This window comes from Amblyraja radiata, chromosome 2 (assembly GCF_010909765.2).
Source record: "Amblyraja radiata isolate CabotCenter1 chromosome 2, sAmbRad1.1.pri, whole genome shotgun sequence".
Classification (NCBI taxonomy): domain Eukaryota; kingdom Metazoa; phylum Chordata; class Chondrichthyes; order Rajiformes; family Rajidae; genus Amblyraja; species Amblyraja radiata.
In genome coordinates, this window is record NC_045957.1 from 116,209,425 (window position 1) to 116,348,249 (window position 138,825).

General features: G+C 46.9%; 1 protein-coding gene across 1 annotated transcript; it reads right to left on the bottom strand.

The window, feature by feature from the left end:
- Positions 1 to 18,027: 18,027 nt before the first annotated feature.
- On the bottom strand, positions 18,028 to 93,176 carry LOC116967416 (N-acetyllactosaminide beta-1,6-N-acetylglucosaminyl-transferase-like). Its single transcript, XM_033013970.1, has 3 exons — positions 92,116 to 93,176; positions 80,610 to 80,699; positions 18,028 to 18,455 (listed from the first exon to the last, which is right to left on the bottom strand). Exons 1-3 carry the CDS (start codon positions 93,098 to 93,100, stop codon positions 18,280 to 18,282), a joined length of 1,251 nt encoding a protein of 416 aa, XP_032869861.1. The 5' UTR covers positions 93,101 to 93,176; the 3' UTR covers positions 18,028 to 18,279.
- Positions 93,177 to 138,825: the final 45,649 nt, after the last annotated feature.

Sequence of the window (138,825 nt, forward strand, 5' to 3'; positions counted from 1 at the left end):
TTTCAGAACAGACAATAGATAATAGTTGCAGGAGTAGGCCATTCGGCACTTCGAGCCAGCACCGCCATTCAATGTGATCATGGCTGATCATCCCCAATCAGTACCCCATTCCTGCCTTCTCCCATATCCCCTGACTCCGCTATCATTAAGAGCCCTATCCAGCTCTCTCTTGAAAGTATCCAGAAAATCGGCCTCCACCGCCCTCTGAGGCAGAGAATTCCACACTCACAACGCTCCGTGTAAAAAAGTGTTTCCTCGTCTCCGTTCTAAATGGCTTACTCGTTATTCTTAAACTGTGGCCCCTGGTTCTGCACTCCCCCAACATCGGGAACATGTTTCCTGCTTTAATAATCTTATATGTTTTCCCTCTCATCCTTTTAAACTCCCAGCCCAGCTGCTCCATTCCCTCAGCATATGATAGTCCCGCCATCCTGGGAATTAACCTTGTAAACCTACGCTGCACTCCCTCAATAGCAAGAATGTCCTTCCTCAAATTAGGGGTCTAAAACTGCACACAATACTCCAGTTGTGGTCTCACTAGGGCCCGAGACAACTGCAGAAGGACCTCTTTGCTCCTATACTCCTCTTGTTATGAAGGCTAAATATAAACAGCAGGAATGGCAGGCAGTGACTAGTGGGGCACCGCAAGGCTTGGTGCTGGGACCGCAGCTATTTACAATATACATCAATGATTTAGTTGCAGGGATTCAAAGTAACATTAGCAAATTTGCAGATGATGCAAAGCTGGGTGGCAGTGTGAATTGTGAGGAGGACGCTATGAGAATGCAGGGTGACTTGGACAGGTTGGGTCAGTGGGCAGATGCATGGCAGTTGCAGTTCAATGTGGATAAATGCAAGGTTATCCACTTTGGTAGCAAAAACAGGAAAGCAGATTATTATCTAAATGGTGTCAAGTTGGGAAAAGGGGAAGTACAATGGGATCTGGGGGTCCTTGTTCATCGGACAATGAAAGTAAGCATGCAGGTACAGCAGGCAGTGAAGAAAGCGAATGGCATGTTGGCCATCATAACAAGAGGTGTTGAGTATAGGAGCAAATAATTCCTTCAGCAGTTGTACAGGACCCTCGTGAGACCACACCTGGACTATTGTGTGCAGTTTTGGTCTCCAAATTTGAGGAAGGTCATTCTTGCTATTGAGGTAGTGCAGCGTAGGTTCACAAGGTTAATTCCCGGGATGGCGGGACTGTCATATGCTGAGAGAATGGAGCGGCTGGGCTTGTATACTCTGGAATTTAGAAGGGATCTTATTGAAATATAAGATTATTATGGGTTTGGAAACATATAAAATTATTAAGGGGTTGGCAGGAAAAATGTTCCCGATGTTGGGGGAGTCCTGAACCAGGGGCCACAGTTTATGAATATGGGGCAAGCCATTTAGAACGGAGATGAAGAAACACTTTTTCACACAGAGAGTTGTGAGTCTGTTGAATTCTCTGCCTCAAAGGGCGGCGGAGGCCGGTTCTGTAGATACTTTCAAGAGAGAGCTGGATAGGGCTCTTAAAGATAGCGGAGTCAGGGGATATGGGGAGAAGGCAGGAACAGGGTACTGATTGTGGATGATCAGCCATGATCACATTGAATGGTGGTGCTGCCTCGAAGGGCCGAATAGCCTACTCCTGCACCTATTGTCTATTGTCTATTGTTTATTTTATCCGGCAAGCTCTTAACACGTTCCGTGCGGCGGGCTATTTAGCGGGTTCTGTGGTAGCACGGGAACTTACACGTCAGTTTGCCGTAGGCTATCAAGTTGAGAGTTTGTGTGCAGCTGCTGACAGGTTACCGTTGATGGCCCCGGGAAGAAAGTGAAGATCAGCGACAGCGGCGGCGGTGGCTCCAGTAAGTGAGTGGGTGAGTGCGTCTGTGTGTGTGAGTGGGTGTGTGAGTGGGTGAGCGTCTGAGTGTGTGAGTGGGTGTGTGAGTGTGTGAGTGGGTGTGTGAATAAGTGTGTGAGTGGGTGTGTGAGTGAGTGTGTGAGTGGGTGTGTGAGTGGGTTGGTGTGTGAGTGAGTGCATCTGAGTGTGTGAGTGGGTGTGTGGGTGGGTATGTGTGTGAGTGTTTTATGGGTGGGTGTGTGTGTGTCTGAGTGAGTGTGTGTGTGTGAGTGTGCGTGTCTGAGTGAGTGTGTGTGTCTGAGTGAGTGTGTGTGTGTGAGTGTGTGTGTCTGAGTGAGTGTGTGTGAGTGAGTGTGTGTCTGAGTGAGTGTGTGTCTGAGTGAGTGTGTGTCTGAGTGAGTGTGTGTGTGTGAGTGTGTGTGGCAGTGAGTGTGTGTGTGTGTGAGTGTGTGTCTGAGTGAGTGTGTGTGTGAATGTGTGTGGCTGAGTGAGTGTGAGTGTGTGTGTGTGCGTGTGTGTGTGGCTGAGTGAGTGTGTGTGTGTGAGTGTGTGTGGCTGAGTGAGTGTGAGTGTGTGTGTGGCTGAGTGAGTGTGTGTGTGTGAGTGTGTGTGGCTGAGTGAGTGTGAGTGTGTGTGTGTGTGTGGCTGAGTGAGTGTGTGTGTGTGTGTCTGAGAGAGTGAGTGTGTGAGTGTGTTTCTGTGTGAGTGTGAGTGTGTGCGTGAGTGTGAGTGTGTGTGTGTGAGTGAGTGTGAGTGTGTGAGTGAGTGTGAGTGTGAGTGTGTGTGTGTGTGAGTGTGTGTGCGTGAGTGTGCGTGTAAGGCCTGCAAAAATGTGCCAAATATATAATGTGGCCCTCATGTTGAAAAGTTTGAAGCCCCTGCTCCAGTCGGTTCTTCAACATATTGGTTTAAAAACCCATCCCATACACATTCCAGGAAATCCTCCTCCTCAGTGCTGCTACCAATTTGGTTGGCCCAATCTATATGTAGATTAAAGTCACCCTAAATGTTCCTAACATCCACTCAGTTAAGATAAATACTGCTACCAGAATTAGCCAGTAGGTGGCACTAAGAAACACATATGATGTGATCCCATTCATTAGCTTATTACCTTGAGGGTTGAAGACACAAACTGCTGGAGTTAAGGCCCTGTCCCACTTACTTGTCCGTGGCACGCAAATTACACGACCTCGTGGTCGCGTTGAGGCGCACGGGCATCTTGGCTGTAGCGAACGAAATCTTTGCGCGCCAACGGCCTGTCGCGTAACTGACGGCCAAAGTGGGACAGGCCCGAGACCCTGGCGCGACGCAACGTCTCACCTTCAACAGCAGCAGAAGCAGGCAAATGATCACCGAGCCCGGCCTGGGGCTCACGGCCGTTGCGGTCCGGATCCGCCCCCATTTCTACTCCCAGAGCGGGGCCAAGAAAATTGAAGATGGACACAAAATGCAGGAGTAACTCAGCGGGACCGGCAGCATCACTGGAGAGAAGCAATGGGTGACGTTTCGGGTCAAGACCCTTCTTTTCAGACTGAAGAAGAGTCTTGACACGAAACGTCACCCATTCCTTCTCTCCAGAGATGCTGCCGGTACCGCTGAGTTACTCCAGCTTTGTGTCCATCTGCAAATGACGTCACACGCTCCAGACGGCTGTGCGTACGCATGAAATCGCGCGCGACCTTCGCAGGACCGTCAAGCCTCAACGCGACCACGAGGTCACGTAACTTGCGTGCCAAGGACACGTAAGTGGGACAGGCCCTTAACTCAGCGGGTCAGGCAGTTTCGGTGGAGAACACGGAGAGGTGACGTTTCGGGTCGGGACCCTTCTTCAGACTGACCGTTCAGGAGGATGAGGGGTGATGTTATAGAGGTGTACAAAATCATGAGAGGAATAGATCGGGTATATGCACAGAGTCTCTTGCCCAGAGTAGGGGAATCGAGGACCAGAGCACATGAGTTTAAGGTGAAGGATGGAAAGATTTAATAGGAACCTGAGGGGTAATTTTTTTCACACAAAGGAAGGTGGGTGCATGGAACGAGCTGGCGGAGGAGGTAGTTGAGACAGTTACTGTCACAATGTTTAAGAAACATTTAGACAGGTACATGGAAGGGACTGGTTTAGGAGGATATGAGCCAAACGCAGGCAGGTGGGACTAGTGTAGATGGGGCATGTTGGCCAGTGTGGGCCGAAGGGCCTGTTTCCACACTGTTTCACTTGATTAACTGCTACCTTACCATATGGCTGAGCAAGTCCACATCCATATCTGTGTGTGGGGGGCGGAAATGGATTCATGGGAAGTAGTCTTGGAGGGGAGGATGCTCCTCAAACTGCAGAGCATCCTGGACAATACAGCTCACCACCCTCCATGACACACTGGTCAACCTGAGGAGCACCTTCAGCATGGTTCCACTGGTTCCACCAAGATGCAGCACAGAACGCCACAGGAGATCCTTCTTCCCTATCAAACTGCTATCAAACTGTACAATCCCTCCCCCTCCTGTCATGGGGCAGACTAACTCAATTCCCCTACTCTGGGCAAGAGACTCTGTGCATCTACCCGATCTATTCCTCTCATGATTTTGTATATCTCTATAAGATCACCCCTTATCCTCCTACACTCCATGGAATAGACCTCTCCCTATAGCTCACACCCTCTAGTCCCGGCAACATCCTCGTAAATCTTTTCTGAACCCTTTCAAGTTTGACAATATCTTTCCTATAACATGGTGCCCAGAACTGGACACAATATTCTAAATGCAGTCTCACCAACATCTTATACAACTGCAACATGACCTCCCAACTTCTATACTCAATACTCTGACTGATGATGGACAAAGTGCCAAAAGTCTTTTTGACCACCTTATCTACCTGTAACTCAACCTTCAAGGAACCATGCACCTGTACTCCTAGATCCCTCTGCTCTACAACACTACACAGAGGCCTACCATTCACTGTGTAGGTCCTGCCCTTGTTCGACGTCCCAAAATGCAACACCTCACACTTCTCTGTATTAAATTCCATCAACCATTCCTCCGCCCACCAGGCCAATCGATCCAGATCCTGCTGCAATCGTTCACAACCATCTTCACTATCTGCAAAACCATTAACTTTTGTATCATCAGCAAACTAGCTAATCTTGCCCTGTATGTTCTCATCCAAATCATTGATGTAGATGACAAACAGTTACGGGCCCAGCACCGAACCCTGAGGCACACCACTAGTCACAGGCCTCCAGTCTGAGAAGCAACCTTCCACCATCACCCTCTGCTTCCTTCCATGGAGCCAATTTGCTATCCATTCAGCTATCTCTCCTTGGATCCCATGTGATCTAACATTCCAGAGCAGCCTACCATGCTATCAAACCTTGTCGAATGCCTTACTGAAGTCCATGTACACAACATGTACAGCTCTGCCCTCATCAACCTTTTTGGTCACGTCTTCAAAAAAATCAATCAGATTTGTGAGACACGACCTCCCAGGTATAAAACCATGCTGACTATCCCCAACCAGCCCTTGCCCATCCAAATGCCTGTATATCCTATCCCTCAGTAACTTACCAACTACAGATGTTCAGTTCACCGGCCTATAGTTCCCAGCATTTTCCCTGCAGCCCTTCTTGAAAAGAGGCACAACATTTGCCACCCTCCAGTCTTCCGGCACCTCTCCTGTATCTAAGGACGGCGTGTAAATTTCAACCAGGGCCCCCGCAATTTCCTCTCTAGTTTCCCACAATGTCCTCGGATATATTTGTCTACCTTCAAACACCTTGTACCTTCAGTACTTCCTCGACAGTAACCCTGACTGCTCTCTGGTGCCTTCCCACACAATGGGGAATTTTGATTCTGCCGTGTGGGGATGTTTTATGTTAAATTCTATAGTGTGTTGTGTCCTTTATTTTTATTGTATGGCTGTATGGGAATTTCATTTCACTGTGCCATCTGGCACATGTGACAATTAAATCTATCTTGAATCTTGAATCTTGAATCTCAAGACACTTCCAGTGACTGCTCAAATTTCCTCCGTCCTACTGTCTTTCTCCTCGGTAAATACAGAGGAGAAATACTAATTGAGGACCTTGCCCATCTCCTGTGGCTCCACACAGAGGTGACCGCTTTGATTCCTGAGAGGTCCCACTCTTTCTCTGGTTATCTTTTTCCCCCGTATTTATAAAATCTTTGGGGATTGTCCTTAATGCTACCCGCCAGAGCTATCCCCTGGCCCCTTTTTGCTCTTCTGATCTTTTTTAGTTTACTTCTTAGTTCCCGAAACTCCTCCAGGGCTGCACTTGATCCCAGCTGCCTGTACCTGTCCCATGCATCCTTCTTGTTTTTGACTAACGTCTCAATTTCCCTCGTCAGCCAAGCTTCCATACGTTTGCCTGCTTTGCCCTTCACTCGAACGGGGACGTACACAACCTGAGCTTTCATCAGTAGACTTCTAAAACCATCCCACTTGGCCGATGTTCCTTTCCCCTCAAATAACCTGCTCCAGTCAACTTGAGCGAGACCTTCTCTCATACGCTCAAAGTTGGCCTTACCCCAGTTGGGCATTTTAACACGTGGACCCTCTCCGTCCCTATCCATAACTGTCTTAAACCTAATCGAACTGTGGTCACTGGTCCCACAAGGCTCCTCCACACACACTTCATTAACTTGCCCTTCCTAATTTCCCAACACTAGATCCAGCTTTGCCCTCTCACGTGTGGGAGCCTCCACATACTGCTTGAGAAAACTCTCCAGAACACTTTTAAGGAATTGCACCCCATCTAAACCCTTCACACTATGATTTTCCCAGTCTATATTGGGAAAGTTAAAATCCCCGACTACAACAACCTTATTTGACCTGCAGCTGTCTGCAATCTCCCGGCACATTTGTTCTTCAAATTCTCGTTGACTATTCGGATGTCTGTAGTACACCCCCAACAAGTACTGGATAGAGTGGATGTGGAGAGGATGATAGGTTATTGATCAATAGATTCTTGATTAGTGCGGGTGTCGGGGTTATGGGGAGAGGACAGGAGAATGGGGTTGAGAGGGAAAGGTAGATCAGCCATGATTGAATGGCGGAGTAGAATTAATGGGCCGAATGGCCTAATTCAGCTCCTACAACTACTGAACTTAGAAGCATGCATGTACGTTCTCCCCGTGACCGCCTGGGTTACCTCCGAGATCTTAGGTTTCCTTCCACACTCCAAAGACGTACAGGTTTGCAGCTTGGTACAAGAATAATCTCTAGTGTGTGTAAATTTTAGTTTAGTTTAGTTTGGAGATGGAGCACAGAAACATGCCCTTCGGCCCACCGAGTCCGCACTGACCAGCGATCACCGCACATTAGCATTCCCCTGCACACACTGGGGACAATTTACACTTACACCAGGCCAATTTACCTACATCTATCTACATACATGTAAGTCTTTGGATTGTGGGAGGAAACCGAAGATGGCGGAGAAAACCCACGCGGTCTCAGGGAGAACGTGCAACCTTGAATGAATGATATCTTTATTTCGAACGATTAAAAAAAGAAGAAAAGAAAAGATGAAAATGAATAAATAAAAGGAAAATTATATATATATATATATATATATATACATAAATACATACACACATACATACATATACATGTACATATATACATACATACATATACACATATACACACATACACATATACATAACATATATGTACATACATAAATTAAAAAATCAAAAGCCAATTTCAACATAATACACATTAGACTCGTTCGAAAAGGGATAGAAGCCTATGCTTGTCAAGTCCTACCCCCATTCTTCACCATTAACAAATGCAAAATTCAATAAAATAAACTAAACAGACAATTCAAATAAACTTAAATAAACCTTAATATGCGCAATCGCTGTACGGTGCGAACGTGGTGGGCCGAAGGGCCTGTTTCCGCGCTGTATCTCTAAAGTAAATTAAACTAAACTAATAACTTCACATTTGCATCATTATTCCTGCTGATCACTAAATCACAAGACTCATGACTTGGGACTTAGATATTACTCTTATGGATGAAATGGCCAGATTCACTCCGTTGGTAAGGGGTAGTCTTGTCTGAGCCTCAAATGCAGGTCCATCCTTCTTGCGAAGATAGACACATAATGTTGGAGTAACTCAGCGGGACAGGCAGCATCTCTGGAGACAAGGAATAGGTGACTTTTGGGGTCGAGACCCCTTCTTCTGCTCCATCCTTCTCTCGTTGGTTGTCTCCGCTCCCGACGTCTCGGCCTCCTCTTTTTTATATCTTTTTTTAAACTAAATAGTGGGGGGGGGGGGGGGGAGGAGACAAATTGGAAATATAAAGATGGAGTTAAAGGGAAAGAGAGTATAGGAAAAGTTAAGAAATACACCAGAATTAACGGGGCAGAAAGCTCACAAAGGGATAGGAGAGTATGGCCAAGTGAAATAGGAATCAATGTGAAAGGTGAGGTGAGTAACGGATTAAAAGTATTATACATGAATGCTCAAAGTTTAAGAGGTAAAGTGGATGAGCTTGAGGCTCAGTTAGAGGTTGGTAGATATGACATTGTGGGGATTACTGAGACATGGCTGCAGGAGGATTGGGACTGGAAACAGAATATTTAGGGTTTTACGTCCTATGGAAAGGACAGGAGGTGGGCAGAGGAGGGGGGGGTAGCTCCTGAGGGGGGGGGGGGGTGGGGGTGGTGAGGGATTAAATTCAGTCCTTTGAGGGATGACATAGGGACTGATGATGATGATGTTGTGATTCAATGTTTCTATGATGTCGAGGAATTGTAAAGGTAAAAAGACATTAATTGGATTTATCTACAGGCCCCCAAACAATAGCTAGGATATAGGGTGCAAGTTGCAGCAGGAGTTAAAATTGGCATGTATCAAAGATAATGCCACTGTGGTTATGGGAGATTTCAATATGCAGGTAGACTGGGAAAATCAGGTTAGTTCTGGACCCCAAGAAAGGGAGTTTGTAGAGTGTCTCCGAGATGAATTCTTAGAGCAGCTTGTAATGGAGCCGACCAGAGAGAAGGCAATTCTGGATTTAGTGTTGTCCAATGAACCAGATATGATAAGAGAACTTGAGGTAAAGGAACCGCTTGGAGGTAGTGATCATAATATGATTAGTTTCAATCTGCAATTTGAGAGGGAGAAGGTTCAGAAGTGTCAGTGTTGCAGTTGAACAAAACGGGACTATGAAGGCATGAGAGGGGAGCTGGCCAAGGCAGACTGGAAAAGGTTCCTAGCAGGAACGACGGTGGAATAGCAATTGCAGGAATTTCTTGGCATAATCCAGAAGATGCAGGATCATTTCATTCCAAAGAGGAAGAAAGATTCAAAGAGGAGTAAGAGGCAACTGTGGCTGACAAGGGAAGTTAGGGATGGAATAAAACTAAAATAAAAGGTGTATAACATAGCAAAGAGTAGCGGGAAGCCAGAGGATTGGGAAACTTTCAAACGACAACAGAAGGTAGCAAAGAGGGCAATACGGGTTGAAAAGATGAAGTACGAGGGTAAGCTGGCCAAGAATATAAAGAAGGATGGTAAAAGCTTCTTTAGGTATGTTAAAGAAAAAGATAAGTAAAGCCAAATGTGGGTCCCTTGAAGGCAGAAACAGGTGAAATTATTATGGGAAACAAGGAAATGGCAGAAGAGTTGAACAGGTACTTTGGTTCTGCCTTCACTAAGGAAGACACAAACAATCTCCCAGATGTACTAGAGGACAGAGGATCTAGGGAGACAGAGGAACTGAATTAGGCGATAAATAGTATTGGGTTGGCCGATTGGACTGAAGGCTGATAAATCCCCTGGGCCTGATGGTCTGCATCCCAGGATACTCAAGGAGGTGGCTCTAGAAATCGTGGATGCATTGGTGATAATTTTCCAATGTTCTATAGTTTCAGGATCAGTTCCTGTGGATTGGAGGATAGCTGATGTTATCCCACTTTTCAAGGGAGCGAGAGAGAAAATGGCGAATTATAGACCAGTTAACTGACATTGGTGGTGGGAAAGTTGCTGGAGTCAATTATTAAATGTAATAACGGTGCATTTGCATAGCAGTAAAAGGATTGGTCCAAGTTAGCATGGATTTATGAAGGGGAATCATGTTTGACTAATTGTCTGGAATTTATTGAGGAATTTATCACTAGATTTTAGAAGATTGAGGGGGATCTTATAGAAACGTACAAAATTCTTAAGGGGTTGGACAGGCTAGATGCAGGAAGATTGTTCCCAATGTTGGGGAAGTCCAGAACAAGGGGTCACAGTTTAAGGATAAGGGGGAAATCTTTTAGGACCGAGATGAGAAAAACATTTTTCACACAGAGAGTGGTGAATCTCTGGAATTCTCTGCCACAGAAGGTAGTTGAGGCCAGTTCATTGGCTATATTTAAGAAGGAGTTAGATGTGGCCCTTGTGGCTAAAGGGATCAGGGGGTATGGAGAGAAGGCAGGTACAGGATACTGAGTTGGATGATCAGCCATGATCATATTGAATGGCGGTGCAGGCTCGAAGGGCCGAATGGCCTACTCCTGCACCTATTTTCTATGTTTCCATGTTTCTATGTGACAAGTAAAATGGATGAAGGAGACCCAGTGGATGTAGTGTATCTAGACTTTTAGAAAGCCTTTGAGATTAGTGGGTAAAATTAGAGCACATGGTATTAGAGGTAGGGTATTGACATGGATAGAGAATTGGTTGGAAGACAGGAAGCAAAGAGTAGGAATAAATGGGCCCCTGTCAGAATGGCAGGCAGTGACGAGTGGAGTGCTGCATGGCTCGGTGTTGGAGCCGCAACTATTTACAATATATATTAATGATTTAGATGATGGGATTAAAAGTAACACTAACAAATTTACTGATGACACAAAGCTGGGTGGCAGTGTGAACTGCAAAGAGGATGCTAGGAGGTTGCAGGGTGACTTGGACAGGTTGAGTGAGTGGGCAGGTGCATGGCAGTGCAGTATAACTTACATAAATGTGAGGTTATCCACTTTGGCGGCAAAAACAAGGGGGCAGATTATTATCTCAATGGTGTCAGATTAGGAAAAAGGGAAGTGCAACGAGACCTGGGTGTCCTTGTACACCAGTCACTGAAAGTAAACATGCAGGTACAGCAGACAGTGAACAAAGCTAATGGCTTTGCTAATGGCATGTTGGCCTTCCTAACGAGAGAATTTGAGTAAAGGAGCAAAGAGGTCCTTCTGCAGTTTTACAGGGCCCTGGTGAGAACACATCTGGAGTATTGTGTGCAGTTTTGGTCTCCTAATTGGAGGAAGGATATTCTTGCTATTGAGACAGTGCAGCGTAGGTTCACAAGGTTTATCCCTGGGTTGGCGGGACTGTCATATGAGGAAAGATTGGAAAGACTGGGCTTTTATTCACTGGAATTTCGAAGGACGAGAGAGGATCTTGTAGAAACGTATAAAATTATAAAAGGACTGGACAAGCTAGATGCAGAAATATTTTTCCCAATGTTGGGGGAGTCTTGAACCAGGGGCCACAGTCTAAGAATAAAGGGGAGACCATTTAAAACTGAGATGAGAAAAAACTTTTTCACCCAGAGAATTGTGAATTTGTGGAATTCTCTGCCACAGAAGGCAGTGGAGGCCAATTCACTGGATGAATTTAAAAGACAGTTAGATAGAGCTCTTTGGGCTAGCGGAATCAAGGGGTATGGGGAGAATGCCAAATGTGGCAGGTGGGACTAATGTAGATGGGACATGTTGGTCGGTGTGGGCAAGTGGGCTGTAGGGCCTGTTTCTATGCTGTATGTCTCTATGGCTGTTTCTTTATTACTTATCAGGCTGGAGAGTTCTTAATTATGTCGCTTGCTCGTCTTTTCATCCTTATCACACAATCCCTTTGCAAATTGGCTGTTCTCCCCAAACACCTTATCTTCTCAAGGCCACACTGCTCCTAATCTGACACCATTGAGATAATAAACACTGCTCTGCCCTCACAAGATGCCAATTACGAGACTTCTCATAAGAAACAAAGTGCTTATTTCCTTTCATGAGGCTATTAAACCCAATTAGAGTCACAGAGTCATACAGTGTGAAAACAAGCCCTTCAGCCCAACGTATCCACGCCGACCAACATGTCCCATCGACACTAGTCCCACCTACTTGTTTCCACACTGTAATGGCCCTGTCCCACTGTACGAGTTCATTCAAGAGCTCTCCCGAGTTTTAAAAAAAATTAAACTCGTGGTAAGCACGTAGAATGAACGTAGCGGGTACGTCGGAGCTCGGGGACATCTCTTAGCGGCTCGTAACGCTAACGGCAGGTACTCGGGAAACGCGGTAAGCTCGGGAAGACTCGTGAAGATTTTTCAACATGTTGAAAAATGTCCACGAGAGCCCCGAGTACCTGCGAGTGGCCATTACCGTACATCTCCGAGTTCGGATCAGGGCAAACTCGGAAGAACCCTTTGAATGAACTCGTACCGTGGGACAGGGCTTTAAGACCCTATGACTTTAATGGCTCGAGAAGCACTTTGATAACGGTCTCACAACTCACATCTGGTGAGTGCACAGCTGGCATTATCCTCGTGGCATTGCAGTGTGACCTTGAGACGATAAGGTGTTTGGGAACAGGCGATTTGCAAAGGGACTGTGAGAAGAATGAAAAGATGAACGAGCAACATAGTTAAGAACTCCCCGGCATGATAAGTAACAAAGATAAGAGTCATAGTCATACAGTGTGGAAATAGGCCCGACCTGCCCACAACGACCAACTTGTCCCACCTGCACTAGTCCCACCTGCCTGCATTGGTTTGGCCCATATCCCTCTAAACCTGCCCTGTTGATGTACCTGTCTAAATGCTTCTTAAATGATGCAGCATTAACTGTCTGAACTATCTCCTCCGGCAGCTTGTTCCGTGCATTCCTGTCGTCAGGATCTCTGACGCTGTAAGGCAACAATTCTACCATTGCACCACCTTGCCACCCTGTATCTAGAGCCAGCTCTGAGAGCAAGAATATCACTGTACTCAAAGTTTCCCTTTTGCGTCGTTTCTTAGGGAATATTGACTGGAATCGGTGTTTTGCAAGCTGTCCTCCAAGTACCTAGTAGTCTTCATTCAATCAAAACTCGAATAACATAATCATGGTCAAACCTTTGACCTTGCCCCTTGACCTTGGCCCCCCCCCCCCCCTCCCCCCCTCGGCCTTGGCCCTTGACATGACCTCTTTACACACCTGATACTTTACTCATCAATACTGGACCGTTTCCCTTGTATCCCAAATCACCCTGCACTTCATGCTTCTTATCTCCCCCACCACTTTGCCTGGAATAAAATCTTCGCCCGGCCACTTACAATGTGATACTTTCAGCACCAAGCTGATTCTACGACCATCGATCAGCTCAATCTTCAATGCTCTATTTCATAAGTTTATGAGTCACAGGAGCAGAAGCGGTTCCATTTGGACATCAAGTCTACTCCGCCATCCAATCATGGCTGATCTATCATTCCCTCTCAACCCCATTCTCCTGCCTTCTCCCCATAACCCCTGACACCCCTACTAAACAATCTCTGCCTTAAAAATATCCATTGACTTGGCCTCCACAGCCATTGAAACATAGAAAATAGGTGCAGGAGGAGGCCATTCGGCCCTTCGAGCCACCGCCATTCAATGTGATCATGGCTGATCATCCCCAATTAGTACGTCGTACCTGCCTTCTCCCCATATCCCCTGGCTATCTTTAAGAGCCCTATCTAGCTCTCTCTTGAAAGTATCCAGAGAGATGGCCTCCACCGGCCTCTGAGGCAGAGAATTCCACAGACTCACAACCCTCTGTGTGAAGAAGTGTTTCCTCGTCTCCGTTCTAAATGGCTTACCACTTATTCTTAAACTGTGGCCCCTGGTTCTGGACTCCCCCAACATCGGGAACATGTTTCCTACCTCTAGTGTGTCCAAACCCTTAATAATCTTATATGTTTCAATAAGATTGCCTCTCATCCTTCTAAACTCCAGAGTGTACAAGCCCAGCTGCTCCATTCTCTCAGCATATGACAGTCCCGCCATCCCGGGAATTAACCTTGTAATTCCAGGGAATTAACCTTGTAAACCTACGCTGCACACCCTCAATAGCAAGAATGTCCTTCCTCAAATTAGATGGCCAAAAGTGCACACAATACTCCAGGTGTGGTCTTTTAAATATTGTAAATGTTATCTCTGAACTGGTCTGACCCGTTGAGCATTTTGTGCTCTTTGTTTTAGATTTGTGACATTTTTCTGCTTATTTCCTGCTTGTCTGATGTCAAGATTCTCTGTTCTCTCTGCTGCTTCTATCAGATTTGGCACAGCAGTGAACCAAAGCCAATGCTTCAAGTCTCGCACACAAGGAAGTAAACACTTTATGAAGGCTGATGTTTCACAGAAGCTTTGAGGGAGTTTTTGGATCAGATGTTTTTATTGCCAGGTCGGTTGGCTGTCCAAACACTCAGCAATTGGGACCATTTGGATAAATTTAGTTTAGTTTAGTGATACAGCGTGGAAACAGGCCCGCTGAGTCTGCACCGCCCAGCGACCACCCCGTACACTAGCACTCTTCCGAGCACTAGGGACAATTTACAATTCACCATTTTTCACCGCAGCCAATTAACCTTCAAACCAGTACGTCTTAGGAGTGTGGGAGGAAACCGGAGCACCCGGAGAAAACCCAAGCGGTCGCAGGGAGAAGGTACAAACTCCGTACAGACAGGACCAGTAGTCGGGATGGAACCCGGGTCTCTGGGGCTGTAAGGCAGCAACTCTACAGCTGAGTCACTGTGCCTCCCATCTGCGTATATGCGGTCTATGCACCTGAATTCTCCGCATATCCACATGCCTGTCTAAAAGCCTCTTAAACCCTACACCAGGAACATCTGCCTCCACCTCCATCTCTGGCAGCTCCCCACTGCCCTCTGTGGGGAACAACATTTAACTTGTCGCCGCACATCCCTTTAAACTTGGCAATGAGATCATATGTTAAGGATACTTAATTGAATTTCTCAACTTCTTTAAAATCTTAATTACATGGAAACATAGAAACATAGAAAACATAGAAAATAGGTGCAGGAGGAGGCCATTCGGCCCTTCGAGCCAGCACCGCCATTCATTGTGATCATGGCTGATCGTCCCCGATCAATAACCCGTGCCTGCCTTCTCCCCATATCCCTTGATTGCACTAGCCCCTAGAGCTCTATCTAACTCTCTCTTAAATCCATCCAGTGATTTGACCTCCACTACCCTCTGTGGCAAGGAATTCCACAAATTCACAATTCTCTGGGTGAAAAAGTTTTTTCTCACCTCAGTCTTAAATGGCCTCACCTTTATTCTAAGACTGTGGCCCCTGGTTCTGGACTCGCCCAACATTGGGAACATTTTTCCTACACCTAGCTTGTCCAGTCCTTTTATAATTTTTTATGTTTCTATAAGATCCCCCTCATCCTTCTAAATTCTAATAAACTGATTCACCACCCTCTGATGAAAGAAATTCCTCCTCATCTCCATCCTAAAGGTACGTCCTTTTATTCGAAGGCTATGGCCTCTGGTCCTAGACTCTCCCATGAATGGAAGAAGCAACTCTACTGCTGCACCACCGTGCCACCCCCCTCCAAGCGAAAAGATAAATTAATAGTCAGCTCACATGTTTTTAATAAAAACAGTTCTGATTAAAATTATCAAGACGTTGTTGGTCCCATGTAAACCAAATGTTGTGTTTAACTTTGCCAAAAAAAAGGTTGAGCCCAGATAGGAAGAAGAAATGTTGGGTACACATATGCACACTGACTTTTTTTAAATTCACGAGATCATTCTTTATTCCCGAGATTATGATGAACAATGCAGCCAAATGCATTATGAAAAAATCAACAGGAAAAAGCATTTAGAATCGACAGGTGTCGTCAGTAAGATTTTGTATTATTATTATTATTATTATTATTATTATTATTTATAAAATTATTACTAAGATTTTCTCACTTAGTTAAATCATCACAACATCTCAGAATATGAAACACATAAAATATATATATTGCAATTCCTTTATACACTTTATTGGTCTTCCATTCTTTGTCATGTAATGGCTAAACAAATCTCTCTCCGAGAAATTGGAATCATCTTATTTTTGTTACACACGTTACTAATTCTTCTGGTCTTTGTGCAATAGGTTTTGAAGATTCTTACAGCATTCAAATTGCAGTAGCATGTTTAAGATATTAAAAAAATAAAATCATTTGCTTCCATAATATAAGAGTCCCACAAATCACATCGGATCAACATAGAATCTTAAAGAGGAAGTTAATAGATATCGCTGCCGGCGGGAATCTTTCATTCCGCTGTCATTGAAAAGTCTCCCCAATAGTCATAGAGTTATAGAGTGATACAGCGTGGAAACAGGCCCCTCGGCCCAACTTGCCCACACCGGCCAACATATCCCATCTACACTAGTCCTACCTGTACATGTTTTGTCCATATCCCTCCAAACCTGTCCTATCCATGCACCTGTCAAACTGCTTCTTAAATGTTGGGATAGTCCCAGCCTCACCTACCTCCTCTGGCAGCTTGTTCCATACACCCACCACCCTTTGCGTGAAAAAAGTTACCCCCCAGATTCCTATTAAATCTTTTCCCCTTCACCTTAAACCTATGTCCTCTGCCCCTCGATTCCCCTACTCTGGGCAAGGGACTCTGTGCATCCACCCAATCTATTCCTCTCATGATTTTATACACCTCTATAGGATCACTCCTCATCCTCCTGCGCTCCAAGGAATGGAGACCCAGCCTGCTCAACCTCTCCATTTGGCAATGTATAGACGGCTTCATTATTCAACCGTTCACTCACTTGAAAATACTCACATCCCCACGGTTACTTCTTACTGTTGATGAAAATGCTTTCTGGAAAATCAGAAACTTTAAGAATCCTACAAGCCTTCTTTTTCCAAAAATATATTGAATAGTTCACATCACTTTATTTTTTACACAATCGTTAACAGAACAGACATTTCTTTGGTGAATTATTTTGCTCCTCAGGCAGTTTTGTTGTTTTATTTCTTATTTGACGCCTGATATTTCAAGTTTATTTTTGATATCTCATTTTCAGATATAGTCACAATACTTCGAGTCGCTGTGAAGTTATTCGACACACAAGAAGTTCAGCTGTCGTGTTGTTGCTTTCTACAGGTGGCTACTGTTACTAGAGAGTGAAGGGGGTCCACATGAAGAGATTTGTTGGAGAAATGCTGGAGTAACTCAGCGGGACAGGCAGCATCTCTGGAGAGAAGGAATGGGTGGCACTTCGGGTCGAGACCCTTCTTCAGAAGAAATCTAACGAAAAATCCCTTCTCCAAAGATGATGCCTGTCCCGCTGAGTTACTCAGGCATTTTTTATGTCTATCTTTGTCGTAAAGCAGCATCTGCAGTTCCTTCCGACAGCATTCGATGATTGTTGGCGCCTTTCAGATGAAACGTCAGGAACAATGGGGAAAGGATATCTCCTGTCATTTCCGCACTCTGTTCAACAAGGTCAGTCTACTACAACTGGCAGGCGCTAGAGTTGCTGCCTTACAGCGCCAGAGAGCCCGGGTTCGATCCTGACCCTGGGTGCTTGTCTGTGCGGAGTTTGTATGTTCTTGAAGATAGACATATAAAGCTGGAGTAACTCAGCGGGGCGGGCAGAATCTCTGGAGAGAAGGAATGGGTGACGTTTCGAGTCGCGACCCTTCTTCAGTCTGTTCTCCCCGTGACCAGTGAGGGTTTTCTCCAGGAGCTCCGGTTTCCTCCAGCCCTCCTAAGACCTACAGGTTTGTAGGCCAAATGTGTTGGTAAAATTGAAAATTCCTCCTAGTGTGTGAAGGATAGTGTTCGTGTGCGGGGCTCGCTGGTCAGCACCGACTCGATGGGCCGAAGGGTCTGTTTCCGCTCTGTATCTCTAAGCTACACTAAACCAAACTTACTGTAAACTCTTCCAGTGCATAAAGTGAATACGTTTAACTTCCACGTTAACACCTTGACCTATTCCCCACTATTAAAACGAATCGGGAATGTAAATGTAAGTATGTTTTGCCCCAAAGGTAGACACAAATGCTGGAGAAACTCAGCGGGTGAGGCAGCATCTATGGAGCGAAGGAATAGGTGACGTTTCGGGTCGAGACCCTTCTTCAGACTCACATATGCCCACTATATTCCTTTTTTTTTAATTAAACAAAGCACTCGTGTTTTTGACCCCATTCCTGTGCAGGATTTTTGTTTTTCTCGCTTCAAAGACGTGTACAAAATTAATGTGGCTCCAAGGAAAGGAACCGATGACAGTGTAAGTGGAGACAGGCGGTGAAGCAGAAAATAAAAGCAAAGAATCAAGTATATCCCAGTCCGTGGCTCATTTTAAGATCATTCGCTTGCTCCCAAGTTTTCTTCCGCTTCCTTTGAAATGGCAGCAACATTACGCTGTCTCATCGTAGGTCAATGGCGTTCTGGCTGAGCGTGCGGTTCAGCATCCGATACTCCAGGCACTCCAGAGTTGGCGGGTAAGAGTTCAGTTCAAATTTGTTGGCAAACAACGCTTTATTTTCATTTAACCATTTCAAATCCACAGGTCCATAGATGCAAATATTTCTGGAATAATGACCTGCAAGACAAAAAACAAGGAGCTATATATCTTTAACACAGTCATAGGTTGCCATTGGTACACAGAAATGCTGGAGAAACTCAGCGGCTGCAGCAGCCATTGTTCAATTCAGCCACACTAAAAGACGATGACACGATATCGTCACTTGTACCCAAGTGCTGTGAGATTCTTTATTTCTACGTACACAAAGTACACAAAGGAGTCGCCATGAAGGCGCCAACAAAGTTACAAAAAGTACTCTCACTTCCTTCATTTGCAGCTGATAGCAGTGCCAGATTGCCACAGATAACAAAGCTCCACAGCCTTCCCTCTCTAACCCCCCTCCATCTCTACCCCCCTCCCTCTCTACCCCCCTCCCTCTCTACCCCCCTGCCTCCCGACCCCTCCCCCTCTACCCCCTCCCTCTCTACCCCCCTCCCTCTCTACCCCCCTCCCTCTCTACCCCCCTCCCTCTCTAACCCCCCTCCCTCTCTACCCCCCTCCATCTCTACCCCCTCCCCTCTCTACCCCCCTCCCCGTCTACCCCCTTGCCTCCCGACCCCCCTCCCCTCTACCCCCTCCCTCTCTACCCCCTCTCCCCCTCCCTCTCTACCCCCCTCCCTCTCTAACCCCCCTCCTCTCTACTACCCCCCCTCCTCTACCCCCCTCCCTCTCTACCCCCCTCCCTCTACCCCCTCCCTCTCTAACCCCCCTCCCTCTACCCCCCTCCCTCTCTACCCCCCTCCCTCTCTACCCCCTCTCTACCCCCCCCCTCCCTCTCTACCCCCCCCCTCTACCCCCCTCCCTCTCTAACCCCCCTCCCTCTCTACCCCCCTCCCTCCCTCTACCCCCCCCTCCCCCTACTACCCCCTCCCTCTCTACCCCCCCCCTCCCCCACCCTCTCTACCCCTCCCTCTCTACCCCCCCTCCCTCTCTACCCCCTCCCTCTCTACTACCCCCTCCCTCTCTACCCCCCTCCCTCTCTAAACCCCCCCTCCCTCTCTACCCCCCTCCCTCTCTACCCCTCCCTCTCTACCCCCTCCCTCTCTACCCCCTCCCTCTCTACCCCCTCCCTCTCTACCCCCTCTCTACCCCCTCCCTCTCTAACCCCCCGCTGCGCCACCGTGCCTCCTTTTGCTATGATGTTGCTGAGAGGAATACAGTTCTTTCCCACTCTGAGGTCAACTGGTACAATTGACCACTTTTACACAAATTATACATCATATCAGAAAACCATTGCCCTGCTATGAACTGGGGCAGCTTCCTGGCATACTGTAACTCTGCTTAGACAATAGACAATAGGTGCAGGAGTAGGCCATTTGGCCCTTCGCGCCAGCACCGCCATTCAATGTGATCATGGCTGATCATCCACAATCAGTACCCCGTTCCTGCCTTCTCCCCATATCCCCTGACTCCGCTACCTTTAAGAGCCCTATCTAGCTCTCTCTTGAAAGTATCCAGAGAACCGGCCTCCACCTCCCTCTGAGGCAGAGAATTCCACAGACTCACAACTCTCTGTGAGAAGAAGTGTTTCCTCGTCTCCGTTGTAAATGGCTTGCCCCTTATTCTTAAACTGTGGCCCCAGGTCCAGGCTCCCCCAACATCGGGAACATTTTTCCTGCCTCTAGCGTGCCCTTCAGGCCAATTGGTGCCAATATCTCAGCATGGACTTTGCTGGCATTGGAGAGGGTCCAGAGAAGATTTACGAGAATGATCCTGGGGATGATTGCGTTACCGGATGAGGAGTGTTTGACGGCACTGGGCCTGCACTCGCTGGAGTTTAGAAGGATGGGGGGAAAGACCTCATTGAAACCTGCCGAATAATGAAAGGCCTGGATAAAGCGGATGTGGTGAGAATATTTCCACTAGTGGGAGAGTCTAAAAACAGAAGCCATAGCTTCAGAATTAAAGGACGTACCATTAGAATGGTGATGAGGAGAAATGTCTTTAGCCAGAGGGTGGTGAATCTGTAGAACTCATTGGCCAAGGCAGTGGGTATTTTTAAAGTAGAGATTGATAGGTTCTTGATTAGTAAGGCCATCAAACATTACAGGGAGAAGGCAGGAGAATGGGTCAAATAGGTCAGGCATGATCAAATGGCAGAGCAGACTCGATGGGCCGAATGGCCTGATTCTGCTCCTTGTGTCTTATACTTGGAAAATCTTCTTGTTCTCATCGAGTGCACACTAAAGATTAGAAGTTGTTCAGCCAGAGCTGTACACACTTCTCGGCATCTGCGTACAATGGTGTGCGTGGTGGTGGGAAGATTGGTGGAAACAGGGCCGCGACGTGAACGCTCTCTCCTTGACCCCAACTTGGAAAATCAAGAACTGCAATTGCCAATATATGGAGCAGGAACACAGGCGGCACGGTGGCGCAGCGGTAGAGTAGCTGCCTCACAGCTCCAGAGACCCGGGTTCGATCCCGACTACGGGTGCTGTCAGTACGGAGTTTGTACTTTCTCCCTGTGTCCGCTGGGTTTTACCCGGGTGCTCCGGATTCCTCCCACACTCCAAAGATGTGCAGGTTTGTAGGTTAAATGGCTTTGGTAAAAAATTGTAAATTGTCCCTAGTGCGTGTGGGATGCTGCCAGTGTAAGGGATGATCGTTGGTTAATTGGCTTGGTATAAATGTTAAAATTGTCCCTAGTGCGAGTAGGATAGTGTTAACATGCGAGTAGGCGCGGACTCGGTGGGCCCAAGGGCCTGTGTCCGTTCTGTATCTCGAAACTAAAAACACACCCAATGCCTGATTGTGCTCCAGTGACTTATGAACTTTCCATATTCCATATAAACATTCCACGTTCACTGGAAAGATAAACAAACAACTGTGGTTACTCCCAGTCACCATTCTGAGTAAGGTCCCTCGACACATTCAGTCAGTCACATTGTGCCTGAGCAAATTCCCTAAACAGAGACTATTCTCAACTTTGCCATGGAAACAGACTCGCAGTCAGACAAAGGAAAGTAGTAAAGAAAGCAAACACTAGTGGGAGAGTCTAGGACCAGAGGTCACAGCCTCAGAATTAAAGAACGTTTCTTTTGGAAGATGAGGAAGAATTTCTTTAGTCAGAGGGTGGTGAATCTGTGGAATTCTTTGCCACAGAAGACGGCGGAGGCCAAGTCAGTGGATATTTTTAAGTCCGAGTTAGATAGATTCTTGATTAGTATGGGTGTCAGAGGTTATGATCTTATGACCTGCGACCCTAAAAGCTTCACAGGTGTGAGAAGATTCAACACCTTCAAGTGGAACATTAACTGTGTTTCCATCCACAGATGCTGACTGACCTCCAGCATTTCATTTCAATTTTCCAACATCTGCGGTTTCTTTTTGATTTTCTACGCAGCACCCTCTGACAGCTTGGAGCAATCGGCTCCTTAAGGGCCTGTCCCACTTGGTCGTCATTTGCGCCTCATTTACGCGTCATATGTAAAATAGGTCGACGCGACGTTGCGCGCAAATCACGCGTCATCATGCCGTCTGGTGCGCGTGACGTCATTACAATACCCTGTGGCACGCGGCGACGCATGGTTACGCACGGTGACGTAACCATGCGTCACTACGCGATACACGTGAGATGTCGGGACGCCAGCGTGCGACGCCAATGCGTAAGCATGCGTACGCTATACGTCATGCAGGTGGCGCGCGAGGGTTTCGTGCATCACGAAATCCTGGAGCGCCGCGCGATAATGCGCGCAACTCTACACTCTTCCACGCCTCTCCATACGCCCGTCCCGCGCTACCCACACGCTACCCGTGCGTCACAACGCGACAACCACAATTTTGGAGGCCGCGTAAATGGCGCGCAAATGACGGCCAAGTGGGACAGGCCCTTTAGTTCGACATTCAAATGCATTTGTGGCGTGGCACGGTAAAGTTGCAGCTTTACAGCGCCAGAGACTCGGGTTCGATCCTGACTACGGTTGTTTTCTGTACGGAGTTTGTACGTTCTCCCTGAAACTCCGTGGTTTCCTCCGGGTGCTCCGGTTTCCTCCCATACTCCAAATACGCGCAGGCTTGTAGGTTAATTGACCGGTATAATTGCATAAAGTCCCTAGTGTGTGTCGGAAAGTGCAAGTGTGCGGGGATCGCTGGTCGGTACGGAATCGGGACTGTTTCCACGCTGTATCTCTAAACTAAACTAAAGGTGCTGCCTGACCTGATGAGTTACTCCAGCATTCTATGACCTCTTTACGATCTGAAGAAGGGTCTCGACCCGAAACGTCACCCATTCCTTCCCTCCAGAGATGCTGCCTGTCCCGCTGAGTTACTCCAGCTTTATGTGCCTACCTAAACTAAAGTAAACTAAAATACCTGTCCCATGGTACGAGCTCATTCCAAGAGTTTCCCGAGTTTGCCCTGATTCAAACTCGGAGATTTACGGTAATGGCCACTCGTCGGTACTCGAGGCTCTCGTGCACATTTTTCAACATGTTGAAAAATCTTCTTCACGAGTCTTCCCGTGCTTACCTGCCGTTAGCGAGTCTTCCCGGGCACCTGCCGTTAGCGTTACGAGCCGCTCAGAGACGTCCCCGAGCTCCGACGTACCCGCTACGATCATTCTCCGTGCTGACCACGAGTTTGATTTTTTTTAAACTTGGGAGAGCTCTTGGAATGAACTCGTACCGTGGGACAGGGCATTAAAGCGTTTCTTGCGGTCCTCTGAGGGAGCGCTGTACAGTATGTATGTATTGTTAGATCTATGTACCACTGTTTGTACAACGTTAGTACCTGCACTGATGTAAAGCACTTTGGTCAACGAGAGTTGTTTTTAAATGCGCTATGGAAATAAAAGTGACTTGGCTAAACATTTCAATATCCTAATCTTCAAATCAATCATGTATGCTCTTCCAAGATCTGGAGTAACAACGCAGTACGAGTTGTGATTGTGTAAACACGCATCATAACTCAACCCTTTCTAGCAAATATACAGTTCCCATGGTTAATGCATCATTGTTATGTTGTGGTGACCAGAACCGCAGAGAGATCTCCAGGTGTGGTCTCCGTATTCAGTATTCAGTATTTACTGTAATGGCATTTTAACTGAGTACTTACATACACAGATGAAACGAAAAATTGTTTCTCAATCAGTTCCCGTCAGTGCAGTTAATAAAAACAGAATAAATATATATAGCTTTAAAAATTAAAATTACCATATCTAAAATAGGCCTAATAATTGAAATAATAACAGACATTCAGACCGAACAGTGGCTTTACTTTGACAGGTGCCTAGCTGTCAAAGTATGGGCGAGGTTAGATGTGTTGGTGTATGATATATGGGGAGGGGACACAGTCCGTTAACCAGTCTTATTGCCTGTGTAGCATCCTGCTGGTTTTGCAGCTGATGCTCCTGTACCTCTTCCCAGATGGCAGAATGGAGAAGATGTGGTGTGATGGATGATAGGGGTCCTTGATAATGGAGATGGCTCTGCTGATGCTCCGCTTCTGATAGATCTCCAACAGGAAAGGGAGTGGGGCACCAATGATCCTGCTGGCGGTCTTCACTATCCTGTTGAGTTGGTTTTGCTCATAAGCCTTGCAGCTCCCAAACCAGGAAGTGATGCCGTAGGTCAACATACTCACGATGGTGCCCCTGCAGAAAGTCCTTAGATGAACAGTAGGGAGACCTGCTTTCCTTAGTCTCCGGAGAGGGTGGAGCTGCTGCTGAGCTCTTTTGATCACTGCTGTGGTGTTGGTCGTAGAGGTCAGGTCATCCGCCAGGTGGAGTCCCATGAACTTCACACTGCTGACCCTCTCCACAGCAGCTCCATCAATATGCAGCGGAGTGTGATGGTGTTTTCCAGCCCTCCTGAAATCGATCACCATTTCCTTTGTCTTTTCCACATTGAGGGTGAGATTGTGGGATCTACACCACTCCGTAAGCAGCTCCACCTCCATCCTGTACGCCGACTCATTGTTGTCACTGGTGAGACCCACCACTGTTGTGTCATCAGCGAACCTATTGATATAATTATTGCTGAGTCTGGCAGTACAGTCATGAGTAAGCAGACTGAACAGCAGGGGGCTTAGGACACAGCCTTGGGGTGAGCCAGTGCTCACAGCGATGGTTCTTGATGTCCGACTGCCCACCCTGACTGTCTGCTGCCGCTGTGTCAAAAGGTTAAAGACCCAGTTGCAAGTGTCAGTGTCCACCTTCAACAGCTTCAGCTTCTCCACCAGCTGCTGTGGGATGATTGTATTAAAAGCGGAGCTGAAGTCTATGAAGAGGATCCTGGCATAGGTATTCTTCCGGTCGAGATGTGACAGTGCGAGGTTGAGTGTTGTAGAGACTGCGTCCTCTGTGGACCGGGTTGGCTCTGTAAGCGAACTGCAGTTGGTCCAGGTTGGCAGGGAGACAGTTTTTGATGTGCTGCATGACCAGCCGCTCAAAACACTTCATTAGTATGGGTGTGAGAACCACTGGACGAAAGTCATTGAGACCGGCTGGGTTGGGTTTCTTCGGGACGGGGACGATGGTGGCACTTTTGAGACAGTTGGGCACTACTGCCTGGCTGAGTGAGATGTTAAAAATGTCTGTAAAGACATCTTTTAGTTGCTCAGCACAGTCCCTTAAAACACATCCAGGGATGTTATCCGGCCCTGCAGCTTTGCGTGGATTGACGCTGGCAAAGGCCTTTTTAACTACAGCTGTGGACAGCCTGAGTGACTGGTCGCTGGGTGATGGCAGGAGTGCTTGTATCTGGGTGGTACTTTTAGCCTCAAAACGTGCATAAAACGCGTTCAGTTCATCTGGTAGAGAGGGATCTGACCATGATGCTGCAGCACACGTGATCCCACACATCGACTCACTACAGGCCAGCATTCATTTCTGAAAGAATCATTCTGGACTAATAAGATTAAATTAATAAGGTGCTGCAACAAAATTGTGCAAAAATACGGGATGCATATCAATAGACAATAGGTGCAGGAGTAGGCCATTCGGCCCTTCGAGCCAGCACCGCCATTCAATGTGATCATGGCTGATCATCCACAATCAGTATCCCGTTCCTGCCTTCTCCCCATATCCCCTGACTCCGCTATCTTTAAGAGCCCTATCTAGCTCTCTCTTGAAAGCATCCAGAGGACCGGCCTCCACCGCCCTCTGAGGCAGAGAATTCCACAGACTCACCACTTTCTGCGTGAAGACGTTCAATAAACTGAACTAAATAAAAAACTGTTTCCCACTTACTAGTTGTTGAATAAGGAGTAGGCCGTTCTAAATGGCCTACTCCTTATTCTTAAACTGAGACCCCTGGTTCTGGACCCCCCCAACATCGGGAACATGTTTCCTGCCTCTAGTGTGTCCAAACCCTTAATAATCTTATATGTTTCAATAAGATCCCATCTCAACCTTCTAAACTCCAGAGTATACAAGCCCAGACGCTCCCTTTTCTCAGCGTATGACAGTCCCGCCATCCTGGGAATTAACCTTGTGAACATACGCTGCATTCCCTCATATCAATCTTATTTGCATGTTAGGTCATAAAGAGGAACTAATGAAGGTGGACAAAATATATTTTTTACAGAAGATAGACCCAAAGTGTTGGAGTAACTCAGCGGGGCAGGCAGCATCTCTGGAGAAAAGGGATGGGCGACGTTTTGGGTCGAGACCCTCGCAATACAGGTCCAGAGATTAATTAGAGTTCGTTTAGTTGTTCTTGGAGCAGAATTAGGCCATTTGGCCCATCATGTCTCCTCCGCCATTCCATCATGGCTGATCTGTCTTTTCATCTCAACCCCATTCTCCTGCTTTCTCCCCGTAACCCCTGACAACCATACTAATCAAGAATCTGTCAATCTCCGCCTTAAATATATCCACTGACTTGGCCTTCACAGCCTTCTGTGGCAAAGAATTCCACAGATTCACCACCCTCTGACTAAAAAAGATTCCACTTCATCTCCATTCTAAAAGGTACGTCCTTTTATTCTGAGGCCGTGACCTCCAGTCCTAGACTCTCCCACTGGTGGAAACATCCTCTCCACATCCACTCTATCCAGGCCTTGTACAAGAATATTACTTTACGGACTGGAGCACTTGAAGGCTGGGAGAAATGTAAGTGGAATAAAGCCAACCAGATTTGTAATCATTGTGAAACGCAGGCAGTTGGAGAGGATGCAAATGTTAGTCAAAATATGTCATAATTTTCTCTTGAAAATTAACCATCAGTTTTAGAAATTGCACGATTGTTATATTTTCTCTGAGTCTTAATCTTTTGCTTACTTTATGAAAACTATAACATGTAGGTTCAGGAACAGCTTCTTCCCTACAGCCATCAGCTATTAAACACAACAACGAATAAGCTCTGAGCTCTGAACTGCAAAAGACTATATTATTATTGCACTATATTTGTTAATTATTGTATTTTTTCTTCCCCCGTTATGTATGATGTTTACATAATATAATATTCACATATTCTGTTTTGCTGCAGCATGTACGAATTTCAATGTCCCATCTGGGAGTCTGTGGAATTCTCTACCTCAGAGGGCGGTGGAGGCCGGTTCTCTGGATGCTTTCAAGACAGAGCTAGATAGGGCTCTTAAAGATTGCGGAGTCAGGGGATATGGGGAGAAGGCAGGAACGGGGTACTGATTGGGGATGATCAGCCATGATCACATTGAATGGCGGTTGCTGGCTCGAAGGCCTACTCCTGCACCTATTGTCTATTGTCTATTGTCTATATGACAATAAAACACTCTTGACTCTTGACTATTGATGACATGATTTGAGAAAAACTACATAGATGGTTCTGAGAACCCCTAGAACGTAGGTCCAGGGTTTAAATGGAGTTAGTTTAGTGGTACAAAGGCATTACTGGAGCCAACATCATTTTTCTCCTCCATTTCAATGCTCTTTTCATCTATAGATGTCCGAGTACCTTTGTTTTGCTCCAACTTTAGTTCTTTCTGGCGTAGAAAAATTGTTATTCATGACGTTAAACCTATCAAGACACATTAAGCTTAACTTAACTTGCCGCTGTCATGCTCTATGGCAGGCCTCAGGGTCATAGAACTAGGGTTATAGGGTGTGAAGAAGGGACTCGACCCGAAACGTCACCCATTCCTTCTCTCCGGAGATGCTGCCTGTCCCGCTGAGTTACTCCAGCTTTTTGTGTCTATCTCAGGGTCACAGCATGGAATCAGGCCCTTCGGCCCAACTTGCCAATGACAAACAAGGCGCCCCATCTGCACTAGCTCCCAACCATGGTAAAAGTGTTAGGTACACAAAAAAGCTGGAGAAACTCAGCGGGTGCAGCAGCATCTATGGAGCGAAGGAAATAGGCAACGTTTCGGGCCAAAACCCTTCTTCAGACTCATAGGGGGGGGCGGGGTGTTGTTTTGGCAACAGAAGCTTTTCACTTTTGAGGGGGAAATTTTTCACACAAAGGGTGGTGGGTGTATGGAACAAGCTGCCAGTAAAGGTAGTTGAGGCTGGGACTATCCCAATGTTTAGGAAACAGTTAGACAGGTACATGGAGGGATATGGACCAAACGCAGGGAGGTAGGACTGGTGTAGCTGGGACATGTTGGCTGGTGTGGGCAAGTTGGGCCGAAGGGCCTGTTTCCACACTGTATCACTCGAAGCATCGGTGACAATGTACCTCGGTACACGTGACAATAAATTCAACTGAAACTATCGATCCCTTCTAAATCCCTCACAATTTTATAAACCTCCACAAGGTCACTCATCAGCCTCCATCCTACCATGGAAAATAGTACCACCCCATCAAATTTCTCCCTATAACTCAAAGCCACTAATCTAGACAACATTCCTGATTTTTGTGTGCACCCATTTTAGCTGTTCAGGTGGATGTTCAGGTGGAATTCATTGCCACAGAAAGTTTAGTTTAGTTTAGTTTAGAGATACAGCGCGGAAACAGGCCCTTCAGCCCACCGGGTCCGCGCCGACCAGCGATCCCCGCACATTAAACACTATCCTACACCCACTAAGGACAATATTTACATTTACCAAGCCAATTAACCTACAAACCTGCACGTCTTTGGAGTGTGGGAGGAAATCGAAGATCTTGGAGAAAACCCACGCAGGTCACGGAGAGAACGTACGAACGTACAGACAAGCACCCGTAGTCGGGATTGAACCGGGGTCTCCGGCGCTGCTTTTGCTGTAAGGCAGCAACTCTACCGCTGCGCCACCGCGACTGCCCTGGAGGCTAAGCCAATGGATATTTTTAAGGCAGAGATAGATAGATTCTTGATTAGTACGGGTGTCAGAGGTTATGGAGAGAAGTAACTGGAGACTCAGACTCAGTCTGAAGAAGGGTGCCAACCCGAAACGTCACCCATTCCTTCCCTCCAGAGATGCTGCCTGTCCCGCTGAGTTACTCCAGCTTTTAGTGTCCATCTTCGGTTCTGCAGTTCCTTCTTACACGCTTTATATTTTGAGATCTTTGTACTTTTGTTTCGCTTGACAGACTATATCGAATAGAGCTGCATTTAAATTCCTGAGTCTTGCAGTAAATTCTGAACAAGACCAAAGTCTACAAGGCATATGGGGGCGGATGGGGGAGAGAGACGTGGAAAGCTAAAGAATCAGCTCTCCATACTGGTAGTATATTTGTGAACGTTAAGTACTCCGTTGTCATGGAGGGGCCAACTAAGCGATTACACCCTCATTAAAAGCACAATGACCGAATCTGGGCCCGAAGCCAGATCTGGATAACTTGCACTTTGAAGGGTGCTTGGTGTTTAGACAATAGACAATAGGTGTAGGAGTAGGCCATTCGGCCCTTCGAGCCAGCACCGCCATTCAATGTGATCATGGCTGATCATCCACAATCAGTACCCCGTTCCTGCCTTCTCCCCATATCCCCTGACTCCGTTATCTTTATGAGCTCTATCTAACTCTCTCTTGAAAGTATCCAGAGAACCGGCCTCCACCGCCCTCTGAGGCAGAGAATTCCACATACTCACAACTCTCTGAGTGAAATATTTTTTTTCTCATCTCCATTCTAAATGGCCAACCCCTTATTCTTAAACTATGGCCCCTGGTTCTGGACTCCCCCAACATCGGGAACATGGTTCCTGCCTCTAGTGTGTCCAATCCCTTAATAATCTTATATGTTTCAATAAGAACCCCTCTTATCCTTCTAAATTCCAGTGTATACAAGCCCAGTCGCTCCATTCTATCAACATATGAAAGTCCCGCCATCCCGGGAATTAACTTTGTGAACCTACGCTGCACTCCCTCAATAGCAAGAATGTCCTTCCTTAAATTTGGAGACCAAAACTGCACACAATATTCCAGGTGTGGTCTTACTAGGCCCCTGTACAACTGTAGAAGGACCTCTTTGCTCCTATACTCAACTCCTCTTGTTATGAAGGCCAACATGCCATTTGCTTTCTGCACTGCCTGCTGTACCTGCATGCTTACTTTCAGTGACTCTTGAACAAGGACACCCAGATCTCGTAGTACCGCCCCTTTTATTAACCTGACACCATTCAGATAATAATCTGCCTCCTTGTTCTCAGGTGTATGAAATCAGTGACTGTTGGACACCCTGATCCCGTTGTACTTCCCCTTTTCCCAACTTGCCACCCAAGTGTATAACCTCACATTTATCTACATTAAACTGCATCTGCCATGCATCTGCCCACTCACCCAACCTGTCCAAGTCACTCTGCATTGTCATAGAATCCTCCTGACTTTGTAGCATAAATCCAACTTCTGACTATGAAAGTCATGAGGTCATTAGGGATAGGAACAGAATTAGGCCATTCAGCCCATCAAGTGTACTCCGCCATTCAATCATGGCTAATCTATCTCTCCCAACCCCATTCTTCTGCCTTCTCTCCATAACCCCTGGCACCCGCACTGATCAAGAATCTGTCAATCTCCGCCTTAAAAATATCCACTGACTTGGCCTCCACAGCCTTCTGTGGCAATGAATTCCACAGATTCACCACCCTCTGACGAAAGAAATTCCTCCTCATCACCTTCCTAAAGGTCCGTTCTTTAATTCTGAGGCTGTGGCCTCTGGTCCTAGACTCTCCCACTCGTGGAGCCCTTCACTATTCGTTTCAATGAGGTCCAGAGAAGTAAAATTTCATTTTATTTTGCCCACCGTTTTATTATTTAACATTCAGGGCACCATTGGGGTGATCTTGATCAGATGACAAGTAGAAAGATGAGGAGGGGGGGGGAACCTCATTGAAACTTACGGAATAGTGAAAGACCTGGAAAGAGAGGATGTGGAGAAGACGTTTCCACTAGTGGGAGAGTCTAGATGCTGGTGTACACTGAAGAAAGACACAATGTGCTGGAGTAACTCAGCGGGTCAGGGAACATCTCTGGAGAAAAAGGATTGGTAACGTTTTGGGTTTGGACTGAAAGTAGAAGGGGAGAGGGGGATGAGGAGCTAGAGGATAGAAAAGGTCAGGACTAATCAGGGCTGGCCACAAATGTCCTCAGGCTGGTAGTAACAAACAGGCTGGTGCCTGGTAGGTCCATTGTTGGCTGGGGATGCTGTGATCTCAAGAGCGAAATAGTGTGGAGACTATGGAACTGGTAAAAAAGACTAGGGTGGAGGAAAGGGATAGGGGAGGGGAGTGTAAGTAGAAGTTGCTGAACATTCGAGAATTCAATGTCCACACCACTGGTGATCGGAAGAAGGCCCCCGACCCATAACATCACCCATCCTTTCTTTCCAGAGATGCTGCCTGACCCGTTGAGTTACTCCAGCACGTTGTGTCTGTCCCCATCTGTAACTTGCCTGGCTTTGTCCTGCCTCACCTCTCTTGAAGAAGGGTCCCGGCCCGAAATGTCGCCTTTCCTGTTCCCCAGAGATGCTGCCTGACCCGCCGAGTTACTCCAGCACTTTGTGTCTGGTTTTGTAAACCAGCATCTGCTTTTCCTTGTGTGAAATCACTGGTCTGCAATGGATTGATGGACTTGCAGTGGGTCAGATAAGTGTCAATTTTTTAGAAAGGTTATAGACAATAGACAATAGGTGCAGGAGTAGGCCATTCGGCCCTTCGAGCTAGCACCGCCATTCAATGTGATCATGGCTGATCATCCCCAATCAGTACCCCGTTCCTGCCTTCTCCCCATATCTCCTGGCTCCGCAATTTTTAAGAGTCCTATCTAGCGCTCTCTTGAAAGCATCCAGAGAACCTGCCTCCACCGCCCTCTGAGGCAGAGAATTCCACACTCACCACTCTCTGTGAGAAAAAGTGTTTCCTCGTCTCCGTTCTAAATGGCTTACTCCTTATTCTTAAACTGTGGCCCCTGGTTCTGGTCTCCCCCAACATCAGGAACATGTTTCCTGCCTCTAGCGTGTCCAAACCCTTAACAATCTTATATGTTTCAATGAGATCTCCTCTCATCCTTCTAAACTCCAGAGTGTACAAGCCCAGCTGTTCCATTCTCTCAGCATATGACAGTTCCGCCATCCCGGGAATTAACCTTGTAAACCTTCGCTGCACTCCCTCAATAGCAAGAATACAGTTATCAACTGTAAGACACTGGTCAGAGGTCATAGCCTCAGAATGAAAGGACGTTCCTTTAGAAAGGAGTGAGGGGGAATTTCTTTAGTCAGAGGGTGGTGAATCTGTGGAATTCATTGCCACGGACGGCTGTGGAGGCCAAGTCAATGGATATTTTTAAGGTAGAGATTGAAAGATTATCATTAGCAAGGTCATCAGGGTTTTGGGGCGAAGGCAGGAGAATGGGGTTGAGAGGGAAAGATAGATCAGCCATGATTGAACGGTGGAGCAGACACGATGGGCCGAATGGCCTAATTCCGTTCCTACCACTTATGACCTCATTTTCCCCAGTGTATTGCTGCCCTAAAGAAATACTTTAATGTAGCTTTAGAAAAACAACTTACATTTGAATGCTAAAGCTGGGGAATTCTTGAAACGTGATCTTGGATCACTCATTCAAACCTTCCATTGAAAATTGGCAAGCATAAACATTTTAAACAGAGGGTGACGAATGTGCGACTGGGTGTGGTGGTTGATGCACATACATTACTGGCACAAAAGATTTTTAGATAAAGCATGTGGATATTTAGGGCGGCACGGTGGTGCACGGTATAGTTGCTGCCTGACAGCGCCAGAGACCCGGGTTCGATCCTAACCACGGGTGCTGTCTTGTACGTTCTCACCGTGACCACGTGGGTTTTCTCCGGGTGCTCCGGTTTCCTCCCACACTCCAAAGATGTGCAGGTTTAGTAGGTTAATTGGCTTCTGTATTTTGTCCCTGGTGTGCATGACAGAACTAGTGCACGGGTGATCGCTGGTCAGTTCGGACATGGTGGGCGGAAGGGGTCGTTGCCACGTTGTATCTCCAAAACTAAAACCAAAAACTAAAACTGCAGGGAAGGGAGGGATATGGCGTTGGGGTTTACAGAGATTGGATTTACAGCGGGGAAACAGGCCCTTCGGCCCACCAAGTCCGCACCCACCAGCGATCCCCGCACACTAGCACTATCCTACACACTAGGGACAATTTACATTTTTTACTGAAGCCAATTAACCTACAAACTGGTGCGTCTTTGGAGTGTGGGAGGAATCCAGAGTACCTGGAGAAAACACAAGAGAAAACGGGGAGAACGTACAAACTCCGCACAGACAGCACCCGTAATCTGGATCGAACCTGGGTCACCTGGTGCTGTAAAGGGTCTGCCCCACTTGGGCGTCATTTGCGCGTCACGCAGATGGCGCGCGAAGATTTTGAACATCCCAAAATCCTGGGGCGCCGCGCGCCACGGCCTACGTCACCAAGCACCATGTGCGCGTAATGCGCACCATGCGCGCATCACGTGCGCGCCACGATGTGCGCGTCATGCGTCGTGACGCGTAAATTACACGCAAATGACGCCCAAGTGGGACAGGCCCTTACAGCAAGGCAGCAACTCTGACGCTGGCCCATCGTTCCGCCCTAGTGTACTGCCGATTGTTGGTCAGCGCGGACTGGTTGGGCCGAAGGACCTTTCGCCATGCTGTATCTCTAAAACTACACAGCAACTGCAGGGAATGGAGGGATATGGGTTATGGGTTATGCAGGTTGATAAGCGATGGTCTTGGCAACATGTTCGGCAAAAACATTGAACCGGCTGATGTTCCTGTGTTTTACTCTTCCGTGTATTAAACAATGAAACTCCTCTAATCAGCTAATGATATTTCTAACACACATTTACCTGGGACTTCTGAAGAACCATTGCAATAACTATGTGCAACATGCTCAGGATACAGGCTGTCTTAGTTCCACAGTTGTTACACAGGCGAGGGCATTACAGGTAATGGGGAGAAGACAGGAGAATGGGTTTGAGAGGGGAATATAGATCAGTCAAGATTAAATGGCAGAATAGGCTTGATGGGCCGAATGGCCTAATTCTGCCCCGATATCTGATGATCTTCATAAGTTCATTGAAGGAACGGAAGACCCACACTAATCAAGAATCTATCAATCTGTGCCTTAAATATATCCATTGATGTTTGTGGCAATTAATTCCACAGATTCACCATAAAGAAGTTCCTCCTCACCTCCTTTCTAAAAGAGCGCCCTTTTATTCTGAGGCTGTGGCCTCTGGTCCTCGACTCTTCCACGTGGAAACATCCTCTCCACATTCACTCTATCCAGATCTTTCACTATTCAGTTTCAATGAGGTCCTCCTCAAGTTTCAAAACTCCAGTGCCGACAAACACTCATCATTTGTTAACCTACTAATTCCTGTGATCATTCTTGAAAACCTCCTCTGGACCCTCTCCAGAGCCAGCACATCCTTCCTCAGTTATGGGTCTCAAAACTGCTCACAAATACTCCAAATGCGATCTGACCAGTGCCATATAAGTGCATATGTGATCGGTGCAGCATTTGGCCATTCGGCCCATCAAGCCTATTCCAACAAGTCTACTCCGCCATTCAATCAATGCTGGCCTATCTCTCCCTCCTAAACCCCATTTGCCTGCCTTCTCCCCATGAACTCTGACACCTGCACTAATTAAGTATTTATCGACTGTATCTGTGCCTTAAAAATATTAATTGGCTTGGCTTTCTTCGCATTTTTTTCACGAGTAGTAGCTCTACTCAATATCCAAAAATCTGTAGCCTCCTTTTGCTCTGGTATATTATTTAACTCACATGTTTAATCGACAATGTTTTATTATGTTTAATGTTTGATGTGTCATTCCTAACCTTCACTGTATGTCATGTTGTCACTTGCGGGTGGAGCACCAAGGCAAATTCCTTGTATGTGAACACTTGACCAATAAACTTCTACATTCATTCATTCATTGGCAATGAATTCCACAAATTCACCACCCTCTGATTAAAGCGATATAAAGCCTCAGCATTGCATCCCGGGTTTTTGTGTTCTATAGTTTTAGTTTCAGTGATGCAGAATGGATACAGTCCTTACAGTCGACTGAGTCGATGCCAACGGATGTTGGGTCCGAACCATTTTTTTTAAATGGGAGTTGTTGAGGGTAAGGACCACTAGGCGGAGGAGAGTATCTGCGGCCGAGGAACAAACAGAGGGCTTTAAGACCCTCGTGGTGGTAGTTGGGTGATGGAGGTGTAGAGTGACTGGACATCCATGGTGAAGATGAGGGAGTGGGGGCCTGGAAAACGGAAGTCATGAAGGAGACGAAGAGCGTGTGAGGTGCTTGGACATAGGTGGGGAGGGATTGGACCAGGGGGGATAGGACGGAGACGAGGTATGTTTTTTCTAAAATGGGAGGAGTATTTTGTGTCTACCTATGCCAATTGTTGATCACTTAGTCACACCAGTTCCATGTTATCCCACTTTTCCATCCACACCTTACACACTGGGGGCAATTTCCAGAGGGCCAATTAATCTCCATACCTGCACGTCATTGGGATGTGGGGGGGGGGGAACCGGAGCACCCAGAGGAAACCCACGGTCACAGGGAGAACGTGCAGACTCTACGCACACAGCACCTGAATTAGTACCACACAGCTTTCGAAACAAGTGCACTGGTCAAATATCAGCTGCAAAATCTATCCGTCATACTTTTCAGCTTTAGTTTAGAGATGCAGCACGGAAACAGGCCCTTCTGTCCCATCAAGTCCACACCAACCATCGATCACCCATTCACACTAGTTCTATGTTCTAGGGCGGCACGGTGGCACAGTGGTAGAGTTGCTGCCTTACAGCGCCAGAGACCCGGGTTCGATCCTGACTGCGGGTGCTGACTGTCCGGAGTTTGTACGTTCTCCCCGTGACCTGCCTGGGTTTTCTCCGGTTTCCTCCCACACTCCAAAGACGTACAGGTTTGTAGGTTGATTGGCTTGGTGTAATTGTAACTTGTCCCTAGTGTGAGTAAGGGAGTGTTAAGGTGCGGACTCGGTGGGCCGAATGGCCTGTTTCCGCGCTGTGTCTCCAAAGTAAACTAAACTAAACTAAACTATGTTGTCCCACTTTCTCATCCACTCCGGAGGGAGGGGTGCAACTTACAGAGGGCCAATTAACCTACAAACCCGCATGTTTTGGGGGGGAAACTGGAGCAGCCGGGGGGAAACCCACAATGTACAGGGAGAACATGCAAACTCCACTCAGACAGCACCTATAGTCAGGATCGAACCCTAACGCTGTGAGGCTGTAGCTCTCCCAGGGAGCCACTGTATGGCCCCATCAAACAAGCAATAAAATCATGCAGTCTTCTGCATGCAACTTCTGCAGTTGTGTAGGGCTCTGGTGAGACCACATCTGGAGTATTGTGTACAGTTTTGGTCTCCTAAAATGAGGAAGGACATCCTTGAGATTGAGGCAGTGCAGCGTAGGTTCACGAGATTGATCCCTGGGATGGCAGAACCCCAGGAGCAGTGACAGAGGGAGGAGCGACCTTCGTGTGGTGAGATAAAAACCCAGGGCAGTTTACTGTTCTGGATGTCAGATGTGGGAGGTCATGGAGTCTGAGTGCCCTCCAGACGTCCACATCTGCGCCAGGTGCGTCGAGATGGGGCTCCTAAGGGACCATGTTAGGAACCTGGAACAGCAACTTGATGACCTCTGTCTGCTCAGGGAGAGTGAGGAGGTCATAGATAGGAGTTACAGGGAGGTGGTCACTCCAAGACCACGGGAGACAGAAAACTGGGTCACAGTTAGGAAGGGCAACGGGCAGAGGCAGGGACTGGTGAGTACCCCGGTGGCTGTACACCTTGAAAATAAGTGCTCATGTTTGAGTAAAGGTGGGGGAGACAGCCTACCTGGGGGCAGCGACAGTGGCCAGGCCTCTGGCATAAAGACAGGTCTTGTTGCTCAGAAGGGTAAGGAAAAGAAGAGGAGGGCAATTGTAATAGGGGACTCTATAGTCAGGGGGTCGGATAGGCGATTCTGTGGACGCAGACAGGAGACCCGGATGGTAGTTTGCCTCCCTGGTGCCAGGGTCAGGGATGTGTCTGAACGTGTCCAAGAAATCCTGAAATGGGAGGGAGAGGAGCCTGAGGTTGTGGTACATATAGGTACCAACGACATAGGTAAAAAAAGGGAAGAGGTCCTGAAAGAAGAATTTAGGGAGTTAGGTAGAGAGTTAAGGAGAAGGACTGCAAAGGTAACAATCTCAGGATTACTGCCTGTGCCACGCGACAGTGAGAGTAGGAATGGAGCGAGGTGGAGGATAAATGAGTGGATGAGGGACTGGTGCAGTGGGTATGGATTCAAGTTTCTGGATCATTGGGACCTCTTTTGGGGAAGGTGTGACCTGTACAGAAAGGACGGGTTGCACTTGAACTCGAGGGGGACCAATATCCTGGCGGGGAGATTTGCAAAGGCTACTGGGGAGACTTTAAACTAGTATGGTTGGGGGGAGGGACTCAAATTGGGAAAGCTAACAGTGTGTGAGGCAGAAGGCAGAGAATGGTAGCACTCTGACCCAAAATGTAGGGGAGAGAGAAGAAAAAGACAATAAACAGAGAATAACAGAGGGTGGGTTTCTTAAATGTGTATATTTTAATGCTAGGAGCATTGTAAGAAAGGTGGATGAACTTAGAGCCTGGATTGACACCTGGAAGTATGATGTTGTGGCGATTAGTGAAACATGATTGCAGGAGGGCTGTGAGTGGAAACTAAATATTCCAGGATTTCGTTGCTTCAGGTGTGATAGAATTGGAGGGACAAGAGGTGGAGGTGTTGCATTGCTTATCAGGGAAGATATTACAGCAGTGCTTTGGCAGGATAGATTAGAGGGCTCGTCTAGGGAGGCTATTTGGGTGGAACTGAGAAATGGGAAAGGGGTAGCAACACTTATAGGGGTGTATTATAGACCGCCAAATGGGGAGCGAGAATTGGAAGAGCAAATATGTAAGGAGATCGCAGATATTAGTAGTAAGCACAAGGTAGTGATTGTGGGAGATTTCAATTTTCCACACATAGACTGGGAAACACATTCTGTAAATGGGCTGGATGGGTTGGAGTTTGTAAAATGTGTGCAGGATAGTTTTTTGCAGCAATACATAGAAGTACCTACTAGAGAAGGAGCGGTGCTGGACCTCCTGTTAGGAAATGAGTCGGGTCAGGTGGCAGAGGTATGCGTTGGGGAACAGTTCGGGACCAGTGATCACAATACCATTAGGTTCAATATAATTATGGAGAGGGTCAGAACCGGACCTAGGGTTGTGATTTTTGATTGGAGAAAGGCTAACTTTGAGGAGATGCGAAAGGATTTAAAAGGAGTAAATTGGGACATTTTGTTTTATGGGAAAGATGTGGAAGAGAAATGGAGTACATTTAAAGGTGAAATTTTAAGAGTACAGAATCTTTATGTCCCTGTTCGGTTGAAAGGAAATAGTAAAAATCGGAAAGAGCCATGGTTTTCAAGGGAAATTGGACACGGTTCGGAAAAAGAGGGAGATCTACAATAATTATAGGCAGCATGGAGTAAATGAGGTGCTTGAGGAGTATAAAGAATGTAAAAAGAATCTTAAGAAAGAAATTAGAAAAGCTAAAAGAAGATATGAGGTTGCTTTGGCAAGTAAGGTGAAAGTAAACCCAAAGGGTTTCTACAGCTATATTAATAGCAAAAGGATAATGAGGGATAAAATTGGTCCATTAGAGAGTCAGAGTGGACAGCTATCTGCAGAGCCAAAAGAGATGGGGGAGATATTGAACAATTTCTTTTCTTCGGTATTCACCAAGGAGAAGGATATTGAATTATGTGAGGTAAGGGAAACAAGCAGAGTAGCTATGGAAACTATGATATTCAAAGAAGAGGAAGTACTGACACTTTTGAGAAATATAAAAGTGGATAAGTCTCCAGGTCCGGACAGGATATTCCCTAGTACATTGAGGGAAGTTAGTGTAGAAATAGCAGGGGCTATGACAGAAATATTTCAAATGTCATTAGAAACGGGAATAGTGCCGGAGGATTGGCGTGCTGCGCATGTTGTTCCATTGTTTAAAAAGGGGTCTAAGAGTAAACCTAGTAATTATAGACCTGTTAGTTTGACGTCAGTGGTGGGCAAATTAATGGAAAGGATACTTAGAGATAATATATATAAGCATCTGGATAAACAGGGTCTGATTAGGAACAGTCAACATGGATTTGTGCCTGGAAGGTCATGTTTGACTAATCTTCTTGAATTTTTTGAAGAGGTTACTCGGGAAATTGATGAGGGTAAAGCAGTGGATGTTGTATATATGGACTTCAGTAAGGCCTTTGACAAGGTTCCTCATGGAAGGTTTGTTAAGAAGGTTCAATGGTTGGGTATTAATGGTGGAGTAGCAAGATGGATTCAACAGTGGCTGAATGGGAGATGCCAGAGAGTAATGGTGGATGGTTGTTTGTCAGGTTGGAGGCCAGTGACTAGTGGGGTGCCACAGGGATCTGTGTTGGGTCCACTGTTGTTTGTCATGTACATCAATGATCTGGATGATGGTGTGGTAAATTGGATTAGTAAGTATGCAGATGATACTAAGATAGGTGGGGTTATGGATAATGAAGTAGATTTTCAAAGTCTACAGAGAGATTTATGCCAGTTGGAAGAGTGGGCTGAAAGATGGCAGATGGAGTTTAATGCTGATAAGTGTGAGGTGCTACATCTTGGCAGGACAAATCAAAATAGGACGTACATGGTAAATGGTAGGGAATTGATGAATGCAGGTGAACAGAGGGATCTGGGAATAACTGTGCACAGTTCCCTGAAAGTGGAATCTCATGTAGATAGGGTGGTAAAGAAAGCTTTTGGTGTGCTGGCCTTTATAAATCAGAGCATTGAGTATAGAAGTTGGGATGTAATGTTAAAATTGTACAAGGCATTGGTGAGGCCAATTCTGGTGTATGGGGTACAATTTTGGTCGCCTAATTATAGGAAGGATGTCAACAAAATAGAGAGAGTACAGAGGAGATTTACTAGAATGTTGCCTGGGTTTCAGCAACTAAGTTACAGAGAAAGGTTGAACAAGTTAGGGCTTTATTCTTTGGAGCGCAGAAGGTTAAGGGGGGACTTGATAGAGGTCTTTAAAATGATGAGAGGGATAGACAGAGTTGACGTGGATAAGCTTTTCCCACTGAGAGTAGGGAAGATTCAAACAAGGGGACATAACTTGAGAATTAAGGGACAGAAGTTTAGGGGTAACATGAGGGGGAACTTCTTTACTCAGAGAGTGGTGGCTGTGTGGAATGAGCTTCCAGGGAAGGTGGTGGAGGCAGGTTCGATTTTATCATTTAAAAATAAATTGGATAGTTATATGGACGGGAAAGGAATGGAGGGTTATTGTCTGAGCGCAGGTATATGGGACTAGGGGAGAATACGTGTTCGGCACGGACTAGAAGGGTCGAGATGGCCTGTTTCCGTGCTGTAATTGTTATATGGTTATATGGTTATATGGCGGGACTGTCATATGAGGAAAGATTAAAAAGACTAGGCTTGTATTCACTGGTGTTGAGAAGGATGAGGGGATCTTATAGAAACATATTAAATGATAAAAGGACTAGACAAGCTAGATGCATGAAAAATGTTCCCAATGTTGAGCGAGTCCAGAACCAGGGGCCACAGTCTTAGAGTAAAGGGGGGGCCATTTAAGACTGAGGTGAGAAAAAACTTTTTCACCCAGATAGTGTTGAATTTGTGGAATTCCCTGCCACAGAGGGCAGTGGAGGCCAAATCACTGGATGGATTTAAGAGAGAGTTAGATAGAGCTTTAGGGGCTAGTGGAATCAAGGGATATGGGGTTATTGAAGGCAGGCACGGGTTATTGATTGGGGACGATCAGCCATGATCACAATGAATGGCGGTGCTGGCTCGAAGGGCCGAATGGCCTCCTCCTGCACCTATTTTCTATGTTTTCTATGTTTCTACGTTTCTATGTAATTAAGATTTTAAAGAAGTTGAGAAATAAATTAAATAGCCTTAACATATGATCTCATTGCCAAGTTTAAAGGGATGTGCGGCAACAAGTTAAATGTTGTTCCCCACAGAGGGCAGTGGGGAGCTGCCAGAGATGGAGGTGGAGGCAGATGTTCCTGGTGTAGGGTTTAAGAGGCTTTTAGACAGGCATGTGGATATGCGGAGAATTCAGGTGCATAGACCGCATACACGCAGATGGGAGGCACGGTGAATCAGCGGCAGAGTTGCTGCCTTACAGCCCCAGAGACCCGGGTTCCATCCCGACTACTGGTCCTGTCTGTACGGAGTTTGTACGTTCTCCCTGCGACCGCTTGGGTTTTCTCCGGGTGCTCCGGTTTCCTCCCACATTCCTAAGACGTACTGGTTTGAAGGTTAATTGGCTGCGGTGAAAAATGGTGAATTGTAAATTGTCCCTAGTGCTCGGAAGAGTGCTAGTGTACGGGGTGGTCGCTGGGCGGTGCAGACTCGGCGGGCCTGTTTCCATGCTGTATCACTAAACTAAACTAAATTTATCCAAATGGTCCCAATTGCTGAGTGTTTGGACAGCCAACCGACATGGCAATAAAAACATCTGATCCAAAAACTCCCTCAAAGCTTCTGTGAAACATCAGCCTTCATAAAGTGTTTACTTCCTTGTGTGCGAGACTTGAAGCATTGGCTTTGGTTCACTGCTGTGCCAAATCTGATAGAAGCAGCAGAGAGAACAGAGAATCTTGACATCAGACAAGCAGGAAATAAGCAGAAAAATGTCACAAATCTAAAACAAAGAGCACAAAATGATAAAAGTGCTCAACAGGTCAGACCAGTTCAGTGAAACGGGCAACATAGATAACATTTACAATATTTAAAAGACCACACCTGGAGTATTGTGTGCACTTTTGGCCATCTAATTTGAGGAAGGACATTCTTGCTATTGAGGGTGTGCAGCGTAGGTTTACAAGGTTAATTCCCGGGATGGCGGGACTGTCATATGCTGAGAGAATGGAGCAGCTGGGCTTGTACCCTCTGGAGTTTAGAAGGATGAGAGGTTATCTTATTGAAACATATAAGATTATTAAGGGTTTGGACACGCTAGAGGTAGGAAACATGTTCCCGATGTTGGGGGAGTCCAGAAGCAGGGGACACAGTTTAAGAATAAGGGGTAAGCCATTTAGAACGGAGACGAGGAAACACTTCTTCACACAGAGAGATGTGAGTCTGTGGAATTCTCTGCATCAGAGGGCGGTGGAGGCCATCTCTCTGGATACTTTCAAGAGAGAGCTAGATAGGGCTCTTAAAGATAGCCAGGGGATACGGGGAGAAGGCAGGTACGGGGTACTAATTGGGGATGATCAGCCATGATCACATTGAATGGCGGTGCTGGCTCGAAGGGCCGAATGGCCGACTCCTGCACCTATTGTCTATTTCAACACAAGGACATTTTGCCGGAACTGAGAAGGAAACAAAAAAAGTTCTTTAAGTTGTAGGGAGGGTGACAGAGAATAACCAAGACGACCATGGAGATAAGGTGTAAGCAAGGTTACATGGTCAATGGGTGAGTGGAATTCTTTAGAGAGTGAGCATATAGAGCATGACCAGGCAATAAGTACTCCTGTTTGAGTACTGTTGGGGGGGACAGCCTACCTGAGGTAGCGACAGCGGCCGGGCCTCCGGTACAGAGACTGGTTCTGTTGCTCAGAAGGGTAGGGAAAAGAAGAGGAGGGCAATAGTAACAGGGGACTCTATAGTTAGGGGGTCAGATAGGCGATTCTGTGGACGCAGTCAGGAGACCCGGATGGTAGTTTGCCTCCCTGGTGCCAGGGTCTGGGATGTGTCTGAACGTGTCCAAGATATCCTGAAATGGGAGGGAGAGGAGCCAGAGGTCGTGGTACATAGTGACATAGGTAGAAAAAGAGAAGAGGTCCTGAAAGGAGAATTTAGGGAGTTAGGAAGAGAGTCAAGGAGAAGGAGCGCAAAAGTAACAATCTCGGGATTACTGCCTGTGCCACGCGACAGTGAGAGTAGGAATGGAGCGAGGTGGAGGATAAATGCGTGGCTGAAGGACTGGTGCAGAGGTGCAGGGATTCAAGTTTCTGGATCATTGGGACCTCTTTTGGGGAAGGTGTGACCTGTACAAAAAGGACGGGTTGCACTTGAACCCGAGGGGAACCAATATCCTGGCGGGGAAATTTGCAAAGGCTACTGGGGAGACTTTAAACTAGAACGGTTGGGGGGAGGGACTCAAATAGAGAAAGCTAGTAGACAGTGTGTGAGGCAGGAGGCAGAGAATGGAAGCACTCAGACCCAACATGTAGGGGAGAAAGAAGAAAAAGATAATAAACAGAGAATAAGAGGTGGTGGGTTTCTTAAATGTGTATATTTTAATGCTAGGAGCATTGTAAGAAAGGTGGATGAGCTTGGAAGTATGATGTTGTGGCGATTAGTGAAACATGGTTGCAGGATGGCTGTGATTGGAAACTAAATATTCCAGGATTTCGTTGCTTCAGGTGTGATAGAATTGGAGGGGCAAGAGGTGGAGGTGTTGCATTGCTTGTCAGGGAAGATATTACAGCAGTGCTTTGGCAGGATAGATTAGAGGGCTTGTCTAGGGAGGCTATTTGGGTGGAACTGAGAAATGGAAAAGGTGTAGCAACACTTATAGGGGTGTATTATAGACCGCCAAATGGGGAGCGAGAATTGGATGAGCAAATATGTAAAGAGATAGCAGATATTAGTAGTAAGCACAAGGTAGTGTTTGTGGGAGATTTCAATTTTCCACACATAGACTGGGAAACACATTCTGTAAAAGGGCAGGATGGTTTGGAGTTTGAAAATGTGTGCAGGATAGTTTTTTGCAGCAATACATAGAGGCACCTATTAGAGAAGGGGCAGTGCTAGGAAAGGAGACAGGTCAGGTGACGGAGGTATGTGTTGGGGAACAGTTCGGGTCCAGTGATCACAATACCATTAGTTTCAATATAATTATGGAGAAGGTCAGAACTGGACTAAGGGTTGAGATTTTTGATTGGAGAAAGACTAACTTTGAGGAGATGTGAAAGGATTTAAAAGGAGTGAATTGAGACATTTTGTTTTATGGGAAGAATGTAGCAGAGAAATGGAGGACATTTAAAGGTGACATTTTAAGAGTATGAATGAATGAATGAATGAATGAATGAATGATATCTTTATTTCGAACGATTAAAAAAAAAGAAGAAAAGAAAAGATGAAAATGAATAAATATAAGGAAAATTATATATACATACATATATACATAAACATATACACACATACATACATATACATGTACATATATACATACATACATATACACATAAACACACATACACATATACATAACATATATGTACATACATAAATTAAAAAATCAAAAGCCAATTTCAACATAATCTTTATGTCCCTGTTCGGTTGAAAGGAAAGAGTAATAATTGGAAAGAGCCATGGTTTTCAAGGGAAATTGGACACATGGTTCGGAAAAAGAGAGAGATCTACAATAATTATAGGCAACATGGAGTAAATGAGGTGCTTGAGGAGTATAAAGAATGTAAAAAAATCTTAAAAAAGAAATTAGTAAAGCTAAAAGAAGATATGAGGTTGCTTAAGGTGAAAGTAAATCCAAAGGGTTTCTACAGCTATATTAATAGCAAAAGGATAATGAGGGATAAAATTGGTCCATTAGAGAGTCAGAGTGGACATCTATCTGCAGAGCCAAAAGAGATGGGGGAGATATTGAACAATTTCTTTTCTTCGGTAGTCACCAAGGAGAAGGATATTGAATTATGTGAGGTAAGGGAAACAAGTAGGGTAGCTATGGAAACTATGAGGATCAAAGAAGAGGAAGTACTAACACTTTTGAAAAATATAAAAGTGGATAAATCTCCAGGTCCTGACAGGATATTCCCTAGAACATTGAGGGAAGTTAGTGTAGAAATAGCAGGGGCCGTGGTAGTCTGGCGCGCCGATCTCTACAAAGCTGAGGCCACGCGCCAACTCTCGGACACCTCCTCCTACTTACCCTAGACCATGACCCCACTGAGGAGCAGCAGGCCACCATCTCCAGCACCATCACCGACTTCATCAACATCCAATGCCCTACCCGACCGAGCCTCCAACCTCATCGTTCCCCAGCCCCGCACGGCCCGATTTTACCTTCTCCCCAAAATCCACAAACCTGACTGTCCCGGAAGACCCATTGTTTCTGCTGGTTCATGCCCCACCGAACTCATCTCCACATACCTTGACTCCATCCTATCCCCCTTGGTTAAGTCCCTCCCTACCTATGTTCAAGACACCTCAGACATTCTCCGTCGTCTCCGTGCATTCCATTCTCTAGGCCCTCACCCCCTCATCTTCACCATGGACGTCCAGTCACTCTACACCTCCATCCCCCACCAGGATGGTCTCAAAGCCCTCCGGTTCTTCCTCGACCAGAGAAGCAACCTATACCCAGCCACTGACACTCTCCTCCGCCTAGCGGAGCTGGTCCTTACCCACAATAACTTCACGTTCGACTCCTCCCATTTCCTCCAAATACAAGGCGTAGCTATGGACACACGCATGGGCCCCAGCTATGCCTGCCTATTTGTCGGTTACGTCGAGCAATCCTTGTTCAATACGTACCAGGGCCCCATCCCCGACCTCTACCTCCACTACATCGACGACTGCTTTGGCGCCACCTCCTGCACCCGCACACAACTGACTGACTTCATCCACTTCACCACTAACTTCCATCCGGCACTCAAATACACCTGGACCATTTCCGACACTTCCCTACCATTCCTTGACCTCACTATCTCCATTGCAGGTGATAGACTTCTGACCGTCATCCACTATAAACCCACTGACTCCGAAGGCTATCTGGACTACACTTCTTCCCACCCTGCTTCCTGTAAGGACTCCATCCCCTACTCCCAATTCCTCCGTCTATGCCGCATCTGCTCCATGGATGAGGCGTTTCACACCAGGACATCTGAAATGTCCTCATTATTCAGGGAACGGGGGTTCCCCTCCTCCACCATAGATGAGGCTCGCACCAGGGTCTCTTTCATACCCCGCAACACTGCTCTCTCTCCCCATCCCCCCACTCGCAACAAGGGCAGAGTCCCCCTAGTCCTCACCTTTCACCCCACCAGCCGTCATATACAACAAGTAATCCTCCATCAGTTTCGCTACCTCCAACGTGACCCCACCACTCGCCACATCTTCCCATCTCCCCCCCATATCTGCCTTCCGCAAAGACTGCTCCCTCCATAACTCCCTTGTCAATTCTTCCCTTCCCTCCCGTACCACCCCCTCCCCGGCAACCGCAAGAGATGCAACACTTGTCCCTTTACCTCCCCCCTAGACTCCGTTCAAGGACCCAAGCAGTCGTTCCAGGTGCGACAGAGGTTTACCTGCATTTCCTCCAACCTCATCTATTGCATCCGCTGCTCTAGATGTCAGCAGATCTATATCGGTGAGTCCAAGCAGAGGTTGGGCATTCGTTTCGCCGAACACCTCCGCTCGGTCCGCAATAACCAAGCTGACCTCCCGGTGGCTCAGCACTTCAACTCCCCCTCCCACTCCATCTCTGACCTCTCTGTCCTGGGTCTCCTCCATGGCCACAGCGAGCAACACCGGAAATTGGAGGAACAGCACCTCATATTCCGCTTGGGGAGACTGCATCCTGGGGGCATGAACATCGAATTCTCCCAATTTTGTTAGTCCTTGCTGTCTCCTCCCCTTCCTCAGTCCCCCTGCTGTCTCCTCCCATCCCCCAGCCTTCGGGCTCCTCCTCCTTTTTCCTTTCTTGTCCCCGCCCCCCCCCCACCCCCGATCAGTCTGAAGAAGGGTTTTGGCCCGAAACTTTGCCTATGTCCTTCGCTCCATAGATGCTGCTGCACCCGCTGAGTTTCTCCAGCTTTTATGTGTACCTTCGATTTTCCAGCATCTGCAGTTCCTTCTTAAACACTAAGATAGGTGGTGTTGTGGATAATGAAGTACAGAGAGATTTAGGCCATTTGGAACAGTGGGCTGAAAGATGGCAGATGGAGTTTAATGCTGATAAGTGTGAGGTGCTACATCTCGGCAGGACAAATCAAAATAGGACGTACATGGTAAATGGTAGCGAATTGAATGCAGTTGAACAGAGGGATCTAGGAATAACTGTGCATAGTTCCCTGAAGGTGGAATCTCATGTAGATAGGGTGGTAAAGAAAGCTTTTGGTGTGCTGGCCTTTATAAATCAGAGTATTGAGTATAGAAGTTGGGATGTAATGTTAAAATTGTACAAGGCATTGGTGAGGCCAATTCTGGAATATGGTGTACAATTTTGGTCGCCAAATTATAGGAAAGATGTCAACAAAATAGAGAGAGTACAGAGGAGATTTACTAGAATGTTGCCTGGGTTTCAGCAACTAAGTTACAGAGAAAGGTTGAACAAGATAGGTCTTTATTCTTTGGAGCGCAGAGGTTTAAGGGGGGACTTGATAGAGGTCTTTAAAATTATGAGAGGGATAGACAGAGTTGACATGGATAAGCTTTTTCCATTGAGAGTAGGGAAGATTCAAACAAGAGGACATGATTTGAGAATTAAGGGACAAAAGTTTAGGGGTAACATGAGGGGGAACTTCTTTACTCAGAGAGTGGTAGCTGTGTGGAATGAGCTTCCAGTGGAAGTGGAGGAGGCTGGTTCGATTTTATCATTTAAAAATAAATTGGATAGGTATATGGACGGGAAAGGAATGAAGGGTTATGGTCTGAGTGCAGGTAGATGGGACTAGGGGAGAGTAAGTGTTCGGCACAGACTAGAAGGGCTGAGATGGCCTGTTTCCGTGCTGTAATTGTTATATGGTTATATGGTTATATGATGACAATTCCCAGATGGCGGAACTGACCAGGGGGTCACACAGTTTAAGAATAAGGGGTAGGCCATTTAGGATTGATGGGCCTGTCCCACTAGGCAGTGCAGAGAAAATTTGAGGATATTGCCAGGACTTGAGGACCGAGGTATAGGGAGACATTGAGCATGCTAGGACTACTTCTTGGAGTGCATGGTGCTGAGGGCCAAAGTAGAAACATGGAAAATAGATGCAGGAGTAGGCCATTCGGCCCTTCGAGCCAGCACTGTCATGCAATATGATCATGGCTGATCATCCACAATCTATCTGTTCCTGCTTTCTCCCCATATCCCTTGATTCCGTTAGCCCGAAGAGCTAAATCTAACTCTAACTTGAAAACATCCAGTGAAATGGCCTCCACTGCCTTCAGTGGCAGAGAATTCCACAGATTCACAACTCTCTAGGTGAAAATGTTTTTTCCGCATCTCAGTCCTAAATGGCCAACCCTTCATTCTTAAACTGTGACCCCTGGTTCTGCACTCCCCCAACATCGGGAACATTTTTCCTGCATCTCGCTTGTCCAATCCCTTAAGAATTTTATATGTTTTTATAAGATCCCCCTCATCCTTCTAAATTCCAGTGACTATAAGCCCAGTCGATCCATTCTTTCGTTATATATCAGTCCCGCCATCCCGGTGAACCTACGCTGCACTCCCTCAATAGCACGAATGTCCTTCGGCAAATTTGGAGACCAAAACTGCACACAATACTCCAGGTGTGGTCTTACTAGGGCCCTGTACAACTGTAGAAGGACCTCTTTGCTCCTATACTCAACTCCTCTTGTTGTGAAGGCCAGCATGTAATTATCTTTCTTCACTGCCTGCTGTACCTGCATGCTTAATTTCAGTGACTGTTGAACAAGGACACCCAGATCTCGTAGTACCTCCTCTTTTATTAACCTGACACCATTCAGATAATAATCTGCCTCCTTGTTCTCAGGTGTATGAAATCCCGAGGGGAATAGATAGGGTGAATTCACAGTCTATTTCCAAGGTTAGGGGAATCGAGCACCAGAGGACACAGGATTAAGATGAGAGGGGAAGGATTTAATAGGAATCCGAGGGGCACCGTTTTTCACCACAGTGCATGGTGGGTGTATGAATGAATTGTCAGAGGAGGTAGACAAGGCATGTACAATAACAACATTAAAAAAAGACATTTGCACAGGTGCATGGATAGGAAAAGTTTAGATAGGGGCCAAATGAGACTACCTGAAATAGTATAGTAGGCAGTGAAGAAAGCGAATGACATGTTGGCCTTTATAACAAGAGGAGTTGAGTACAGGAGCAATTAGGTCATTCTGCAGTTGTACAGAGCCCTAGTGAGACCACATCCGGAGTATTGTGTGCAGTTTTGGTCTCCAAATTTGAGGAAGGACATTCTTGCTATTGAGGGAGTGCAGCGTAGGTTCCCAAGGTTAATTCCTGGGATGGCGGGACTGTCATATGTTGATAGAATGGAGCAGCTGGGCTTGTATACTCTGGAATTTAGAAGGATAAGAGGGGATCTCATTGAAACATATAAGATTATTAAGGGTTTGGACATGCTAGAGGCAGGAAACATGTTCCCGATGTTGGGGGAGTCCAGAACCAGGGGCCACAGTTTAAGAATAAGGGGTAAGCCATTTAGAACGGAGATGAGGAAACACTTTTTCACCCAGAGAGTTGTGAGTCTGTGGAATTCTCTGCCGCAGAAGGCAGTGGAGACCGATTCTCTGGATGCTTTCAAGAGAGAGTTAGATAGAGCTCTTACAGATAGTGGAGTCAGGGGATATGGAGAGAAGGCAGGAACAGGGTACTGATTGTGGATGATCAGCTATGATCACATTGAATGGTGGTGCTGGCTCGAAGGGCCAAATGACCTGCTCCTGCATCTATTTTCCATGTTTCTATAGAGAGTCATAGAGTCATACAATGTGGAACCAGGCCACTTTGGTCCAATTGCCCACACCGACCAACATGTCCCATCTACACTAGTCCCACTTGTCTACATCACACAGAGTGGTGAATCTCTGGAATTCTCTGCCACAGAATGTAGTTGAGGCCAGTTCATTGGCTATATTTAAGAGGGAGTTAAGTCAAGTCAAGTTTATTCGTCACATACACATACGAGATGTGCAGTGAAATGAAAAGTGGCAATGCTCGCAGACTTTGTGCAAAAAGACAAACAAACAAACAACCAAACAAACTACAAATAGAATCACATATTCTTTTACATGTTAAATATTGTGGGCAGAGGTTAGATGTGGCCCTTGTGGCTAAAGGGAACAGGGGGTATGGAGAGAAGGCAGGTACAGGATACTGAGTTGGATGATCAGCCATGATCACATTGAATGGTGGTGCAAGCTCGAAGGGCCGAATGGCCTACTCCTGCACCTATTTTCTATGTTTCTATGTTTCTATCCCTCTAAACCTGTTCTATTCATGTATCCAAGTCTAATTGCCTCTTAAACATTGCGATAGCCCCTGCCTCAACTACCTCCTCTGGCAACTCATTCCATACACCCACCCCACCTTCATGTGAAAAAGTTACCCCCTCAGATTCTTATAAAATGCACCCCCCCCTCACCTTAAACCTTTGTCGTTTCTCGATTCCCCAACTCTGGGCAAAAGACACGGTGCTTTTACCCGATCTATTCCTCTTGTGATTTTGTACACCTCTATAAGATCACCCCCTTATGCTTCTGCGCTCCAAGGAATAGAGACCCAGCCTACTCAACTTCCAACTGTAGCTCAGGCCCTCCGGTCCTGGCAACATCCTTGTAAATCTCCTTTGCACCCTTTCCAACTTGCCAACTTCTTTCCTGTAACATGGTGCCCAGAACGGGACATTTTGGTTGGCTTGGACAAGCCGGCTTTCCGTGCCGTACGACTCCACGACTCGAGACACATCAAGCTTTCAGGACCCTTTGAAGAAAAGGGTTAAGGGCCTGTCCCTCTGTACGAGGTAATTCAAGAGTTCTCCCGAGTTTTCCCCTGATTCGAACTCGGAGAATGTCCGTAGCGGGTCCGTAGGAGTTCGTGGATGTCTCGTAGCGGCTCGTACGAGTAACGGTAGGTACTCGGGAAATCCGGTAAACTCGTGACGTTTTTTCAACACTGCGAAAAATGTCCACGAGTAAAAAAATACTCGTGATGAAAAAAATGGTTACTTTTTACTCATACGAGCCTCTACGAGACATCCACAAACTCCTACAGACCCACTACGGACATTCTCCTAGTTCGAATCAGGTGAGAACTCTTGAATTACCTCGTACAGTGGGACAGGCCCTTTACTGCTAGAAATCCGTCTCTCCCATAAGGTCACAACTGACTTGCAAAGCTTTTTAAATTGCAAAACAAAGCCAAGAGGAACAATGCCCGTTCTCAAGGAAATGACTGGCTTACAACAAACTGAAATTATTGACCCAATGACAAAGAGAGCCGTGTTGCAAGCTCATGCAACCCGATAAGGGGACAAAACATTCAAAAGATGATTTACGTTTATTGTGCATTTCAACTTGAATGTATATTTTGGCTGGGAACAAACATGATGACTCAGCATTCCACGGCTAGCGTGAGCAACATCCTGGGTTACTAAGCTCTCCCCCAACATCGGGAACTTCCAACATTCTCTGAGATCTTCTGTTTCTTCCCACACTCCAAAAGACATGCAGGTTTACAGGTTAATTGGCTTGGTATGAATGTAAATTGTCCCGTGTGCGTAGGGTAGTGTAAATGTGCAGGGATTGTTGGCCGGTGTGGACTTGTGGCCTGTTTCCATGTCTTTATCTCTAAACTAAGCTAAAAACCCTTGGCACTTTTTAAATTCTGACATGCCAATGACATTTCAAACCCTCTTTTGGCCCATCTAATTGCCTGCTCGAGTTTAGTTTAGAGATACAGCATGGAAACAGGCCCTTCGGCCCACCGGGTCCGTGCCGACCAGCGATCTATGAACATTAACACTATCCTACACCCACTAGGGACAAATTTTTTTTTTAACATTTACCAAGCCAGTTAACCTACAAACCTTTGGAATGTGGGAGGAAACCAAAGATCTCGGAGAAAACCCACGCAGGTCACGGGGAGAACGTACAAACTCCGTACATAGAAACATAGAAAATAGGTGCAGGAGGAGGCCATTCGGCCCTTCGAGCCATTCATTGTCATCTTGGCTGATCGTCCCCAATCAATAACCCGTGCCTGCCTTCTTCCCATATCCCTTGATTCCACTAGCCCCTAGAGCTCTATCTAACTCTCTCTTAAATTCATCCAGTGATTTGGCCTCCACTGCCCTCTGTGGCAGGGAATTCCACAAATTCACAACTCCCTGGGTGAAAACGGTTTTTCTCACCTCAGTCTTAAATGGCCTCCCCTTTATTCTAAGACTGTGGCCCCTGGTTCTGGACTCGTCCAACATTGGGAACATTTTTCCTGCATCTAGCTCTTCCAGTCCTTTTATAATTTTATATGTTTCTATAAAACACCCCTCATCCTTCTAAACTCCAGTGAATACATGCCTAGTCTTTTCAATCTTTCCTCATATGACAGTCCCGCCATCCCAGGGATCAATCTCGTGAACCTACGCTGCACTGCCTCAATCACAAGGATGTCCTTCCTCAAATTAGGAGACCAAAACTGAACGCAATACTCCAGATGTGGTCTTACCAGAGCCTTATACAACTGCAGAAGAACCTGTCTACTCCTATACTGAAATCCTCTTGTTATGAAGCCAAGCACCCGTAGTCGGGATCGAACCTAGGTCTCCAACGCTGCATTCGCTGTAAGGCAACTCTACCACTGCCCCACCGTGCCGCCCAATGTTCTTTCCTGCTTACTTTACATTCCTCACAATCTCTATCTGATTTCATCTTTCTGATCCTTACATCCTGTATGCTTCACAAAGAAAGAGCCACAAATGCAATTGTCATATTTACTGAAACGGAACAATGACATTCTTACTTGCAGCAGCATAACAGGTATGTAAACGCTATCCTCAATAGGTAACATAATAGACAAACAAAAATGGTTAATAAAAACCCCCCAGTATTAGTTGATAACACATTTATGCAAGAAATTACAGAGAATACTAGACTAAGTGGGACCCGTTGGGTCCCAGCATCACACAGGAGGCTGGTCATCCAACGCAATATTCCACCTCTCCACCAATTCTAATATTGGTGACCAGTTGGGGGGGGGGGGGGGGGCTTTCTGGAGCACTAGTATGGGTGTTGTGGGCTGAAGGGACTGGTTTCCAGAGGGCTAGTATGCAAATTGTGCGCCAAATGGATTCTTGGGCTGGCGTCTCAGTCAATCAAGCCTGTTGTGCTGGCAACTCACTCATGGCTGGTGGGCTGGTAGTTGACTCATGGCTAATCCTTGAAATTCTATTTCAAGCAGGGTATAAGGCCACCAAATTCAAGTGCAGTTTCTTACCACTTCTAGCAGGGTGCAAGGCCACCAAATTCAAGTGCAGTTTCATACCATTTGAAGTAGGGTGCAAAGCCTCTAAAGACAGCGAGTCGTGACCTCTCCCTCCTCCATCTTGCAGAGACTGAGCCACACCCACATTTCCGGGTTTTATATCCCCTCCCCCCCCCACCGGAAAAGGTGTGGCTTTCATGGAGTGATTGACAGGAGAGAGATTCTCAACATTTAAAAAAAAACTAATAACACTTTTATTTTTCATTCATGGGAAGAATTCTCTGCACCTGCTCAGCGGAGGGGGACTGAGTAAGATGGCCAAAAATCACAGCCGTAAGTGGGAGCGTTTTATCTAAAATCAATATACAGTGCAAACAGGAAGTAAGTGCATTTACAGTAGTGCCTTTTAACTTCAAGCCAAAGCACCCAAGCCACCATTTGCAGTAAGTAGTGCATTTCAAATTCATGCCACCATTTGCAGTAAGTGGTGCCTTTCAACTTCAAGCCAATGCACCCACGCCACCATTTGCAGTAAGTAATGCCTTTTAACTTCAAGCCAAAGCACCCAAGCCACCATTTGCAGTAAGTGGTGTCTTTCAACTTCAAGCCAAAGCAACCAATCCACCATTTGCAGTAAGTAGTGCCTTTCAACTCATGCCACCATTTGCAGTAAGTAGTGCCTTTCAACTTCAAGCCAATGCACCCACGCCCCCATTTGCAGTAATAGTGCCTTTCAACTTCAAGCCAAAGCTCCCAAGCCTCCATTTGCAGTAAGTAGTGCCTTTCAACTTCATGCCACTATTTGCAGTAAGTGGTGTCTTTCAACTTCAAGCCACACCCAAGCCATCATTTGCAGTAAGTGGTGTCTTTCAACTTCAAGCCACACCCAAGCCATCATTTGCAGTAAGTAGTGCCTTTCAACTTCAAGTCAAAGCACCCAAGCCACCATTTGCAGTAAGTAGTGCCTTTCAACTTCAAGCCAAAGCAACCAATCCACCATTTGCAGTAAGTAGTGCCTTTCAACTTCATGCCACCATTTGCAGTAAGTGGTGTCTTTAAACTTCAAAGCTCCCAAGCCACCATTTGCAGTAATAGTGCCTTTCAACTTCAAGCCAAAGCAACCAAGCCACCATTTGCAGTAATAGTGCCTTTCAACTTCAAACCAAAGCTCCCAAGCCAAAATTTGCAGTAAGTAGTGCCTTTCAACTTCAAGCCAATGCACCCACGCTCCCCATTTGCAGTAAGTAGTGCCTTTCAACTTCATGCCACCATTTGCAGTAAGTAGTGCCTTTCAACTTCAAGCCAATGCACCCACGCGCCCCGTACGTAGTGCCTTTCAACTTCATGCCACACACAAGCCATAATTTGCAGTAAGTAGTGCCTTTCAACTTCAAGCCACACCCAAGCCATCATTTGCAGGAAGTAGTGCCTTTCAACTTCAAGTCAAAGTACCCAAGCCACCATTTGCAGTAAGTAGTGCCTTTCAACTTCAAGCCAAAGCAACCAATCCACCATTTGCAGTAAGTAGTGCCTTTCAGCTTCATGCCACCATTTGCAGTAAGTGGTGTCTTTCAACTTCAAGCCACACCCAAGCCACCATTTGTAGTAAGTAGTGCCTTTCAACTTCAAGCCAAAGCAACCAAGCCACCATTTGCAGTAAGCAGTGCCTTTCAACTTCAAGCCAAAGCTCCCAAGCCACCATTCGCAGTAATAGTGCCTTTCAACTTCAAGCCAAAGCTCCCAAGCCACCATTTGCAGTAAGTAATGCCTTTCAACTTCAAGCCAAAGCAACCAATCCACCATTTGCAGTAAGTAGTGCCTTTCAACTTCATGCCGCCATTTGCAGTAAGTGGTGTCTTTCAACTTCAAGCCACATCCAAGCCACACCCAAGCCACCATTTGCAGTAAGTAGTGCCTTTCAACTTCAAGCCAAAGCAACCAAGCCACCATCTGGAGCGCTAGTATGAACCATTTTAGAACCAATAGACATTTTTTTTGCCAGCGTTAGAACCAATAGACATAATTTTGCAAGCTTAGAACCAATAGAGACATTTTTTTGCAAGCTTTAGAACCAATAGACACTTTTTGCAAGCTTTAGAACCAATAGACATATTTTTGCAAGCTTAGAACCAATAGAGACATATTTTTGCAAGCTTTAGAACCAATAGAGACATTTTTTGCAAGCTTTAGAACCAATAGAGACACGCTTTGCAAGCTATAGAACCAATAGAGACACTTTTTGCAAGGTTTAGAACCAATAGACATTTTTTTGCAAGCTTTAGAACCAATAGACATTTTTTGCAAGCTTTAAAACCAATAGACATTTTTTTGCAAGCTTTAGAACCAATAGACATATTTTTGCCAGCTTAGAACCAATAGACATATTTTGCCAGCCTTAGAACCAATAGAGACATATTTTTGCAAGCTTTAGAACCAATAGAGACACTTTTTGCAAGGTTTAGAACCAATAGACTTTTTTTTGCAAGCTTTAGAACCAATAGACATTTTTTGCAAGCTTTAAAGCCAATAGACATTTTTTTTGCAAGCTTTAGAACCAATAGACATTTTTTTGCAAGCTTTAGAACCAATAGACATTTTTTGCAAGCTTTAGAACCAATAGAGACACATTTTGCAAGCTTTAGAACCAATAGACATTTTTGCAAGCTTTAGAACCAATAGACATTTTTTTGCAAGCTTTAGAACCAATAGACACTTTTTGCAAGCTTTAGAACCAATAGACACTTTTTGCTAGCTTTAGAACCAATAGACATTTTTTTGCAAGCTTTAAAACCAATAGACATTTTTTGCAAGCTTTAGAACCAATAGACATTTTTTGCAAGCTTTAGAACCAATAGTGACACTTTTTGCAAGCTTTAGAACCACTAAGGGCACTTACATTTGAGTAGACATGTGTTCAGTGTTATTCACAGCTCAGAGAAACGTGACCCTCTGCCTTCCTCCATCTTGAAGAGACTGTGTGGCACACCACTTCCTGGTTTTATAGTCCCCCAAACATTAATATCTCTGTCATTTTTAATCAACGGGAAAAATCCTCGGCACACATGCGGCGGAGGGGGGCTCTGAGCAAGATGGCCAAAAATGACAGCGGTAGGTGGCGGCGTTCTCTCGGAAATCGCAGCACAGATGGCCAAAACCGGTCAAGAACAGACTTTTAGTAATATATAGATTGGAAGCAGCCCAGACTGTCAAACAAACCAACCTCCCTTCCATTGACTCCATCTACACCTCACACTGCTTCGGCAAGGCCAGCAGCATAATCAAGGACCAGTCTCACCCCGGGCACTCCCTCGTCTCCCCTCTCCCCTCTCCCAGCAGTGAAAACGCACACCTCCCGATTCAGGAACAGTTTCTCCCCAGGTGTTATCATGCAACTATTATCAACTAGAGAATAGTACTGAGCTACTATCTACCTCATTGGAGATCCCTGGATTGTTTTTAATTGAACAAATTGCTGGAGAAACTCAGCGGGTGCGGCAGCATCTATGGTGCGAAGGAAATAGGCAACGTTTCTTCAGTAGAAGGGTTTTCGGCCCGAAACGTTGCCTATTTCCTTCGCTCCATAGATGCTGCCGCACCCGCTGAGTTTCTCCAGCACTTTTGTCTACCTTCGATTTTCCAGCATCTGCAGTTCCTTCTTGAATATTTTTAATTGGACTTCACTGGCTTTACCGCACACTAATTGTTATTCCCTTTATAGACATAGAAACATAGAAAATAGCTGCAGGAGTAGGCCATTCGGCCCTTCGAGCCTGCACCGCCATTCTATATGATCATGGCTGATCATCCAACTCAGTATCCCATCCCTGCCTTCTCTCCATACCCCCTGATCCCTATAGCCACAAGGGCCACATCTAACTCCCTCTTAAATATAGCCAATGAACTGGCCTCAACTACCTTCTGTGGCAGAGAATTCCACAGATTCACCACTCTCTGTGTAAAAAATGATTTTCTCATCTCGGTCCTAAAAGACTTCCCTCTTATCCTTAAACTGTGACCCCTAGTTCTGGACTTCCCCAACATCGGGAATAATCTTCCTGCATCTAGCCTGTCCAACCCCTTAAGAATTTTGTAAGTTTCTATAAGATCCCTCCTCAATCTTCTAAATTCTAGCGAGTTCAAGCCGAGTCTATCCAGTCTTTCTTCATATGAAAGTCCTGACATCCCAGGAATCAGTCTGGTGAACCTTCTCTGTACTCCCTCTAAGGCAAGAATGTCTTTCCTCAGATTAGGAGACCAAAACTGTACGCAATACTCCAGGTGTGGTCTCACCAAGACCCTGTACAACTGCAGTAGAACCTCCCTGCTCTTATACTCAAATCCTTTTGCTATGAATGCCAACATACCATTTGCTTTCTTCACTGCCTGCTGCACATGTGTACACTGTGTACACAGGTATATCATGTGTACACTGTGAGTGGCTCAATTGTAATCATGTATTGTCTTTCCGCTGACTGGTTAGCACACCACAAAAGCTTTTCACTGTACCTCCGTACACGTGACAATAAACTCAACTAAACAAACGCCTACAGTCCCTGGTGCAACAAAGACAGTTCTTAGTTTGAAGTTTATTTGGTGTTTGTAGTGTTCAATAGACTCATGGCTGTAGGGAAGAACCTGTTCCTGAAGTTGGACGTTACAGTTTCCAGGCCTTACCGACGGTGGGAGTGAAATACGTGTGTGGCCACTGGGTTGTGTGGGTCTCTGATGATACTACCTGTGTGCTTGGGAACGTCTAGGGCTAGAGGCCATAGTCCGGGAGTTAAAGGACGTTCTTTTAGGAAAGAGATGAGGAGAAATGTCTTTAGTCAGAGAGTGGTGAATCTGTGGAATTATTTGCCACAGAAGGCTGTAGAGGCCAAGTGAGTGGATATTTTTAAGGCAGAGATAGATAGGTTTTTGATTAGTACGGGTGTCAGACGTTATGGGGAGAAGGCAGGAGAATGGGGTTAGGAGGGAGAGATAGGTCAGCCATGATTGAATGGCAGAGTTGACTTGATAGGCCGAATGGCCTAATTCTACTCCTATCACTTATGACTCCTGTAGATCCCTCCGATGGTGGGGAGGCTAGTACCCACGATGGATCGGACTTCTCTTTTTGACCAAGTTTGGAGCCTCTGTGTTCATCTAGGTTCTCACCTTGCTTTCCTTATCGTTCCTCCTCACTGGAACATGTCAGTGCTGAACTCTAGTCAGCTGATTGTTAAACAATTCCCACATGAATAGTGAGGACTTGCTCAACAACAACTGCTTCCAATTTACTCTTCCCAGCCTCTACCTAACAATGTGATCATCTGCTTTACCCCCAATTTAGTACTTTTCTAAACCAACCTCCCTTCCATTGACTGCATCTACAACTCATGCTGCCTCGGCAAGGCCAGCAGCATCATCAAGGACCAGTCTCACCCCGGCCACTCCCTCTTCTCCCCTCCCCCATCAGGCAAGAGGTACAGAAGTTTGAAAACGCACACCTCCAGATTCGGGGGGGGGGGGCGGGGGAAGCGGGGGCGGAGAGGGGAGAAGGGGGAGGGGAGAAGGGGGAGGGGAGAAGAGGGGGGAGATGAGCAAAATCCGATAATACATAGTACTATCCGTATCTCGAAACAGCTGAAATTCAGTCTTAAATTGAGAAATATGTCTCTCCTTCTTCCTATTGCAAACAATCCCTCGTTTAAACCGTCTACTTTAGATTTGGTGTTTGTTCAATGGAGTCCCCTTCTTATACTGTGGGAGACCTCTATAAGAAGGGGACTCTCTCTTCTTTTCAAGAACTACAGGAGAAATATCACTTGAATGCCAATAATTGTTTTAGATACCTTCAAATCCGAGATTATGTGAAACCATATACACAAGACTGTCCTCTTATGGGTCCAGATATATTAGACGATTATTTGAATAGACATGCCGATACAAGTAAGTTGATATCTTACATTTATAACACTCTTCTAAATATTGACACCCCACCCTCTGAGATTTATAGGTGAGCATGGGAGGACGAGCTGGGTTTACCCATTCCGAAAGATATATGGGAGGAAAGCCTACTATACATACATTACTGTTCTTTAAATGCCAGGCATTGCCTGATACAATTTAAAGTATTGCATAGGTTCTACTACTCAAAGATCAAATTGAACAAGATCTTCCCAACTGTCTCTCCTCTCTGTGATAAATGTCACTTCCAAGAAGCCACCCTAACTCATTCTTTTGTATCCTGTATAAAAATACAAAACTTCTGGAGGGGAATATTCAATATCATTTCTAAAACACTTAAAATTCAATTGGAGGTACACAAAATTGCTGGAGGAACTCAGCGGGTGCAGCAGCATCTATGGAGCGAAGGAAATAGGCGACGTTTCGGGCCGAAACCCTTCTTCAGACTGATGGGGGGTGGGGAAAGAAAGAAGGAAAAAGGGGAGGAGGAGGAGCCCGAGGGCGGGCGGATGGGAGGGTGGGAGGAGACAGCTAGAGGGTGAAGGAAGGGGAGGGGACAGCACAGGCTAGCCAAATTGGGGGAATTCAATGTTGATGCCATAAGGGCGCAAGGACCCCAGACGGAATATGAGGTGCTGTTCCTCCAATTTCCGCTGTTGCTCACTCTGGCAATGGAGGAGACCCAGGACAGAGAGGTCGGATTGGGAATGGGAGGGGGAGTTGAAGTGCTGAGCCACCGGGAGGTCAGGTAGGTTAAGGCGGACTGAGCGGAGGTGTTCGGCGAAACGGTCGCCCAACCTACGCTTGGTCTCACCGATGTAAATTAGCTGACATCTAGAGCAGATTCAAAATTAATAATATTAGGAATGTCAGAGGGCTGCACTAACTTAACGATATCTCAAAGACGCTTCCTTGACTATGGTTTAATAACTGCGAAAAAACTTATACTTAAATTCTGGAAAAAAATAACAGTCCCCACAGTGAAGATGTGGATTACAGAAATGACCAAGACACTACATTTAGAAAAAATAAGGCTTGTCTTGACTGACAAGCCAGATCAATTTTCCAAAATATGGTCTCCTTTCATTGAATTTCTTTAACAACATAATGGCTGAACACAAACTCAAAACCGACGCTAGGGTGTGAGCGGACGTAGGGAAGGGTAGTGGGATATATCTCCGCTTCTTTCACTTCTTCGTTAGTTCAGGGATTTCTCTTTTTTCTTTCTTTTCTTTTTCTTTTCTTCTTTCTTTCCATTTTTTCATTTTTCCTTTTTTCCGATTTAGTTATTAGTTTATAAAATGTTAAAATCGAAGCTGTACGAATATTGTATAATTGTTATGTCGATTACTTTCTCCTTTTACGATTGCATCTAATAAAATAAATATTAAAAAAAAAAAAAGAAGCCAGACAACTTATAATAAAGTTTAGCGAGCATTTATAGTTACCGGTCGGTTTTCCTTGGTCCTGAAAACTCCAATGAACCAATTAAAATGCCCGGTCAGCGAAGGAGATTACCTACGGCTGCCCTCGACTGCCTGTAACTAAATAGTGACCCTTCTCCACTGCACTACGAGTTCAAAAGAACCATGCCGACCAATTTTTACTAATGGAAAAAATTTCAATATGCTGAAACATTTTCCTCGACCAAACTGAGGCCGCAAGTATGCGGGAACTTCCTTCGAGCATGAAGGAGAGTTCCAGTGACCTCATGGGACCTCCTAGGACCACGTGTCGACCATGCTGCGGATTTGAGTCGAGGGCAAACTCTTCTAAACTTGCAGATTAGGTCGCCGCAGTGGGACAGCCCCTTTAAGGGAATAACGTTTAGTGCATTAGCCCCTTTATCCTGCATAGGAAGGACTTGTGTTTATTGCTTCCAAATTTGCAAACTTCCCACGTTATCGCTTGCCTTGCGAAACATGGCAAAACATCAGTGAATAACTTGCAGGTTTTCAACAAAATAATATTCGTAAAATTCCTGGCGATGTAGGTAAAGATATACAAGGAAAATGGGAGAGAACGATTTTAGCTAACAAAGATCTTGAAGAAATACAAAACATAGCTAAGGTTCTCAAAGGTAGTTGTAATGCACAAGATATCGACATGAATATAGAGTCTGTAGCTTGTTTCAGATATGCACCAGCTGAGGTAGAAATAAGTTTTTCACAACTGAAGCATATTCTGTCTGACAGACGGCATAGTTTAACACCAAATAATTTGAAAGAAAAATGCTAGTAATTATGTGTAACCAGGCAACTTTGGTCATTTAATGCAGTTTACCTTTACATTATCATTTTAACCATATTTTGGTGGTGGAAATACATGCCTTTTTATGCCTTTTTGTCAATAAATGCCTTTTTCGTGCCTTTTTTGTAATTTTATTATGCCTTTTTGCCTGCCTATTTCAGAGTTTTTAGTGCCTAAACATCCTTACTCTAATGATTACAATCCAGTCATCCACAGTGTACAGATACAGGATAGAGGGTGTAATACGCTAAACGTTATTCCCTTTATCCTGTATCTGTACACTGTAAATGGATCGATTGTAAAGGCGTATTGTCTTTCCGCTGACTGGTTAGCAGGTAACAAAAGCTTTTCACTGTACCTCGGTACACGTGACAATAAACTAAACGAAATGTGTACTGCAAGGTAAAGTCTGATTAAAGATAGTCCGAGAGTCTCCAATGGGGAAGATAGTAGCTCAGGCCTGCTCGCTAATTATTCGTAGCATGGTTCAGTTGTCTGATAACAGCTAGGAATAGCTATCCATATTCTCCAGAGACACTGAATTACTCCAGCACTTTGCTTTTTTTTGGTATACCAGCATCTGCAGTTCCTTATTTCTACAATGTTAACTAGATGGAAGTAATGTATTCATAAGTAAATAAGTGATAAGAGCAGAATTAGGCCATTCAGCCCATCAAGTCTACTCCGCCATTCAATCATGGCTGATCTATCTTTCTCTTTCAACCGCAATCTCCTGCCTTCTCCCCGTAACCTTTGACACCCGTACTAATCAAGAATCTGTCAATACTGACAACCCAACAACTTGGCCTCCAGAGCCAATATTGCATTGAAAAGGTCAATAAACACAATTGTTTTTGATACAGTTGTATTCCTTGGAGCGCAGGGGTACAAGATCATGAGGGGATGAGATGGGCTTAGGTTCGAGTTTGGAGGGGAAAGGTACCAGAGGGGCAACGATTTCACACAAGGCTGAGGCAGGAATATTACAATAACAACATTTCATAGACATGTGGGCAGGTACGTGGTACATGGAAAGGAGAGTTTCAGAAGGCTATGGGGCAAATGCAGGCAGGTGGAACTAGCGTGGATGGGGCATCTTGGTCAACATGGGTAAGTTGGGCCGAAGGGCCTGTTTCCATGCCGTATGACTATTATATTGGCACTGTTGACAATCCCAATTGAGAGGAAAATGGGATGAATCATGGACAGCAATTGTAAAGGTCACAAGTGATAGATCGGAGCAGAATTAGGCCATTCGGCCCATCGAGTCTACTCCGCTATTCAATCGTGGTTGGTCTCTTTCCCTCTCAACCCGATTCTCCTACCTTCTCCCCATAACTCCCGACACCCATACTAATCAAGAATCTGTCAATCTCCGCCATAAAAATATCCATTGACTTGGCCTCCACAACCTTCTGTGGCAATGAATTCCACAGATTCACCACCCTCTGAATAAAGAAATTCCTCCTCATGTTTCTAAAGGTACATCCTTTTATTCTGAGGCTGTGCCCTCTGGTCCTAGACTCTCCCACTAGTGGAAACATCCTCTCCACATCCACTCGTTCCAGGCCTTTCACTATTCGGTAAGTTTCAATGAGGTGCCCCCTCATCCTTGTAAACTCCTTGTACAGATGAGCAAAGCAATTTACTCTGGGGAATAATCTGATGTGTCTTGTTACACCCAGCCTTTTGTGCAAGCAGGCAGTGAAGAAAGCGAATGGCATGTTGACCTTCATAACAAGAAAAGTTGAGTATAGGAGCAAAGAGGTCCTTCTGCAGTTGTACAGGGCACTAGTGAGACCACACCTGGAGTATTGTGTGCAGTTTTGGTCTCCAAATTTGAGGAAGGACATTCTTGCTATTGAGGGAGTACAGCGTAGGTTCACAAGGTTAATTCTCGGGATGGCGGGACTGTCATTTGCTGAGAGAATGGAGCGGCTGTGCTTGAAAACTATGGAATTTAGAAGGATGAGAGGGTATCTTATTGAAATAGAAAGATTATTAAGGGTTTGGACACGCTAGAGGCAGGAAACATGTGCCCGATGTTGGGGGAGTCCAGAACCAGGGGCTACAGTTTAAGAATAAGGGGTAAGCCATTTAGAACGGAGATGAGGAAACACTTTTTCACACAGAGAGTTGTGAGTCTGTGGAATTCTCTGCCCCAGGGGGCAGTGGAGGCCGGTTCTCTGGATGCTTTCAAGAGAGAGCTGGATAGGGCTCTTAAAGATAGTGGAGTCAGGGGATATGGGGAGAAGGCAGGCAAGGGGTACTGATTGTGGATGATCAGCCATGATCACATTGAATGGCGGTGCTGGTTTGAAGGGCTGAATGGTCTACTCCAGCACCTATTGTCTATTGTCTATTGCACTCATCAAGTACAACTAAATCTTACAACCCTGACAACAAGAGAAAGAAATGTTGAAGCGGCTGATCGAGGTCCGAATTCCAAACGAGTCATACAGCATGGACACAGGCCCTTCGGCCAACTTGCCCACACCGACCATTATGCCCGCCTACACTCGTCCCACCTGCCGTTTGGTCCATATCCCTCCAAACCTATCTGACCCATTCACCTGTCCAAATATCTCTTAAACATTATGATAGTACCAGCCTTAACTGTGGAGTGGCACGGTGGCAGAGTTGCTCCCTTACGGCGCCAGAGACCTGGGTTCGATCCTGACTACGGGTGCTGTCTGTACGGAGCTTGTACGTTCTCCCCGTGATCTTTGTGGGGTTTTTTCCGGGATCTTTGCGGGTTTCCTCCCACACTCCAAAGACGCGCAGATTTGTTGGCTATTTTGCTTGGTGTCATTGTAAATTGTCCCCAGTGTGTGTAGAACAATAGACAATAGGTGCAGGAGTAGGCCATTCGGCCCCTCGAGCCAGCACCACCATTCAATGTGATCATGGCTGATCATCCACAATCAGTACCCCGTTCCAGCCTTCTCCCCATATCCCCTGACTTTGCTATCTTTATGAGCCCTCTCTAGCTCTCTCTTGAAAGTATCCAGAGAACCGGCCTCCACTGCCCTCTGGGGCAGAGAATTCCACAGACTCACAACTCTCTGTGAGAAAAAGTGTTTCCTCATCTCCTCATAGTGTTAGTGTGCGGGGACCGCGGGTCGGCGTGGACTCGATGGGCCAAAGGGCTCTAATCCAAAAACGGAACTACCTCCTCCGGCATTTCGTAACATACACCTACCACCCTTTGTGTAAAAAAAAAAGTTATCCTTCAGATTCCTATTAAATCTTTTCCCCCTTCACCTTGAACCTATTGTTCTCGATTCCTCCGCTCTGGGTAAGAGACTCTGCATTTACCCTATCTATTCCTGGTAGAATTTGTTTAAAAATGCAGAGGTAAATTTCAATTTCCTTGAACTCCAGACCAAGAGAACTAAAAGTTTAGATTGTATTGATATAGAAACATAGAAACATAGAAACTAGGTGCAGGAGTAGGCCATCCGGCCCTTCGAGCCTGCACCGCCATTCAATATGATCATGGCTGATCATCCAACTCAGTATCCTGTACCTGCCTTCTCTCCATACCCCCTGATCCCTTTAGCCACAAGGGCCACATCTAACTCCCTCTTAAATATAGCCAATGAACTGGCCTCAACTACCTTCTGTGGCAGAGAATTCCAGAGATTCACCACTCTCTGTGTGAAAAATGTTTTTCTCATCTCGGTCCTAAAAGATTTCCCCTTTATCCTTAAACTGTGACACCTTGTCCTGGACTTCCCCAACATCGGGAACAATCTTCCTGCATCTAGCCTGTCCAACCCCTTAAGAATTTTGTAAGTTTCTATAAGATCCCCCTCAATCTTCTAAATTCTAGCGAGTACAAGCCGAGTCTATCCAGTCTTTCTTCATATGAAAGTCCTGACATCCCAGCAATCAGTCTGGTGAACCTTCTCTGTACTCCCTCTATGGCAAGAATGTCTTTCCTCAGATTAGGAGACCAAAACTGTATGCAATACTCCAGGTGTGGTCTCACCAAGACCCTGTACAACTGCAGTAGAACCTCCCTGCTCTTATACTCAAATCCTTTTGCTATGAATGCCAACATACCATTTGCTTTCTTCACTGCCTGCTGCACATGTGTACACTGTGTACACAGGTATATCATGTGTACACTGTGAGTGGCTCAATTGTAATCATGTATTGTCTTTCCGCTGACTGGTTAGCACACCACAAAATCTTGCATAAATGTAAACAAAAACTAAATGAAGAGGAAGTATATGTGCAAAAAATATTATTGTCATGGTGGCTACAAATACAAAAGAGATGATAGCATTTAATCTCTTGTCATAACATTGACAAGAATTGCAAGTCATGTACTGATTGCGATCCAGCCAAACACCATAAACTGTTTCCACACACTGACATTGAAGGGCTCTCTCTATTCCTCTGAGCGCAGGTGGATGAGGGGTGATCATATGGAGGTGGACAAAATCATGAGGGGAATAGATCAGGTAGACGCACAGAGTCTCTTGCCCGGAGTAGGTGAAATCAAGAACTAGAGGACACGGGTTTAAAGATGAGGGGGAAAAGATTTAATAAGTAACATTTTCGCACAAAGGGTGGTCCAGGAGTTAATCTTAAAGCTCTGTCCCACGGTACGAGTTCATTCCAAGAGCTCTCCCGAGTTTAAAAAAAAATCAAACTCGTGGTAAGCACGGAGAATGAATGTAGCGGGTACGTCGGAGCTCGGGGACGTCTCGTAGCGCTAACGGGAAGACTCGCTAACGGCAGGTAAGCTCGGGAAGACTCGGGAAGATTTTTCAACATGATGAAAAATGTCCACGAGAGCCCCGAGTACCGACGAGTGGCCATTACCGTAAATCTCCGAGTTCGAATCAGGGGAAACTCGGGAGAACTCTTGGAATGAACTCGTACCGTGGGGCAGGGCTTTTAAACGTTAAGAGCTGCGTGGGTTTTCTCCGATATCATCGGTTTCCTCCGACACACCAAAGGTGTACAGGAGAAAACCAAAGATCTCAGAGAAAACCCAGGATGTCACGGGGGGAACGTACAAACTCCATACAGACAGCAACCGTAGTCAGGATCGAACCCGGGTCTCCGGCGCTGCAAACGCTGTCAGGCAGCAACTCTACCGCTGCGCCACCATGCCGCCCATTTTATCCTTTATCCTTCAGTCTGAATATTTGTTTTGCAAAATGTGGTGGAAATTAATATTGTTACGTTTTATAGTGACACGCAAAGGTTCTTCGGGAACGAAAAAAGGCCTGGAGTTTTGTTTCCTTCGTAGATCAGTGAACATGAACTAAACCTCTTAAATTTGCAAAGCAAATGACTTCCGCACCCAACACTAAATCCCCGTCAAGAGAGGAAATAAAATTGTACAGGAGGCAAATAAAAATAGAAGACTAAGACTAATTATGGTCCTGGACTTAGAAACATAGAAACATAGAAATTAGGTGCAGGAGTAGGCCATTCGGCCCTTCGAGCCTGCACCGCCATTCAATATGATCATGGATGATCATCCAACTCAGTATCCCGTACCTGCCTTCTCTCCATACCCTCTGATCCCCTTAGCCACAAGAGCCACATCTAACTCCCTCTTAAATATAGCCAATGAACTGGCCTCAACTACCCTCTGTGGCAGAGAGTTCCAGAGATTCACCACTCTCTGTGTTAAAAAAGTTTTTCTCATCTCGGTTTTAAAGGATTTCCCCCTTATCCTTAAGCTGTGACCCCTTGTCCTGGACTTCCCCAACATCGGGAACAATCTTCCTGCATCTAGCCTGTCCAACCCCTTAAGAATTTTGTAAGTTTCTATAAGATCCCCTCTCAATCTCCTAAATTCTAGAGAGTATAAACCAAGTCTATCCAGTCTTTCTTTATAAGACAGTCCTGACATCCCAGGAATCAGTCTGGTGAACCTTCTCTGCACTCCCTCTATGGCAATAATGTCCTTCTTCAGATTTGGAGACCAAAACTGTACGCAATACTCCAGGTGTGGTCTCACCAAGACCCTGTACAACTGCAGTAGAACCTCCCTGCTCCTATACTCAAATCCTTTTGCTATGAATGCTAACATACCATTCGCTTTCTTCACTGCCTGCTGCACCTGCATGCCTACTTTCAATGACTGGTGTACCATGACACCCAGGTCTCGCTGCATCTCCCCTTTTCATAATCGACTTCCCTATAAAGCTAGCATGGTGGCACAGCGGTAGAGCTTTGGATCTCTCTTCACCAAGGAGGATACAAACAATCTTTCTGATATAGTGTTTAAGAAGGAACTGCTGATGCTGGAAAATCGAAGGTACACAAAAATGCTGGAGAAGCGAAGGAAGTAGGCAACGTTTTGGGCCAAAACCCTTCTTCAGACTGCACAGAGGGGGGGCAGTTAGAGAGGAGGTTGTGAAACTGTCTCCGGAGTGAGGAGGTGAACTTCTTCAAAGTAGGCATACCTTGAGGAGATTACGCAGTGGAGTAGACAAAGTGTTTAAGAAGGAACTGCAGATGCTGGAAATTCGAAGGGACACAAAAATGCTGGAGAAACTATGGAGCGAAGGAAATAGGCAACGTTTCGGGCCGAACCCCTTCTTCTTAAACACTTTGTCTATTCCACTGCGAAATCTCGTCAAGGTATGCCTACTTTGGTGGCAAAAACAAGGGGGCAGATTATTATCTCAATGTGGTTAGGTTAGGCAAGGGGGGGGGGGGGGTGTGCAGTGAGACCTGGGTGTCCTTGTACATCGGTCACTGAAAGTTGGCGTGCAAGTACAGCAGGCAGTGAAGAAAGCTAATGGAATGTTGGCCTTCATAGCAAGAGGATTTCAGTATAGGAGTAAAGAGGTTCTTCTGCAGTTGTATAGGGCTCTGGTGAGACCACATCTGGAGTATTGTGTACAGTTTTGGTCTCCTAATTTGAGGAAGAATATCCTTATGATTGAGGCAGTGTAGTGTAGGTTCATGAGATTGATCCCTGGGATGGCGGGACTGTCATATGAGGAAAGATTGAAAAGACTAGGCTTGTATTCACTGGAGTTTAGAAGGATGAGGGGCTCTCTTATAGAAACATATAAAATTATAAAAGGACTGGACAAGCTAGATGCAGGAAAAATGTTCCCAATGTTGGGCGAGTCCAGAACCAGGGGCCACAGTCTTAGAATAAACGGGAAGCCATTTAAGGCTGAGGTGAGAAAAAACTTTTTCACCCAGGGAGTTGTGAATTTGTGGAATTCCCTGCCACAGAGGGCAGTGGAGGCCAAGTCACTTGATGGATTTAAGAGAGAGTTAGATAGAGCTCTAGGGGCTAGTGGAATCAAGGGATATGGGGAGAAGACAGGCACAGGTTATTGATTGGGGACGATCAGCCATGATCACAATGAATGGTGGTGCTGGCTCGAAGAGCCGAATGGCCTACTCCTGCACCTATTTTCTATGTTTCCTGTGGATTGGCGGGTAGCTAATGTTATCCCTATTATGTTCGGTTGTGCTGAAGCAAAGCAACTTTCATTGTCCTATCAGGGACACATGACAATAAACTCTCTTGAATCTTGAATCTTTTTAAGAAAGGCGGGAGAGAGAAAACAGGGAATTATAGACCAGTTAGACTGACATCGGTGGCGGAGAAGGTGCTGGAGTCAATTATAAAAGATGAAATAGCCGAACATTTGGATAGCAATAACAGGATCAGTCCAAGTCAGCATGGATTTACGATGGGGAAATCATGCTTGACTAATCTTCTGGAATTTTTTGAAGATGTAACAAGGAAAATGGACAAGGGAGAGCCAGTGGATGTAGTGTACCTGGACTTTCAGAAAGCATTTGATAAGGTCCCACAAAGGAGATTAGTGGGCAAAATTAGGGCACATGGTATTGGGGGTAGAGTGCTGACATGGATAGAAAATTGGTTGGCAGACAGGAAACAAAGAGTAGGGATTAACGGGTCCCTTTCAGATTGGCAGGCAGTGACTAGTGGGGTACCGCAAGGCTCGGTGCTGGGACCGCAGCTATTTACAATATACATCAATGGTTTGGATGAAGGGATTCAAAGTAACATTAGCAAATTTGCAGATGACATAAAGCTGGGTGGCAGTGTGAACTGTGAGGAGGATGCTATGAGAATGCAGGGTGACTTGTACAGGTTGGGGGAGTGGGCAGATGCATGGCAGATGAAGTTTAATGTTGATAAATGTGAGGTTATCCACTTTGGTAGCAAAAACAGGAAGGCAGATTACTATATAAATGGCGTCAAGTTAGGAAAAGGGGAAGTACAACGGGATCTGGGGGTCCTTGTTCATCAGTCTATGAAAGTAAGCATGCAGGTACAGCAGGCAGTGAAGTAAGCGAATGGCATGTTGGCCTTTATAACAAGAGTAATCGAATATAGGAGCAAAGAGGTCCTTCTGCAGTTGTACAGAGCCCTAGTGAGACCACACCTGGAGTATTGTGTGCAGTTTTGATTCCCTCATTTGAGGAAGGACATTCTTGCTATTGAAGGAGTACAGCATAGGTTTACAAGGTTAATTCCCGGGATGGCGGGACTGTCATATGCTGAGAGAATGGAGCAGCTGGGCTTGTATACTCTGGAGTTTAGGATGAGAGAGGATCTCATTGAAACATATAAGATTGTTAAGGTTTTGAACAATTTAGAGGCAGGAAACATGTTCCCGATGTTGGGGGAGTCCAGAACCAGGGGCCACAGTTTAAGAATAAGGAGTAAGTCATTTAGAACAGAGATGAGGTAACACTTTTTCTCACAGAGAGTTGTGAGTTTGTGGAATTCTCTGGCTCAGAGGGCGGTGGAGGCAGGTTCTCTGGATGCTTTCAAGAGAGAGCTAGATAGGGCTCTTAAATATAGCGGAGTCAGGGGATATGGGGAGTAGGCAGGAACGGGGCACTGATTTGGGATGATCAGCCATGATCACATTGAATGGCGGTGCTGGCATGAAGGGCCGAATGGCCTACTCCTGCACCTATTGTCTATTGTCTAGTGTCACAGCACCGGAGACGCGGGTTCGACCTCGGGGGCTGTCTGTGAAGAGATTGTGCGTAGGTTCACAAGGTCATCAGAGCAGAATTATTCCACCAAGTCTACTCCGCCATTCAACCATGGCTGATCTATCTTTCCCTCGCAACTCCATTCTCCTGCCTTCTCCCCATAAACCAGGGGTTGGCAACCTGCGGCCCCCGGGCCAAATGTGGCCCGTAAACTATAATCATCCGGCCTGCAAGCGGATTTTATTTCCCGTAATCATCCGGCCTGCCGAGCGCCGAGTGCGGCCGAGCGCTGAGCTCTGCCTGTACCGCATCCTGCGCAAAGCCACCGTCACGGCCGCCGGCGCACCTTCCGTGAGCACGTTTAAGAAAGAACTGCAGATGCTGGAAAAATCGAAGGTGTACAAAAATGCTGGAGAAACTCAGCGGGTGGAGACATGCAAGGATTTTAGACTACCTTCTGTGAACACGTGATTTGATGCCTGCCATCCGGGGCGGGATCCATGTGTACACGTGATAGATGTGGCCTGCCATCCGCTCACTGACATGCGTCCCGGCCCCTATGCAGAACAAGGTTGCCGAACCTTGCCATAAACCTTGACATCCTTAGTAATCAAGGATCTGCCAATTTGCACCTTAAAAATACCCAATGACTTGGCCTCCACAGCCATCTGTGGCAAAGAATTCCACAGGTTCATTACCATTCAACCCCATCTCTTTTCTGAAGATACATCCTTTTATTTTGAGGCTGTGCCCCCTGGTCCTAGACTCTCCCAGTAGTGGAAACATCCTCCATTGCACTATGATCACTCTGGGTGCTCTGGTTTCCTCCCACATCCCAAAATGTGCAGGTTTGTAGGTTAATTGGCCCTCTGTAAATTGCCCCTGTTGTGCAGGGAATGGATCTGAATGTGGGATATCATAGAACCAGTGTAAGCAGGTCATCAACATGGACTTGATGGGCGAAAGGGGCGGTTTCCATGCTGTATCTCGAAGCCAGACTAAAGTGGAGCAACTGAGATCTTGCCACTGAACTGACCCAATGGAGTGAAAACAATTGAGGGGAAAAAGCAGTTCGTTCAAGAAGGAACTGCAGATGCTGGAATATCGAAGGTACACAAAATTGCTGGGGAAACTCAGCGGGTGCAGCAGCATCTATGGAGCGAAGGAAATAGGCGACATTTCGGGCCGAAACCCTTCTTCAGACTGAAGCGGTCAGGATCTACATGTGGAGTCTGAAGAAGGGTTTCGGCCCGAAACGTCGCCTATTTCCTTCGCTCCATAGATGCTGCTGCACCCGCTGAGTTTCCCCAGCAATTTTGTGTACCTTCGAGGGGAAAAAGCAACTCTGCCTACAATTTGTCACGGTGATGCAGCGGTAGAGTTGCTGCCTTGCAGCGCCAGAGACCCGTGTTCGATCTTGACTCTGGGTGCTGTCTGTACAGAATGTGTACATTCTCCCTGCCCTCTGCATGGGATTCTCTCTGGGTGCTCCGGTTTCCTCCCACACTCCAAAGATATGCAGGTTTGTTGGTTAATTGGCTTCTGTAAATTGTCCCGAGTGTGTAGGATAGTGCCAGTGTGCGGGGTGATATAGTGCCAGTGTGCGGGGTGATATAGTGCCAGTGTGCGGGGTGATCAATGGGTTGGCGCGGACCCGATGGGCCGAAGGGCCTGTTTTCACGATGTATCTTTAAACTAAACTAAAAACAACGTGAGCGGTCAGGATCTACATGTGGATTCTCTGGAATGGGAGTAAAATCCATGATCCCTTCAACGTCAGGGAGTTGTGAATTTGTTAAATTGGCTTACGGAGAAATTAAGAGCAGGATGCATTATTAAAACTGTCGCACATTTTCTCAAGAGAGATGAAAGGGGGATGAATGGGAGGCCAGCAGCATTATCAAGGACGAGTCTCACCCCAGTCACTCCCTCTTCTCCCCTCTCCCATCGGGCAAAAGGTATAAAAGTGTGCAAACAGATTCAGGGCAGATTTATTCCCAGTTGTTATCAGGCAACTGAACCATCCTACCACAACTAGAGAGCAGTCCTGAACTACTATCTACCTCATCGGATTGTCTTAGATCGGACTTTGCTGGCTTTATCTTGCACTAAACGTTATGCCCATATCATGTATCTACACATTGTAAATGGCTCGATAGGACATCAGAATTTCCCCTGAATAAGGGGATTAATAAAGTATTTATCTATCTATCTATCTATCTATCTATCTAATAATGTCTTGTCTTTCCGCTGACTGATTAGCACAGAACAAAAGCTTTTCACTATACCTCGGTACAGGTGACAACAGACTAAACTACATTAAACTAGATAATCTTGTAGACAGACACAAAAAGCTGTAGTAACTCAGCGGGACAGGCAACATCACTGGAGAGAAGGAATGGGTGACGTTTCGGGTCGAGACCCTTCTTCAGACAAGACAATGGGAGAATCTTGTATCTCTGTCACGCACCAGGTATTTTGCAATTCGACCACTCGGAAACTAGCATGACGAAAAGTCCTGTAATTTCACCCCAATCAGATGAATTCAAATGAAACTTTGAATAGGCAAAAGAGGAACCACAAACGGTCGAGAGAGGAGAGAATTACAAAATTGCATTCAGCAGAAAACTTTCTTTAAACAGCATTTGGTGGTTTGGCAGCACTGGGCCTGCACTCGCTGGAGTTTAGAAGGATGAGGGGGTAACTTCACTGAAACTTACCGAGTAGTGAAAGGCCTGGATAAAGTGGATGTGGATATTTTTTAAGGCAGAGATAGATAGTTTCTTGATTAGTACGGGTGTCAGGGGTTATGGGGAGAAGGCAGGAGAATGGGGCTGTGAGGGAAAGATAAATCAGCCATGATTGAATGGCGGAGTCGACCTGATGGGCCGAATGGCCTAATTTAGCTCCTATCACATGACCTGATGACCTGAAAGGCAGAGCTGTAGTCTGTGAATAGGTGTATGACGTGGGTGTCTCTCTTCGCCAGGTGTTCTAGGGATGCGTGTGTGGCTGGGGTGATGCCATTATCCGTGGACATGTCGTGGTGGTAGGCAAACTGCAGGGGGTCAAGACCACTGGGCGGACTGGATTTAATTGAATTGAATTGAATTGAATCCTTTATTTGCCATTCAGACCTTTCGGTCTGAACGAAATGTCGTTGCCTGCAGCCATACATGTAATAATAAACAACACACAATAAACACAAATTAACATCCACCACAGTGAGTTCACCAAGCACCTCCTCACTGTGATGGAGGCAAAAGTCTTAGGGTTACTGTCTCTTCCCTCCTCTTCTCCCTCTGCGTTGTGGCGATACCCCACCGGGCGATGGTAAGTCAGTCCCGCGGTTCAAGCTCCGCGGCCCGAGGGTGGTCGAAGCTGCTGCCCTCCAGTCCAGCGGACGCAGCTGTTGCCACGGGAGCTCCGGAAAACAGGCATCAACCTGTGACCCGTGAGCTCCCGACGATGTCGTCCACTGGCCCGCGGCCGAGCCCCGGATTCAGGTCGCCGCCGCCAGAACGCCGCCTCTGCCACCGGAGCACCGTCTCCGCCCCGCACCGGGCCGCCCACACGAGAGCGTCTTTCCATAACTATTGTGATCATGTATTGTCTTTCCGCTGACTGGTTAGCACGCAGCGAAAGCTTTTCACTGTACCTCGGTACACGTGACGGTAAACTAAACCGTAATCTGACACGGCTGGCAAGGTAGGTATAGCATGGCCTTCCTCACCCTGTAGAGTACAATGCTGAAAGTCTTCTGATCCATTCTTCCGATCAGACGATTATTGAGGACAATCTCCAGTCCAAAGAAGGGTCTCGGCCCGAAACGTCACCCATTCACAAGTTCATAAGTCAAAGGAGCTGAATTAGGTCATTCGGTCCATCAAGTCTACTCTGCCATTCAATCATGGCTGCTCTACTTCTCCCTCCTAACCCCATGCTCCTGCCTTCTCCCCATAACCCCTGGTACCCACAGAGTTGTGGATGAAATGCAGACCATCACACAAACAAGGCAAATTCAATGCTAGCATTTACATCAAGATGACTGGAATACAAGAACAGAGATGTCATGCAAACAAAAACTTTTCTCTGTATCTCTGAACACGTGACTAAACTCAACAAGACTAAACTAAACTAAACTGTACTGCACAGGATCTGGGCCTTGGGCTCGCAATGTCCGTGTGAATGGTCTACTCCTGCACCTACTTTGTTTCTATGTTTCTATGAACTCTTATCTGCCTGAACATAATTCACATGTTCATCATGTCATAAGGAGCAGAATTAGGCCCTTCGGCCCATCGAGTCTAACCCGCCATTCAGTCAAGGCTGATCGATCTTTCCCTCACAATCCCATTCTCCTGCCTTCCCCCCATAACCCTTGACACCCGTACTACTCAGGGACCTGCCACTCTCCGCCTTATAAAATACCCGATGGCGTGGACCCCACAGCCGCCTGTGGCAATGAATTCCACAGAGTCAACACCCTCTGACTTAAGAAATTCCTCCTCACCTCCTTTCTAAAGGTACGTCCATTTATTCTGGGGCCCCGCCCCCTGGTCCCAGACTCTCCCACTGGTGGAAACATCCTCTCCACATCCACTCTAACCAGGCCTTTCGCTCTTTAGTAAGTTTCAATGAGGTCTGACACTCATCCTTCTAAACACCAGCGAGTACAGGCCCAGTGCCGTCAAACGCTCATCCCTCTATTCCCTGCAATTCAAAAGTCCCTTAAATGCCCCCGTCATATCTGCCTCCATTTCCACCTCCAGCAGCACCACCCTCTGCAATAATAAACTTATCTGGCACATCTCCTTTATATTTTGCCCCTCTCACCTTAAAGCCGTGCCCTCTAGTATTTGCACGTCTACCCTATCTATGCCTCCCATAATTTGAGACGCTCCTGTCAGCTCTCCCCACAGCCTCCGAGGTTCCCAAGAAAACAATCTTAAGCGCCTGTCCCAGTTAGGAGACCTGAACAGCAACCTCTGGTGACCTTGCCCACCACCCAAGGTGTCCATGAGGTCACCAGAGGTTTTGGTCACTCACCCTAACGGTCGAAAGTGGTTTCCGCGTGGTCGAGGCTTCATCTAGGTTGCTGCTATTTATTCCATCATGATTAAAACCGGCCTCGACTAAAAATAGGTTGCCGTTTTAAAAATCGATAATTTTTTAGTCGCAGGTCTAGTCGAAGTCGGTTTTCTTCATAATCGAGGAAGGTTTTCAACATATGCGTGGGAGGTGGTGGGAGGTTGCAGGTCACTTCGACCTTGATTTTATTTTGAGTGGCGGGAAAGGTCACCAGAGGTTGCTGTTTAGGTCTCCTAAGTGGGACAGGCCCGTAACTCTGTTTAAACTCTAAGGTAGACAAAATTCCTGGAGAAATTGCTGGATGACAGCCTGAAGAAGAGTCTCGACCCGAAACGTCACCTATTCCTTCGCTCCATAGATGCTGCCTCATCTGTTGAGTTTCTCTAGCAATTTTGTCCACCGTTGATTTTTCCAGCATCTGCAGTTCTTTCTTAAACAACTGTTTAGACTCTCTCTCTGTAGCCAATACCCTCATACTCCAAGTATCGTTCTGGAAAACCTCCTCTGCACCCTCTCCAAAGCCCCCACATCCTACCTACAATGGGGTGGCCAGAACAGCACGCAATTCTTTTGATGCAGCCGAACCAAAGTCCAATAAACCTGCACCTTGACTTCAGGATTCTAATAATGCTCCAATCGATGAATGCAAGTAGTTTAGTTTAGCGACATACAGAGTGGAACCAGGACCCTCGGCCCACCGAGTCAGCACCGACCAGCGATCCCCGCACACTAACACTATCCTCGGGACAATTTACATTTATACCAAGCCAATTAACCTACAAACCTGCACGTCTGTGGAGTGTGGGAGGAAACCGAAGATCTCAGAGAAAACTCACGCAGGTCATGGGGAGAACGTACAAACTCCGTACACACAGCGCCTGTAGTCGGGACCGAACCCGGGTCTCCGGTGCTGCAAACTCTGTAAAGTGCCTGTCCCACCTTCACGACTTAATTCACAACCTTTTTTACTCGTGGACATTTTTCATCAGGCTAGGAAAAAACGCCGCGACCTACTTGATGCCACGGGTACGTACGACTAGCATCACAGCCTGCTGCGACCTACCTACGACCTTGTGACGACCATACTGCGAGTAGGAGTCAAGGGCAAACTCGGCAGAGGTCGTAAATTAGGTCGTGAAAGTGGGACAGGCCCTTAAGGCAGAAGCTCTACCGCTGCACCACCGTGCCGCCCTGTCTACCATCGGTAGACACAAAAAGCTGGAGTGACTCAACGGGACAGGCAGCATCTCTGGAGAGAAGGGATGGGTGATGTTTCGGGTCAAGACCCTTCTTCAGACTGATAGCATACACCTTTTTTACTCTATCTACTTTCATTCCATCTCATATTATAAATGGACTACTTGAAAACAAATCAAACAGAAAGCTGGAAAGGGTGCAGAGAAGATTTACGAGGATGTTGCAAGGACGAGAGGGTCGGAGCTGGCGCACGCAGGTATCGAACCGGGCATTCGGAAACCGCGGTCACGTGACTCGGGAGGGGCTGCTGGTTTTTCACGTGGTTTGGCTTTCGCGCGGCAGATGAGTGCTGACCACCATTGTGGCCGGACGTGTTGTAAGAACCTGTGAGCTAAGAAGCTATTTTGAGAATAAAAGAAGTTACAAAACTTAGTTGTCGTTCTTGGGACCGCCAAAACTTCATGTTACTTAAAAATGTTAAATCCAGTTAAGCTTCATATAAACATAGAAAATAGGTGCAGGAGGAGGCCATTCGGCCCTTCGAGCCAGCACCGCCATTCATTGTGATCATGGCTGATCGTCCCCAATCAATAACCCGTGCCTGCCTTCTCCCCATATCCCTTGATTTCACTAGCCCCTAGAGCTCTATCTAACTCTCTCTTAAATCCATCCAGTGATTTGGCCTCCACTGCCCTCTGTGGCAAGGAATTCCACAAATTCACAATTCTCTGGGTGAAAAAGTTTTTTCTCACCTCAGTCTTAAATGGCCTACACCTTTATTCTAAGACTGTGGCCCCTGGTTCTGGACTCGTCCAACATTGGGAACATTTTTCCTGCATCTAGCTTGTCCAGTCCTTTTATAATTTTATATGTTTCTATAAAACACCCCTCATCCTTCTAAACTCCAGTGAATACAAGCCTAGTCTTTTTAATCATTCCTCATATGACAGTCCCGCCATCCCAGGGATCAATCTCGTGAACATACGCTGCACTGCTTCAATCACAAGGATGTCCTTCCTCAAATTAGGTGACCAAAACTGCACGCAATACTCGAGATGTGGTCTCACCAGACCACAACACCAGTTTCACAACAGTACAAATTAAAACATTGCTCCCTAAGAAGTGATTTCACACAGAGAGTGGTGGGGGCCTGGGACGCATTGCCAGGGGTGGTGGTGGAGGCAGACACGATAGTGGTGTTTAAGAGGCTTGTAGATAGGCACATGGAAGTGTAGGGAACAGAGGGATATGGATGACGTACAGCCAGATGAGATCAGTTTAACTTGATATCATGTCTGGCACAAACATTGTGGGCCGAAGGGCCCCTTTCAGGGCTTGATTGTTCTATTTTCTTTCATCAACCAGTTCAGTGTCAGGATTCCATCCGTAGACTTTAGAGATACAGTGCGGGAACAGGCCCATCAGCCCACCGCGTCCGCAATGCCCTGCAATCACCTCGTACACCAGCACTATCCTACACACTGGGGAAAATTTACAATTTTACACATTTTTTTACCGAAGCCAAGCAGCCTACAAACCTGTACGTCAGGAGGTCATAAGGAATAGGAGTAGAATTAGGCCTTCCGGCCCGTCAAGTCTACTGCGACCATTCAATCATGTCTCTCCCTCCTGACCCCATTCTCTTGCCTTTTCCCCATAACCCCTGACACCCGTGCTAATGGCGGTCACGGTGGCGCAGCGGTAGAGTTGCTGCCTTACAGCAAAATGCAGCGCCAGGGACCCGCGTTCGATCCCGACTACGGGCGCTGTCTGTATGGGGTTTGTACTTTCTCCCCGTGACCTGCGTGGGTTTTCTCCGAGATCTTTGGTTTCCTCCCACACTCCAAAGACGTACAGGTTTGTAGGTTAGTTGGCTTGATAAAAATGTAAAAATTGTCCAAGTGGGCGATATGCAGAGTACTTCCCTGCCGACTACAAAATTCAGAAGGTTCAGAAGGTAATCAGGAATCTATCTATCTCTGCCTTAAGTATATCCACTGACTTGGCCTCCACAGCCTTCTGTGGCAAAGAATCCCACAGATTCACCACCCTCCAAGTAAACATCTTTGGAGTGTGGGAGTAAACCGGAGAAAACCTACGCGGCCAGGGGGAGAGCGTACAATCTCCGTACAAGCAGCATCTATGGTCAGGATCGAACCCGCGCAGTAATGGGCCTGTCTCACTTAGGCAATGTTTCGGGCGACTACAGGCGACTGGCACAAAATTTTCAACATGTTGAAAAAATTACAGCGACAGTGGCGACACATTTTGCTGTCGTAGGTTGTGGTAGATTGTCGTAGGTGAATTCCATTAAAATTAGTCCCTGGCAGTTGCCTAAAGAGTCGCCAACGTGGGACTGGCCCATTAGGCAGCAACTCCACTTTGACATTACGGAATACATCTACCTTATGACGTGTGAACACACAATTTTTTAATAAGTAGATTTCATTTTACATAGAAACATAGAAAATAGGTGCAGGAGGAGGCCATTCGGCCCTTCGAGCCAGCACCACCATTCATTGTGATCATGGCTGATCGTCTCCAATCAATAACGCGTGCCTGCCTTCTCCCCATATCCCTTGATTCCACTAGCACCTAGAGCTCTATCTAACTCTCTCTTAAATCCATCCAGTGATTTGGCCTCCACTGTTTTTTTTTTGTTTTTTTTATAATCAAAACATTTATTCAATTATTAAAAATAATATTTACACTACAATAAAACAAGCCAGAACCCACCACCATAATACAATACAAACATGTATCCATAATAAACTACTATACAACTATGTTACAATCCTTATTGAGGGTACAGTCAATATCCTGCGGAGCCCAGCGGTCCCGGAACTCCCTCAGGGTCCCCGTGGACAGGGCATAATCCCTTTATAACCCCACCCGGGCACGGACGTAACCACGGAAAAGGGGCAGGCAGCCGGCTCGGGTACAGCCCTCCACCGCCTGGCACCGTGACTCACGGATGGCCAGCTTGGCCAGGCCCAGGAGCAACCCAACCAGGACATCTTCAGCCCTGCCTACTTCCCTACGCACAGGGTGTCCAACGATGAGGATGGTGGGTGAACAATGCAGCCAGAAGGCAAGGAGCAACCCCTTTAACAGTGGCTGCAGCCTCACGCACTCCATGTACACGTGGTACACAGACTCTTCCAGCCCGCAAAAGTGGCAGGCGGCTGGCGAGTCTGTGAACCGCGATAGAAACAGGTTGCAGGGAACTCACCGGTGCAATACCCTCCACCCCAGGTCCCCAATGTAGAGGAGGAGAATCCCTGCATAGAGGGACCCCCACCTGGGGCCCCCCTCGCGACCGGAAGGCAACACCGACCGCCACTTGGTGTCCGGACGGTGGACCAGGGCGAGGAAGTGCAGGGTGTGGAGGAGGAGCCTGTACAGGACACGCCTCCCTGCGTCTCGGAGGGAGACGAAGGGTGTCGAGGAAAGGCGGCTCAAATTGTGTGGGACCGGCTCCCGGGATGGATTACGGCGCCTGGGTCCGATGAGTACTTCCGGCTGAGCGGGGGCTTGCTCAACCACAAGTACTCCACACGTTTGAGCCCCCCCGTCACCCGATGGGATGGGACAAGGACCGGCTGCTCTCACGCCCGGGCCGTCACCCTCCGCCGGTGGAGGTGGGGCCTGGTCAACGGCAACCAGGTTCCAGACTCTCAACAAGTCCCTGTAGAAGCCAGGCATCCCCATCAGGCCTCCACTGTGGCAGGGAATTCCACAAATTCACAACTCTCTGGGTGAAAAAGTTTTTTCTCACAGTCTTAAATGGCCTCCCCTTTATTCTAAGACTGTGGCCCCTGGTTCTGGACTCGCCCAACATTGGGAACATTTTTCCTGCATCTAGCTTGTCCAGTCTTTTTATAATTTTATATGTTTCTATAAGATCTCCCCTCATCCCTCTAAACTCCAGTGAATACAAGCCTAGTCTTTTCAAGCTTTCCTGCTATGACAGTCCCGCCATCCCAGGGATCAATCTCATGAGCCTACGCTGCACTGCCTCAATCACAAGGATGTCCGTCCTCAAATTATATGGTTTCCAGCTGGTTATGTGCAGGACTCAAAGTTAACGGTTAGTATCAATTACCATGGCAACCATCGTGGGTTTTTACATCACTCCATTTTATGGCACGTATGTTTCCTTGCCACGTTGCTGTGGGCATCGCGCCAGGTACACCTGCAGAACAAGAGACAGTATTAACAGGGAGAAGAGTTTACCAAAATATTACAACCCACTAGAACCTTTCATTTCACTTTTCAACAGAACAGGGGCGGCACAGTGACGCATCGGTAGAGTTGCTGCGATATATATTAAACGTTATTCACGTTCTATTGTCTATTGTCTATTGTCCGGTGTTGTGACACTAGACAATAGACAATAGGTGCAGGAGTAGGCCATTCGGCCCTTCGAGCCAGCACCGCCATTCAATGTGATCATGGCTGATCATCCACAATCAGTACCCCGTTCCTGCCTTCTCCCCATATCGCCTGACTCCGCTATCTGCAAGAGCCCTATCTAGCTCTCTCTTGAAAGTATCCAGAAAACCGGCCTCCACCGCCCTCCGAGGCAGAGAATTCCACAGACATACAACTCTCTGTGTGAAAAAGTGTTTCCTCATCTCCGTTTTAAATGGCTTACCCCTTATTCTTAAACTGTGGCCCCTGGTTCTGGACTCCCCCAACATCGGGAACATGTTTCCTGCTTCTAGCATATCCAAACCCTTAATAATCTTATATGTTTCAATAAGATCTCCTCTCATCCTTCTAAATTCCAGAGTATACAAACCCAGCCGCTCCATTCTCTCAGCATATGACAGTCCCGCCATCCCGGGAATTAAGCTTGTGAACCTACGCTGCACTCCCTCAATAGCAAGAATGTCCTCCCTCAAATTAGGGGACCAAAACGGCACACAATACAATGTTTGATCATGTGTCTGTGCACTGCAGATGGAATCATGTATTACCTTTCCGCTGACTAGATAGCACGCAACTTCCCCCTGTAAACATGACAATAAACTACGCTCATACTCAAACTCAAAATATGATTTATGACAATGGAGGACAAATTGCTAAAATATATATATTTTTTATAAAGGTAGAAATATTCCTTAATGTCGAAAGGTTAAATAGATGTAGGAAGAATTGTGGCACGGTGGCGCAGCGGTAGAGTTGCTGCCTCACAGCACCAGAGACCCGGGTGCGATCCTGACTACGGGTGCTGTCTGTACGGAGTTTGTAGGTTCTCCCCGTGACCTGCATGTGTTTTCTCCGGCTGCTCCGCTTTCCCCCCCACACTCCAAAGTCGTGCGGGTCTGTAGGTTTATTGACTTCTGTAAATTGTAAATTGCCCCGGGTATGAGGGATAGTGCCAGCGTACGGGGTGATCGCTGGTCGGCACAGACTTGGTGGGCCGAAGGGCCTGTTCTCGGAGGCCCTGCATCTCCAAGGACTACAGCTTTCTCACATTTTTGGCCAAAGTTGCTGCAAGTTATAACTGGCATCTCTAAAGTCGAAAAGGAGTGGCATGTGAAGATACTTCTTGCAGGTGAGGTTTTGTAAAAGTGATGATTATGAGACAGTGGAATTTCTAGTGAGGCAAAAACAGAGTGGAATTTTAGATTTTCATTCCACAGAGTTAGTGTCTCAAAAATATTTTCATCTGAAGGATTGTAACTATTTTTGGATGCAAGTCTCTCCCCAGTGGAGTTCTTCACTGTAGCAGTCTAACATAGTAACCTAACTCAGACAATAAAAGCTTTATAGAGCATTGCATTATAATGACGTGCTTCCTGCATGTTGTCATTAGCATTGAAAATAATTTGTAATAAAACTGGCATCTAGCTCAACTTTTTAGACTTTTTAAAAGACTTTTGGAGATACAGCGTGGAAACAGGCCCTTCGGCCCACCGAGTCCGCACCGACTAACACCAACGCCTAGTTCACTAGTTCTATCCCACATGCTGGTAACAATTTACAGAAGCCAATTAACCTACAAACCTGCACATTCCTTGATAGTGGTCTTTAAAATGATGAGAGGGATAGACAGAGTTGACGTGGATAAGCTTTTCCCACTGAGAGTAGGGAAGATTCAAACAAGGGGACATGACTTGAGAATTAAGGGACTGAAGTTTAGGGGTAACATGAGGGGGAACTTCTTTACTCAGAGAGTGGTGGCTGTGTGGAATGAGCTTCCAGTGAAGGTGGTGGAGGCAGGTTCGTTCTTATCATTTAAAAATAAATTGGATAGTTATATGGACGGGAAGGGAATGGAGGGTTATGGTCTGAGTGCAGGTATATGGGACTAGGGGAGAATACGTGTTCGGCACGGACTAGAAGGGTCGAGGTGGCCTGTTTCCGTGCTGTTATTGTTATATGGTTATATGGTTATCTTTGAAGTGTGGGAGGAAACTGGAGCACCAGGAGAAACCCCACGCGGTCACAGGGAGAGCGTACACCCTCTACCTAAAGAAAATCTTCCTCATCTCCATCCTAAAAGAATGTCCTTTAATTCTGAGGCTATGACCTCTAGTCCTAGACTCTCCCACTAGTGGAAACATCCTCTCCACATCCACTCTATCCAAGCCTTTCACTATTCTATATGTTTCAATGAGGTCCCCCCTCATTCTTCTAAGCTCCAGCGAGTACAGGCCCAGTGCCGAACAAACGCTCATCATAGGTTAACCCAATCATTCCTGGGATCATTCTTGTAAACCTCCTCTGGATCCTCTCCAGAGCCAGCTCATCATTCCTCAGATATGGTGCCCAAAATTGCTCACAATATTCCAAATGCCTCCTTACCAGCGCCTTATAGAGCCCCAGTATTACAAGCACTCTCAAACCAAATGCTGGCATTGAGTTTGCATTTGTTGAGTTAGGGTGGTGGGTAGAGAGCATGGTGGTGTTTGATGAGGGTAAACACCAGCGTGCTGGCTCGGAGGTCAGCAGGGGTAGTATTTGGGTGAGGATGGGGAAGGGTGGATCAGGTGTATTGGTGGTGAAGGGAAGGGAGGAACCTTGAAGAGCCTGGTTCAGTTCAGTTTACTTTAGGGATACAGCATAGAAACAGACCCTTCGGCCCTCCAAGTCACCAGCACAGTGGCACAGCGATAGAGTTGCTGCCTTATGCCCCTGTCCCACTTAGGAAACCTGAACGGAAACCTCTGGAGACTTTGCGCCCCACCCAAGGGTTCCGTGCGGTTCCCGGAGTTTTTGTCAATCTCCCTACCTGCTTCCACTACCTGCAACCTCCGGCAAACACCTGCAACCTCCGGGAACCGCACGGAAACCTTGGGTGGGGCGCAAAGTCTCCAGACGTTTCCGTTCAGGTTTACTAAGTGGGACAGGGGCATTACAGCGCTGGGGACACGGATTCGACCCTCACTACGGGTGTTGTCTGTGCGGAGTTTGTACGTTTGTACATTCTCCCCGTGACCGCGAACAGCACCCGTAGTCGGGATCGAACCCGGGTCTCCGGCACTGCAAGAGCTGTAAGGCAGCAACTCTACCGCCGCGCCACCGTACCGCCATCTATTCACGTTATTACCTTTATCATGTATCTGTACACTATGGGCGGCTCGATTGTAACCATGTGTAGTCTTTCAGCTGACTGGTTAGCCCGCAATAAAAGCTTTTCACTGTACCTCGGTATACTGTGACAATGATCTAAACTCCAAATAACAAGACCAAAACTGCGCTCAGAATTCATGGTGGTGTCTGGCCAAAGCTCCATGGAACTTTCAGCAAGATAGTCTTGCTTCTGAACTTAAATGTACCTGCGATGAAGGTCAGATATCATTTGCCTTCCTAAATACTTACAGTACCTGAATGTTTGTCCTCAGCAACAAGTGTACAAAAGTGCACCTCTTCCATTCCCACACTACGGGCAGTACAGTGGCGCAGCGATAGAGTTGCTGCCTTACAGCACCAGAGACCCGGGTTCAATCCTGACTACGGGTGCTGGCTGTGTGAAGTTTGTACGTTCTCCCCATGACCTGCGTGGGTTTTCTCCTAGATCTTCGGTTTCCACCCACGCTCCAAAGACGTGCAGGTTTGTAGGTTTATTGGTTTGGCATAAAGGTAAAATTGTCCCTGGTGTGTGTAGGGTAGTCTTAATGTGCGCGGTTCACTGGTAGGTGCGAACTCGCTGGGCCGAAGGGCCAGTTTCTGCGCTGTATCTCAAAACTAAACTAAACTAAACTAAACCAGGCCTGGATGGAGTGGATGTGGAGGGAATGTTTCCACTAGTGGGAGAGTCTAGGACCAGAGGCTATAGCCTTAGAATAAAAGGACTTGCCTTAGGAAGGAGATGAAGAGGAATTTCTTGGGATTACTTGGGAGAGCAAGTCAAAGGATATTTTTAAGGCAGAGATGGATAGATTCTTGATTAGTACGGGTGTCAGGGGTTATGGGGAGAAGACAGGAGAATGGGGTTGAGAGGGAGAGATAGATCAGCCATGATTGAATGGCGGAGTAGACTTGATGGGCCGAATGACCTAATTCTGCTCCTATCACTTATGAACCGTTCAAATTACTTGTTTTTGGATGACAAATTGTATAAGTTCATATTGATCCAGATAAATGAGTGCAGGCAGGTGGGACTAAGGGAAAATAATTGTTCGGCACGGACTTGTAGGGCCGAGATGGTCTGTTTCATTGCTGTAATTGTTATATGGTTATAAAACTGCGACTCACCCCTTCTCCAGCTATGCGTTATCTGCAAATGTGGAGATTACGCATCCAAATCGTGTGAAAAGTGGTGCCTAACACTGAACCTAGTCACATCTCATTACTCACTGCTCCCTCCCCAGAAAATAAACACCCATTAATTCCTACACAGCCTACTACTTGCCAACTAATTCTATATCCTTATCAGTACCTTGCCTTCACTACTACAAGCTTTCATTTTGTGCACTGACCTCTCACATTAGACCTCACTGATAAGAATAAGGAGTAAGCCAATTAGAACGGAGACGAGGAAACACTTTTTCTCACAGAGAGTGGTGAGTCTGTGGAATTCTCTGCCTCAGAGGCAGGTTCTCTGGATGCTTTCAAGAGACAGATGGCACAATGGGCTAAGTGTTCGGCTGGCGACCGGAAGGTGGCCGGTTCGAATCCCGCTTGGAGTGCATACTGTCGTTGTGTCCTTGGGCAAGACACTTCACCCACCTTTGCCTGTGTGTGAATGTGTGTGAATGTGTGTGAGTGATTGGTGGTGGTCGGAGGGGCCGTAGGCGCAGAATGGCAGCCATGCTTCCGTCAGTCTGCCCCAGGACAGCTGTGGCTACAGAAGTAGCTTACCACCACCGAGTGTGACTGAGGAGTGAATGAATAATGCGATGTAAAGCGCCTTGAGTATTAGAAAGGCGCTATATAAATCCCATCCATTATTATTATTATTAGAGCTAGATAGGGCTCTTAAAAATAGCGGAGTCAGGGGATATGGGGAGAAGGCAGGAACGGGGTACTAATTGGGGATGATCAGCCATGATCACATTGAATGGCGGTGCTGGCTCGAAGGGCCGAATGGCCTACTCCTGCACCTATTGTCTATTGTCACTAAAGGACTTCTGAAACAATGGACCCGGCGTGGGGGGGGGGGGGGGGGGGGGGGGGGGGGGTGCCGGGAGGGAGGGGAGAACAAAGGAGGAGCCGGCGCAGGGCTAATTTGTAACTTCATCAGTGCCCTTTATGTGTCGACTATGCATACCTTGGCTAAGCATGCAAAGAATTTCACTGGGCCTTGTCACATGTAACAATAAAGTATTGCATTCCACCTCCAAACACCAGATCCGCTGGTTATTTTGCATTTTCTAACAGTTACTGAGAGTCAATAAGTCACAGCGGATGTCTTGGTAGAATACCAAGAACACAGGTTAAACATGTTTTTTCATAACAAAACCATGGTTACATTGGCCAATCCATTACTGTTTATCAAGTGTTGTAGCACGGAACTGCAGATGCTGGTTTAAACCAAAGATGGACACATAATGCTGGAGTATCTCAGCGGGACAGGCAGTGTCTCTGGATGGAAGGAAGGGTCTCGACCCGAAGCGTCGCCCATTCCTTCCATCCAGAGATGCCGCCTGTCCTGCTAAGTTACTTCAGCATTTTGTGTCCATCTGCTGTTTATCGTGTCCTATGCTTGCACCTTCTAGAATCAATTCTGGCATATTTCACTTCAGTTCGGTTTTAGTTCATTGTCACATGTACCGAGGTACAGTGAAAAACCTTTTTGTTGCGTGCTAACCAGTCAGCCGTTCACAGTGTACAGATACATGATAAGGGAATTACGTTTAGTTCAAGGTAAAGCCAGCAAAGTCCGATCGGAGAGAGTCCGAGGGTCCCTGATGAGGTAGATTGTAATTCAGGACTGCTCTCTAGCTGCGTTAGGATGGTTCAGTTGCCACAATTGAAATGCTCATCATTTCTACTATTGACATTAGGCTTTTGGCTGTGATTTTTATTTCAAATGTGTGGTTACATCTGTACCTCTTCGATTTGTACAATCTGCTCCAGTGTCCAACAAAAATGAACACCAATGTAGTCTCATTTCCAAAGCCACTCCCTTTAATATTCTGCACTGTGGATCATCATTAGTTCTATTAATATAGTCCGAGAGTCATACAGCGTGGAAACAGGCCCTTTGGCCCAACTTTCCCACACCAGCCAACATGTCCCAGCTGCACTAGTCCCACCTACATGCATTCGGCCCAGATCCCTCTAAACCTGTCCTATCCATGTACATGTCTGACTGTTTCTTAAATGTTGAGATCGTCCCAGCCTCAACTACCTCTTCAGGCAGCTCGTTCCATTCCCCCACCACCCTTTGTGTGAAGAGGTTACCCCTCAGGTTCCTACTAAATCTTTCCCCCCTCACCTTAAACCTATGTCCTCTGGTCCTCGATTCCCTGACTCAGGGCAAGAGACTCTGTGCATAACACCCTTGTAAACCTTCTCTGCACCCTACCCAGCTTGACAACATCTATCCTGTTACAGATTTCCTTCATAATATTGATTTCCTTCATGCTCCTGCCTCTCAGTAGATCTATGGAATCCTATCACAACTGGGTGATAATTTAGAGTCATTATAGATAATAGGTGCAGGAGTTGGCCATTCGGCCCTTTGAGCTAGCACTGCCATTCACTGTGACCAGGGCTGCTCATCCACATTCAGTACCCCGTTCCTGCCTTCTCCCCATATCCCCTGACTACTCTATCTTTTAGAGCTCTATCTAACTCTCTCTTGAAAGCAACCAGAGAACCGGCCTTCTGAGGCAGAGAATTCCACAGATTCACAACTCTCTGAGTGAAAAAGTTTTTCCTCATCTCCGTTCTAAATGGCTTACCCCTTATTCTTAAATTGTGGCACCTGGTTCTGGACTCCCCCAACATCGGGAACACGTTTCCTGCCTCTAGCGTGTCCAATCCCTTAATAATCTTATGTTTCAATAAGATATCCTCTCATCCTTCTAAACTCCAGAGTGTACAAGCCCAGCCGCTCCATTCTATCAACGTATGACAGTCCCGCCATCCCGGGAATTAACCTTGTAAACCTACGCTGCACTCCCTCAATAGCAAGAATGTCCTTCCTCAAATTTGGAGACCAAAACTGCACACAATACTCCAGGCGTGGTCTCACTAGGGCCCTGTACAACTGCAGAAGGACCTCTTTGCTCCTATACTGAACTATAGTCATACAGCTGCGCTGGTCAAGAAGGCACAGCAACGACTGTTCTTCCTGAGGACATTAAAAAAGACTGGTCTGCCCCAACAGCTGCTGTCAACCTTCTACCGCTGCACCACAGAGAGCATACTAACGTATGGCATCTCTGTGTGGTATCTCAGCTGCACGGAGGCGGAGAGGAGAGCTCTTCAGCATGTCGTCCACAGAGTGCAGAAGATCATTGGGACACAGCTACCAGTCTTGGAGGGCATCTACCACACACGGTGCCTCAGGAAGGCCGTCAGCATCCATAAAGACTCCTCATACCCTTGTAATGGACTGTTCGAACTACTTCACTCCGACAGACGTTACAAGGCCTTCTACGCCCGAACCTCCAGACTCAGGAACAGCTTCATATAGCGGCTCTGAACCGGCCCTGCTGAGTGCCCTCCACCCCCCCCCCCCCCCTGGACTGTCTCCCTCGGATGGTCACGTCACACAGACACATCTGCACTTTAGTCTGTTTGAACTGTTTTGACTATTTTACTGTTCTTTTACAAACCATGTTCTCGGGGTATCTATATCTAAATTTATTAGTTATTTAAGTTATGACATCGGATGGAAGCTGCATTCCAAATCTAGTTGCACTTATGTGCAATGACAATAAAAGATATTATTATTATTATTATTATTATTACATACAGCACAGAAACAGGCCCTTTGTCCGAACTTGTCCATATCCACCAAGATGCCCCATCGACACGTCCCATCTGCCCGTATTTGACCCATATCCCTTTAAACCCTGCTGTATCCATGTACCTGTCCAAGTGTCGTTTAAGCATTCTTATTGTACCAGCCTCAGCCACTCTCTCTGGCAGCTCGTTCCATCCACCCACCTGAAAAAAAGTTGCCCCTCGGGTTCATATTTGGTTTTCTCCTCAGTGGAAGCCTCGACTTGTTCTGCCACAGACGGTGGCACAACTTAAACCATCATTTGAAACGTAATGCCGTGTCTGGGGAGAAGGCAGGCGAATGGGGTTGAGAGGGAAAGGTACATCAGCCATGATTGCCTCACCAATGTGGTCTCACCAACATAGATCAGCCATGATTGAATGGTGGAGTAGAATTGATGGGCCGAATGACCTCATTCTGCTCTGTCCCAGTGCAGTTATACAGGGCCCCGGTGAGACTGCACCTGGAGTACTGCGTGCAGTTTATGGTCTCCTAATTTCAAGAAAGGACATTCTTGCAATTGAGGGAGTGCAGCGTAGGTTCACCAGGTTAATTCCCGGGATGGCGGGACTGACATATCATGAAAGAATGGAGCGACTGGGCTTGTATTCACTGGAATTTAGAAGGATGAGACGGTATCCTATGGAAACATATAAAATTCTTCAGGGATTGGACAGGGCTAGATGCAGGAAAAATGGTCCCGGTGTTGGGTGAGTCCAGAACCAGAGGTCACAGTTTAAGAATAAGGGGTAGGCCATTTAGGACTGAGATGAGGAAAACTTTTATAACCCAGAGAGTTGTGAATCTGTGGAATTCTCTGCCACGGAAGGCAATGGATGCTGATTCACTGGATGTTTTCAAGAGAGAGTTAGATTTAGCTCTTAGGGCTAACTGAATCAAGGGATATGGGGAAAAAGCAGAAACGGGGTACTGATTGTGGATGATCAGCTATGATCATATTGAATGGCAGTGCTGGCTCGAAGGGCCGAATGGCCTACTCCTCCACCTATTTTCTATGTTTCTAAGACTCTAAGTGTTTACAGATATGCTTTGAAAAGGGATTTGTTCTGAACTAACTTCCTCTTCTATGGGTGGGTGAGTGGGGGGGAATAAAACGGAAATGTTTTTTCTATATCTACTCTGACAAATCTTTTAATATTTAAACCATAATTAATCTTCTAGTTTCTAATTAACGGAGCGATGTATCTGCTGATAAAGGAGCATGTTGGTGTCCAATTGATTATCATTCTGCAGAATTAGTCAGAAACCAAGCAAATGTCTTCCTGTGGAACATTTAGTTGTTTAGCTCAGAGGACCAGATGTTATGTTAGTGTTGGCGTGTGCCAAACTGCTGAGGAGAGTGGTCGCCCTGCCTCACAGTTGGTCCACACCAAACGTTCCCAAAGAATCTTTCTTTAGACCTTCGACCTATCCTCAGACTAGACTTATCGAGACTAAATGATCCCAGGAATTATTTGGGTTAACCTATGATGAGCGTTTGTCGGCGCTGGGCCTGTACTCGCTGGGGTTTTTGAAGAGCGAGAGGGGGCCTCATTGAAACGTGCAGAATAGTGAATGGCTTTGGATCGAGTGGATGTGGCGAGGATGGTTCCACTGGTGGGAGTGTCTAGGGCCAGAGGTGATAAGCTCAGAATTGAAGGACGTTCTTTTAGGAAGGAGATGAGCAGGAATTTCTTTAGTCAGAGAGTGGTGAATCTATGGAATTCTTTGCCACAGAAGGCTGTAGAGGCCAAGTCAATGGATATGTTTAAGGTAAAGATTGAAAGATACTTCATTAGCAAGGTCGTCAGGGTTTTGGGGAGAAGGCTGTGGATATTTTTAAGGCAGAGACAGATAGATTTTTGATTAGTACAGGTGTCAGAGGTTACAAGGAGAAGGCAGGGGAATGGGGTTCAGAGGGCGAGATAGATCAGCCACGATTGAATGGCGGAATAGACTCGATGGGCTGAATGGCCTAATTCTAGTCTTATCACATGGCTTCAGAGCACAGAATAAGTCATAAATTCATGGGCTAGGAGCAGAATTAGGCCATTCGGCCCATCGAGTCTACTCCCACCAATGGAAACATCCTGGCCCTTGGGCACTTCCGAATCAGGCCCTTCAGCCCACCGAGTCCATGCAGATCAGCGATCACCCCGTGTACTAGCGCTAGCCTACACACCTTCTGGTGCAGCGGTAGAGTTGCTGCCTTACAGCGCTAGATACCTGGGTTCGATCCCAACTATGGGTGCTGTCTGTACAAAGTTTGTACGTTCTTCCCGTGACCGCGTGGGTTTTTTTTCCCGGGTGCTCCCGTTTCCTCCCACGATCCAAAGACGTACAGGTTTGTAGGTTAATTGGCTTCGGTGAAATTGTAAATTGACCGTTGTGTGTGTTTGTGTGTGTGTGTGTGTGTGTGTGATAGTGTTAGCAGACGCGGTGGGCCGAAGGGTCTGTTTCCGCGCTGTCTCTCTAAACTAAACTGAACTAAACCAAAATTTCCCTGGAAGCTTTCTTTAGAGAAACAGCATAGACACAGGCCTCGCCGACCAGCGACCCCTCTCCCCCACATTAACACTACCCTACACACACCAGGGACAATGCACAGAGTCTCTTGACCAGAGTAGGGGAATCGAGGACCAGAGGACATAGGTTCAAGGTGAGGGGGGGAAAGATTTAATAGACATTAGACAATAGGTGCAGGAGTAGGCCATTTAGTCCTTCGAGCCAGCACCGCCATTCAATGTGATCATGGCTGATCATCCCCAATCAGTACCCCGTTCCTGCCTTCTCCCCATATCCCCTGACTCCGCTGTTTTTAAGAGCCCTATCTAGCTCTCTCTAGAAAGCATCCAGAGAACCCGCCTCCACCGCCCTCTGAGGCAATAGGAGTCGAGGGGTGACTTTTTCACACAGAGGGTGGTGGTTGTATGGAACAAGCTGGCAGAGGAGGTAGTTGAGGCTGGGGCTATTCCATCATTTAAGAAACAGTTAAGACAGATACATGGATAGGACAGGTTTGGAGAGATATGGACCAAGTCCCACCTGGACAGGCAGGTGGGACTAGTGTAGCCGGGACATTGTGGGCCGAATGGCCTGTTTCTACACTGTATCACCACTCTGTGACTCTGATGTTTCCACGTCCACCAATGGTTTGTGAAGTGGGAAACGTTCCTTGCACTGCACACCTCCTCCTTACCCGGTAACCTGTTCAACGTTATCCAGTAGTGCTCATCCGGACTGTAGGTGTCCACCGACCACTTCAACAGGTCCAAGGCGCGCCGATCCTGGAGGACAAACTCCACGAAGGCGGTGGTCAGGGCGTAGTAAGCAGACCCGAAGTAAATGGTGAGGTTGTGTGGCGGGGGGGGTTTGAGTGCCTTGGTCCGGAGGACGCGGGAGTTGTTGATGGAGAGGATCTGCTTGTACACATACTTGGTGCGGGCCACGGCGTGCTTGGGCGGCAACACCCCGGGCGTGATGTTCTTGCCCTTGAAGGTCTTGAGATGCCGGACGATGTCCAGGTTGGTTTTCAGGGGGTAATCCTGGCCGCACAGGTTGAGGACGTACCCCCAGCCGCTCTTGAGATGCAGCAGGTCCCTGAAGCAGTTGAGGTCGGCTTCCACCCGGGATATGCCGGCGTAGATGATGGGTTCGTTCCTGGAGGCCAAGAAGACGTTGGCGAAGCACCTCTGGAGAAGGTCCAGGCGCCTGTGGAAGTGGCCCGGGCTCTTCTGGTCGACGTGGATGCAGTAGACATTGTGGGGGCGGTAGATGGCCCTGAAGAGCCTCTCGAAGGTGGAGAAGTCCTTGTGCAGAGTGATGATGAAGGCCAGGGGGAAGGCGATCTCCTCCGCTCCCGCTGGACTCTTGGAGGCGAGGAGCAGCGGCCGGAGCCGCCGGCAGTAGCCGCCCTCCTGGTCCTGGTCGCCGGCAGCCGCCTCCGCCCGCTCCCGCCCCCTCTCCCTCTCCCTCTCCCTCTCCCAAGCGAACACCTTGTCGCCCTGGAAGTAGGACTGGCACAGAGGGTACAAGGCGCCCCCGTCTCCGTCCCCCTGCGAGAGGCCGTGGGGAGCCGCTGCTCGGTCCCAACGCGGGTTCAATTGCCCGCCGTAGATCCAGCAGCAAACCAGGACCAGCCCCGACAACGCCGAGAAAGTTAGTATCTTGCAGCTCGTCCTCATTCCTCAAGCAAGCGACAACCTTCTCCCCTTCCTCTCTCCCTCTATCTCTCCTCTCCCTCTCTCCTCTCACCCCCTCCCTCTCCTCCCCTCCCTCTCTCCTCTTCCTCTCTCCCTCCCCTCCCTCTCTGCCTTCCTCTCCCTCTCTCCCCCTCTCTGTCTCTCCACCTCCTCTCCCTCCCTCCCTCTCCCCCCTTCTCACTTCCCTCCTCTCTCCCTCTCTCCTCTCTCCCCGGGCGGCGGGAGTAGCGAGAGGCGAACCCTCCACGCCCGCCTTGGTCCGGGGCGGCTCACCCAGTGAGATGAGGAACCAACAGTGCGCTATCCACCAGTGTCTCTCTGCGCCTGTTTATCTATCCTTGCCAGCGCTGGGACCGCGGGGAAGATGAGAACAATTCTCGGAACTTAACACTTCCCACTCCGGAAACTTTGTGAGGTCTCAACAATTATTTCTAGCTCCAGGCTACTCTTAAAGTGGCCGCTTCCGTACTGCGCCTTGAGGCTACAGAAATGAAACACGAAATATACTGCGCCTTGAGGCTACAGAAGTGAAACACGAAATAAGACTGGTGCAAAGGATTGGGGATGTGCAAAGATTGGGCTGGGGAGGGGGAGGGGAGGGGAGGGGAAGGGAGGGGGGAGAAAAGGAAAGTCAGTCTACCCCATGACGGTAGAGGGATGACTGAGCACAGTTTGATAGCCACAGGGAAGAAGGATTTCCTGTGGCGTTCTGTGCTGCATCTTATAATAACCATATAACCATATAACAATTACAGCACGGAAACAGGCCATCTCGACCCCTCTAGTCCGTGCCGAACACATAATCTCCCCTAGTCCCATATACCTGCGCTCAGACCATAACCCTCCATTCCTTTCCCATCCATATAACTATCCAATTTATTTTTAAATGATAAAAACGAACCTGCCTCCACCACTTTCACTGGAAGCTCATTCCACACAGCTACCACTCTCTGAGTAAAGAAGTTCCCCCTCATGTTACCCCTAAACTTCAGTCCCTTAATTCTCAAGTCATGTCCCCTTGTTTGAATCTTCCCTACTCTCAGTGGGAAAAGCTTTTCCACGTCAACTCTGTCTATCCCTCTCATCATTTTAAAAACCTCTATCAAGTCCCCCCTTAACCTTCTGCGCTCCAAAGAATAAAGCCCTAACTTGTTCAACCTTTCTCTGTAACTTAGTTGCTGAAACCCAGGCAACATTCTAGTAAATCTCCTCTGTACTCTCTCTATTTTGTTGACATCCTTCCTATAATTAGGCGACCAAAATTGTACACCATACTCCAGAATTGGCCTCACCAATGCCTTGTACAATTTTAACATTACATCCCAACTTCTATACTCAATGCTCTGATTTATAAAGGCCAGCACACCAAAAGCTTTCTTTACCACCCTATCTACATGAGATTCCACTTTCATGGAACTGTGCACAGTTATTCCCAGATCCCTCTGTTCACCTACATTCTTCAATTCCCTACCATTTACCATGTACGTCCTATTTTGATTTGTCCTGCCAAGATGTAGCACCTCACACTTATCAGCATCTTGGTGGAACCAGTCCGTTGCTGAAGGTGCTCCTCAGGTTGACCAGTGTGTCATGGAGGGGGTGAGCTGTATTGTCCAAGATTGCCCAAGATCAAAGGTCAGTTTATTGTCAGGTGTACCGATTAAGGTGAAACTCGAGGAGTTAATGGTTAAGAAGGAACTGCAGATGCTAGAAAATCGAAGGTAGACAAAAATGCTGGAGAAACTCAGCAGATGAGGCAGCATCTACGGAGCGAAGGAAATAGGCAACGTCTCGGGCCGAAACCTGAGGAGTTAATGGTTTATCAGTGCTGGTCCAGGCTGGGGAGTGACAAATAACGGGCAGATGGAATACTGTGTAACATTGTGTGCATTCATGCATTTTAGTTATAAAGTCATGTGAAAGTAGAATTAGGCCATTTGGCCCATCAAGTCTACTCCACGATTCAATCACGGCTGATCTATCTCTCCCTCCTAACCCCATTCTCCTGCCTTCTCCCCAGAATCCCTGACTAATCTATCTAGAATCAAGATTCTATCTATCTCTGCCTTAAGAAACATCCAGTGGGCATATCCAGTATGGTAAGAGGAATAAAGGCATAGACTATTTTCTAAATTCAGAATTCGGAGGTACAAAGGGACTGGTGCAGGATTCCTAAAAGGTTAATTTGCAAGTCAAATCGGTAATAGGAAAGAATAATCCAGTCTGTGGAATTCTCTGCCTCAGAGGGCGGTGGAATCCGGTTCTCTGGATACATTCAAGAGAGAGCTAGATAGGGCTCTTAAAGATAGTGGAGTCAGGGGATATGGGGAGAAGGCAGGAACGGGGTACTGATTGGGGATAATCAGCCATGATCACATTGAATGGGGGTGCTGGCTCAAAGGGCAGAATGGCCTACTCCTGCACCTATTGTTTATTGCCTATTGTCTATTGTCTAAATGCAATGCCAGCATTAACACTACCCAATACACACTGGGGACAATTTACTATTTTTATCAAAGCCAATTAAAGGCTTCAAAGGTTTCAAATGTTATTTTATTAGTCACCCACACCTTGGTCTAGTGAAATGCTTGTTGCCAATGCAGCACATAAAAAAAGAATACAAACATGACAATAATAAAGAAATTTAAACATAAAAAACATCCCCCCACAATGGTTTCCATTATGAGGGAAGGCACAAAGTCCAGTCCAATCCCCAAGTCCACCCATAGTCGGGCCTATTGAGGCCTCCGCAGTCGCCGCTACGGAGGCCCGATGTTCATACAATTCATACAATTAACCTAGAAACCAGCACATCTTTGGGAAGTGGGAGGAAACCGGAGCACCCGGGGAAAACTCACGCAGATCATGGGGAGAACGTACAAACTCCGTACAGACAGCACCCGTAGTCAGGATCGAACCAGGGTCCCTGGCGCTGGGAGGCAGCAACTGTACCACTGCGTTTATGGGCAGTCAACATGGCTTTGTCTGTAGACATAGAGTAGTCTTCTAGTCCCCTACTCTGAGTAAAAGACTCTGTGCATCTACCCAATCTATTCCTCTCATTTGATAGAAGTATATATAATTCAAAGAGGCATAGATGAGTTCGACATTCAGAAACCTCTTCCCAGGGCAGCAATGGCCAACACTAGAGGGCTTAGGTATAAGATGAGAGAGGGAAAGTTAAATGAAGATATGCGGGGCACCTTTTTTTTTTACACAGAGAGTGGTGGGAGCCTGGAACACACTGCCAGGGTCATAAGGTCATAAGTGATTGGAGTAGCAGTATGCCGTTCGGCCCTTCAAGTTAATCCGCCATTCAATCATGGCTGATCTATCTCTACCTCCTAACCCCATCATCCTGCCTTCTCCCCTTAACCTCTGACACCCGTACCAAGCGAGAATCTATCTATCTCTGCCTCAAACATATCCACTGACTTGGCCTCCACAGCCGTCTGTGGCAAATAATTCACCACCCTCTGACTAAAGAAATGTCTCCTCATCTCCTTCCTAAAAGAATGTCCTTTAATTCTGAGGCTATGACCTCTAGTCCTGTACTCTCCCACTAGTGGAAACATCCTCTCCACATCCACTCTATCCAGGCCTTTCACTATTCTGTATGTTTCAATGAGGTCCCCTCCCCTCATTCTTCTAAACTCCAGTGAGTACAGACCCATTGCCGACAGAATGCTGGAGTAACTCAGCGGGTGAGGCAGCACCTATGGAGAGAAGGAATGGGCGACGTTTCGGTTGACACCCTTCTTCGGGTCGAGACCCTGTGGCAGGTCATGTCGTTCGTATGTGATTGAGTATTTGGAGGAGGTGACAAAGTGATGAGAGTGAGGGTAGGGCAATAGATGTCGTCTACATGGATTTCCGTAAGGTATTTGATAAAGTCCCTCGTGCCAGGCTGTTTAAAATGTAGGTTGTTGGGATCCAATATCATACTCATAGGGGCAGAGGTGGAATATTGTTATTCTATCTACGACCAGTAGCATTCCACAGGGACCCGTGCTGGAACTGATAAACAGCTCGGATGCAAATAAAGATGTGTTGAATAGAAGTTGAATAGTGGAATAGATCGGGTAGATGTACAGAGTCTTTTACCCAGAGTAGGGGAATCGAAGACCAGAGGACATAGGTTCAAGGTGAAGGGGGTAAAGATTTCATAGGAATCAGAGGGGTAACTTTTTCACACAGTGGGTGGCGGGTGAATGGAACAAGCTGCCAGAGAAGGTAGTTGAGGCTGGGACTATCCCATAGCTTAAGAAACAGTTGGACAGGTACATGGATAGGACAGGTTTGGCGGGATATGGACCAAGCGCAGGCAAGCTGGGACTTTGTTGGCCAGTGTGGGTGAGTTGGGCCGAAGGGCCTGTATCCACACTGTGTCACTCTGAGTAAGTATATCAAAAATATATAGTGGGATAGAAACATAGATCATAGAAAATAGGTGCAGGAGTAGGCCATTCGGCCCTTCGAGCCTGCACCGCCATTCAATATGATCATGGCTGATCATCCAACTCAGTATCCCATCCCTGCCTTCTCTCCATACCCCCTGATCCCTTTAGCCACAAGGGCCACATCTAGCTCCCTCTTAAATATAGCCAATGAACTGGCCTCAACTACCTTCTGTGGCAGAGAATTCCACAGATTCACCACTCTCTGTGTAAAAAATGATTTTCTCATCTCGGTCCTAAAAGACTTTCCTCTTATCCTTAAACTGTGACCCCTAGTTCTGGACTTCCCCAACATCGGGAATAATCTTCCTGCATCTAGCCTGTCCAACCTCTTAAGAATTTTGTAAGTTTCTATAAGATCCCCCCTCAATCTTCTAAATTCTAGCGAGTACAAGCCGAATCTATCCAGTCTTTCTTCATATGAAAGTCTTGCCATCCCAGGAATCAGTCTGGTGAACCTTCTCTGTACTCCCTCTATGGCAAGAATGTTTTTCCTCAGATTAGGAGACCAAAACTGTACGCAATACTCCAGGTGTGAGACATGAATTGGCCAAGATTGACTAGCAATTAATTCTAAAAGGGTTGACGGTGGATATGCATTGGAAGACATTTAAAGACTGCATGGATGAACTACAAAAATTGTTCATTCCAATAGTGCATCCGTGGATAACAAGGGAAATCAGGGATAGTATCAAAGCGAAGGATGATGCGTACAAATTAGCCAGAAAAAGCAGCATACCAGAGGACTGGGAGAAATTCAGAGACCAGCAGAGGAGGACAAAGGGCTTAATTAGGAAAGGAAAAATAGATTATGAAAGAAAACTGGCAAGGAACATAAAAACTGACTGCAAAAGTTTTTATAGATATGTGAAAAGAAAGAGATGAGTTAAAACAAATGTAGGTCCCTTGCAGTCAGAAACAGGTGGGTTGATCATGGGGAACAAGGATATGGCGGACCAATTGAATAACTACTTTGGTTCCGTCTTCACTAAGGAAGACATAAATAATCTGCCGGAAATAGCAGGGGACCGCGGGTCAAAGGAGTTGGAGGAATTGAGTGAAATCCAGGTTAGTCGGGAAGTGGTGTTGGGTAAATTGAATGGATTAAAGGCCGATAAATCCCCAGGGCCAGATAGGCTGCATCCCAGAGTACTTAAGGAAGTAGCTCCAGAAATAGTGGATGCATTAGTAATAATCTTTCAAAACTCTTTAGATTCTGGAGCAGTTCCTGAGGATTGGCGGGTAGCAAACGTAACCCCACTTTTTAAGAAGGGAGGGAGAGAGAAAACGGGGAATTACAGACCACTTAGTCTAACATCGGTAGTGGGGAAACTGCTAGAGTCAGTTATTAAAGATGGGATAGCAGCACATTTGGAAAGTGGTGAAATCATTGGACAAAGTCAGCATGGATTTACGAAAGGTAAATCATGTCTGACGAATCTTATAGACTTTTTCGAGGATGTAACTAGTAGCGTGGATAGGGGAGAACCAGTGGATGTGGTGTATCTGGACTTCCAGAAGGCTTTCGACAAGGTCCCACATAAGAGATTAGTATACAAACTTAAAGCACACGGCATTGGGGGTTCAGTATTGATGTGGATAGAGAACTGGCTGGCAAACAGGAAGCAAAGAGTAGGAGTAAACGGGTCCTTTTCACAATGGCGGGCAGTGACTAGTGGGGTACCACAAGGCTCAGTGCTGGGACCCCAGCTATTTACAATATATATTAATGATCTGGATGAGGGAATTGAAGGCAATATCTCCAAGTTTGCGGATGACACTAAGCTGGGGGGCAGTTTTAGCTGTGAGGAGGATGCTAGGAGACTGCAAGGTGACTTGGATAGGCTGGGTGAGTGGGCAAATGTTTGGCAGATGCAGTATAATGTGGATAAATGTGAGGTTATCCATTTTGGTGGCAAAAACAGGAAAGCAGACTATTATCTAAATGGTGGCCGATTAGGAAAAGGGGAGATGCAGCGAGACCTGGGTGTCATGGTACACCAGTTATTGAAAGTTGGCATGCAACTACAGCAGGCAGTGAAGAAAGCGAATGTATGTTAGCTTTCATAGCAAAAGGATTTGAGTATAGGAGCAGGGAGGTTCTACTGCAGTTGTACAGGGTCTTGGTGAGACCACACCTGGAGTATTGCGTACAGTTTTGGTCTCCAAATCTGAGGAAGGACATTATTGCCATAGAGGGAGTGCAGAGAAGGTTCACCAGACTGATTCTTGGGATGTCAGGACTGTCTTATGAAGAAAGACTGGATAGACTTGGTTTATACTCTCTAGAATTTAGGAGATTGAGAGGGGATCTTATAGAAACTTACAAAATTCTTAAGGGGTTGGACAGGCTAGATGCAGGAAGATTGTTCCCGATGTTGGGGAAGTCCAGGACAAGGGGTCACAGCTTAAGGATAAGGGGGAAATCCTTTAAAACCGAGATGAGAAAAACTTTTTTCACACAGAGAGTGGTGAATCTCTGGAACTCTCTGCCACAGAGGGTAGTTGAGGCCAGTTCATTGGCTATATTTAAGAGGGAGTTAGATGTGGCCCTTGTGGCTAAGGGGATCAGAGGGTATGGAGAGAAGGCAGGTACGGGATACTGAGTTGGATGATCAGCCATGATCATATTGAATGGCGGTGCAGGCTCGAAGGGCCGAATGGCCTACTCCTGCACCTAATTTCTATGTTTCTATGTTTCTATGAATGTTAGGGGAAAGTATACAGTGAATGGCATTCTTAACAACATTGATGTACAGAGGGATCTTGGGATCCTAGTTCATAACTACCTGAAAGTGGGAACACAAGTAGATAGAGTAGTAATGAAGGCGTATGGCATGATGCCTTCATTGGTCAGGGCATTGAGTATAAGGGTCAGAAAGTCATGGTACATGGTTGTATAGGATATTGATTGGGCTATATCTAGAGTATTGTGTTCAGTTCTACGCACTATAGCAGAAAGAAGAAGTAGAGAATTCCACAGATTCCACAGATCCACTAGAATGCTGCCTGAATTAGAGAGTTATAATTATAAGGATGGCTTGTTGCTTCTGGAACATTGGAAGCTGAGGGGTGATCCAATAGAAGTTACGAAGTTTAATGGAGATGTGTGTTTTACACAGAGAGTGATGGGCCATTGGTCTACTCCACCATTCAATCATGGCTGATCGATCTCTCCCTCCTAACCCCATTCTCCTGCCTTCTCTCCATGATCCCTAACACCCGTATTAATCTATCTAGAATCACAAATCTATCTATCTCTGCCTTAAAAAACATCCAGTGGGGGGGCAAGGAACGCGTTCCCATTGGGTGGTGGTGGAGACAGATACGATAGTGATGTTTCATAGTTCATAAGTTCATACGTGATAGGAGTAGAATTAGGCCATTCGGCCCATCAAGTCGACTCCGCCATTTAATCATGGCTGATCTATCTTTCCCTCTCAACCCCATTCTCCTGCCTTTTCCCCATAGCCCCCGACAGCCGTACTAATCAAGAATCTATCAATCTCTCCCTTGTAATATTTCCATTGACTAGGCCCCAGCAGCCTTCCGTGACAATGAATTCCACATGTCCTACGAGATCAGGCATTTAAGGGGCTTAAAGATAGGCACATGGATAGGCAAGGAATAGACGCATATGGATCACATGCTGGCAGAGGAAATGAGTTCTCCAGAGATGCTGCCTGACCCGTTGAGTTACTCCAGCACCTCTCACTACCTCCTGCTGGCTGCAGGCTCTGTGCTGTCCAAACACAGACAAATATTCAGTCCAAAGTACAAAGCATGAAAGAGGTTAGGAGGGAGAGATGGAGCAGCCGATTGAATAGCTCAGTAGACTTGATGGGCCGAATGGCCTAATTCTGCTCCTATCACTTGTGAACATGTACATTGCCAACAAAATCTGCCTCAACGACTTCCCTTTTGTTCCAAACGCTACATAATTTTGTAATATATAAAATTGTGAGATGCATAGATAGGGTAGATATTCAGAACCTTTTTTTCAGAGTGTAAATGTCCAACCCTAGGAGGCAGAGCTATATAGGGCGGCACAGCGGTAGAGTTGCTGCCTTACAGCGCTTTCAACGCCAGAGACCCAGGTTCGATCCCGACTACGGGTGCTGTCTGTACAGAGTTCGCACGTTCTCCTCGTGATCGCATGGGTTTTCTCCAAGATCTTCAGTTTCCTCCCACTCTCCAAAGACTTACAGGTTTGCAGGTTAATTGGCTTTCTCTCAATATAAAATTGTGTGTAATGTTAGGTAGTGTTAATGTGCGGGGATCGCTGGTCGGCGTGGACTCGGTGTGCCAGGGGGCCTGTTTCCCCGCTGTATCTCTAAACTAAACTAAACTAAAAGGTGAGAGGGGGGAGGTTTAACGGAGATGTGCGGGGGAAGTCTTTTACACAGAGGGTGGTGGAGGCCTGGAACGCATTGCCAGAGGTGGTGGTGGAGGCAGAAATGATCGAAGCATTTCAGATGCTTTGAGTTAGGCACATGGATGTGCAGGGAATGGAGGGACATGGGTTATGTGTAGGTAGAATGGGACTAGTGTAGATGGGGCATGTTGGTCAGCGCAGGCAAGTTGAGCAGAAGGGCCTGTTTCCACACTGTGTGACCCTAGATAAGCGATGATCTTGGCTTCATGCTCGGCAAAGACACGGTGGGCTGAAGGGCCTGTTCTTGCACTGTACTGTTCTATGTTCTATGGCACATGGATATGCAGGGAATGGAGGGAAATGGATCATGTGCAGGCGGAGGGGATTTGTTCAATTTGGCACCATGTTTGGCATAGGCGTTGTTCAAAGCTAAACCTCAGGTGTGCCTTGTGAATATACAGGCACCAGGTGGGAATTTGTGCTTTAATTAGGTAAACACTTTGGAGCTGTGTGGAAGGATAGTTATTTTTAATCCTAGCCGTGTACAGGATGGCTTCAAGAAAACATCACATTCTCTTCCCAAGTTTGCAGGGATATGGACCAAGCGCAGGCAGGTGGGACAAGTGTAGCTGGGACATGTTGGCCGGTGTGGGTAAGTTGGGCCGAAGGGCACTGCATCACTCTCTGACTGTGACTCTCTCAAAATCCATCAGGAAAATATGGCGGAAAAGCGGCCGCCATTGTATGCAGTTCTGGGCGCCCCATTTCAGCAAAGACATAGAGGCGATGGAGAGTGTGCTCAGATGCTTTGTCAGAATGCTGCCTAGATTAGAGGGTCTCGGCTACAGAGAGTGGCAGGATAGACGTGGATCGTTTTCTCTGGAACTTCGGAGGTTGAGAGGTGACTTAGGGTCAGTAGCGGACTGCGTCTAAAAATATTGGTTGCCAGGAGACAAAGGGGGCCCACTTCATCAGGGGCCCACTTGCCATCGGGCAAGCTGACACCCTGGCCAGTCCGCCACTGCTTAGGGTCATAGATTCATAGAGTAATACAGTGTGGAAACAGGCCCTTCGGCCCAACTCGCCCACACCGGCCAACATGTCCCAGCTACACTGGTCCCACTTGCCCGCGCTTGGTCCATAACCCTCCAAACATGTCCTATCCATGTACCTGTCCTACTGTTTCTTAAACGATGGGATAGTCCCAGCCTCAACTACCTCCTCTGGCAGCTCGTTCCATTCACCCTCTACCCTCTGTGTGAAAAAGTTAACCCTCGGATTCCTATTAAATCTTTTCCCCTTCACCTTGAACCTATGTCCTCTGGTCCTCGATTCCCCTACTCTGGGTAAAAGACTCTGTACATCTACCCGATCTATTCCACTATTCAACTTCTATTCAACACATCTTTATTTGCATCCGAGCTGTTTATCAGTTCCAGCACGGGTCCCTGTGGAACGCTACTGGTCGTAGATAGAATAACAATATTCCACCTCTGCCCCTATGAGTATGATATAGGATCCCAACAACCTACATTTTAAACAGCCTGGCACGAGGGACTTTATCAAATACCTTACGGAAATCCATGTAGACGACATCTATTGCCCTACCCTCACTCTCATCACTTTGTCACCTCCTCCAAATACTCAATCACATACGAACGACATGACCTGCCACAGGGTCTCGACCCGAAGACGTCGTTCCCAATATGAAGAAGTTTTCCGATTGGAAAGTGGAGAGAAAGGGGGTGGGTGGGAGAGAGGGAGAGAGAGCATAGTGGTAGAGTTGCTGCATTACAGCTCCAGAGACCCAGGTTCGACCCTGACCACGGGTGCTTGTCTGCACGGAGTTTGTACGTTCTCCTCTTGACCTGCGTGGGTTTTCTCCGAGATCTTCGGTTTCCTCCCACATTCCAAAGACGTACCTGTTTCTATGTTATCCCACTTCCTCATCCACTCTTGACGCACTAGGGACAACTTACAGAAGCCAATTAACCAACAAACCTGTTTAAGAAGGAACTGCAGATGCTGGAAAATCGAAGGTACACAAAAATGCTGGAGAAACTCAGCGGGTGCAGCAGCATCTATGGAGCAAAGGAGATAGGCAACGTTTCGGGCCGAAACCCTTCTTCAGACTGAAAAAGTGTTTCGGCCCGAAACGTTGCCTATCTCCTTTGTTCCATAGATGCTGCTGCACCCGCTGAGTTTCTCCAGCATTTTTGTGAACCCACAAACCTGCACGTCATCAGCATGTGAGGGGAAACCGGAGAGCCAGGAGGAAACCCAAGCGCTCACAGGGTGAACGTGCAAACTCCACACAGACAGCACCCGAGATCGGGACCGAACTTTAGTTCCTTGTGCTGTGTGCCGCACTTAAGTGCTGCTGTTTCACACAAAGGGTGGTCTTGGGTGTATGAAACGAGCTGCCAGAGGAAGTAGTTGACTATCCCATCATTTAAGAAGCAGTTAGACAGTCACATGGATAGAGCAGGTTTGGAGGGATATGGACCAAGATAGGCAGGTGGGACTACTGTCGCGGGACAGTGTATATATAATGTCGTGTACAGCGCCCTAGCGAGACCACACCTGGAGCATTGTGTGCAGTTTTGGTTCCCTAATTTGAGGAAGGACATTCTTGCTATTGAGGGAGTACAGCGTAGGTTTACAAGGTTAATTCCCAGGATGGCTGGACTGTCATATGCTGAGAGAATGGAGCGGCTGGGCTTGTACACTCTGGAATTTAGAAGGATTAGAGGGGATCTTATTGAAACATAGAAACAAGAAACATAGAAAATAGGTGCAGGAGTAGGCCATTCGGCCCTTCGAGCCTGCACCGCCATTCAATATGATCATGGCTGATCATCCAACTCAGTATCCCGTACCTGCCTTCTCTCCATACTCCCTGATCCCTTTAGCCACAAGGGCCACATCGAACTCCCTCTTAAATATAGCCAATGAACTGGCCTCAACTACCTTCTGTGGCAGAGAATTCCAGAGATTCACCACTCTCTGTGTGAAAAATGTTTTTCTCATCTCGGTCCTAAAAGATTTCCCCCTTATCCTTAAACTGTGATCCCTTGTTCTGGACTTCCCCAACATCGGGAACAATCTTCCTGCATCTAGCCTGTCCAACCCCTTAAGAATTTTGTAAGTTTCTATAAGATCCCCCCCTCAATCTTCTAAATTCTAGCGAGTACAAGCCGAGTCTATCCAGTCTTTCTTCATATGAAAGTCCTGACATCCTAGGAATCAGTCTGGTGAACCTTCTCTGTACTCCCTCTATGGCAAGAATGTCTTTTCTCAGATTAGGAGACCAAAACTGTACGCAATACTCCAGGTGTGGTCTCACCAAGACCCTGTACAACTGCAGTAGAACCTCCCTGCTCCTATACTCAAATACTTTTGCTATGAATGCTAACATACCATTCGCTTTCTTCACTGCCTGCTGCACCTGCATGCCTACTTTTAATGACTGGTGTACCATGACACCCAGGTCTCGTTGCATCTCCCCTTTTCCTAATCGGCCACCATTCAGATAATAGTCCACTTTCCTGTGTTTGCACCAAAGTGGATAACCTCACATTTATCCACATTATACTGCATCTGCCATGCATTTGCCCACTCACCCAGCCTATCCAAGTCACCTTGCAGCCTCCTAGCATCCTCCTCACAGCTAACACTGCCCCCCCAGCTTCGTGTCATCCGCAAACTTGGAGATGTTGCATTCAATTCCCTCGTCCAAATCATTAATATATATTGTAAATAGCTGGGGTCCCAGCACTGAGCCTTGCGGTACCCCACTAGTCACTGCCTGCCATTGTGAAAAGGACCCGTTTACTCGTACTCTTTGCTTCCTGTCTGCCAGCCAGTTCTCTATCCACATCAATACTGAACCCCCAATACCGTGTGCTTTAAGTTTGTATACTAATCTCTTATGTGGGACCTTATCAAAAGCCTTCTGAAAGTCCAGATATAACACATCCACTGGTTCTCCCTTATCTACTCTACTAGTTACATCCTCGAAAAATTCTATAAGATTCGTCAGACATGATTTACCTTTCATAAATCCATGCTGACTTTGTCCAATGATTTCACCTCTTTCCAAATGTGCTGCTATCCCATCTTAATAACTGACGCTAGCAGTTTCCCCACTACCGATGTTAGACTAACTGGTCTGTAATTCCCTGTTTTCTCACTCCCTCCCTTTTTAAAAAGTGGGGCTACATTAGCTACCCTCCAATCCTCAGGAACTACTCCAGAATCTAAAATGTTTTGAAAAATTATCACTAATGCATCCACTATTTCTGGGGCTACTTCCATAAGTACTCTGGGATGCAGCCTATTCGGCCCTGGGGATTTATCGGCCTTTAATCCATTCAATTTACCTAACAACACTTCCCAGCTAACCTGGATTTCACTCAGTTTCTCCATCTCATTTGATCCCCGGTCCCCTGCTATTTCCGGCAGATTATTTATGTCTTCCTTAGTGAAGACAGAACCAAAGTAGTTATTCAATTGGTCTACCATGTCCTTGTTCCCCATGATCAATTCACCTGTTTCTGACTGCAAGGGACCTACATTTGTTTTAACTAATCGTTTTCTCTTCACATATCTATAAAAACTTTTGCAGTCAGTTTTTATGTTCCCTGCCAGTTAAGATTACTATGGGTTTGGACACGCTAAAGGCAGGAAACATGTTCCCGATGTTGGGGGAGTCCAGAACCAGGGGCCACAGTTTAAGAATAAGGGGTAAGCCATTTAGAACAGAGAAGAGGAAACACTTTTTACACAGAGAGTTGTGAGTCTGTGGAATTCTCAGCCTCAGAGGGTGGAGGAGGCCAGTTCGCTGGATACTTTCAAGAGAGAACTAGATAGGGCTCTTAAAGATAGTGATCAGGGGATATGGGGAGAAGGCAGGAACGGGGTACTGATTGTGGTTGATCAGCCACGATCACATTAAATGGGTGTGCTGGCTCGAGGGGCCGAATGGCCTGCTCCTGCCCCTATTGTGTATTGCCTATTGTCTATTGTGTAGATGGGGCATGTTGACCGGTGTGGGCAAGTTGGGCTGAAGGGCCTGTTTCCTCGCTGTATCTATGACTCTGACTCTTTGTTGAGGTCAAGGAGCGGGCTTTGGATATTAGTTTAGTTTAGCATTGACGTACAGTTTAGTTTAGTGTTGTACGTAAGTTTAGTTTACAGTTGAACTGTCGTACAGCAACAAGCTTTTGTTTGCGTGCTACCCAGTCAAAGAATAGACTGCACATAACGACAATCAAGCTGTCCAATGTACACAGATAAAGGATAAAAGGTACAACAGTTAGTGCAAGACATAACATTGATGTGCGATAAGGATATTTCAAAGGTTTCCAATGAAGTAAATTGGAGGTCAGGACTGTACTCTAGCTGGTGAGAGGACCGTTCAGTTTTACTTTCGACTTTAGAAATACAGCGCGGAAACAGGCCCTTCGACCCACCAGTGATCACCACGTACGCTCATGTGTATGAAGGAACTGCAGATGATGGTTTAAATTGAAGACAGACACAAAATGCTGGAGTAACTCAGCGGGACAGGCAGCATCTTCCGCTGAGAGAAGGAATGGGCGACGTTTCGGGTCGAGAATATTCTTCAGACTGATGTTAGGGGAGTGGGCGGTAGAGGGATAAAATGTGGTCGGAGACAGTAAGACTGGTCGGTGAACTGGGAAGGGGGAGGGGATGGAGAGAGAGGGAAAGCAAGGGTTACTTGAAGTTAGAGAAGTCAATGTTCATACCGCTGGGGTGTAAGCTGCCCAAGCGAAATATGAGGTGCTGTTCCTCCAATTTGCGCTGGGCCTCTCTCTGACAGTGAAGGAGGCCCAGGACAGAAAGGTCAGTGTGAGAATGGGAGGGGGAGTTAAAGTGTTGGCCAACCAGGAGATCAGGTTTGGGCGAAGGTGTTCAGGTGAGGCAGAGGTTCACTTGTACCTCCCACGCCCCTGACATCAGTCTGAAGAAGAGTCTCGGCCCGAAACATCACCCATTCCTTCCCACTAGAGATGCTGCCTGTCCCGCTGAGTTACTCCAGCATTTTGTGTCTATCTTCTAACACACTGCCCTACACACTAGGAACCTACAAACCTGCACGTCTTTGGAGTGTGGGGGGAAACTGTAGCACTTGGAGAAAGCCCACGCAGGTCACGGGGAGAACATACAAACTCCGTACAGACAGCATTCGTAGTCAGGGTCGAACCCTGGTCTCTGGTGCTGTCAGACATCAACTCTACCGCTGCACCACCGTGCCACCCACAGTTCTTTTTTTTTTAAATTAATAGTTTTTTATTGGAGGGAAAAAAAAAAAAAATTCACAGTACATCTGATGTATGGCATTACATTTTCCTCCATTTTGTTTTTTATAAATAATAATAATAATAATAATATAAACAAAATAACCCTAACCCACCCTCCCTAAACACCCCTTGGCAGCTTATTTTTTCACAATCCAAATATATCACAAAATCAAATGCACTTTTTAACAATAATAAAGTAACAAAACAGAATAAAGGCGGATCCCCACTTACTGTCAGTGTCCTCAGTCAATAGGTAGTTCCTTTAGACCCTCAAAGTATGATAAAAAGGGTTCCCATTTCAAATAAAACTTTTTCACAGACCCCCTCAATGTGAATTTAATCTTTTCTAACCTTAAAAAAAGCATGACGTCTTCCAGCCAAGCAGCGGCAGATGGAGGTGTGGTAGATTTCCAGACCAGCAAGATTCTCCTACGGGCCAAAAGTGATGTAAATGTAATGATATCAGACTGGGTTGTATTTAAACCCAAGGTTTTATCTGTTACACCAAATACAGCTACAAGCGGGCAAGGTCTCACTGTCATCCCAAGGACTTCACTGATGGTTTTAAAAACCACTGCCCAGTAGTTAACAAGTTTGGGGCAAGACCAGAATGCATGAGCTAGATTGGCTGGAGAGAACGAGCACCTGTCACAGCCAGCGTCCGTCCCTGGATATATGTTGGCAAGCCTGGCTTTGCTTAAATGAACCCTGTGTAAAACTTTAAATTGTATGAGCCCCAATCTAGCACATGATGACGAGGAGTGGACTTTTTGTGCTGGGCCTCTCTCTGACAGTGAAGGAGGCCCAGGACAGAAAGGTCAGTGTGAGAATGGGAGGGGGAGTTAAAGTGTTGGCCAACCAGATCAGGTTTGGGCGAAGGTGTTCAGGTGAGGCAGAGGTTCACTTGTACCTCCCACGCCCCTGACATCAGTCTGAAGAAGCCTCTCAGCCCGAAACGTCACCCATTCCTTCCCACTAGAGATGCTGCCTGTCCCGCTGAGTTACTCCAGCATTTTATGTCTATCTTCTAACACACTGCCCTACACACTAGGAACCTACAAACCTGCACGTCTTTGGAGTGTGGGGGGAAACTGTAGCACTTGGAGAAAGCCCACGCAGGTCACGGGGAGAACGTACAAACTCCGTACAGACAGCATTCGTAGTCAGGGTCGAACCCTGGTCTCTGGTGCTGTCAGACATCAACTCTACCGCTGCACCACCGTGCCACCCACAGTTCTAGCTGTCACAGTGTTATCAGTTCAGTTCAGTTTGAGTTTAGTTTAGTCATGTGTACTGAGGTACAGTGAAAAGCTTTTGTTGTGTGCTAACCAGTCAGCGGAAACACAACACACAATTACAATCGAGCCGTCCATAGTGTACAGATACATGATAAAGGGAATAATGTTTAGTGCAAGGTAAAGCCAGCAAAGTCTGATCAAAGGTAGACAAAAGTGCTGGAGAAACTCAGTGGGTGCGGCAGCATCTATGGAGTGAAGGAAATTAGATTAGATTAGATTAGATTAGATTAGATTAGATTAGATTAGATTACCTTTTATTGTCATTCAGACCGAAGTCTGAACGAAATTGAAGGCAAGGCAAATTTATTTGTATAGCACCATTCGTGCAAACTGCAATTCAAGGTGCTTTACAGGAAAGAAAAAATAAAATAGTCAATAATTAAAAATTGCAAAATAAGCAATACGACAAATGTATGAATAATAAAACAACGCCAATGAAACAATAAAACGATTTTAAAAAACACATAAAAGGGTTAAAATTAGACGGTTAAGATTACCTGCATGGAAAAGCTATAGTAAACAACAGTGTTTTTAGGCCTGATTTAAATGCGCTTACAGTCTGTGCACACCTCAGGTGTTCAGGGAGCTTGTTCCACAGGTGTGGAGCACAAAAACTGAATGCTGCTTCAGCCTTTTTAGTTCTGACCCTGGGAACACAGAGTAAACCTGTCCCTGAAGACCTGAGGAGTCTAGGCGCCTCATATACAACAAGTAGGTCAGAGATGTATTTTGGACCAAGACCATTCAGTGCCTTGTAGGTCAGTAACAGAATTTTAAAATCTATCCTCTTACACACAAGGAGCCAGTGCAAAGATTTAAGGACAGGTGTAATGTGGTCCATTTTCTTGGTGTTGGTCAAGACTCTGGCAGCGGCATTTTGGATAAGCTGCAGTTGTTTAATTGATTTTTTATTGAGACCTGTAAAGATGCCATTACAATAATCTAACCTACTAAAAATATATGCAATATATTGAAGCAGTCATGCATACAATACAATACAATATAATAAAAAACAACAATAAACACATATTAACATCCACCACAGTGAGTCCACCCAACATCTCCTCACTGTGATGGAGGCAAAAGTCTTAGGTCTCCAGTCTCTTCCCTCCTCTTCTCCCTCTGCGCTGAGGCGATACCCCCCGGGCGATGTTACAACTGTCCCGCGGCTCAAACACCGCGGCCCGGGGTGGTCGAAGCTGCCGCCCACCAGTCCTGCTGACGCAGCCGCTGGCCCGCGGCCGAACCCTGGACTCAGGCCACCACCGCCAGAACACCGTCCCAGCCCCGAGCCGGATCGCCCTCACGTGAGTGCCGTTACCGTCTCAGCCTCGCGCCAGGCCGCCCCGACTGGGCGCCGCTCCTCCCTCAGGCTGGGCCGCCCCGACTGGGCGCCGCTCCTCCCTCGGGCTGGGCCGCCCCGACTGGGCGCCGCTCCTCCCTCGGGCTGGGCCGCCCCGACTGGGCGCCGCTCCTCCCTCGGGCTGGGCCGCCCCGACTGGGCGCCGCTCCTCCCTCGGGCTGGGCCGCCCCGACTGGGCGCCGCTCCTCCCTCGGGCTGGGCCGCCCCGACCGGGCGCCGCTTCTCCCTCGGGTTGGGCCGCCCCGACATGGGCGCCGCTCCTCCCTCGGGCTGGGAACGCCGTACCTCCCCGAGCTCGGCCACTCCGACGGGAGCACCGTTCCTTCTTCGGGCCGGCCGTCCTCACGGGAGCGTCACAGCCCCTCACGGAAGCCCTGTTCCAGCCCCGAGCCGGGCCGCCCTCATGAGAGCGAGCTCAGTGCGAGTCCTGGCGGGCTCTGCCTCCTGAGCCTCGAGGTCGCCAGCTCCGCCATTAGGCCTCAGCGCAGACGGAGGCAGAGAAGGGGAATACGACAAAAAAGTCGCATTCCCCCGCAGGGAGAGACAGCAAGCCCCGTTTCAACCTCCCCCCCCCCCCCAAAAACAGAAACTAAAAACCAAAACTAGACTAACCAAAACGAAAATAAACAACCCAAAAAAACACAAAACAAACAGGACTGCCGGAGAGCCGCTGCAGCCAGAGCCGCGCCGCCACTAGGAGGGCAACGTTTCGGGCCGAAACCCTTCTTTGATTTTCCAGCATCTGCAGTTCCTTCTTCAACAAAGGTCTGATCAAATATAGTCTGAGGGTCTGCAATGAGGTAGATGGTAGTTCAGGACTGCTGTCTAGTTGTGGTAGGAAGGTTCAGTTGCCTGATAACAGCTGGGAAGACCCTGTCCCTGAATCTGGACAGCTTATTTAATGCAAAGATCTAACAGCAACAAAAAGGGAAGGTTATTTTTCCCATCCGAATCCTTCAGAGGCACCGCGAGGGACAGAAGCCTTCCGGCGGCTGCCGCTGAGAAGCTGAGGCCAGAGTCTCACGGGTCAGAGCCTCGCCAGTCGGAGCCTCGCCAGTCGGAGGTGGAGCCTCGCCAGTCGGAGGTGGAGCCTCGCCGGTCAGAGGTGGAGTCTCGCCGGTCGGAGGTGGAGCCTTGCCGGTCGGAGCTGGAGCCTCGCCGGTCGGAGGTGGAGCCTCGCCGGTCGGAGGTGGAGCCTCGCCGGTCGGAGGTGGAGCCTCGCCGGTCGGAGGTGGAGCCTTGCCGGTCGGAGGTGGAGCCTCGCCGGTCGGAGGTGGAGCCTCGCTGGTCGAAGCCCGGACCTCGTGAGTCGGAGCTTCGCGGAGCCCGCGTCCGGAGAGGTCCCGGCGGTGATAGTGGAGAGGTCGGTGCGGCGGACAAGGACGGCGTTGACCGACAGACGAGGTCAGACCACGTGGAAGTGAGGACGCCGCTGCCGGGGGAAGGAACAAAGGAGGACCTGGCGCGAGGGAGGGTCGGGGGATTTTTAACTTTGTCAGCGCACTTTCTGTGGCGACTATTTGCATACCTTGGTTATGCAAGCTAAGAATCTCACTGTCAGTTGTCACATGTGACAATAAAGTATCCCATTCTATTCTATTGAGACGTCTCAGCGGGAGTGGTGCGGCACGGTGGCGCAGCGGTAGAGTTGCTGCCTTACAGCGCGGGAGACCAGGGAATAATTTTCTTTCTCTCTCGCTCTCTCTCTCTCTCTCTCTCTCTTGCAACCATTATTCCAGCTTTTTGTGTCTATTTACGGTTTAAACTAGCATCTGCAGTTCCTTCCCATGGTACATGTCATTCACTCTACTGTGCATGCCGTATTCTCCAGAATTAAGGTATGCTGTGCACTTTTATGAGTTGTCAATTAATGCAATTCTTCAGCCTAAAACCAGCCGTACCATCTATTAGAATCTGCTGCCCCATAACATTGTATGGTTCATTCATTCACATTAGATCAAATTATAGGCTTTAGAGATATGGCGTGGAAACCGACCCTTCGGCCCTCCGAGTCCGTGCCGACCAGCGAACGCCCCGCACACGAGCCACCATCCGACACACAATCGGGACAATTTACAATCTGCAGAAGCCAATTAACCTGTACGTCTTTGGAGTGTAGGAGGAAACCGGAGCACCCGGAGAAAACCCACGCAGGTCACTGGGAGAACGTACAAAGTCTGTACAGACAGCACCGTCTATAACTCTCGTTTCCCTTTTCCCTAACTAGTCTGAAGAAGGGTCTCGACCCGAAACGTCACCCATTCTTTCTCTCCAGAGATGCTGCCTGTCCCGCTGAGTTACTCCCGCTTTTTGTGTCTGTCTTCAAAGGATATAGTCAGGCAGAGTGCACTTCCCAATAGGACAGATAGATGCAAAGCGCTGGAGTAACTGAGCTGGTCAGGCAGCATCTCTGGAGAAAGAGGATAGGTGACGTTTTGGGTCGGGACCCTTCTTCAGACTGAAAGTAGAGGGGAGGGTGTGATACCCTCTCCCATCGGGCAAAAGATGCAGAAGTGTGAAAACGCACACCTTCAGATTCAGGGGCAGTTTCTTCCCAGCTGTTATCAGGCAACTGAACCATCCTACCAACAACTACAGAGCAGTCCTGACCTACTATCTACTTCATTCGAAACCCTTGGACTATCTTTAATATGACCTTATGAACAGTAATCACAGTGAATGATGGATGAAATAAGAGCCAAATTAGGCCATTCGAACCTCAAATCTACTCCACCATTCAATCATGGCTGATCTATCTTCCCCTCTCGACGCCATTCTCCTGCCTTCTCCCCATAACCCCTGACACTATTTGATTAGTGCGGGTGTCAGGGGTTATGGGGAGAAGGCAGGAGAATGGGGTGCGGAAGGAGAGATAGATCAGCCATGATTGAATGGCGGAGTAGACTTGATGGGCCGAATGGCCTAATTCTACTCCTATCACTTATGACCTTTTGACCTTATGACCTTATGACCCGGAAAGATACTGAGCAAATCAACGGAACTAAAGAGAAACAGGTGTCGCAGAAGAACTAATGTCCGAGCCTCCACCACTGAGTGTTAAAATAAGTGGCAGTGGGGATAGCAGTTGCATTGGCTGTGATCTTGTGAAATTCCCTAAATTCTGGAAAGTAGCCGGCAGATTGGAAAATTTCAAAAGGGAACGAACAGGGAAACGGGATCGCAGGCCAAGATCCTGTTGGACATGAAGCCATACACAACATGCTGGAGTAACTCAGTGGGGACAGGCAGCATCCTACATTCTGACAACTTGCTGCCAAATATGACGCAATGCCTTCAATTCTTGAGCTCCAAAACTAACAGCAAAGGTTGCTCTCTGTCCCTTTCAGTTCAAGTCAAGAGTCATAAGGACATAGGTGATAGGAGCAGAATTAGGCCATTCAGCCCATCAAGTCTACTCTGCCATTCAATCATGGCTGATCTATCTCTCCCTCCTAACCTCATTCTCCTGCCTTCTCCCCTGACACTCGTACTAATCAAGAATCTATCTATTTCGCCACCTCCAGCGGGATCCCACCACTAGCCACATCATCCTATCACCACCTTTCCGCAGAAACCGTTCCATCCGCAACTCCCTGGTCAACTCGTCCCATCCGGCCCAAACCATCCCCTCCCCAGTTACTTTCCCTTGCAACCGCAGGAGATGCAACACCTGTCCCCCATACCTCCCCCCTCGACTCCATCCAAAGACCCCAACGGTCTTTTCAGGTGAGGCAGAGGTTCACTTCCACCTCCTCCAACCTCATCTACTGCATCCGCTGATCCAGGTGTCGACTCCTGTATATCGGCGAGACCAAGCACAGCCTCGGCGATCGTTTCGCTGAACACCTCTGCTCAGTCCACCTAAACCTACCTGATCTCCAGGTTGCTCAAAACTTTAACTCCCACTCCCATTCCCACACTGACCTTTCTGTCCTGGGTTTCCTCCATTGTCAGAGTGAGACCCAATGAAAATTGGAGGATCAACACCTCATATTTCGCTTGGGCAGCTTACACCCCAGCGGTATGAACATTGACTTCTCTAACTCCAAATAACCCTCTTTCTGTCCCACCCCTGCCCTAGTTCTCTGACTAGTTTCACTGTCCTCTTGATTATTGGTTGTATGCACCTTCCCCTCAGCCAACAATGAACCAACCTACATTTCCTTGACCCTCATCTGCTTTGATCTCGCATTTTCACACCTCACCCTTCCATATCTCTAGTCTCTCTCTCCCCTGCCTCACAGTCTGAAGAAGGGTCGCGACCCCGAATCTCACTCATTGCTTCTCCCCAGAGATGCTGCCTGTCCCGCTGAGTTGCTCCAGCATTTTGTGTCTATCCCCTTGCTTGATGGTTGTCCTTGTTTGAAACGTTATTGTGATTAAAGAACTTGTTAACTCTCACTCACGTCTCGTAAGGACATAAGTGATAGGAGCGGAATTGGGCCATTCGGCCCATCAAGTCTACACTGCCATTCAATCATGGCTGATCTACCTCTCCCTCCCAACCCCACTCTCCTGCTTTCTCCCCATAACCCCTGACACCCGGACTAATGAAGAACCTGTCTATCTCCGCCTTAAAAATATAGACTATAGACAATAGACAATAGGTGCAGAGTAGACCATTCGGCCCTTCGAGCCAGCACCGACATTCACTGTGTACCTCACAGTTCACACTGCCACTCAATTTTGTGTCCCCAAATTTGCTAATGTTACTTTTAATCCCTTCACCTAAATCATTAATGTATATTGTGAATAGCTGCGGTCCCAGCACCGAGCCTTGCGGTACCCCACTAGTTACAGCCTGCCATTCTGAAACGGACCCGTTAATCCCTACTCTTTGTTTCCTGTCTGCCAACCAATTTTCCATCCATGTCAGTACCCTACCCCCAATACCATGTGCCCTCATTTTGTCCACTAATCTCCTATGTGGGACCGTATCAAAGGCTTTCTGAAAGTCTAGATACACTACACCCACTGGCTCTCCCTTGTCCATTTTCCGAATTACATCCTCAACAAATTCCAGAAGATTAGTCAAGCATGATTTCCCCTTCGTAAATCCATGCTGACTCGGATCGATCCTGTTACTGCTATCCAAATGTGCCGCTATTTCATCTTTTATAATTGACTTCAGCATCTTCCCCACCACCGATATTCAAGCTATAATTCCTTGTTTTCTCTCTCCCGCCTTACTTAAAAAGTGGGATAACATTAGCTACCCTCCAATCCACAGGAACTGATCCTGAGTATATAGAACATTGGAAAATGATCACCAATGCATCCACGATTTATAGAGCCACTTCCTTAAGTACCCTGGGATGCAGACCCATGTCCCCATATCCGGTTCCGGTCGAGTAAACGCTGGCGCAGCTGGCTGCCGCTGCTCACCGGACTTTTTGTTTTGTTTTGTTTTGTTTTGTCTGTTAGCTAATTTTACACAGCCTACTAACTGTGTGCACTATTACTGTTCGACCAAATGTTTTTCTTGAACTTGTTGGACTGATTATCCTCTGCCGTTGCCCTTGTGGCATTTGTTGATTCTTTTCGACATCACGTTTGGCTTACCCTGCTGCTGCTGTTTTGTCTGTTAGCTAATTTTACACAGCTTACTAACTGTGTGCACTATTATTGTTCGACCAAATGTTTTTCTTGAACTTGTTGGACTGATTATCCTCGGCCGTTGCCCTGTGGCATTTGTTGATTCTTTTCGGCATCACGTTTGGCTTACCCTGCTGCTGCTGATAGCACCTGTGTCAGCTGTGGTAGCCGGCGTCTCACAGCCTGCTGTCGGATCTAGACGAGCCCACAGCACCACCGGAGCTGCAAGATGTGGATGTGCAAAATGCTGCTTTGGATTGTCCTGCTTTTCACCGCAGTGACAGCCACCCCACGGCTATCCTATTCGACAGCAGAACTCCACCAGCATCGATTCCGCTCCGGGCTTCCTTCCTGCCTCCTCAGCCATCGAGACATTCTCCGTCGACCAAGATACATTCACCGTGGATCCCGCAGGAACTTCTCCAACAATAACTCCAACTCCATCAGCTCCTTTTGGTCCACAGGTCCTCGGAAACCACACAACACGGGTCGAGCTGCTGACCACAGTGTGTTAGCTCCTCTGCTAGCTGACCCCGCCGTTCCCTCAAATGGATCCAAATTTGCACTCTTCAACGTCAGATCTCTCTCCAACAAAGCCCCTCTCATCTCGGACTTCATTTCGGATTCAAAACTTGACTTTCTGTGTCTTACTGAGACTTGGCAACAGCCTGATGATTACCTCCACCTCAACCAAGCCATACCTCCTGAGTTTGTTTACATCTGCAAGCCCCGCGCTTCCGGGAGAGGAGGGGGTCTTGCACTGCTCTATCGCGAGAATCTCAAGATCTCGTCAGTCTCAGTCACAGAGCCATCCTTGTTCGAAATCCTGACTGCTCAACTACATGGGTGTACACCCACCCTCATAGTGTCTATCTATCGTCCTCCAAAGCCTTCTACAGTTTTTATTAGCGAGCTCACTGCTATTTTATCTGACCTATGTGCCATGTCCCCCAATGTCATTTTAATGGGTGATTTCAATATTCATTTAGATAAACATACTGACATCTTTACTAAAGATTTTATTTCTGTTCTGGATAGTTTTGGCCTCACTCAGTACATCGATTTCCCAGCCCATAATAAAGGCCATATTTTAGATTTAGTCTGTTGCTCTGGAGTGACACCATACAATCTTAAATCTACAGAGCTTCCCATTTCAGACCATAAAACTGTCCTTTTTGATATTAATCTGCCACTCCCTAAACGCAACCTGAAGCGCACCATATCCTTCCGTAATGTGAAAAACATTAATCAAGTGGAACTCAACAGACTAATCAGTAACTCTCATCATCCTACTTCCCCCCCACTCTGCATTGCTAAGCTGGTTGATCACTACAATGACTGTTTATCCCACTCATTAAACTCCTTGGCTCCTCTGAAAACCCGTACAGTCTCTTTTAGCAGGTCATCTCCGTGGTACACTCCTGAACTCCGCCATATGAAAATGGTGGGCCGGCGTCTGGAGAGACTTATAAAGAAAACTGGACTAACTATTCACCACCAAATGCATACAGATCATCTTCTCTCATATAAAAATGCCCTGACTGCTGCTAAATCCTCCTACTCCTCCAATATCATCAACAACAGTGAAAATAACACTCGGACTTTATTCTCCACTGTCAACAAACTACTTAAGCCTCCTGAAACCTCGAATCACCTCACCTCCACTGCTCAGTGTAATACGTTTTTGGACTTCTTCAGTACCAAAATCACCAGCATTCATCACCAATTGAACTCTTTCTCAGCTTCTGCTCACAACAGCCCACCCTGGACTTCCACACTGGACTCCCCACTCTCCACCCTATCTACTTTCCAGCTTCCAACAGTCGAAGAAATAACTAAACTCATCACCAAGTCCAAGAACTCCTCCTGCTTGCTTGATCCCATCCCTACTGTCCTGGTTAAATCCTGTCTGCCCTCTATGTCACCCATCATAACGTCCATAATTAACTCCTCCCTATCAACTGCTACTGTCCCTACATCTCTCAAAACAGCTTCTGTCACCCCGATTCTAAAAAAAACAGGTTCTGATCCAAACAATCCAAATAACTACCGCCCCATCTCCAACCTCCCATTCATCACTAAACTTCTGGAAAGGACAGTAGCGACACAACTTCAAGTCCACCTTCAAAACAATAACCTCTATGAACCATTTCAGTCCGGTTTTCACCACAATCACAGCACTGAAACAGCCTTGGTAAAAATTACAAATGATCTCCTTCTCGCAGCTGACACCGGCCACTTATCCATCCTGATCCTCCTCAACCTCACAGCAGCCTTTGACACCATCTCCCACCCAATTCTTCTGGAACGTCTATCTGCCACCGGCATCAACAACAATGCACTACTTTGGTTCAGGTCCTATCTACACGACAGAAAACAGTTCATCCAGGGAAATAAAGTCACATCCACAACTGCCACAGTCACCCATGGTGTTCCTCAGGGATCGGTGCTGGGGCCACTGCTTTTTATCATCTATATTCAACCTCTTGGCAATATTCTCCGTCATTTTGGAATCAATTTTCACTGCTACGCCGATGATACACAACTTTACCTCTCCACAAAACCAAACACCTCCCTTCCCCCAACTGCCCTCACCACCTGTCTTCAAGCTATCAGCAACTGGATGTCACTCAACCTCCTAAAACTCAATGGAAATAAAACAGAAATCATGCTAATTGGCTCAAAGTCCACACTCTCCAAAACCCACCCGTTCACCATTTCAGTTGATGGCTCACCCATACCCACCTCCTCCCATGTCAAAAGTCTCGGCGTCATTCTGGACAGTACACTTTCCTTTGGCCCCCACATCAGCAATATCACACGCTCTGCATACTTTCATCTCCGCAACATCTCCAGACTCCGCCCCTCCCTCTCCAAAGACAATACAAAAGTCCTCATCCACGCTCTGGTCACATCCCGCATCGATTACTGCAACGCCCTCCTCACTTGCACCTCCAATAAACGTCTTCATCGCCTCCAATGCATTCAGAACTCTGCAGCCCGGATCATCACCCGCACCAGATCATCGGACCACATCACACCCATCCTCACTCAGCTCCACTGGCTCCCTGTGCACCACCGGATTAACTACAAGATTTTACTGCTGACCTTCAAAGCCCTACACCACCTTGCTCCCCAATACCTCTCTGACCTGCTGCTACCATACACTCCTTCCCGGTCACTTCGTTCCTCCTCAGCTGCAATTTTAACTGTCCCCACATTTAGACTCAGCACCATGGGTGCCAGAGCCTTCAGCTGCTCTGCCCCACGTCTCTGGAACACTCTCCCACCTCCCATCCGTCACCTGGACACTATCGATCAATTCAAATCACAACTCAAAACACACCTGTTTAGATTAGCATACCCGACATAACTTCCACCATGTTCACCCTGATTTTAATGACTTAAAATGTTTTGTGTATTTTTTGTTTTTTGTTTTTAATCAACTTGATTTTAATATTGATAAATGTATTGTGATTTTATGTCCTGTAAGGTGTCCTTGGGTGTCCAGAAAGGCGCCAGCAAATAAAATGCATTATTATTATTATTAGACCATCAGGCCCTGGGGATTTATCAGCCTTCAGTCCCATGAGTCTATCCAACACCATTTCCTGCCCAATGTGAATTTCCTTCAGTTCCTCCGTCACCCTAGGTCCTCTGGCCACTGGTACATCTGGGAGATTGTTTGTATCTTCCTTAGTGAAGATAGATCCAAAGTACATGTTGAACTCATCTGCCATTTCCTTGTTCCCCATAAATAAATTCACCAGTTTTTGTCTTCAAGGGACCCACATTTGACTTAACTAATTTTTTCCTCTTCACATACCTAAAGAAGCTTTTACTATCCTTTATATTCTTGGCTAGCTTACCTTCGTACCTCATCTTTTCTCCTTTTTAGTTATCTTTTGTTGCTCTTTAAAAGTTACCCAATCTTCTGGCTTCCCGCTCTTCTTTGCTATGTTATACTTCTCTTTTATTTTTATACTGTCCTTGACTTCCCTTGTCAGCCATGGTCGCCTCTTACTCCCCATAGAATCTTTCTTCCTCTTTGGGATGAATTGATCCTGCACCTTCTGTATTATTCCCAGAAATACCTGCCATTGTTGTTCCACTGTCATCCCTGCTAGGGCCTCTTTCCAGTCAACTTTGGCCAGCTCCTCCCTCATGCCTCCATAGTCCCCTGTGCTCCACTGACTTGTCCTCCACAGCCTTCTGTGGCAATGAATTCCACAGATTCACCACCCTCTGACTACATCGTACTAATGCTCCTTGGGCTAAAGGAATCAAGGGATATGGGGAGAAAGCAGGAACGGGTTACTGATTTTAGATGATCAGCCATGATCATGTTGAATGGTGGTGCTGGCTCGAAGGGCCGAATGGCCAACTCCTGCTCCTATGTTTCTAATGTTGTGTGAATTATCCCGACACCCCCTTGTCCTCTGCTCCAGTTCCTTTCCACTTGTATTCGTACATCGTCAAAGCCATTTCCATTTTTGCCATTTCCAATTCCCTAATCCCAATGAATTTATCTTTTAGGCCTTTTCAAGGGTGGCCGCAGTGTTGCAGCGGGTAGAGTCGCTGCCTCACAGCGACAGAGGCCCAGTTCCATCCTGACCACGGGTGCTGTCTGTACAGACTTTGTACGTTCTCCCAGTGACCTGCGTGGGTTTTCTCCGGATGCTCCGGTTTCCTCCTACACTCCAAAGACATGCAGGTTAATTGGCTTCTGCAGATTGTAAATTGTCCCAATTGTGTGTCAGATGGTAGCTCGTGTGCAGGGTGTTCGCTGGTCGGCACGGACTCGGAGGGCCGTAGGGTCAGTTTCCACGCCATATCTCTAAAGTCTATAATTTGATCTCATGTGAATGAATAAACCATACAATGTTATGGGGCAGCAGATTCTAATAGATGGCACGGTTGGTTTTAGGCTGAAGAATTGCATTAATTGACAACTCATAAAAGTGCACAGCATACCTTAATTCTGGAGAATACGGCATGCACAGTAGAGTGAATGACATGTACCATGGGAAGGAACTGCAGATGCTAGTTTAAACCGTAAATAGACACAAAAAGCTGGAATAATGGATGCAAAGTGGCGCAGTGGTAGAGTTGCTGCCTTACAGCGATTACAGCACCTGTGACTCGGGTTCGATCCTGCCTACAGATGCTGTCTGTACGGAGTTTGTACGTTCTCCCCTTGACCACGTGGGTTTTCTCCGAGATCTCCAGTTTCCTCCCACACTCCTAAGACGTACAGGTTTGCAGGTTAATTGGCTTGGTATAAATGTAAATTGTCCCTAGTGTGTGTAGGATAGTGTTAGTGTGCGGGGATCGCTGGTCAGTGCGGACTGGGTGGGCCGAAGGGCTTGTTTCCGCGCTGCATCTCCAAACTAAACTAAACTAAACTCAGCCGGTCAGACATCATCTCTGGAGAAAAGTAATAGGTGACGTTTCGGGTCGAGACCCTTCTTCGGACTGAGAGTCGAGGGAAAGGGAAACGAGAGAGGTAGAGAGATACTGGACTAAGTGGGAACCCTTGGGTCCCATGTTCACACGGGAGGGCTGGTCCCCCAACGCAATATTCCACCTCTCCACCAATTCCAATATTGCTGGTCAGTGGGGGGGGGGGGGCTTTCTGGAGCACTAGTATGGGTGTTGTTGGCTGAAGGGACTGGTTTCCAGAGGGCTAGTATGGACATTGTGGGCCAAATGGATTCTTGGGGTGAGAGCTCAGTCACTCAAGCTTGATGTGCTGGCAGCTCACTCATGGCTGGTGGGCGAGCAGTTGACTCACGGCTATTCCTTGAAATTCCATTTCAAGCAGGGTGCAAGGCCACCGAATTCAAGTGCAGTTTCCGACCACTTCACGTAGGGTGCAAGGCCACCGAATTCAAGTGCAGTTTCATACCAATTCAAGCAGGGTGCAGGACCACCAAACTCAAGTGCAGTTTCCTACCACTTCAAGCAGGGTGCAGGGCCACCAAACTCAAGTGCAGTTTCATGCCACTTCAAGCAGGGTGCAAGGCCACCAAATGCTAGTGCTGTTTAATGCCATTTCAAGCAGGGTGCAAGGCCACAAAATTCAAGTGCAGTTTCATACCACTTCAAGCAGGGTGCAAGACAACCAAATTGAAGTGCAGTTTCATACCATTTCAAGCAGGGTGCAAGGCCACCAAATTCAAGTGCAGTTTCATACCATTTCATGCAGGATGCAAGGCTACCAAATTCAAATACAGTTTCATACCATTTCATGCAGGGTGCAAGGCCACCACATTCAAATGCAGTTTCATACCATTTCAAGCAGGGTGAAACCACCATAAAACCACACAAAACACCACATAAACACTACACTCACAGTTCAGTAGACATTCAGTGTGTTCAGTTGATTCACAGCTCAGACAGAGTCGTGACCTCTCCCTCCCCATCTTGCAGAGACTGAGCCACACCCACACTTCCGGGTTTTATAATCCCTCCCCCCTCCCACCGGAAGGGGTGTGGCCCTCATTGCGTGATTGACAGGAGAGATTCTCAACTTTTATTTAAACACTAATAACACTTTTATTTTTCATTGATGGGAAGAATCCTCTGCACCTGATGAGCGGAGGGGGACTAAGTAAGATGGCCAAAAATCACAGCCGTAAGTGGAAGCATTTTATCTAAAATCAATATACAGTGCAAACAGGAAGTTGTCAAGTTACCACCACCAACAACCATTTGCAGTGCAGCATTTCAAAGCAGTTACCACCACCAACAACCATTTGCAGTGCAGCATTTCAAAGCAGATACCACCACCAACAATCATTTACATTGCAGCATTTCAAAGAAGTTACCACCACCAACAACCATTTGCAGTGAAGCATTTCAAAGCAACCACATTTTCATTTTCAAACCACATTAAGGGCACTCACAGTTGAGTAGACATGTGTTCAGTGTTATTCACAGCTCAGAGACATGACTCTCTCTCTTTCTCCATCTTGCAGAGACTGAGTGAGGCACAACACTTCCGGGTTTTATAGTCCCTCCCCCCTCCCACCAGCAGGGGCAGCAGAGAGAATGTCAACATTTTTAAAACATTAATAACTCTTTTATTTTTCATCGATGGGAAAAATCCTCTTGTCCTGCGCAGTGGAGGGGGACTCTGAGTAAGGTGGCCAATAATTACAGCCGTAAGTGGCAGCGATTTTTCAAAATTTAGTAATATTGAGAGAACAAATGAATGGGAGATATGCAAAAAAAAGTAACAATGGTAAAGGAAACAGGCCATTGGTAGCTGTGGGCTAGGTGAAAACGAGTCACAGACAATGAAACTCAACAAGACGACTTTGAAGCTGGTAAGACTTGGGAAGGGGGGAGGGATGGAGAGAGAGGGAGAGAGAAGCAAGTAAGATAAATCAATTATCGTACCACTGGGCTGTAAGCTGCCCAAGCAAGATTTGATATGCTGTTCCTCTTGTGTCATGTCACCACTGTGATGTATAGTACATGCTTCACATCAGTGGTGCAATACTCTAGTGTACGGGAAGCACACTGTGCAGTTTTGGTCCCCTAATTTGAGGAAGGACAGTCTTGCTATTGAGGGAGTGCAGCGTAGGTTTACAAGGTTAATTCCCGGAATGGCAGGACTATCATATGCTGAGAGAATGGAGCAGCTGGGCTTGTACACTCTGGAGTTTAGAAGGATGAGAGGATATCTCATTGAAACATATAAGATTGTTGGGCTTGGACACGCTCGAGGCAGGAAACATGTTCCCGATGTTGGGGGAGTCCAGAACCAGGGGCCACAGTTTAAGAATAAGGAGTAAGCCATTTAGAACGGAGACGAGGAAACACTTTTTCTCACAGAGAGTGGTGAGTCTGTGGAATTCTCTGCCTCAGAGGGCGGTGGAGGCGGGTTCTCTGGATACTTTCAAGAGAGAGCTAGATAGGGCTCTTAAAAATAGCGGAGTCAGGGGATATGGGGAGAAGGCAGGAACGGGGTACTGATTGGGGATGATCAGCCATGATCACATTGAATGACGGTGCTGGCTCGAGGGCCAACATGGCCGACTCCTGCACCTATTGTCCATTGTCTATTGTCTATTGTGTCTTCAACATAGGTACTGGTGTAGCGGCACCTGGTGGTGCTTTGTGGTAATCGAACCCTGGGAGTCACATGACAATTTCCTTGGTTTTGCTGATGTTGAGTGCCAGGTAGTTCGCGGAACACCACTCTGACAGCTTCAGGACCTCATCTCCGCACGCTGCCTCGTCTCCTCCTGATACGATTCTGACCACCACGGTGTCATCCGCCAGTTTAATGATGGAGTTTGTGGAGTGGATGGGAGTGCAGTCATAAGTGTACAGAGCGTAGAGGAGTGGACTCAGCACACAGCCCTGTGGAGAACCAGTGCTGAGAGTGAGGGTGGAGGAGCAGTGGGGCCCATTGTGACTGTCTGTGGGCGGTTAGTGAGGAAGTCCTTTATCCAGGCACAGGTGAGAGGGGGGAAGTCTAAGTCCGACAGCTTGTTGACCAGTATGTCAGGGAAAATTAAAGCTGAGCTGTAGTCAATAAAAAGGATCCTTACATGGTTCCCCGGATGTTCCAGATGACTCAGTGCAGTGTGGAGGGCAGTGGCGATGGCATCTTCCGTCGATCTGTTTGCTCTAAAGGAAACTGATGAGGGTCAAGGTTTGGAGGGTGGTCGGCTTTGATGTGCTGTGAAATTCATTAATCGCAACGTTTAAGAAACTTTTAGACAGGTTTAGAGGGATATGGCCCAGATGCAGTCAGGTGGGACTGGTGAAGATGGGACATGTTGGTCAGTGTAGGCATTGGGCTGAGGGGCCTGTTTAAATGCTGTATCACTCTATGACTTATCTATGACTCTGTGAATCTAGCCTTTATTCTAACCATCATCCTATCAACCTCTGGCAACCTATTACCTGTCATGCTTTGTTCTGCCTCTACTCTCTCTGATCTCCCCCCCCCCCCCCCCCCCTTCTTACACACAGAGGGTAGTGGGTGTATGGAACAAGCAGCAAGAGGAGGTAGTTGAGACTGGGACTATCCCATCATTTAAGAAACAGTTGGACAGGTACATGGATAGGACAGGTTTGGGAGGGCATATGGACCAAGCGCAGGCAAGTGGGACTAGTGTAGCTAGGACATTGTTGGCCGGTGTGGGCGAGTTGGGCCGAAGGGCCTGTTTCCACACTGTATCACTCTATGACAATCAGTCTGAAGAAGGGTCGCTCTCTGAAATGTCACCTATCCATGCTCTCCAGAGGTAGAACATAGTACTGTACAGCACAGGAACGGGCCCTTCGGCCCACGATGTTTGTGTCGAACATGATGCCAAATTAAACAGAACTCATCGGCCTCTACGTGATCTGTATCCCTCTATTCCCTGCACTTCCATGAGTCTATCTAAAAGTCTCTTAAACACCACTATTGTATCTGTCTCCACTACCACCGCAGGCAATACGTTCCAGGCCCCACCACCCTCTTTGTAAAACACTTGCCCCACACATCTCCATTAAACTTCGTAACTTCTATTGGATCACCCCTCAGTTCCCAATGTTCCAGAAGCAACAAGCCATGTTGGGGTGGGAGATTGCAACCTTCACGTGGTCCGCCCTGCTTCGACGAATGCAATCAACCCAGCGTGCACAATCAAATAAAATCAAATAGAACAAGTTGTCCTATAACTTTACCCTCTCACCCTGGCCACAAACTCTTTGAATCACTTCCCTCTGGAAGGCGACTCCGGACTGTCAAAGCTGCCACAGCCAGACATAAAAACAGATATTTTCCACGGGTAGTAGCTCTACTCATAACCAAAATCTGTAGCCTCCTTTTGCTCTGGTATTTTATTTAATTCACATGTTTAATCACTAATGTTTTATTATTAATGTTTAACGTTTTATGTGTCATTCCTGTCACTGTATGTCATTGTCACTTGCGGGCGGAGCACCAAGGCAAATTCCTTGTATGTGAATACTTGGTCAATAAACTTATTCATTAATTCATTAATTCATTCAACTTGAGGTTTGCACTCCATACGCAAGAAGAAGAACAATCCATGTTTGTCCAATCTTTCCTTATAATTATTACTGTCTAATTCAGGCTGCATTCTAATAAACCACTTCTTCATCTTTCTGCTATAGCGGGTAGAACTGAACACAATACTCTAAATATAGCCTAACCAATATCCCACACCTCACCATGACTTCCTGACCCTTATACTCAATGCCCCGACCAATGCAGGGAGCTATGAACTTGGACCTCAAGATAACTTCTGCATAAACTTGCCCCGCACATCTCCATTAAACTTTCCCCCTCTCACCTTACAGCTACGCCCTCTAGTGTTAAGAGATTTCCACCCTGGGAAAGTTGGCCTGTCCACCTTATCTGTGCCTCTCATAATATTATATACTTCCCTCAAGCTCCCCCTCAACCGCCGATGTTCCTGAGATACTGCCTGGTGACCGGCTGAGCGGCACAGTAGCACAGCGGTAGAGTTGCTGCCTTACGGCGCCAGAGACCCGGGTTCGGTCCTGACTATGGACGCTGTCTGTACGGATTTCGTACGTTCTCCCCGTGACCTGCGTGGGTTTTCCCCGGTGTGCTCCGGTTTCCTTCCACTCTCCAAAGACGTACAGGTTTGTAGGTTCATTGGCTTCGGTAAAATTGTAAATCTGTCCCCAGTACGTGTAGGATAGTGCTGGTGTACGGGGTGATCGCTGGCTGGCGCGGGCCACAGTGGGCAGAAGGGCCTGTTTCTGCGTTGTGTCTCTTGAGTCTAAAGTCCACACCCGAGCCGCTGACAGGGGTTCCACGGGTGGGTGAGTGGAGCAGGCCGCAAATCACGGTCCCAGTAGTTTCAATCTCATAGGAAAATTCATATTTCTTCTCAAGGCACCGTAAACAAAGTGTTGCAATGCAATGTTGGAGGAAGGAACTGCAGATGCTGACTTAAACCGAATATAGACACAAAAAGCTGGAGTAACTCAGCGGGCCAGGCAGCATCTCTGGAGAGAAGGAATGGGTAACGTTTCGGGTCGACACCCTTCTTCAGACAGACAGTAACGCAATGGTGAGTCGAAGAGGCAGACCAAACGAGGAGCACTGTAACCTTCAGAACATTTATTGAATCATGTCCTCTGCCTGTGGTGGGAGATTGCAACCTTCACGTGGTCCGCCCTGTGTCGACGAATGCAATCAACCTGGCGTGCACAATCAAATAAGATCAAATAGAACAAGTAACAACTGGGAAGGAACTGCCCCTGCATCTGGAGGTGGCACTAGGGGTATCGCATTGATGGCAGCCTCTGCCTACAGTCCGTTTTTTCTATCTTTTTTAAAATTTTAGTCTGTCTTAACAGTATGTTTTGGCGGGTTCTTTAGTTTTTCAATGTGGGGAAGGGGGGTAGGGTAAGGGGGAACCCGTTTCCCAGTCACTTCTGGGCAAGGATGCGACTATTCTCCGAGTCGCGTCCTCGCCCCTCTCCTTGCGACCTGGATTGGTGCGGCCTTTCCTGCCGGGCACCGGGGACCGGACCAGAGCTTCAGCAGTGGCGGCGCTGGATACATTGCGGAGCGGGCGATGCCTACCTGGATCGCCGTTTGAAGCTCCGGAGTGTTGGGCCTGCAGCATCAACATCGCGGAGCTGTGGTTCGTAGAGCCCCCAGCGCGGGCGGCGCTGACCTAAACATCGTGAAGTCCTGGGATCCCTTTGCCGAGGGCCGCCAGCGTGAATCTCCGCCTGTGGACTCCGGTGGGAAGTGGCCGATTCGGAGGTCCAAGCTGCTGAGGTTGTCCTCCCGTTCCGACGTCGGAGTTCCATCATCCCGGCGAGCGGGTCTGAGCAGCGGGCCGTCCGTAGTGGCGACTGCGGAGGGCTAGGGAGGCCCACGACCATGGGTGAACATTAAGAACAACAGAGGAAGAGGACTGTCTTTGGTGCCTTCCCTCACAGTGGGAAACGTTGATGCTGCTGTGTGGGGATGTTTTATATTGGACTCTATCGTGTGTTGTGTTTTATTTATATGGCTGTATGGTGACCACACATTTCACTGTACCAACTGGTACATGTGACAAATAAATGTATCTTGTAACTTGAGGTGTGCGTTTTCACACTTCTATACCTTTTGCCCAACGGGAGAGGTGAGAAGAGGGGAATGTTGTGGTGTGGGCGAGTTGCTATAGTTTGTTTTGTTGTTATTATTATTGTAAATAGTTGAATGAATTTAGTTTGGATTAAAGGTGTCGTTACAGACTTAACAAGTTCACAAAGGCTTTTTTTAAAGTTTCACATTGCACTTTATGGACAAACGACACACACAGAAAGTATGCACAAGGGCTGGGCAATTTGTTTAAACATTTAACGTGGTCATTTCAAAAGTAGCTCAACCGTGAAATTACAAAAACACATAACAATGTCACCGCATATTTTTATACAAGGCAAATAATCTGTAGTCACCTTCACAATGTGCAGTCCCAATGGTTTTTCTTTCATCCCATAGCGACATAGTCATGCGGCACGGAAACAGGCCCTTCGGCCCAACTTGTCCATGCCGACCCATGCCCCATCTCCATTAGTCCCAACTGCCTGTGTTTGGCCTATATCCCCCTGGCTGAGGGGACGGTGACAACGAGGAAGCTCACAATCAGTAAAATGAATCTGTGAAACTAGTCGGAGACCTACGGCAGGTGGATCTGTGGAACTCATTGCCACATACGGCTGTGGAGGTCAAGTCAATGGAAATTTTTAAGGCGGAGATTGAGATTCCTAATTAGTATGGGTTTCTGGGGTTATGGGGAGAAGGCAGGCGAATGGGGTTGAGAGGGAAAGATAGGTCAGCCATGATTGAATGGCGGAGTAAACTTGATGGGCTGAATGGCCAAATTCTGCTCCTATAAACTCCTAGAATTTATGAACTTACATTCAAGCTAATATCAATATAAGCAGGGAAGAGGTGGGACATGACCCTGACCGAGTCTCAAGATGATGCGGTACGAGCGGCTGCTCCCAGACAGGCAACTGGGAGGAAGTGGACCCCATCGGGGGCTGTACAGCAAGCAAAATCTGCTCTCAGGCATGGAGACATTGTAGGACATGTGCAGCAGGGAAGAGGTGGGATTGGACTCAGGACAAGTCGACCCACATGGCACAAGGCAACATCCACCCAGAGAAGAAAGCTAGTAGTAGCTGAGGTCCGACAGCAAGAGGAGGCAAAGGCAGTCTCACAGTCCAAACATGGCCAGTGGACTACCTGGGAAAACTTGGAGCATTGTAAGCTTACATGGAAGGATCTGTGGGAGATGGAAGGAAGCCGTCTTAGCTTCATCATCAGAGCCACCTAGGATGTTCTTGTCACACCCAAGATCCATCATGTTCTCTCTGCCAAACCCCAGCAACATTAAGGCACATCCTCACTGGCTGCAAAACCAGTCTTCCACAAGGCCGCTAGACCTGGAGGCACAATCAGGTCCTGCAACAACGGGCGATTACCGTGGAAGGGAGGAGAACTACCACCAATGCACTCCCTCCCCCAACGCCTGGTTTCTCGAACACCACCCCTTTTGTAAAGGCAGGGCAACTTCCAGAGAGGCCAATTGCAAGAAAGGACCCAAATCCTCCTGGACACTGCCCGGGACTGGAAAATGCAGGTAGATCTAGACCAGAAGCTCATCTTTCCACCAGAGATCATCACAACTAATCTCAGGCCGGACCTGATCTTAGAAACATAGAAATTAGGTGCAGGAGTAGGCCATTCGGCCCTTCGATCTTGTGGTCAAACTCACAGAAGTCCCTGTACATCGTGGAGTTAACTGTGCTTTGGGAGGCTGCAGTTGGTGAAACGCATGTACGCAAATATCTGAAGTATTCAGACTTAGCAGCCGAGGCAGAACAACGAGGCTAGCGTACCCAGGTGCTCCCTGTAGAGGTTCGTTGTAGAGGGTTTGTAGCCGTGTCAACAACCAGGCTCCTGAAGGGAATGGGAGTTAGAGGACAGGTCTTCCTCTAAGCTGTCAGGTCGCTGTCAGAGGCTGCCGAGCGAAGCAGCAACTGGCTGTGGCTGAAGAGGAAGGACTCCAACTGGGCTGCAAAATGACCAGCAAGAGGGGTAAAATGGAGGGGAGCGCACCTGGGACGCCAGGTTGCTGTTGAGCCCTCTGGAGGTGGCGTGGGCCTATCAACGAAACGTCAAGGAAGGAGGGTGACCCCAATGAAGTCTTTACCCCTACACCCACTCAAGATATTAAGAAGGTGCACATTATAGTAGGGATTGTAATAAGGGCATGAAAGAGGGAGGAAGATACAGAAGATAGACACAAAAAGCTAGAGTATCCCAGCAGGTCAAGCAGCATGATAGACACAAAATGCTGGAGTAACTCAGCGGGACAGGCAGCATCTCTGGAGAGAAGGAATGGGTGACGTTTCAGGATGAGACCCTTCTTCAGACTGAGAGTCAGGGGGTACAGAGTTAGGCTTCACACGATCATAAGTGATAGGAGTAGAAATAGGCCATTCAGCCCATCAAGTCTACTCCGCCATTCGATCATGGCTGATCTATCTTTCCCTCCTAACCCCATTCTCCTGCCTACCATCCTTTTGTTTCATTGTCTATGTCTATTGTTCATATCACTACTTGTCATCTTCATAGATGTGCAATCACCCAGGTCCTGGTGAAAAAGGTGCCTGGAACATGACGTCACAGTAGATAGGGTGGTCAAGAAGGGTTTTGGCACCTTGGCCTTGTTCGGCTTGATCTGACGGAATGGCCACGTGTGTGTCAAGCAGCATACAGCCTTTTCCTCAGTAAGTGATCCCTTTAAATCATTTAAACCAGTTAAATGATTAAATCCTGCAAATGATCCATTTCTCAAGTGCCTTTGCTTGGAGACTCCTCTGTGTCCAGTCAGTACTGCTCAGCATTCTGACGCTCCATCAACCCTAGCCATAATGTTCATTGTTCCAAGGACAATACCAACTACTGTAGCTGCTAAATTTAACTGAACTCCCTTCCGCTGTACTTGTGAATTTGAGCACAACAGTTCAGTTTAGTTCAGAGATACAGCGCGGAAACAGGCCCTTCAGCACACTGAGTCCGCGCCCACCAGCGATCCCCGCACGCTAACACTATCCTACACACACTAGGGACAATTTACTATTTTACCGAAGCCGATTAACCTATAAACCTGCATGTCTTTGGTGTGTGGGAGGAAACCGGAGAAACCGGGGAAAACCCACGCAGGTCACGGGGAGAACGTACAAACTCCGTACAGACAGCACCCCTAGTCAAGATTGTCATCTTCAAAGATTTGCAATCACCCAGATCCTGGTGGAAAAGGTGCCTTGAACATGACGTCACAGTTAGATAGGGTGGTCAAGAAGGGTTTCGGCACATTGGCCTTTATCAGTCAGCATATTGAACATAAAAGTAGAGAAGTTGTGTTGTACTAAGAAGTTGGTGAGGCCACATTTAGAGTATTGTGTTCAGTTCTGGGCACCACGTTATATGATAGATGTTGTCAAGCTTGAAAGGGTACAGAGAAGATTTACCTAGATGTTGCCAGGAGCTATGGGGAAAGGTTGAGCAGGCTGGGGCTTTATTCCTTGGAGTATGGAGGATGGGGGAGGATCTTATAGAGGTGTACAAAACAAAGGGAGGAATAGATTGGGTAGATGCACAGTCTTTTGCCCAGAATAGGGGAATCAAGAACTAGACGACATAGATTTGATGTGGGGAGGGGGGGAGGAGATTTAATTGGAACCTGAGGGATACATTTCTTTTACACACAAAGGGTGGTGGGTGTACGGAACAAGCTGCCAAAGGTGGTAGTTGAGGCTGGGACTATCGCAACGTTTAAGAAACATTTAGACAGGTACATGGATAGGACAGGTTTAGAGGGATTTGAATCCAAAACATTAGTATAGGTGGGGCAAGTGTAGATGGGCCATGTTGGTCGGCGTGGGCAAGTGTAGATGGGCCATGTTGGTCGGCGTGGGCAAGTTGGTCCAAAGGGCCTGTTTCCGTGCTGTATGACTCTCGGACTCCGTTAAAGCCCTGTCCCACTGTACGAGTTCATTCAAGAGCTCTCCCGAGTTTAAAAAAAAATCAAACTCGTGGTAAACACGTAGAATGAACGTAGCGGGTACGTCGGAGCTCGGTGGCGTAACGCTAACGGCAAGTACTCGGGAAGACTCGCTAACGGCAGGTAAGCACGGGAAGACTCGTGAAGATTTTTCAACGTTGAAAAATGTCCACGAGAGCCCCGAGTACCGACAAGTGGCCATTACCATAAATCTCCGAGTTCGAATCAGAGCAAACTCGGGAGAACTCGTACCGTGGGACAGGGCTATTACTCTATGGTGCAATAAAACACTTTGGAGAGTTCACCCGCATTTATAGCCACTTATTTTAGTGCCAGAATATCTTCCCGGAAGGTATATTTTAGGCTGAACTGGGGAGATGCAAGCTAGCAGGCATGCTTGGCATAACCCTTTCGGCAGCTGAATGCCAAGTTCGAAAACTAAAATCCAGGTAAAATACCATGTACCTGCCAGCAAAACTCATCGCACACTTAGAATGACACAGAAGGTGACCATGGGACACCCATTACAGTTACATAGATGCCAGGCGAATTGACACAAATACATAAAATGACTACAGTTTACTGCATTGTTGCATGAATCAAATGATTTGGATGATTAACAGAAAGTACATCATTTAGAGTTTAGTTTAGTTTAACACAATATATTGTATTAAATATTCTATAGGTAATATAGTGTAATATTCTACAGGTCCACCACAGATGTTCCGGCAACTGGTGGTCCGGCATCTCCATTAATAAGGACAAAATAACGAGAGCGCATTTGAACCACCCACCCACCCACCCACCGGATTTCCCCGGAAAATGTGGCGCCTAGACCGGGTGAGGCGGCTGATCTCCACCTCATTGGGACTTCCGCGACCGATCGGCTGGTCGGATTTGCCCCCTGTGGCCGGGGCTCTGGAACTCCGGCCCGTCCGGAGCCGGCAGATCCGTTCCCATAGCCGATTCCCGGGGCCGACTTCGCGGGCCGGTATCTCGGCCCCTCGGCGGCCCCTAGGTGGGCCGTTCTGTCGGTCCGGCAAAAAGGATAATCCGGCAAGGCTCTGGGACCAAGCGTGCCGGAAAACCGGTGGTGGACCTGTATAGTACATCCAAACACACTGTAAGTGCAATCCGAACAGGTGTGTTATATTTAGCCTGTGAGTGAATGGTGTGTTGAAAGCAAGGGTATAGAGTCCCCAGTATACATAGATAACCTCATGTACTTTTTTGAAGCTAAAGAAATCTTCTAGTTGAACATTTCTGCTTCTTCCGCACAACTGTACTTGAATTTTTAATACTGGCGATTACCAAAACCGTGAAGATTTGGAGCAGTTACAGGCAGTTTATTTGATCCATTTCATTTTGCAAATAATACCGGCTGAACATTTAACAATCACTTATCCGTAATGTTATCAGAAATATTAACTCAAAATAAATGAGCTAACACCTGCATTAGAGCAGCAGGCAGCGAAATATAGAGCTAATTATCAGCATTATTAATTTCTAGACTCCAAACAATATGAGAAGGCGAGTACATTATTTTGTTATAAATAGTTTAACCATAATGAGTGCCCAATGCTAGCTCAGTCTACCTCAGTGTAATATGCACAGCATAAAATATTATAAATATAATTATTTTTTTTTAACTACAAAATATGTAAAATATCCACAAAATACCAATGCCATTCCTGTTACAGGTTCCACCACCGATCTTCCGGCAACTGATGGCCCGGCACCTCCTTTAACCCAGACAAAATTACCAGAGCACTTTTTCGGGCCTTGTGCGTCTGTCCTAAAAATAGTTCATTGCTCACTCACTTTGTTAATTGTTAATTCTTTATTTAAGTTTCTAGCAGTCCATGGTGCTTTAGAGACAGATGAGCTGGCCTTGGAGAGGGTCCAGAGGAGGTTTACGAGAATGATCCCAGGAATGATCATGCGATGAGCGTTTGACGGCACTGGGCCTGTACTCGCTGGAGTTTAGAAGGATGAGGAGGAGCCTCGTTGAAACATACAGAATCGTGAAAGGCCTGGATGTGGAGAGGATGTTTCCACTAGTGGGAGAGTCTAGGACCAGAGGCCGTAGCCTCAGAATTAAAGGATGTTCCTTTAAGGAGGATTCTCTTTAGTCAGAAGGTGGTGAAACTGTGGAATTCATTGCCACAGAAGGCTGTGGAGGGCAAGTAAATGGATATATTTAAGGCAGAGATTGTCAGATTCTTGATTAATACGGGCATCAGGGGTTATGGGGAGAAGGCAGGAGAATGGGGTTGAGAGGGAAAGATAGATCAGCCATGATTGAATGGCGGAGTAGACTTGATGGGCCGAATGGCCTAATTCTGCTCCGATCACTTATGAACTTATGAGACATGGGAGGGGTATAATTAGTGGGTCAGAGGCGTATTGCTGAATTATTATTACGTGAGCTCTGTTGATCCGGCAAAATGGACAATCGGGGAAGGCTCTGGAACCAAGGGTGCCGGAAAATCGATGGTGTTCCTGTACCCCTTTTACCATTGGGAATGGAATGCTTAAGTTTCCAACTGTCCAAACCATCCATGGCTAAAATACTTCCTGCAGATGCAAGGAAAAACATTCTTCATGTTCACTTCAACGATTTCCTGTGCAATTTGGTCATATTTACCTCACAAATGATAAGTCGTTTCAATGCGCAGCAACTTGCCATTTTGGAATATATATTAAGAGTCATACCACACAGAAACAGGCCATTCGGCCCATCTTTTTTTTAGAGAGACAGTGCAGAAACAGGCCCTTCGGCCCACCGAGTCTGCTCCGACCAGCGATCACCCCGCACACTAACACTATCCTACACACACTAGGGACAATTTCACACATACACCAAGTCAATTAACCTACTGTTTGTCTTTGGACTGTGGGAGGAAACCGAAGATCTCGGAAAAAAACCCACCCAGTCACGGGGAGAACGTACAAACTCCGTTTGGACAGCACCCGTAGTCGGGATCGAACCTGAGTCCCTGGTGCTGTAAGTGCTGTAACGCAACAACTCTATCGCTGTGCCACCATGCCGCTCCGCCACACACCTTGTCCATGGGCAACTATCCACGTTCATCTCATCTTTCAGCACTTGACCCACAGCTCCCTATGCTTGAACCTTGTTCAAGAATCCATCTGGACATCGCTTAAATGCCAAGGGGAAAAAAAAGACATGAAGTGCTGGAGTAACTCTGCGGGAGAGGCCAGCATCTCTGGGGAAGACGGGAGAGATGTTTCTAGTTGGCACCCTTCTTCAGACAGTTTCCTGACCTGAAGCGTCACCTATCTGCGTTCTCCTCTTGAACCTCAACACAACTCTTCACCTCCACACGGCCACTCCCAATAGGCCACTCCGCTACATCTTGCCTTATTTTCATCTGCTGCTCAATTGACCAAGAGTAGTCGAAGATACAAAAAGCTGGAGTAACTCAGCGAGTCAGGCAATCTCAGGGGAACATGGATAGATGATGTTTCGGATCGGGATCCTTCTTAAAACTGACCATCAATAGTGGAATCTAGTTTAATTGGAGAATAAGTAGACATAGAAAATAGGTGCATGGGTCGGTATTTCGGCCCTTCGATCAATATGATCATGGCTGATCATCTAGAATCAGTACCCCATTCCTGCTTTCTCCCTATATCCCTTCATTCCATTAGCCCCAAGAGCAATATTTAACTCTCTCTTGAAAACATCCAGTGAATTGGCCTCCACTGCGGCAGAGAATTCTGTGGCAGAGAATTCCACAGATTCACAACTCTCTGGGTGAAAAAGGTTTTTCCTCATCTCAGTCCTAAATGGCCTACCCCTTATTCTTCAGCTATAACACCTGGGTCTGGACTTTTAAGGAGCACTTAGACAAGTACTGAAGAAGGGTCTCGACCCGAAACGTCACCCATTCGTTCTCTCCAGAGATGCTGCCTGTCCCACTGAGTTACTCCAGCATTTTGTGTCTATCTTCTAATACTTATTGTTTTTGTTTTGGCCACGACCAGAAGATTACAAGACCATACTAAATGATTTTGCAGATCTATTCACAACAACTGTGTCAACGAGCAAAGTTTATATATTTTTTCCCAGTACGTTTCACCTCCTTACATTCAAATTTATCCAAAAACTCTGATATCGTAATCTGCTCCTTCTCACTGGCTACTTTGGTGTCCTTGCTTCTTGCCTCCTTCATAATCTGAATTTAGTTTATCCTTGAACCTCCCGACTACATTTTATCTCTGTTTGCTTCATTGTCACCTTCTCCGAGCTAACAATGATCTAATCCTCATTGTCCTTGTTCGCATCTCTTTTGATGTCTTGTTTTCACACCCTCCCCATCCATATCTCTGTCTCCCTCTCCCCTGACTCTCAGTCCGATGAAGGGTCTTGGCCCAAAACATCACCCATTTTATCCCTGTTTTCTTTGTTGTTAACTTCACCCACCTAACAATGATCTATTCTACATTTTCCTTGATCTCCATTCCCCTTGCCCTGTTTTCACACTACACTTCCTTATCTACGTATCTCCCTCTCCCCTGACATCAGTCCGATGAAGGGTCTCGACCAGAAACGTCACCCATTCCTCCTCTCCAGAGATGCTGCCTGTCCCGCTGAGTTACTCCATCATTTTGTGTCTATCTTTCTCCACCTCATGTTTCGCTTGGGCAGCTTTCAACCCAATGGTATGAATTTTAATCTCTCTAATTTCAAGTAACCCTTGCATCCCCTATCTCACCGTCTCTCCCTTACCCTAGTCATCCTACTACTTTCATTGTTGTCCGCCTAGTGTCACTGTTCATACCCTTTGGTATCACCTCCTCCACAGCCAACAATGGACCATTATGAGCTCCACTTTTCCTTGGCCATCTGTGCCGGCTCTGATTTGTTGTGAACCTTTTTATACCTCTAGTTTCCCTCTCCCCCTGACTGAAGAAGGGTCCCAACCTTTATAGCAACAGAACATATTGAGCATACAGGAATAGCACAGGAATAGGCCCTTCAGCCTACAATATCTGTGCTGGACACGATACCAAGACCATCTCTTATCTCTGCCGAAAAGGAGTAGGTGACGTTACGGGATGGAACCTTTCTTCCGACTGAAAGATACCTCACATTTTCTTGCCTCCTGTTCCCACCCCACTCCTCAAACCTTGATCTTTCAGTCTGAAGAAGGGTTCTGAAACGAAACTTCACCTATTCCGTTTCTGCAGAGATGCTGCACTGAGTTACTTCAGCATTTTTTGTCCACCTCTACACGTCTTGTCTGCAATCCTGGTTGACTTACAACAAAGAAACACTAGACTTACTCCACCTCCCACACTTTCTTTGCCTCATCGTTTGGCTTCAACCTATGTTGGAATTCATTACCACAGTCGTCTGTGCCGGCCAAGTCAATGGATATTTTTAAGGCCTAGATAAACAGATTCTTGATTGATACGGGTGTCAGGTGTGACGGGGAGAAGGCAGGAGAATGGGGCTGGGAGGGAAAGATAGATCAGCTATGATTGAATGGCGGAGTTGACTTGATGGGCCGAATGGCCTAATTCTACTTATGAACTTAGTTTTGTTGTGATCTCTCTAAATCTCTACCTTTACGCTCGATGTTCGAGACCGACCTCAAAGCTAAACTTTGTATTATTTTGAGTAATTTATTTAAGGCTTGGCGCAGCATCCGTGTTTAATTACACCTCTGCGAACTGCCATTATGTTGTTTATCCACGTTAAGTGGTGCTTTTTAAGAGCAATGTGTTACTGTACAGTATGTACTCCTTACCCGTAATGTTTACTTTTAATCAGGTTTGGCTGTGATTTATGTGCTTAATTAGTACAAGCAGTTCAACCGCTGTCAGTCGAGGCACAAAATCAAACTCTCTCGTCTCACTAACCTATGAGAAGATAATTTTAAAATGCCAATGCCCTGATTCTAACGAACAATAAAATTAATTTGTTAATTTACATATTTACATAAATCCACAACTTGCATTAAAATCATAATTGTAAATGTGATGAACTTTACCATCTGACTTGCATAATAAAAAGACAATAAGTTATAGCCCTGTCCCACGGTGCGAGTTCATTACAAGAGCTCTCCCAAGTTTAAAAAAAATCAAACTCGTGGTAAGCACGGAGAATGAACGTAGTGGGTACGTCTCTTACCGGCTTGTAACGCGATCGGCAGGTACTCGGGAAGACTCGCTAACGGCA

Coding starts and splice junctions, on each gene's coding strand:
- LOC116967416 (XM_033013970.1), bottom strand. CDS start 93,100: ATGAGGACGAGCTGCAAGATACTAACTTTCTCGGCGTTGTCGGGGCTG. Junction 80,700..92,115: donor AACGTTGAACAGGTTACCGG/GTAAGGAGGAGG, acceptor CTTGTTCTGCAG/GTGTACCTGGCGCGATGCCC. Junction 18,456..80,609: donor AACCCACGATGGTTGCCATG/GTAATTGATACT, acceptor TTTGTCTTGCAG/GTCATTATTCCAGAAATATT.